At 44.7% G+C, this 144,179-nt stretch overlaps 1 protein-coding gene and 1 pseudogene across 2 annotated transcripts; one reads left to right on the top strand and one right to left on the bottom strand.

Annotated features, from left to right (window-relative positions):
- Nucleotides 1-11,868: 11,868 nt before the first annotated feature.
- Nucleotides 11,869-13,311, top strand: LOC139041622 (serine/arginine-rich splicing factor 3 pseudogene; annotated as a pseudogene).
- Nucleotides 13,312-42,102: 28,791 nt separating this feature from the next.
- Nucleotides 42,103-136,378, bottom strand: CRTC3 (CREB regulated transcription coactivator 3). Of its 2 annotated transcripts, none has more exons than XM_044760985.2 (15): nt 136,065-136,378; nt 126,642-126,740; nt 81,624-81,743; nt 73,964-74,025; nt 72,536-72,598; nt 70,377-70,477; nt 63,669-63,704; nt 60,978-61,063; nt 59,156-59,205; nt 54,008-54,225; nt 51,354-51,652; nt 47,091-47,291; nt 46,926-47,006; nt 45,581-45,683; nt 42,103-45,174 (listed from the first exon to the last, which is right to left on the bottom strand). In XM_044760985.2, exons 1-15 carry the CDS (start codon nt 136,194-136,196, stop codon nt 44,966-44,968), a joined length of 1,860 nt encoding a protein of 619 aa, XP_044616920.1. In that variant the 5' UTR covers nt 136,197-136,378; the 3' UTR covers nt 42,103-44,965. The 2 variants fall into 2 exon arrangements, with proteins under 2 accessions (XP_044616920.1, XP_044616927.1); XM_044760992.2 differs by having other exon boundaries at nt 42,103-45,171; nt 136,065-136,331.
- Between the last annotated feature and the right edge of the window lie 7,801 nt (nt 136,379-144,179).

The raw sequence follows: 144,179 nt of genomic DNA, 5'->3' as shown, positions 1-144,179 counted from the left end.
AGATGCAAGAAGCTTTCTGACAGATCAGGGTTAACTAGAAAGTTCTTCCCAGAATATTCAATGTTATTCACAAGGAACTTCTGCTTCAGAGTAGGATGTAGTAGGTGTCACTAAGTCACCATTCCTGCTGCAACAATCAGGAAAAAAAAAGATAAGTTACAAAAATCATATTTTTAAAGACGTTAGAGAGCAATGGAAGCAGAGAGAGAAGAGCCCATTTTAGGCGAGCTAAGATTGTTGGTCCTTTTTTTCCGGGGTGCATTTGTGAAGTCTGGGCATAGGCTAAAGAGTGGGCTTGGTTTACACTGAACTGTTGAGGTCACTCAGGCACCCTTACAGACTAGAATCTAGAAATCTAGAAGGTTCCTGGAGATGAGGCTTTTTTTTTCCCATGGGCTGAGTGCTGGGGTAGACTAGGGTGGGAAGGGCAGCGAGGGAAGGGCCCAGGTAGGGGTCTGGGCTGGAAAGGCCTGAATAAGATCTGCAGTTGGTACCGCCCAAGGCTGGGGGCAGGATGGTGGGGTGGGGCAGGGATCGTCTGCCCACCTCAAGACATGCCAGTAGTCAACGGGCAAGTTGGTAGGAGAGAAAGGGTTTTATTACAGCTTGCTAGCAAGGGGGAAGATGGCTCACTAATGTCCAAAGGAACTGTCTTACAGAACAAAGACTACAGGCCAGTTATATAGGGGGCTGGCCTCTGGGTGGGGGAGGCATCTGGTCTCAGTTCCTGATAGTCTTTTGTTTTACTGGACATACATCAGAGACCGGAGCAACAACCCATATCCAGATCTTTCAGTTCTCATTGATGATGGCTATCACATAGACTCTCTGCCTGGGAGTCACCACATTCCTAAAGAACTCAAAAGAATAAAGTCATCAATTTATCACAGCTGGGAGGGGTCATCAAATCTAGAGGGCATGTCTGGGGTTAGTTAATCAGAGGTCATTCAAAGTTACAATATGGCTTCTTTTCTACAACATGGCTCCCCTTATGTCAACCTTGTGTTGAGCTGGTATCACAGTCTCTTGGTGTTGGGCAGACGGAGTTCCACTGAGGGAAGGGCCTTCAGCAAACACAAGACAGGTCTCAGTCTCAAGATAATTGAAAACAGAGGTGGAGTCTAACTAACACGGCACCTCACCCCAACTCAGCTCAGTTCCTCATTGGATAGAGGCATCATCCTCTTCAACTACATTGTCTGATTAAGGATAAGTGACCTGTCTGGGAGAAAGTACGATTGGCTTCACCCTCTGAGAGTCTGTTATACACAATATTGGCATATACTAAAAACTTACAAGTCATAGAAAAAGAGGTGCGGTAGACTGAACAACAGCCTCCCACAGGTGTCTCTGTCCTACTCCGGGAACCTGTGAATGTGTTACTTTACAAGGTAAAAGGACTTTGCAGATGTGATAAAGGTAAGGATCTTGAGATGAGGAGATTGTCCTGGCTTGTCCAGGTGGGTCCAGTATAATCACAAGGTCCTTATGAGAGGGGAGCAGAAGGGTTAGAGTCAGCATTAGGAGGTGTGAGAATGGAAGCAAGAGGTTGGAGTTATGCTAGGGAAGGGTCACAAGCCAAGGAATGCAGGTGGCCTCTAGAAACTGCAAAGACAGGGAAATGGCTTCTCCCCTGGAGCCTCTAGGAGGAACCAGCCCTGCTCACACCTTGACTTTAGCCCAGGGAGACTGATCTTGGACCTTTGACCTCCAGATCTGTAAGACAATAAGTAAGTGTTGTCTTAGACCACTAAATCTGTGGTAATTTATTATAGCAGCAATGGAAAACTAATACAGTAGGGCGATGTGACTGATAATCAAGAGAAAAAAATGAGACAATAGCAGACCCACATCTGATCTGGATGTCAAGGACTTTAAAATGACTATGTAAACAAATGTTAGAGGTGATTTGGGAAAAGGGAGCCCTTGTACACTGCTGGTGGGAATGCAAACTGGTGCAGCCACTATGGAAAACAGTATGGAGATGTCTCAAAAAATTAAAAATAAGAATACCATACAATCCAGCTATCCCACTACTGGGTATCTATCCAAAGAACTGGAAATCAACAATTCAAAGAGACTTATGCACCCCTATGTTCACTGCAGCATTATTCACAATAGCCAAGACGTGGAAGCTACCCATGTGCCCATGGACTGATGACTGGGTAGAGAAGATGTGGTGTATATACACAATGGAATACTACTCAGCCATAAAAAAGACAAAAGCACATCATTCACAGCAACATGGATGGACTTTGAGGGTATTATCTTAAGCAAAATAAGTGAGACAGAGAAAGACAAACACTGCGTGATTTCACTCATATGTGGAAGATGAACAAACACACGGATAAAGAGAACAGATTAGTGGTTACCAGAGGGGAAGGGGGTTGGGAGTGGGAGAAAGGGGTAAAGGGGCACATATTGGTGATGGATAAAAATGAGACTATTGGTGATGAGCACGATGCAGCCTACAGAAACTGATCTATAATAATATATACCTGAAATTACACAATGTTATAAACCATTACAACCTCAATAAAATAATTAAATGCTCTGCTAAAAAAATGACTATTTAAATATGTTAAAGAAAATAGCGGGAACAATGGACAAAATGGTGACAAGGTGGAGAATTTCAACAGAGAATTGGAATTTATAAAAACCAAATGAACACTCAAGAATTGACAGATAGAATATCTGAAATAAAGAATTCAGATGGTCTGAGCAGCAGACTGGACACAGCAGAGGCAAGAGATAGTAAAGTTGAAGACAAGCCAATAGAAAATATCCCAACTAAAGTACAGAAAGATAAAAAAACAGAACAATGTTGACTACAAAGTTCTTATTTAATGTCTTCCCAGAATACAATATTTAGCCAAGAAGATTATTCATTGAATCTTAGAATATTTGTTGTAGGGAATAAAAGGGAGTTTATTTAAACTGGAAATAAATTCACTTTATAAGTCATATTGTAGATGCTCGCTATTAGACTCCTGGATCTAGTTTTCCCCACACAAGTTGTAAGTAACATACAGTAAAGCTTCTAGTGGGTTTGAATCTAGAAACCACACTCAGGGCCAGCCTGGTGGCATAGTGGTTAAGTTCATGCACTCTGCTTCGGCGGCCCAGGGTTAGCAGGTTCACATCCCAGCATGGACCTATGCACCACTCATCAAGCCACGCTGTGGTAGCATTCCACATACCAAACAGAGGAAGATTGGCACAGATGTTAGCTCAGGGACAGTCTTCCTCAAGCAAAAAGAGGAAGATTGGCAACAGATGTTAGCTCAGGGCCAATCTTCCTCACAAAAAAATTAATTAATTAAAACCATACTCATTTTACAATTCTGAATTTCAGTTTCCACAATTGCAAAACGGAGGCAGTACTCCATGTCTCATAGTTAGAGTATGAGGATAAGTGACATAAAGCCTTTAGCATCAAGCCTGGCACAGAGGAAATGTACATCTTTATTGTTAATTTTTCCTCAGGCAGGTATATCTGCCATTTCAGAAGACTCATCAGAGGGCGTATGAGGTAATGGACTCCCAATAAATGAGATGAACTTAAATGAGATCATGGATGTGAAGCTCTCAGTCAAGTCCTTATAAATGGTGGCCTTGAGGGTACAGCATGAATCTCAGCTCACCAATTTAGGTTTGCAACAAATAGTATTTTCTTTATTTCTATATAACAATTTATCTTTTGATCTCCCAATCTGCTAGAGCGACAGCAAATTAACCTCAGGAATTTGGGGTTTTCCTTCCTTTCTGCTATATGATGTCTGAGTTCTAGAGGCTCACGTTGTGCCAAGGAGTGGTTTGGACAGTGGTTGGTCCTTATTATCCTTCCTCATTGGTCACAAAGAAGTACCTTGTTCCTGTGTATCCGCCTTCTTCAGGTCTGTAGACTCTCCTCAACTTCTATTCCTACTTTGGGGGCCCTGGGAATCTTTCTGCTGCTTCAGTGAGAAACAAGGGCATGGAAATCTGGGAGAGGCTGCCTGTGGCATGGCTTGCCTATGCACCCTAGACAGTAGTGCCCTCTCTCTTCCTTGGGATGCTGCCCATGGAGCAGGGCTCTGAGCCTTTCGTTCCTGAACCCACCTCCTCACTGCTGTCACACATCAATTTCTCCTTTCTCTTTCCCCTGCTTAAAAGGCTTTTATCAAGTCTCGTGAGAGAACTCTATCTTCTTAATAGGCTTAGGTTTTTGGAAACTACTGTTTTTGGACTATTGTTTTCTGCTTTTATTATTATTTCATCTCTGAGCCAAAAAACACAGAACTTGCTTAAATGGGTGAAGAGGAGGGGAAGGAAGGATGCCAGAAGGAAATAGAAATATATCAGGTAAGGGTTCCAGCTATAATGTAATTCCTGGTACCCGATTAGCCTTCCCGCCATAAAAAACCATAAAACTGGACAAAAGGTATGAGTAATCATTCCCAGGCATTGGACAACAGCCAGTGCATGAGAGTGTTCCCTAAAAGAAGAAGGAGCATGTGATGTGCCCCAAATCGCTTTGGCTTTCTGCTGGGGAAGGGTTTTCCAATCACAGCCCAGCAAGCTGGAGTCCTAGCAGAGTAGGGACGCCCTGCTGTGTTGAAGAGGCAGAGATCAGAGTTCAGGGCTGCTGAAGCAACTGCAGTCTACAGGTCCTGGCACTGGAGAGGATGCTGCTGTGTGTGTGTGAGACAGAAATCTATGTGGCAGGTCCCCCATGAGTCCTTGACCACGGGCTGGGATGCACATGTGCAGGGGAAGACTACATGAGGTATCCCAGAGAGAGGCTGCTGCAGAGTTGAGAGTAAAACATATACTAGAGGTAAAGCAGGTAACAGAATCTGGAGCCTCTGCAGTGTATTACTCACAGCCTCCATTAAACAACCTAAAATTCTTACACATGTAAGAAAACGGGAAAATGTGACCCATAATAAAAACAATGACAACCAAGAGTCAATAGAAACTGACCCCAAGATGGTCCTGATGTTGGATTTAGCAAAGACTTTAAGAAAATGAAAAGTACGTTCAAAAATCTAAAAGAAAATATGTTCAAAGAATTAAAAGAAGGGGTCGGCCCAGTGGCACAGTGGTCAAGTTCACACGTTCTGCTTCAGCAGCCTGGGGTTCACCAGTTTGGATCTCTGGTGTGGACATGGCACTGCTTGGCAGGCCATGCTGTGGTAGGCATCCCACATATAAAGTAGAGGAAGATGGGCACGATGTTAACTCAGAGCCAGTCTTCCTCAGCAAAAAGAAGAATTAAAAGTAAACATGGTCACAATGAGTGAACTAATGGGAAACCAAGTCCAAAGGTTTGCGGTGGGTAAGAGGATCAAGGGATCCAACTGCTTTCAAACTGCTTTCATCCAATCCTTGTTATTTGAGACCCTCCTTTCGCTCCCAATTCCAGAGATACCTGGTTCTGTCAGTTGCTGTGCCTTTTTAGGATTCTGTGGTATAAACTGGGTTGATTTTCACCTTTGCCCACTACTGGCCCAGGAATTGGCCCTTCTTAGATCTGCTAAAACAGTCAGCACTCTTTTTTTTTTTTAGATTAGCACCTGAGCCAACATTTGTTGCCAATCTTTCATTTTGTTTTCTTCTTCTTCTCCCCAAAGCCCCCAGTACGTGGTTGTATATTCTGGCTCTGCTATGTGGGATGCCACCCCAGCATGGCTTGATGAGCAGTGCCAAACTGGATCCAAACTGGTGAACCCTGGGTGCGTGCGAACTTAACCACTCGGCCATGGGGCCGACCCTTCAGCATTCTTTTTCTGCTATCTGGCTTCCAAAATTTTGTTACTGTTGTCTCTTATGTTCTCCTCATCCTTGTAGATTTATTGTAGTTTAAAAAAAAACCACTTTACTATGTTTTTTTTAGGGTTTTTAGAGTGAGTGAATCTAGGTGTGCACATTTAATCTGCAGTTTCAGCTCGGAACTCCTGTACTAATTCTTAAAAGTGATTTAAGTATCATAACATTTCCTGAAAACTGTGTTCTCATCCAGTACGGTAACAGCCGTCTGCTGGCCTCCTCCTCACTAAAAGGCCTCAAATGAGATTTCTTAATCTCCCTTTTCTCTTGTGCCCTCAAGGGCCACAGAGCCTCTAAAACAAATTACAGTTATGCCTGTCCCAAGCCTACTGCTTGGATGCTACAAATCAGTAAAAGAGAGACACGCATTTTCTTCTGGGGAATTAGCCATGCTCGAGCGACCTGGGCTCACCACAATCGCACAGATGCATACCTTCTTGGACACGTCTGGCTTTTGCTGACAGTAAATATTAAATCGCGCTTCAAATATAAAACCTCTACTGCATCTGACTCAAGAAGCTAACAACATTAGATGATTAGATTAAATGATTATCTAGGCCTTCAATTCTAAAAGGCTTTTTCTTCCTTTAAACAAGTCCTCTTGGCCCCAGCATTAGGTATCCTCGATTCTGGTAAGTACTTCACTCTTTTCTGCCATTGAAAAAAGTTTACCTCTGTTGTACAAAGACTCATGGAGGCAACTCCCTATCGCCTGTTATAATTCTCCTTGCAATCGGTAGACCCGGGTATGCCTCCAGCCTGTGTTCTGTGGCTCGGACATCTTTCCTGTTGGAGAATTCTATTTTTGCCTTGGTGCTCCTCTAAATGGGGGACAGGGGAAGTCTGCTCCCCTTCAGGTACAGGGCTCCTTCTAAAAACCAAAATATAATTCCAACATACTAAAAAACTCATAATTTTTTGCACACATCTGTTTGCCTTCACACAACCCCTCTCTCCTCTTTTTCATTAACAGAATCTTGATTTTGTGCAGACATCTATGCACATCCTTCTTCCCCTAGAGACTGACACTCTGTGTAGCTCAAGGGCAAATCTGGATGAGTCAGGTACCGTTCCCTAGGATGGGGATTGGTCCAGAAGGGATATGTGATACATACATATCCATTCTGAGACACAAACAGAAATCTCCTGGGGAGGCTTCTGAGGAAAGTTTCCTCATTCCTAAAAGAAGATGCCCCAGGGGGCCTGGCCCTGTGGCACAGCGGTTAAGTGTGCAAGTTCCGCTTCGGCCGCCCAGGGTTCGCCGGTTCAGATCCCTGGTGCAGACATGGCACCGCTTGGCAAGCCATGCTGTGGTAGGCGTCCCACATATAAAGTAGTGAAAGATGGGCATGGATGTTAGCTCAGGGCCAGTCTTCCTCAGCAAAAAGAGGAGGATTGGCCGCAGATGTTAGCACAGGGCTAATCTTCCTATAAATAAATAAATAAATAAATAAATAAATAAATAAGGACCCTCTTCCCTCCCCAGGAAGTCATTGTTGGGCCTGAGTGTGGCACCTGGAGCTGCAGTGGCAACAACCTTCTTGTGACCAGGACAGAAGCTAGCCTGGGGAGGGCAGAGTAGAAAGATGGAAGGACTTTGGGTCTTCCATGACATCACTGATATACCAACCATGGAGCTGCCCCACCTCAGAAAATCTTGTTAAATAAAATACTCTAACTTTTCTTTTCTGCTTTTTCTCCCCAAGTCCCCCCAGTACATAGTTGTATATTTTAGTTGTGGGTTCTTCTAGTTGTGGCATGTGGGACGCCACCTCAGCATGGTTTGATGAGCGGTGCCACATCCCCGCCCAGGATTCGAACTGGCGAAACCCTGGGCTGCTGAAGCGGAGCGCGTGAACTTAACCATGTGGCCACGGGCCGGCCCCAAAGTACTCTAATTTTTTAACCCAATTGATTGTGTTGGGTTTCTTCTGTTTGGCCCTTCAGAACCACTCTCTGCTCCTCTCCGTGAATCAGGAGGTTGGGTCTGCCCAATGGCACGCAGAGGGTGGGAGTAGAGGCCAGGCCGTGGTTCAATAGTGGTACATCCTTTTACCAAGGCCATATTACTGAGGCTCCAGGAACTGCTCCTTCCCTTTGCCTTCTCGAGTCTGGCCGTAGCTTCCGTCTGTTGTTAGTTCCATCCCTTGCTGGTTCCCCCAACCTGCCCATATTTTTGTAAATAATCCCTTAATTAGCCTCTCTTAAATGCCCCCTTTTGAGTGCACCATCTCTTTTCTGCCAGGACCCTGACTAATACGTTGGGTTTTCAACCGATACACAGTTACTGTCCAACTGACTGAACCTATATTGGCCTCAAAGGCATCTTACTATTATCTTTTACATGGGCAGATCTGTTCATCGGTTCCAGGGCACGAGGTGGGGTAACGTTCCCCTTTGATGTTGGACATCTGCACAGTCATGAACTGTCTGAATATTTTATTTGTTTTTGTTTTTTTTTTGTGAGGAAGATTAGCCCTGAGCTAACATCTGTTGCCAATCTTCCTCTTTTTGCTGAGGAAGATGATCCAAACTCACAAACCCTGAGCTGCCGAAGCAGAGCGTGTGAACTTAACCACTGCGCCACCTGGCCAGCTCCTGAACTAACTTTTTTAATCAAAACATGTACCCTTCTAATCAATCTGTCAATATTTTTATTGATTCTGGCTATGACTTTTGGGTTGTTCATATCTATGGAGAACTGGAAAAACAATGAAGAGCAATAAATCTCCAAAAGTCTTTAGATTAGTGACTTCTCATGCCTTACCAGCTATCTTCTAAAGAAGCCTTATGAGATGAAGATGCTTTGGCTACTGCAACCGTTTTCTCTCTTCTCATCCATGGCTTTGTTGTCCTTACCCACCGACTAGGCTCCTCTGGCAACTTTCTTAAATGTTGCTCTTCTCCAAAACCAGGCCCCAAACTCAGAGGGAAAGTATGTAGAGGCTGGTGGTCTTCATCCAGATCACCTTACAGGTATTCCCCCAGATGGCCACTTGAGGGCGCCCAAGAGTCTTCCCCTTGGCTTCACTCACATGATCCGTGGCACAGCTCACGTGAATGAAGTGGGCAGGATGAAGGAAGTCTGATGGAAGCTTTTGATGTGTTCGAACGTGTTCCATTGTGGACCATAGTACTGTCATTTTTTAAGCATATAATGGAAAGGCACAATCCACAAAACAATTACTTCTGTTTAATTTCATCCAGATGAAGAAATATTTATCACATAAATATAAATCTATGTTCACAAGACATATAGAAATATCGCTATATGCAAAATATAATATACTATTGTCATCAAAGAGCTGTTAGGGGCCAGCCACGTGGCCAAGTGGTTAAGTTTGAGAGCTCTGCTTCTGCAGCCCAGGGTTTCACTGGTTTGGATCCTGGGCAGAGACATGGCCCTGCTCATCAGGCCACGCTGAGGCGACGTCCCACATGCCACAACTAGAGGCACTCACAACTAGAATATACAACTATGTACTGGGGGGCTTTGGGGAGAAGAAGAAGAAGGAAAAAAAAAAAGATTGGCAACAGATGTTAGCTCAGGTGCCAATCTTTAAAAAAAAAAAAAGCTGTTAAAAGCTTTCACACTCAGATTTGAAATACCCCTGTCCTTTAATATAATGTGAAGTACATTTTATAGGACAAACTGGAAAGGAAGTCTGTGAGGCCTCTCAAAAGCAGCAAAAATTTACTGTTGACTTTCCCCGTAGATTCAGCAGGGAGGGTAAAATGTCAAAATAGGATTTTGAAAACGAAATTGGCCAAGACATGTGCAGAAACCTGAACCAAATGGCTTAGATCTTGCCCTTAGTTCTTGCAAGTATAAGATGCACAGCTATCAAAGAGACAAGATGTTCTCACTTTGAAATATTAACGGGTTTGCCCATGAAACTTTCCACTATACTCCTAGGGGCACCCACTTAAAAAAAATTATATATTAAGTGATGCTCTACTAAAGTCGTGCAAAGCGTTTTTTTAAGTGTGTCAAGGCCTTCCATTCCTAAGTGCCCTTCCACAGCCAATGCTGTCGGTGCCTCACCCATGTCCCCTTGAATCCCTCTAGTGCTGATTCCAGTCCTGATATGTGGGGTTACTTCCCCACACCAAACAATTTCCAATACCAGCTGAGTGTCCTACAATTCAACTCAATTCTAACACTATCCACCTGGAGATAGTGTCAGATCCCACAGGCCGAGGGCTCAGTCCTACAAGACTGCTCCCACCCCACTTCAGATGCCAATCGCAAGTCCAGATTGTCACCTGGGCTTCTGACAGACCGGCTATAGGTTGGAGGTTCCCACCATCCCTTCCTTGGGTTTGATGAATTTGCTGGCGTGGCTCACAGAACTCAGAGAAACATTCTACGTACTAAATTACCGGTTTATTATAAAAGGATATAACTCAGGAACAGCCACATGGAAGAGACGCATAGGGCAAGGTATGTGGGAAGGGGTGAGGAGCTTCCATGCTCTCTCCCAGCTCGCCACTCTCCCCGAATCTCCACGTGTCACCAACCTGGGAGCTCTCCAAACCTCGTCCTTTTGGGGTTTTGTGGAGGCTTCATTACATAGGCATGATTGATTATATCATTGGCCACTGGGACTGAACGCAATCTCCAGGCCTTTTCCCTTCCCTGGAGGTGGGGGGATGGGACTGAAAGTTCCAACCCTAGAATCATGTGGTTGGTTCCTCTGGCAACCAGCCCAACCTGAGGTCACCTAGGGACTTCCCAAGTCACCTGATTAACATAATTTAAAAAATGCCTTTATTGCTCTCATCACAAAAAATTCCAAGGATTTTTGGAGCTCTGTGCCAGGAATTGGGACGAAGACCAAATATACACATTTCTTCTTATTAATCACAATATCACAATCCTTTTCACCGTTTCTGTTTGGTCATCCTGCAGCTTCTGTGCCCTTTGTTTCCAAGGGCTTGTGCCTGTGACCTTGTTGAGAGGATCACCCTTGGCTATTGGGGCTACTCTGCACACCAGCACACAAAGAGAGCAGGAAGTGCCCAGGAGTTTATGTGCCCCTCCTCCCCACGGCCGTGGCTGCTGACAGGTGCAGGAGTACAAAGCCGGGCTCCTTTGTTTGAGGAGGGACAAACTCCGAGGGGTAACTTACCCTTCAGAGCTCCCTGTGGATCAGGCTGAGGGTGGGGCGTGGCCGACATCCTAGTCTTGCTGGCTTCTTCCCCTTCCTTTACTTCTTTTCCTCCGCTGTTTTTCCCTGGAGCGCTTCCTTAAAAAATTATTTGCACATGATTCCTGTCTCAGTATTTGCTTGGGGGAACCCAACCCAAGAAACTAACCATTCCTGATAAACCATGCTGCCATGCAAGCCTAGGGTGAGGATACACATCAAAGTTCGCCAAAGAAACTTCACTGAAACATGCTGAAGGGAATCTTTGGTCTTGAATCTACAATGCAGAGAGACTTCTGCTCCACTGTAGGCAGAGAGGGGCTTGCAGAGGAGAGTAATGGTGCTTACAGCTTTGCTCCTGACGAAGAAACAGGAGCAGCCAGAGAAATGCCCACTGCACTCATTTGTGCTTCACGAGGAGCAGTCACAGGGGCTGTTGGTTGTGACTTTGTTCTTCCTGGTTGCTATGGAATGGTCCTGGGTCTCTGTTTTAACTTGAAGTGGAAGATTTGCAACCACAAAATAAAGATATTCTGCTGATCCAAACACGTTTTTAAAAAACCCAGTGTCTCCTGTATTGGGCACTCACTTGGCTGTAACTATAATTTTCTCACTCATCCTCTCACCAGAAAGAAAAAACAGTGCTTTTCTTTGACTGACATATCACCGTGCTGCGTGCATTTTTTCTTGTTGGTCTGCTCGCAGGGGACCCACAGTTCCTGGAAGCAATGATATGAAATATAGACATTTTCAGACAAGCGAAACAGAAAATTCTTTCTCAGGAGACCTGCGCTACAAGTGCTAGAGGTTGTTTATCAGGCTGAAGGGCAAGGGTATCAGATAAACACCTGAATCCAGAAAGGAATGAAAAGCATCATATATGGGTAGCTATAAAAGACTATATTTCTCCGCTATTTCGTGGACGCCGGGGTAGCGTGAGCATCTGCGGGGTCCGGGCGGGAGGGGAGCGGGAAGAGCCGTCCGAGGGTGTGTGGATTTGAGCCTCCGCATTTCTATCCCAAGATCTCGAAATGCATCGTGATTCCTGTCCATTGGACTGTAAGGTTTATGTAGGTAATCTTGGAAACAATGGTAACAAGACTGAATTGGAACGAGCTTTTGGTTATTATGGACCACTCCGAAGCGTGTGGGTTGCTAGAAACCCTCCCGGCTTTGCTTTTGTTGAATTTGAAGATCCCCGAGATGCAGCTGATGCTGTCCGAGAGCTAGATGGGAGAACACTATGTGGCTGCCGAGTAAGAGTGGAACTGTCTAATGGTGAAAAGAGAAGTCGAAATCGTGGTCCACCTCCCTCTTGGGGTCGCCGCCCTCGAGATGATTATCGGAGAAGGAGTCCTCCACCTCGACGCAGATCTCCAAGACGGAGAAGCTTCTCCCGCAGCCGGAGCAGGTCCCTTTCGAGAGATAGGAGAAGAGAGAGATCACTGTCCCGGGAGAGAAATCATAAGCCGTCTCGATCCTTCTCTAGGTCTCGTATCCGATCTAGGTCAAATGAAAGGAGATAGAAGACCAGTTTGCAAGAGGAGGGGTGTACAGGAAATAACTTCATTTGACAGGAGTATGTACAGAAAATTCAAGTTTTGTTTGAGACTTCATAAGCTTGGTGCATTTTTAAGATGTTTTAGCTGTTCACATTTTTTGTCTCTTGGAACAGTGACACATAAAGTTGTAATTCTCTATGGTTTGAAATGGATCGTATGAGGCATGTAATACCAGTTGTTACTTTACAATGTTCCCTTAAGCAAAATTGAATTTGCTTTGAACTTTATTTAGTCTTGCGTAGACTGATAATAAACCTCTAACTCCTGCCCAGCTAAAGTGTGATGTTTAATATGAGGGAGACAAAACTGGCAGAAATTGAACTAAGACTGACTTTTTCCATAGCTGGGATATGGTGTACAACTGTAGTTGAAAAATCAGTCGTTAGAAGTTGCTGTGAACACAAGGCATCAGGTAAAAATTAAAGTTGTACCATTAAACTAAATTGGTGGGGGTTTGGTTTTGTTTTAAAGAATCCAACTAGTCTTCGCACTGGGCAGAGGTTGTCTAGTTGGTGTAGAATCTAAGGAGTTTCAAGAAAGTTAGTTTACCTTTGCTTTAGGTCATAAGGTCCTTACGTGATTGCTATATATGAATATATAACTCTTTGTAACATTCTTTATTTGGAAATTTGAGACTATTCAAGATACCAGTGTCCTGCCAGTTTAAGGGTACATTGTAGAGCTGAACTTTTGAGTTAACTGTGCGAGATTTTTTTTCATGCTGTCATTTGTAATATGTTTTGTGAGAATCCTTGGGATTAAAGTTTTGGTTACAAAAAAAAAAAAAAGACTATATTTCTTATTACAATTCTTTTAAAAGACAACTATTTAAAGCAATAATAATAGCAATTTATTATAGGTTGTGAAACAGGTGAAAGTAAAACATATGATTATAATATAACAAAGACAGGGAGGGTAAATGAAATTATTCTCTTTTTAGGTAATAAATTTTATGGAAATTGGTATAAATTAATTCTAAGCAAAATGTGATAAATTAAGAATATATATTGCAATCCCTGAGAGCTAAGCCAATAATATTATACAAAGAGGTGGAGCTAAAAAGCTAATGGAGGAAATAAAATGAACTGCTAAAAATCTTTGATTAATTGAAGGCAGAAAAGGAGGAACAGAAGAACCAAATAAAAAAACACCAAGTGAAACTAATATAAAACAAATAGCAGGATAGTAGATTTAAACCAAATCATATCAATAATTGCACTAAATGTAGATGGACTATGCACTTCAAATAAAGGGCAGAGACCATCAAATTGGATAAAAATGACCCAAATCTATGTTGTCTTAAGAGACACACCTGAAATATATAGACACAGATAAAGCAAAAGTAAAAAGATGGGAAAATCTATTATGTAGATATAATATAGATAGTAAGAAGAAATACAAACAAAAATAACATAAGAAAGCTGGCAGGGTCATATTAATATCAGACAAGTATGCTGCAAGACGTGGAGTACTACAAGATATAGAGAGAGATATTTCATATTGATAAAAGGGTTAATTAATCAAGAAAATGTAACAATTCCAAATACGTGCACTTAGTAACTGTATTAGTTTGCTAGGGCTGTCATAACAAAGCACCACAGACTGGGTGGCTTAAAAAACAGAAATTTATTTTCTCACGGTTCTGGAGGCTGGGTATGTGATCTGATGATGCTGGCAGGGTTGGTTCCTTCTGAGGGCCATCTTCTCCCTGTGCCTTCACATTGTCTTCCCTCTATTCATGTCTGTGTCTACAACTCTATGCCCGATAACTACAGAATGCACATGTTTTTTCAAGGACACATGGAACATTCTCCAAGATAGACCATGTGCCAGATCTTAAAATAAATAAACAAATATTAAGGGATTGACATCTTACAGAGTATGTTCTCTGATAACAATGGAATTATATTAGAAACAATAAAAAAAGAAGTCTAGAAAAGCCCCAACTGTTTGGAAATTAGCACACTAGTAAACAACTCATGAGTCAAAGAAGAAATCACAGGGGAAATCACAAAGGGAAATTCAGTTTATCTTAAACTGAAAGATTATGATAACACAACATATCAAAATATGTGGGATGCAGGTAAAGCTATGTTTAGAGAGAAATTTATAGCTTTAAATGCTTATATTACAGAAGGAGAAAAGTTTTGAATCAATGATCTAACTTTCTACCTTAAGTAGCTAGAAAAAGAAGGACAAATTAAGTCCATAGTAACAGGAAGAAAGAAAATAATAAAAACAAGAGCAGAAATCAATGAAATAGAAAACTAACAAAAAATAGAGAACACTAGAAGTTGGTTCTTTGAAAAGATTAATAAAATTGATAAACTCCAGCAAGACTTAGCAAGAAAGAAAGAGAGAAAGTAAAAGTGGGGCCAGGGTAAAGGCTATATGGTGGTTCTTTATACTGTTCTTACCAGTTTTTCTGTATGTTTGAAATTATATCAAAACAGGGGCCGGCCCCGTGGCCAAGTGGTTAAGTTCGTGCTCCACTTCGGTGGCCCAGGGTTTCGCTAGTTCGGATCCTCAGCACAGACACAGCACCACTCATCAAGCCATGCTGAGGCAGCATCCCACATGCCATGACTAGAAGGACCCACAACTAAAAATATACAACTATGTACTGGGGGGCTTTGGGGAGAAAAAGTAAAAGTAAAATCTTAAAAAAAAATTATATCAAAATAAAAATTTAAACAAAGCAGGTGAAATGTGCAAACTGATAATATTGAACGACTTAAATTTTGTGTCTATTTTTGCTGAAATGAAGATGGGAGTGGGAGAAATGTGGGAAGGAATAAAAATTATGGTTGAAGAAATGAGAGGGCCGAGTCCTTAGATGCGCCACGAAGATGCCCTTAACTGATCAGGCGCCAGTGCACGGCTTCTCTAACCCAGATGCCTACACAGCTGTGCGGTGTCATTGTCATCTGGAGTCTCCTGAGCTGCACCAGGTTTCCACGCCAGTTTGCATTCTCTCCTGGATGTTTCTTGCACCCAACACTTAAACTCCTCTTGCAGCTCTAACCTAAACGCCATGTGAGGCCAAGTTTTTTCTACAATGTTATGGGAAAGAGGATTAACTTTTACAGGGGGAGAGGACAGGCATTTAAATTTAGATGTGATGGATGAAAGCAAGTCTCATATTGCATCTGAATCAGAAACGAGGCAGAGCCATTTCTTTATTCTAGAAGGCAACAGCTGCTCAGAGACTAGCAGACTGAACCACTTCCTCCCTGCTCAGAATTTCTGAGCACACACACACACACAGGCATTCATATACATATATAGTTAGAAGAACAAAGAAAAGGAGCACAAAGATAAATAATTCATTGATAACGTCATTTACAACTTCAGCGCACCGTTATATGTTTCATATCATGTGATTTCCTGCAAGAAGCACGTTCATGAGTCCAGGCAATTCTCTCAAACCCAGAGGTTAAGGATTACCTTGCAGATAAGCACTAACCAACCAATTAAGATAGACTAGTTATTTTTTTAAAAGAGAGAGATATTTCCTTTTTAGACTTTTATTTTTTTTCTCCCCAAAGCTCCCTGGTACATAGTTGTATATATTTTTAGTTGTGGGTCCTTCTAGTTGTGGCGTGTGGGAAGCCACCTCAGCATGGCTTGATAGCGGTGCCGTGTTGGGGCCCAGGATCTGAACCTGAGAAACCCTGGGCCCCTGATGCAGAGCATGCGGACTTAACCACTCAACCACGGGGCCAGCCCCTAGATTTTTATTAGGAAAAATTTCAAACATCACCCAGACTGAACAACCCAATTACACTGAGTTGGAAGAAGTCATAAAAGAGGAAGTCTGCAGACTGGGATCAGAGCAGAGCACAGTGAAATTCAGCTTCCCTGGGAGCTCGCTCCGATTTGATTAGTCAGCGGATCAAAGCTCTTTGTTTAATTTAGTTTCCTTATGGATGTAAAGAAAGGCTGTTCCCAACAGCCCCGTCTGCACCAAGTTTCTTTGGGTCGAGGTCAAATGCTCACGTTCTGTTCAAGATTCTTTTTCTTAGTTGATTCCTTTTCAATCAAGGTTGGGGGAAAAGACGGTTTTATGTTATTTTCTACATTTCTTTCAACAAATGTGAGGCTTATATTTTCTCACTACAATCTGCCGTGTTTGAGATGGTGACAGGGTATCTGTGTGGAGATGATCGTCGGGCAAATAGACCTATAGATCTGGATCTCAGGAGAGCGTTCTGGGGCTGGAGACCTGTTAGAAGTGGCAGTCCATAAAATTGGGAGACGATGTCAAGAAAAAAGGGTGTGGAAGGAGAGTAAGGCCTGGGTGGAACTCTGGAACACTCCCACTCGGTTACAGGAGGGACGTGCAAGAGCTAGGTCATGAAGCACGTGGCCCTGGGAGAAAAGAGGAAGTAAAAGGGTTACCCACCGACGAGAACTAAGGGTGCTGGAGCCCGTCAGAAGGAGGCAGGAGACGGGCACGGCCAAAGCCTACAGACAGAGATAATCTAATTTCTATCCAGCGCATCTTACTTGTCCTGCCTCCTGCTGGAATCCCTGGTCTCTTGGGGAAACGGCCCTTACTCCTTCCCCCCACCCTCTTGTCATCTCTTCCTCCCCATTCCTCCTGGACTGGGTAATTTCTACTCGTCAGTCAGATCTCAGCCTAAAAATCTCTTTTCTGACCTTCCTGTGAGATCAGATCCCACCATTATCTACTCTGTACTTTCCCTCTACAAAATGTGTAGGTTGTCATTGTGTGTTTTCATGACTCTTTGACTAACACCTACCTCGCTGAGTAGACGGTTAGCTCCATGAGGGTAGAGACCAAGTCTGTTTCATTCGCAAAGTGTACGCCACGTGCCTACCTCAGTGCCTGGGCCAAGCTGCGCTCAATAAAGATGGAATGAATGAGTGAACGAATGAAGGCAAGGAGGTGTTGGCACATTCCCAGGACTCAAGGCCAGATATTCTTTCTGGAACTTCTCAGAAGTTCCACTCTATCATCTGCAGTTCCCGCTCAGGATCCTGAGCAACGCTGACTGTTGCTGTCCCCTGCTGCGGCTCATGTGGCCAGGGTCCCGCCTGGGGTCAGGCCAGCCTCTCCCCTGCCCTCCAGCCTCAGTGCAGCTCTGTAGAGATCACTGGCCATCTCAGTGAGAGGGGTTTCAGGGGACTGATGCAGTGGAAGCCAGCCCGAAACAAGTGGGAGGTGAGGAAAGGAGACAGTGGATGTAGACAGCTTTTTCTCACGTTTAGCTTTGAAAGAGAGGAGAGAATTAGGGTGGGAGCTGCAACAAGCTTTTGGGCCAAAGCAGTTGTTGGTTTTTGTTTTTTTTTTTTAAATTCTGAGAGAGATTTGTTTAAATCTCTTGCTTAAATGTCAGTGGTAAGTTTCCAGTTAGGAGGGAGAGGTTGAATAAATAGGAGCGAGACAGAATCCTGAGAGGAGGAGCAGAGGCACCTCCAGTGGGCACATGGATGTTCATACAGCTCTTTCTGGGGCTGGCCTGGTGGCCCAGTGGTTAAGTTCATGCGCTCCACTTTGGTGGCCCACAGTTCGCAGGTTCGGATCCCAGGTGTAGACATGGCACCGCTTGTCAAGCCATGCTGTGGTAGGCGTCCCATATATAAAGCAGAGGAAGATGGGCATGGATGTTAGCTCAGGGCCAGTCTTCCTCAGCAAAAAGAGGAGGATTGGCGGCAGATGTTAGCTCAGGGCTAATCTTCCTCAAAAAAAACACAAAAAAAACCCCCAGCTCTTTCTGCCTCACAGTGGGCTGAGGCCCCCGACAAGTGGGGCAGCTGCTCCCCTGTTTCAGCGTGGGATGCTAGACTGCCTAAGCAGGACTGGGAAGGGAGATGTCCAAAGACTAGTTCTGAGTCACTATATTGACCACCCACCTCCAGCTTATAAAGAGCTTGGATAGACAGAGAGATTTCTGTAGGAGAGGCTGGTACTGTGGAGCCCAGCCCCAGCCATCCCCATGGAAGACGGGAGATGTGCTTCCCCTTTTCTCAAGTCAACCGAGGGGGACCGCTTGGAGAACTGGAAGGGCAGTCCCTGGAGCCACAGAGACAGAGGACCCAGACCACAAAAAAAACTCCACTGGAAGGATATGGAGTCCCTCACAAAATAGAGAGGAAAATTGAAGAACCTAGTCTGTAAAGGACAGGAACCAGGGAGTCGTTGGGGATCCAGAAGCAGGAACTGATTGATGGTCTCATCCGGCTACTACAAGGATGTGTCAGCCCCCACTTCTCTGCTTTTGCTACCCTCCATCCAAGAGTCAGAGTCCAGGAGAGAGTGCCCGGTGGGCCTAGTGTGCTCCCACCCCAGGGAGGAAGACACCGTCTCTGATTCCTGTGGGTAATCAGAGTACCGTTCCCAGAACCCGGGGAAGCAGAGGCAAGACTGAGAAAACAAGATTCGTGGATCTCCTGGGCTTTGTCGGGAGAAGAGTTCTGGACGCTCATATCTGGAAGACACTCCACAGTCCCCAAGCGCTCCTTCCCCCATGATAGAGATTCCCAAACTCTGAGTCTCAGGCCCCCTTGCAACTCAGGTGGAAACACAGGACTGCATGACAGTTTCAGGCATTGCTGGGCCTGCAGTCCAGACCCTTCTCTAGAAGTCTCTCGGCCTCTCTAGCCGGCGTCTGCCTGGCTCAGCTGCACGTCTCTCTGGGGACCTGCAGTTTAACCATTTCACGCCCACCGGCACGTGGGTCATACAGGCTTGGCCCTGAGCCTTGTCTTAACCTCGTAAATTTTTTTCTAAAAGGGCGAGACACTATTTCAGTCGCTGTTTTGCAGGGAGAAAAAGTCCCGTTTGTCCTTATGATTCATTTTGGTGGTTTTTGGATGATGTTGTATTGATTCATGACGACTCACTCGGCATCTGGTATGAATTAAACCGGACTTTCTCTTGGTGACAGTAAAACGAAAGATCTTAAACAAGGCTCACATTAAAAAGAGGCCTGGTGGGAATACGAGGGTTTGAGCAATCTTTAGGACTTGAGTCAGCTCAGTGAGATGCTGTACCATCTCAGCAAGTTGAGCAGAAATCGACACTCGGCCTCAGTGTGGTGCTGCCCATGACGTGATGTCTGCTCCTGGTTTCCACCCCGCTGACTCCTCGCAGGTCAGTCGGCTTCCCATAATGTGTGGTTTTACCCTGTAGCCCTTGCCCCAGTTAGACACACGGGGAAACAGACAGAGGAAGCTGCCATGGACATTGCATCAGGGGCCAGATTTTCTTTCTTTCTTTTTTTTTTTGGAGGAAGATTAGCCCTGAGCTAACATCCGTGCCCAACTTCCTCTGCTTTCTATGTGGGACGCCTCACAGCATGACTTGCCAAGCGGTGGGTAGGTCCACACTTGGGATCTGAACCAGCGAACCCCAGGGCATTGAAGCACAATGTTCAAACTTAACCACTGCACCACCAGGCTTCCCCAGGGGCCAGATTTTTCTCCGGTTTGTTCCAGGAAGTTTTCTGCGGAGTCCTAGAGGCCATCCAATAGTCCTCAATGGGGGATGGTTTTGCCACCCCAAGGGGCATTTGGCAAAGTCTGGAGACATTTTTGGTTGTCACTGCCGGAAGGGTGCTACTGCTCTCCAGTGTGCAGAGGCCAGGGATGCTGTTAAACATCCTGCAGTGCTCCAGACAGTCTCCACAACAGAGAAGTTTCCAGCCCCAAATGTCAATAGTGCTGAGCTTGGGAAACTGCTCTAATCCAAACTGACCCCAAATCCCAGGTGACGTGATGGTTTCAGGTCATTAACCAACTTCACGAAAAGGCCTCCAGCTACGTAAAAGTAGATCTTCTGAAAAACCACGTAATTTCTGCATTTAAAAAGTGTATATGTCAGGGACCGGCCCTGTGGCCGAGTGGTTAAGTTTGCATGCTCCCCTTCAGCAGCCCAGGATTTGCCGGTTCGGATCCTGGGAGCGGACCTACACACCACTCATCAAGCCATGCTGTGGGGGCATCCAAAATGGAGGAACTAGAATGACTTGCAACAAGGATATACAACTATGTGCTGGCACTTTGGGGCGAAAAACAAAAAGAGGAAGATTGGCAACAGATTTTAGCTCAGGGCCAACCTTCTTCACCAAAAAAAAGAAGAAAGAAAGAAAAAAAAAGTGTATATGTCTTACTTAGATCTTAGTCTCTAAATACCATTCTCCACTAAAAGGAACCACAGCTGCTGAGAAATGGCCGATCCAGGGCTGAGACAGACGAGTGAGGAAGATATCAGAGACTATGGGGCCAGAAAAAAAGGACACAGGAGCCAACCTGAAGGAGCTCTCTCTGGCCAAATATGGAATGATTTGAGCACCAAAAAAAAATAACGCAAATATGTTAAAATCCATATCTGCAAATTGGAAGAGGAACTTGTGATCAAAAGATGAAAAGCTAGCTCAAAACCATGTGGCTTCTAGAGGTTTCCTTTATTTAAAAAAAATGGTGCTTCCATTGTCTCTTAAACCTGGATGTTTTCATTTTTCTTTAGTGTTACCAACAATGGGGGAAAGGAAGTTTGCATCATCTTTGCTGAGCTCCTATATTAAAGCTGTCCCAGATAGACAGCCAGAACGAGGGTACACAGTGAACACACAGTCATCATCAAACAAACCGTGACGGTACACGAGAGCTGGGACGGCTGCAGCTCTCACATGGGAAAGAGAGAAGGAGAGAGCAACGTGTGAACAAGCGGAACAGACAGATCCATCCAAGGTAGGGCGCTTCAGCTGGATTCTTCTTATAATCGAAAACTCAACTCAAATGAGTTTAAAAAGTGAAAAGAAGTTATTGCATCATATAATCAAGAATTCTAGATGGTGCTACTCAGAGCATGGTCCGTGGAGTGGGATGGCTCACAAGCTGATTGTTCCTGGTCCATAATGAGATAGCACCCCGTGCATGAAATAACCCTGTGCATGATCATCTTTCTGCAGACTTCCTTTCCTCCATTGTTGATAATGCTGAAGAATAATGAGAACACCTGGGTTTAAGAGGCAGTGGAAGTACTACTATTTATAAGGGAAACCTCTAGAAACCATATGGTTCTTTTTTTTTTTTTTCCTGAGGAAGATTAGCCCAGAGCTAACATCTGTGTCAACCTTCCTCTACATTTTATATGTGGGACACCACCACAGCGTGGCTGGTGACTGGTGAGTGGAGTAGGTCCATGCCCGGGATCTGAACCTGGGAACCCAGGCCTCTGAAGTGGAGCATACGGAACTTTAACCACACGGCCACAGGGCCAGGCCCACTATTCGTTTTTATTGTATGTTACAAAAATATCGGTCAGTAAGATATAAAATATAAAAACTGGAAACGAAAAACAAAACTGCTTTTGTCATGGACAGTGTGAGAAACACTGGCCTGACATGGTGATTAGCAATCCTGGCTGCTCGTTACAGTCACCTGTGAGTTCTGACAACGCCTCATACTGGAGCCCATTCCCAGAAATGTTGATTTAACCGGTCTTGGGCAGGGCCCAGGCAGGGGTACCTTTAGAGACTCACCAGGTGGTTCTTATGTGTCGGCAGAGCTGAGAAGTGGCCGTCTGGATTTCAGCTGGCCTCAGATGAGGCTCGATGCGGACGTCCAGAATGTCACCAAGGACCTGTGTTCTCATAGCACTCAATGCTTATATTCAAAAAGAAGAAAGAGCTCAATCAGTGACCTCAGCTTCTGCCTTAAGAAACTAGAAAAAGGTGAGTAAGTTAAGTCCCAAGTAAGCAAGTGAAAGGAACTGACAAAGACCAAAGAGGAAATCAGTGAACTGGAAAACAGAAGAACAATAGGGGAAATCAATGAAACCAAAAGCTGGTTCTTTGAGAAAATCAATAAAACTGATAAACATCTAGCCAGACTGACTAGGGAAAAAATAGAGAAAACATAAATTACCAACATCAAGATTAAGAGAGGGGACATTACTACAGATTCTATAGACATTAAAAGGATAATAAGGGAATATTATAAACAACTTTATGTCACTAAATTCCATAACTTAGATAATACGGACTTTCAGTTTCCTTTTAAGTCTCAAACTCCCAAAGCTCACCCAGAAGATGCAGGTGACTTGAATAGCCCTATATTTATTAAAGAAATCAAATTTGTAGCTAAAAAAACCTTCTCACCAAGGAAACTCCAGGCCCAGATGGTTTTACTGGTGAGTTCTACCAAACATTTAAGGAAAAAATAATGCCACTTCTACACAAAGGCTTCCAGAAGAACGAAGAGGAGAGAACACTTGCCAGCTCATTGAGTCCAGCATTACCCTGACACCAAAACCAAAAGCATTACAAGAAAATACACAGAAATCCTTAAAATCCCGACACCCACCAAATTGGCACCCTTTCTGGAGACAGTCGTCACTTGCCGCCTGCCCCTCCACAGCTCTTGTGAAAAGAAGTTACCCCAACCCAGGACGGGCCCTGAGATGGCCTTGAAATGTGCTACATGATTTTCTCCCCCTGGGTCCAGATGTTTGGACCCAAGGGCAGCCATTTAACTTACATCTGGAGGCTGGCTTGCAAAAGCGTGCTGGAACCCAATCAGATGCCCTTCTCAGGAGGCTGATCCAAGAGACTCAAAGGGAAAGAACACTTGACCGTGGGAGCTGAGGATGGAGACTCATTTTGACTCAGCAGCTCTGGCAGCTATATTGGAACCATGAGGCAAAGCAGAGGAAAGGTGGGTCCAAAGAGGAGAATGGGGCAGATGCATAGGCACCGGCAGAAATTGCCCGAGAGAAGGAGCAGGCAAGCGAGCGAGCAACGAGGGAATACCTCACGCTTCTGTCCCTTGTGAGGCCTAGCTCATCAGATTCTTTTAGATTCATGTAAGATCCTTTATACTTGAGTGACACTGAGAGGGACTTCTGTTTCTTAAAGCCAAAACCACCCTAAGTAAACAAAATGCTCCACGAAACCCCCAATGTGGCTATCTTTGGAGATAAGATCTTAGGAGGTAATTAAGATTAAACAAAGTCATAAGGATGCGGCCCTAATCTGATAGAATTGGTGTTTTTGTAAGAAAAAAAGAGACCAGAGCTCTCCCTTCCCAGCCCATCCCCAACCCCCACACAAAGAAGAGGTCACATGAGCACACAGTAAGATGGCGGCCACTTATAAGCCAAGAGAAGAAGCCTCAGCATGAAAGTTGCCTTGCTGGCACCCAGATTCCAGCCTTTGAAACTGTGAGGAAATAAGTTTCTGTTGTTCAAGGCACCCAGTCTATGGGATTTCGTTATGGCGGCTCAAGCAGACTAACATACCGTGTGACCCACACCTACCCTTGGTGGGAGCCGGGGCAACTGGCCACAGTACAAGCAGGTGGCCTGTGCCCAGCGTGGGGCGGGAGGAGAGTGCCAGCAGCACAGCCCGGAGGGAGGCTGTCCCTGTGGCCACCAAGTCCAGGCCACTTCCAAGCTGACGTGGACATATTGCAAGGAGACGACTGATAAATTTGGAACTATAGTTAAATGTCAACCAGCCTCTCACTCATCTGTCCCCTAGGAAGTGCTCCAAGATGTGCCAACGATCCAAGAGGGCTTTCCTTCCATTTTCCTGGTCCAAACATGAGCCTGGAGGGTAGACCCATCTGAGCACTGACTTGTTAGGAAAAGCTAACCCCTCCCGGGAGGATGGACTCAGCGCCATTCACCAGCCAGGTTACACTGGAGCACTTCCGGAAAGAGCGTGCCGTCTTGCCATTGCTTCACTCGGGTACTGAACGGCAGGCCCTGCTCGCCGGGATACTGCAGACACCTCGGCCCAGAGTAGCTGGGAGGGGTCAGTCCTGATCCAGCCCCCTTCCTCTGTCACTGCCCTATGGGTTGTCCACTCACAGACTTCTGTGTTCTATGGTGGCCACTCACTAACCTTGTCCTCCTTGTGTCAGAGCTAACGGATCAGCGACCGAGAGCTCCTGGTCTCCGTCTCTGCAGTTGGGTGTTTCCATCTCTAAGGGAGAGTTTTCATGCCTTGTTGGTTGCTTCCATGATTTCTCCTTCTATTTGCTTCTGCAATGCTGCGAGGCAGCCCCTTCACCTGCCCGCCGTGACCCACCCAGAGGCCTGCCCTCCTGGGGCTGCCATGGTGGGAGGGGGACAGGGAGTGGGTGCCTCCAGGCAGGGGGAGGGGACTCAATCAGAGAGGGACCCGCGGGGGCTTCAACTCTCTTAGTAACGTCTGCTTCGTTTACTCACACTGGGTGATGGGGACGTGGGCGTTCTGTATTATTCTTTATGCCTTTTTGTATATCATGATTCATAAAAGCCTTGTAAAAAAAGGTTAATACAAAGGAAAGTGGGTATATATGAGTGTTATAAAGATAGCAGAGCAAAATTCACACGGCGCTGTGGTGCAGAGACAACCATCTCCCTAATGCAGCTGAGCACCACCTCCCCAGCAGAGCCCCGAGACCGACAGCAACACCTCACAGGCTGAGCTGGAGAAGGTGCTGGAACTGCTGTGCAGTGGGTCCAGAGTCCTGGGAAATGCTGCCCTCAGCGCAGAGAACGAAGCTCGGCAGTTTGCATGCACCGCAGACGCTGCAGTCTCCATCAGGAAGTTTGGGGCTTCTCGTTGATCTGAAAAGGAGGCGCCTGGTGGACATGATTGGGCTGGGAAAAAACCAGCAAGCATACAAACAAAAAAAAACCCACCCCTGTTTCTGGTCCTTGGGCGACCATTAAATGTTCTACCACCATGGAGGAAGGGACAACGGATGTCGGGGCCCCCACACTAGGGAAAAGGTGTGTTTGTGTGGGAGTGTGTAGGGGAGAGGTGCGAGATAGACAGCTTAATCTTCATTTTCCCTAGTAAGGGGTAGAAATCAGTAGATCATGGTTCAAACTGAAAAATCAGTCAAGAGTCATAAAAGCATGTTATTGAGAATGATGGAGGTAATTATCAAAAGAACTAACCAAAGAGTCTGGACTTTGCGGGGCTAGCCTAGGACACTGTTGCTGTTTAACCGATGTTTATTGTACAACTGACCAAATACAAATTAAATTAGGAAAATAAATAAAACAGATCAAATCAGAGCGGCTCTGTCTGGGCTGGGAGGGCAAACCCCGGCCCCAGCCCACCCCTGGGACTTTCACAGCTTAATTTGAAACTAGACAAACCACCGTTTCAAGATATTCCCAGGAAACAAGAGGGAACCGCCAAACGCCTTGGAGGAGAAACAGACCCTTGAACAACAATTAGTCTCTGTGATTCAGGACGGGAGAACTTTGCTGCGTTCCGTTTCTACAAAGAAGCTGGGCAGACATCTCCCTTTTGTAGTTTATTCAGCTTTCAGAATCTAGAAGCAGCTGGAGTCTCCCTCCATAGCTGTAGTCCCTGAAACCTAAGAATTGTCATTGGCCCCACGTTTAAGCAGCTGTGTCTTTCTGAGATGTCTTCTCCTGGCTGAAGATGTGCCTTCCTGGTCCTTCACAGGGATGTGAGGAGGGGGTCTTGAGAAAGAGCACAGCAAAAAGCTTCTTGCCCAGAGCCGTCTCTGACAGTGTGTAGAATTTTTCAGACACAGTCTTGGCTAATTTAAATAAAAGAAACTGCACATTTTGGTTAGGTCCTTCCTGGGCCAAGTTTTTACATAGATTTCCAGCAATGTCAATGCATCGTATACAATGATAGTCTCTTTAAATTAGGAAGAGGCTGCATGAAGATGTGAATGCAGTTGGAAAAGCTTTCAGCCTGAATCATGTAGAACAGGGACGTATTTTTACTACATTATTTCAGAGTCATGTGTGAACAGTCACACGTGACTATGTCCTTTTTAAGCCTTAGGAATTTATATATTTATAAAATCTGCAAAAGGGAGCATTACATGTGGGGTCTGCCCAGGGATTTCCAGGAACACCTTTTTGGGGGGTTTGTAATGTAGAAGAATTTTTTGAGGTGTGTCCCAAAGGTTGCCTCTTTATCTGAGAACTCTCACACCCACTGCCAACCCCAAGGGTGGGCCCTGCCCGCTCCCCCACATGTTCATGCTCACTAAGTTGAGCCGTATGACAGTCGGGGGGTCTGACCCAGAGGAAGCACTCCAGCAGCTGAGCCAGTCGCCTTCTCTACCCTGGGGATTTGGGTCAGTTAGTATAGGCACCAAATTCATTAGGGTTATGAAAAGACCAGCCATGTTTCAACAGAGAGGAAAAAGCCGGTCTGCAGAGAGACCAAGCGAGGAAAAAGCAGGTGTACCGGGAAGCAGAGATGAGAGATGCTGGGTCTTGAGTCAGATCATCAGGCAGAGACCGACAGAGGCCAGGAGACAGCAAGACCAAGCGACAGGCAAATGGAAGGACAAAGAGACAGAAACGCAGTAAGGGAAAAGAGAGGACAGAGAGACACAGGCGCATAGACTGAGAAAGACGAAGCGGGTGGGAGACTGTGCCTGGGCTCCCCACACGTGCCCCCACCCCCAGGCGGGCTGCTCCTCGTTCCAGGATCCTAGAGCCGGCCCTGCCATCATCAGGTAAATCGTTACTCTTTCTTAACCTGGTGGACGAAACTCTGTCCCTTTTGGCACAATTCCTGGGTGAGTCAGTCATCAGACAGTTCTCGGGAGTGAAAGAAGCTAGGGCTGCTGTTTTGTGTCTGTTCCGATCATTTATTTTTATCTTTTTTAGGAGGAGGGGGCATCCAGTGCTTTTTTCTTCTTTTTTCCCAAAGGGAAGGGAATTAAGCATGTCAGTCAGTATTATAAAATTCACGAAGTACATCTCTTTGTTCAGACAATGGTATTTTTTTCCTATCTCCAGTCATTAAGTCATTGCTGCTGTAGGAATGACACTTAAGTGACTGGGTTTTTATTTTTGTCCCCAAGGGACAAAAAGTACTGCCTACTTTCTCACTGTGCACAGGGTGGGTGATGTGTCCAAGGCGATTGTTCCAGAGCTTCAGAGAGCTGGGAACGGTTGACCTGTGTAGAGACCAGCGTTGGCCATCTCTGTAGAGTGAAACCCCACCAGCTTCTAGCGCACAGTAGGTACACAATAAATACAACTGAAAGAATGGACAAGGGACGCACATGAGTGCTCGTGGATAAACTGGCCACAGTAGCCCAAGCGGGAGGAAAGGAGCGGTGTGGGGACCTGGGCTTCAGGAGTCTCCTCCGTTTCCTTTCCTGCCATGTGGCAGGCTGAGTCACCTGCCCACCTGGACAGAGCTGGGGAGGGTCCTGGGCTGTGCCTGCCCTGGGACCCTGAGGCTCAGGAGGAAGGGGAGAGAGTAGGCTTCTGTTCACTGCTGGTGTGGCTGACATCAAAGCACAAAAGACTGCTCCAGGTTCAGAGGGGTCCAGCTCACTAGGGTGGGGGCCCCTGGGGATCTGCGGGAGGGACCTGGGCTGCCATTCCCTCATCACAATGAACGCCGTAGGCTGGGCTCTGATGGTGTCATCATAGTCATCATGCTGTGTCCACTGTCCCTGCCCCAATTCTGCAGGGGGAGGGGTGCCCAGTCCCAGCCCCCGTCCTACCCCACCGCGCAGAGTGATCACAGGGTCACAGCCCAGGGTCAAGGAGTCTGCAATGTCACAGCTGGAGTTGCCAGTGGCAGGCTGGGCTGCAACCTGCGCAGCTGCCCTATGGGGCAGATGGAGGCTGCCCTGCCAGCCCTGCTGCTGCCAACGTAAGGCAGCAGGCCAGCCCTGCCCTCTGAGGGTTGATTCAATCGTTCTTTCACTTATTCGTTGACTGACTGCCTCCTCCCCCTGGAACCCAGAACCCAAGGCCCAGGAGAAGGGGACAGGCGGCCCACAGACGGCAGTCCATCAGCGTCAGCAGACTGACGAGAGCTCTCGCTTTCCAGGTCCTTTAGTCTGCTTTCACTCAAGGCCCCTGAGGCCATTTTCCTGAGGTTCTGGGTCTGAGGTTGCCTTTGACTGTCTTCCGGGCTTCGGGTTTTGGGCACCTGGGAGGCACATGTCCCCTCAGTGATTCTCCAGTTTTCACTCTGTTGTCTCAGGTGATGACTGTTGCAGTGTGAAGTTCAAAGCTGTTCCAATTATCAAGATTTTTGAAAGTCATCCAACTGTTTTTTGTTTGAAATTTGGGAGAAGTCTTTATTTTTCCATCGGGTTTAGGGATTTCACCAGGCTAGATCTTCGAGTCGGGGTGGCTTCTCATTTTCATTGGTATGAGATGACCCATCCCAGTCCATTAGAAAGTCTTTCATTCATTTATCTAACAGATATTAAGGGCTTACTCTGAGGGAGGGAGGGAGAAGGAGTGAGAGAGAGAAAATAAGCTTTGATTATTGACTGTGTTCTACTTGATTTATTCAGAAAGACTAGGAATTTTTCCCCATATTTTATCTTCACACTTTATCCTAAAAGTCTGGTCTTTTCCCTAGCTTTCCTTTCATCTCTCCATTAATCCTCCCCATTTGCCACATACGTTTCTCTTGTCTGTCTTCTGTTTAATCACCCAGTCTCCTGTAATCCTATTAATCACAGCTTCCAGTGACAAGCTAAAGCAATGGGGCCCCCGGTTCCCCCACACTGTCCTTGTCTAATGGCCCTGAGAAGAGGGAACAGTTGTTCTCTAAAATCTTCTCTCACTTGGTGTGAGAGATCCTTTTCAGAGAACAGGGTTATCCATACAATTTCACTGCTTTCTTCTTTTACTTCTGAGCTGGGGGCTTTCTGACTGGGATCAGATTAATTTTCTTCCTCTCATATTCAGACTCCCTTGCCATTCATGTGTAAATCCAATAAGAGTAAGTGGACTTTTTTTTTAAAACAATCACTAAACCTTGTAGTATATGTGTGTTCAAAAGGGAGGAAAGAGAGGAAAGAGAAAATGAGCGGAGGGGAGAGAGGATCCTGTTTACCACTCTACTCGAAGAGTGCAGGCCCCACACGAGCAGAGACAGAAGATGTGATGGCAATCTGTGCTTCTCTTAGTGGGTCTGGGGTCCCATGTGCCTCTTGTACTGTGAGCATCTCAACGTGAGAATGTGATTCCGATGTCTAAAGATGTGTATTTTTCATATGACAAGACCCATAAGGCAAACCAACTACTTCATCTGGTGCTCAAGCAAAGAAACAGCCATCCATCCCCACTTGGAAGGGAAAACTGGCTGAAGTGGATATTTGATAGGTGATACTGTACAGTAGAGATGTTTGGGTAATTTAAGGAGTTTTCGTGAGTAACTGACTATATGGGATAAAGTCTTACCTGGAGATTTTAGAATCCAATCCTCAGATAAGATGTGACCCCATTGTACAAGATACGTCAACCATGGTGTCGGGGATGCCACAGCTCCTTCTGGTTGAATAAAGTGGACAGGCACCTCTCCTCATAGCCTCTAATTTACAGGTCCCCTGACAACCTATGACTTGGTCCAAATAGACAATATGAGCCAGTCAGATTCCTCATCTCTGAAATTGGGGACAAAGAATGAGGCAGTTAGCCATGGGAGCTGAGACTTGAATGTCACACACTGCCATTTCTGCAGTGTCCCATCAGTTGCACAGGTCAGCCCTATTCAGTGTGGGAGAGGACTTCACAGACACAATTCATTAACACTTGTGGGCACCTGTGACATTGCAGGCACTGTTCTGGGGACTGAGGAGGCAGGGATGAAGAAGATTCCTGTTCTCATAGTGCTTACCCAGAGGGGTGCTCTCGGCAAGGCATAAATAAATACGTGAGCAAGAGGGTCAGAGAATAGCAGAAAACCCTAAGTTCTGGAATGAAGCCATGAATTCTTTTTGCAAGTAACTATTTCCTTTTTGAGAAACCTCTTGGCTTGCTTTTGGGTTCTGTTGTTATCTGTAAGTTTAAGCATGGAGGAAGGGCTGATGATGAGGTTAAGTAACCAATGGGGTAGACTAAAGAGGATGTATGTCAACAACTGACTTTGGCTTCCCCAAACCAGGGAATACTCTGCCTCTATTTTGAGAATTCCTCACCTTATGGACTCACCCCTCCATACGGTGGAAGCCAGATGCTTTCCCAGCCTTGCTTACAGAATGGGCCGAGCATGCAACTTAAGAAACCACCACTCAGATGCGCCTGCATGAGGCTAAGTGACACTGAGAAGCAGGTGCCAAGGAATCCTTCCTGGCGAGGACGGCAGCAGACCCATCCAGCTCTGAGAGGCAGCAGCAGCAGGCATCCCAATGGGGGAACCGTCTTCAAGTGCCCACCAGGGCAAATGGCAGTGTGTGTGCACTGGGGGCTATCTGAGGACCGGTCCATGTAAACAGCTTCCAAGCCTAGTTTTCTGCTTTCACAAGGATTTTATAAGGCACCTAATATCCTTTAATAAATTCCTCTTCAGCTTCCACCAGCTAGAGAGGAGTCTGTTGCTTGTAAGCAAGGTCTCTTACTGGTATGTGGAGGGAGAAGGGCAATAATCCAATGAGTGAGATACTTTCCGACAGAGGTCCTGCTAGGAAGATGTTAACACAAGATGTGAATGGAAACGGAGCATCCCTTTGGAACTGACTGCACTTGTAAATACATCACACGGCAAGTCAGAACATGTAAATTGAGTATTAGCTACAAATTTGTGACAGTGGAAACACATACACACACAAGGTGATGTGAGAGAAAGTGACAGGCAGGGGTGGGGGCAACTTTTGATAAGGTGGTTGAGATACCTGTCTGAAGGGGTGACATTTGAGCTGAGACCTGAAAGATGAGAAGGAACCAGCCATGCAAAGATATGGGTAAGCAGACTTCCAGGCAGAAGGCACAGAAAATATAAAGGACAAGCTGATGATGTTGAGGGACAGATGGAAAGTTGGAGTGTTTGAAGTTTAGTGCAGGTGGGTGAACAAGGACACGCTGAGATGGAAAGCGGGTAGGAGCCAGTTCATGCCAGGCATTGCCGACCACGGCCAGGCATTTGTATTTTATTCTAAGAGTGCTGGGAAGCCATTAGAGGGTTTTAAACAGGGAGTGATATGGTACCCATGGTCCCCCGAGGATCCTGACCTCCTGGTATTTACAACTTTGTGTAGCCCCTCCCACACAGAATACAGCTGATCTGTGTATGTACTAAGATATTGCAGAAGTGACAACATGTGACCTTCCAGGTTAGGTCATGAAAGACATTGTGACTCTGCCTTCCTATGTTGGATCACTCTCTCTGGGGAAGCCAGCCACCATGTTGTGAGGACACTCAAGCAGCCCTATGGAGAGGCCCACTGCTGTGGCACTGAGGCCTCATGCCAACAGTCTTGCAAGTAAGACATCTTGGAAGTGGATCCTCCAGGCCCATCAAGCCTTCAAATGATTGCAACTCCAACCAACATCTTGCCTACAACTTCAGGGGAGGCCCTGAGCCAGAACCACTCAGCTAAGCAGCTCCGAATTCCAGATCCGTAAGTGCATGAGATCATAAATATTTGTTGTTCTAAACCACTGAGTTTTGGGGTAATTTGCTACCTCTTTCCATTGTTCACAGCTGGTGTCTGTTTGTTTGGCGGGTGCCCATGCTTTAGAAGTTGTTAGGTATTTTGACTATCAGCCCTGAGTAGGAGTGATGACACAGAGAAGAGTCACGAGTGAGATGAGACCAAATGGTGGAGGCAGAGAGAAAAGCATCTCCCTGGGGAGGGATGACTCACTGGTGCTATTTGCAGGAGGACAGAGCAAAGATCTGCAGCCCAGCTTGACTGCAGTCTTGGCTCTTCCTGCATCCGAGTTGTTTTCCTGGGTTCCCAAGTTTCCGTGTCCTCATCATAGATGCCCCACGACTTGGGGTGAGACAGGTAATTTTCTTCCTTGTTCCATTCAGAGCAATTGTGAACCTGATCTTGGAGGCCTGGGCAGTTGTCCTGGTTCCCTTTCCTGGGCTGGGTGCTCAGCCCAGATAAGAGCACTGGGCGAGGGCCAGCGGCAGGAGCTGCCTTCCTTCTCCCTCCTCCGTGCAGTTGTGGCCACTCCAGCCAGGTGTGATGGAGGTTGTGTGAAGGGAATCCACTCCTTCGTCTCTTCCCATTGGAGGGGCTGGACCATGTGGATTCAGGATTCAGAGCTACGCTCCTCCATTTTTGCTCTGGCTGTGCCTGAGAGTTTGTTTGGGCTGATTTCAAGGACTTTTTACTGGGATTTAGGGAGAGGAGATGCTGGAATTTCAGCTCACTCTCATAATTTCCCGAAAATCAGACACAGCATTTCCCCCCTTTTTGGCATTTAATTTAAAAAGTATTAAATAGAAAAAATTCAAACAATATAAAAATAAAAGGTGAACTCCCCTTTCTCTTCCCACTCTCTGATTGTTCAGATTATCTCCAGCTTTTCTCTAATACAAACAGTTTGGTGAGGAGCATACTTCACTTATCCATGTACTACTGAGCAGGTGTCTCCAAAGAACAGATGTCTGGAAGTTTATCTGCACATTTTACATCTTGACAGGTTCTTCCAATGGCCTTCAAAAGGCTGTCCTGGCACAGAACGCCCCCAGCACACAGGAGCATTCCTTTCTTTTCGCCAATGCTAGATATTACCAAATTTCAAATTTGCATTTCTCTGATCTCTAGTGAGCATAAATGTCATTTCTCAATGCGATGCCATTTGAATTTCTTCTCCTGTGAATTGCTTGTTCTTGTCCTTTGACCATTTATATACTGACATATAAAGCTTTAGCCTTTGATATGAAGGGACTCTACATTTTAGGGTTATTATGCATGTTGCGCCTACTGTCTGTCATTTGTCTTCTATCTTTGATATGGTCTCTAGCCCTACAAAAGTTTTAAATTTTTATGAGGTCAAATCTGTCCATCTTTTCCTTTAGGGCTTCTAGATTTTGTCTTTCTTACGAAGGTTTTCCCCACTCCAAGAATATAAAAAATATTTTATCATATTCTCTTCCAGTACCTTAATAATTCTGTTTGATAGCTAAAGTCAAATTGTCCTCCAGAAAGGTCGTACCAATTTACACCCCACCAGCACTGTGTGAGAGGCCTCTTTCTCATACCCCCACCAGCCCTGAGCACCCGCGGGCTTTCCAAATCTTTGCTAATAGTGAACAATATGTATCTCGTTGTTTTAATCAGGATTTCTTTAATTATGAGTGAGATCCAGCATCTTCTCATATGGGTATTAGTTATTTGCATTTCCTTCTCTGTGAACTGCCTGATCGCATCTTCGCCCTGGATTTTCTGTTGGCTGCTGGTCTTTATCTTATCGATAGATGGCTCATTGTTTATGAAGGAAATGAGCCCTGTGTCCGGCCCCTTTGTGGTGAATAATTTCCCCTAGTTTGTCCTTATCTCTCTGCTGTCTGCTAGCAGCATCTGTCGCCAGCTGCTTGGTGCAGCAGGATAGGGAGGAGCAAACCCTTGCCACACCCCATCAGTCACCTTGTCACCTCTCCTGCTCCCCGGACCTGCCTCCCCTGTGCTCGGCACGCCCCGAGGACCAGCCCCACTTTACAGGCATCCTCTTCTGAACATTTATGGCTAGATTTTTACCTTCAACTCAATCCCATCTATCTGCCTTTCACTTCCCAGCATCCTTTATTCCTCATAATTTCTGATAATGAGGATATCCCTTTGTAGTTTCTAGCCCAGTTATAGATTTTTAAAATACATATTTTTCCAGTCACGTTTAGAGGTTGGGTTGGGCTGGGGCAGTTGGAACAAGTGCTCAAGTTGCCCTCTTTTTTTTTTTTTGAAGATGTTATTTTTCCTTTTTTCTCCCCAAAGCCCCCTGGTACATAGTTGTGTATTTTTAGTTGTGGGTCCTTCTAGTTGTGGCATGTGGGACGCCACCTCAGCATGGCTTGATGAGCGGTGCCATGTCTGCAATCAGGATCCGAACCGGTGAAACCCTGGGCCACCGAAGTGGAGCACGTGAGCTTAACCACTTGGCCACGGGGCCGGCCCCCTCAAGTTGCCATTTTGATTCAAGCTTTCCACCGTTAATTCTTATATAATCATGTAACTGATTTCTCTTACTGTTTCTTCTGGTCTTAAATTTGATTTTCTCCAAGATTTCAGGTCTAGCATCATGTCATCTGCAAATAATGATCATTTTACCAAACACATTTTAGCAAGCTTGCGTTGGCGAGCCACACTCTCAGTCATGCAAACTAGATGACCAGGAAGACATTTAGAATTGAAAGAAAAAAACAAACCCAACTTCTAGACCAGAGGCTGTTGGTCAGCACATCCCGGGCGGGGTGCCCCCTAACGGTTATTACAAGGCAGTGGGAGAACGCCAGGGGGCGCTCTGTAGGCAACAGTTCCCTCTCCAGTGAGTATTAAAGTCTCCGCAGGTGAGGCTCCTTGGCGGGTCCCTTATTCATATTAATACTGGTAATCAACAGATGTAATAATCATATTCATGGATTGGTCAGAGGCATCGATCAGACTTCCATGAGCCTGGGACCGCTGGGTCCTCCATGTTGGAAACTCTGGGTGCCCCCTCCTCCTTTCTGTGGGCTCTTTCTCCGTTTTTGCTCCATCCTTTCCTCCTCCTTATTTGGTCCTTTCAAAGTCTTTGATTCTCTCCCGTATCCTGCCCTCACCCATCCCTACATGTCTCCATGCCTTTCCCAGTGTGTCCCACAGAACATCAGACTCACAACGTGGTCCCGACAGAAAGGACTGAGAGGTCAACACGTTTGAAAAATGCTGACCACCACGTCAGCCCCGTGGGGCTGGGCTGGCATTTTACAGCCTGTGGGAAGTCTTTTGGTGGAGATAGCTCTTCGCCGTGTTTACCGGGGCAGCAAGTACCCCGCGCCTGCAGAAGCACTGACCCGAGCACCCCTCATTGGCACTCTGCAGATCCAGAGCTGGCCAGGCCTCGCTGTGGGGAGCGCTGGCTCTCAGGCCCCTGGGCGGGAAGTGATTAAACACACTGTTCGCAGTGGCTAGAGGTGTGTGCTGGTGTAACACTGGAAGTTCCCCAGAGCTAGGCCAGCAAGATCCACCGGGGAGACGCAGAGCTGCAGCAATTCCTCGGAAAGTTCAGTCTTTGCAAGCTGGCGGGCTGAAGCAACTCTTCGCTCCAGGGGACTTCTGAGAAAGTCAGTGGGGCAGCACACACACTCGGAGGAACTGCTGAACAGCCAGGGCAGAATAACGGCTGCTCAGGGGCCTCACGGGAACCTTCTCTCCAGGGCACTGCCATTAATGTGGCTCAGTTTCAGTGACCCCAGACTCTGTCTCTCCCATTCAAGCTTCAAATCCCTGGGAGAGAAGATCTGGTTGGCCAAGAGGATCAAACAAGCATGGCCAGGGGAGCAGGTCTGTGAAGGCCTGGCTTCTGGGAGCCAAGGGCCCGAGCAGCCTCCAGTTTGCATGGCTCCCCCTGCAACCAGTAAAACCAGCCCCTGGCAGCTTGGTGGAGGGAAACATGGGCCCTGCCGAAACCAGTTATGGAAGATTTGGTGCCTATAAGGCCAGGCTTTGAGTAGGTGAAGAATAAGCACCATTTGAGGTTAGACTGGAAAGCTGGTGCCTTGAGAAGATCTGAGCGCGGCCACTGGTGCCCTGGTCACACTGGTTAGCAACGCCAGCTCCTTAGAGAGGAGTGGGGAGGCTCGGACAGGAACCCTGGGTGTGTTGAGAAAACGATGTCCAGTGCTCCTTTCAGAGTATGGGCTTGGTCTTCTCAGTAAACCCTTTTGTTGTGTTTCTGAGGTCTGGCAATAAAGGACTCGTTTAATAAAAAGAGTAACAGGGAAAACGATAGCTAACATTTAGGGAGTACTTACCAGGGCAGGCCCAACCCCCATTTTGTAGATCAGGAAACTGGAGCACCCAGAGACCACTGCCTCACTCAGGCTTCACTGCCAGTAAGGGTAGAGACCAGATTTGAACCCGGGTCCCTATCACTCCAGAGCCCATGCACTTGGCCCCTAAGCAACACTAGGTCTTGTCCCTACATATACGTCCTGGTCATGTCTGCTGTCCTAGCACAGGTATCAACACCTTTCACTCTCAAAGTGTCCTGGTTTGGATGATAAATTCTAAGGAATCCAGGCTAGATGGAACCGACATTATCATAGCAAGATGCTGGTGGGCAGAGTTTGGAAATCCTAGGCTGCAGCTGCCCCTCACTGTCCCAGAACGCTGGCTCCCACTGCTCCTTCTCCCAGGGTGGGTCTGTGTTATGCTGGGGAGATGGCCTCATTGCCCCGATACCTGGGCACTTTGCAAAGCAGCCTTCCGAGATTTCCACGACTCCAAGGTTCTTTCTCTGTATTCTCCCTGCTCCCACCCGCTCCATGGACTTACCAAGCTCTGCTCCCTGTTTTCATGCCTTAGCCTGGCTAGGAAAGCAGTTGCTGTGGTCCCTCTGTTCCCAGGAAGGGAGTCACGCTCTGAGTGTTTTCCCCAGCCATGGGTACGGAAGCTTAGGGCTTTTAACCTTCTTGTCCAAACCTGCAGGTGAGTCCTGGAAGCACAGGTGTTGGGCTCTCCACTCAGATGGGGCGGTCCTGGAGAGGGCGTTGATGGCAAGGATGGGAAGGAGGATACTGGGTGCCATTTAGTTGGGCACTGGGGAGCCACGATTGAGTCAGACACAGTCCTTGTTTCAAGTCGTTCATAGACCAGGGAGAAGGCACAAAAGAGGAAACGAACAGAGAAGGTGCATCGGTTAACTATTGCTGCAACAATGCTACATAGCAAATGACCCCATCATTCAGTGGCTTACTGTTACAAGTATTTATTTCTGGCACATGTATCTGCAGATTGACTGGGGCGGCCCTGCCAATTTCAGCTGGACCTGGCCAGATTGGCTCTTAGGCATGGGTTTGGTTGAGGTCTGCCCTGTCTCTCATTCTTCTGGAACCAGTGGGCTACGCAGGGGGAAGCTGTGCTCATGACAATGGCAGATGCCCAAGGAGGGCAAGCTCAGCCACCCGCTTCCTGCCCCATCCCCCCCATGAATGCTTTGCTCCAGGTTTTGTCTCCAAACATCTTATTGGCCAAAGCAAGTCCTACAGCTGAGCACAAGGGCAAAGGGGCCTCGAGGGGTACCATTCCCACAGTGGGAGGAGAGGGAAGGAAATACTTGCCAAACAATAACCCAAATCTCACAGAAGGCTTCACACAGGAGGATTTTTCCAAGTGAAGATGGGATAGGGCACTGCTGTCAGCGAGATGAAATGCGTGTGTCTGGGGAGTTGTTAGGAGGCCTGGTCATGGGGGTCCCCTGAGCCGGAAGCCTGGCATGTCCTTTCTTTGAACACAATACTACCCGCGACGCCCCCCCCCCCAGTCATTTTCATTATTTCCAAACTCTAAAACTTCAACTCTATGTCACCAAACACAAGTTCAAGACTCAGTTTTCAGCAAGGAGTCATATTGGAAAGTGTAGCGCTTGGCCCTGCACTGGGGATTTATGCCAGTTTCACTGGTAATAAACCAGACAATGTTAGCCCACTCACCCCCATTTCAGGGTTCAGGTCTCCAACCTTGCAGCCCGGCAGCCACCCCGGCGTGGCTGTGACCAACGCAGCCCTTCCTGAACAGACTCCTTGACGACCAAGTCAAGGCAGCCATGAAGTGAACCCAAATAGCTCAGTAATGGAGGACTGGGAAACCCATTTTACAAGGACTGGCAGCAAGCGGGCGGCCCATGTGCACCAGGAACTGGGGCCAAACAATAGTGGGAAGGATGGTTACAGGACAGGACGCTCGTAGCGCAAACGTTGACAATGTAGAAATAAGAACTCACAGCATTAGGGAGGGGAAGGAGATAGGAAGTGGGTGAGCTCATTTCCTCATCCTAAATCGCAGGCTGTCAAGAGATACCATTGACAGTTGAAACATGTTTAAAGAATGAGTCCGGCCCCTTCATACTTTCCTTTTAGAGAAATAGTTTAGAAACAGAAGAGGCACAACTATTTACAGCTTGGCAACTTCTTTAGTTACATTTAGGTTTCCTTTTGTTCTGTTAAATTTAAAGACTTTTTCCAAAAAGAGCATGTAATGTGTGAGTCCTTTTTTGTAAACATTTCCATCCATCTCCTGTCCTTTTCTCTGAATGGGTGTGTAGAGAGATGTCTCCATTGAGGCTCCTGGGGGTGCTGGCTTTCCAGACCACTCGAACGTGTTTTTTGTACTCTTTAGTGTTACATGAATTTCTTATAAGGAGCATGCACCACTATTATAAAAGCAAAGGCTTTTTAAAAAAGTTGAAATACATTCTGGAAAAGAGAAAATTCTGCACTCCTTGGTTAGGCCTCTCTCACTTGTGCATCCTCCTGGCCAGGGTGGCCACATGGTGGACACTCTGTGACGGGCCTGGGATGGTTCCTTGGTGGCTCCAGGCCATCCGCTGCCGGGAGGGGTGTGGTTCATCCCACTGGTGGCCCGGCTGGGGGCAGAGTGGGGGACCACTCAGAAGTCAGCGACACTTGCAGTCCTGAGTGGGGAGGCACCTGGCCTTGGAGTTGGCCACCTGGGGTCAGAGCCTGTGCTCCGTATTCTGCGGGCTGACCTGGAGCCTCTCTGGGCCTGTCTCCTAGTCTGTAGACCCAGAAGCCATCCTCGCCCTGCCTTCCTTTCAGGCTGCAGTGAGGGCATGTGATGCGCAGAGTCTGATCGCCCACAGTCGTGTGGTCACTCAAGAGACTTGTTACTACACTGTGCCATCACAGGATTCAATTCTAACCAACACCGCTGCCAACGCAGTCTGAAGGCTAAATCTGAGGGTCAGGTGGCTCTATCCGGCTGTTTTCAGGTCTTGACAGCCACTCTTATGGTCTCAGCTCCATCTAGTGTCCACATGGAGACACAGGCACATATAATAGGCTTATTGTAAAACTTCTAATTTTTCTTCTACTAATTTCTATGCTAACTTCTACTAATTTCCATACTTGCAAAGAGTACAACACTCATCAGGCAAGGAGGACGCAAATAAGATCTGTATCGAGTATTCCTCCCCAGACTAAAATTTGGTCCTTCAAAGCAAGCGTTCTACAAATCCAGTACTTCTAAAGATTTGTGCACCCTGTCTTTGAAGGGATAGCATATTCATGCAACAAATAACACTTAACAATAACTGACATTCATTGAGTGTTCACTGTGTGCTGGGTGCAATTCTAAGTGCTTTAATTGTGTGAGTTCACCTCACCCTCCACGACGCTATGAAGCAGGGGTGGGGGGTGCTCCTTGTCCCGATTTATAGATATGAACACTGAGGCACCCAAAGATAGTAAATCTGTCACTTTGCTAATTTCTGAGGGGAGGCAGAGGCTGCCTACTGGGGCTGGGGACGAGGAGAGAACCAAATGGGAAGCTACTGCAAGGCTAGGGAGACAGGGATTGGTGGCCGAGACAGTCCTTGGGGACTCTGGCTGGAGTGAAAGGTGAAGGAGGAGGAGGGTGCAGAAAGGCCTGCTTTCTGGCCTAAGCATCAGGGCAGAGGCTGTGATCCAAGAGAGTGTATACAGTAGTCAGTAGTTTAAAACTATTTGTTGAGCACCTACCACGTGGCAGGCACGGGAGATGGAGAATTCCAGTACACAGGCGTGGCCCCCGTCCTCGCAGAGCTTAGAGCTCCACGGGGAAGGTGGGTGTCACAGGGTGACAAGGCACGCTTGCTGGCGTACACAGGTCTACACAGGACAGGTGCAGGTGGGGTGCAGCGTAGATGAACCTGAGCTGACAGGTGGGTGGGGGTGGGGGCCGAATGTGGGGTCATTGACTTGAGGACTGGACAAGGTGGCCCAGGGACAGTTGAACTGAAGAAACAAAGATGGAAGGAGGATACACACAGGAGATGGATGTGTGACCTGAGAGAACAAGGACAAAAGGGTTTACTGGGGCTGAAGAGAGGATTTGGGGGAAAGGGACTGGCCACAGGGCTCAAATGTCAGGGAAAGGCCATGGAGGAGGGACCGAAGAGGCCACCAGACTGGACAGGCCAGAAGGGCTGGCAAGAGCATTGGGCAGTGGGACTCTGCAGACAGGGGCTGTGGATGGCAGGGAAGGGGGTGGAGTTGAGCGTGAGGGACTTCAGGGCGAGAAGGAGACAGGACTGTGGCCTGAGGAGTGACCGAGGCTGAAGAAAGAGTTGTTTCATCCAGTTTGCTTTATCAAGGAGGAGCCAAGGCACATCCACAGGCTGACGGGGACGAGCAGCTGGAGAGGGCTAAGCAGGAGGCAGGGGCTCCTTGGAGGAGGAGCCAATCCATCACAAATGGGGAAACGAGAACCAGCTCAGGCAGGGGGAAGACGGTAAGATGGGTATGGGTTTGGGACAATTCTGAGAATGGGGATAGAATGGAGAGCAGGTGGGATGCTGAGGGAGCTGCCCCGATGGCCTGGAATTTCTGGACGTGAGGAGAGAAGGGAGGGCCTGAGGAGGGGAGAGGTCTGGAGCGCCCCTGGGTGGCAGGAGAGGACTGGGTTAGTGGACAGTGTAGGGCTGTTGGTTTTCTTTGGCAGGGAAAGGCCAAGGGTCAGAGCAGGAGGGCTGGTGAGGGAGTCATGGAGGCTACCGACCCCATGGTCTAGGCTAGGGAAGGAAGGGAAGTCAGGAGTGGACAAATAGCCTGAGAGAAGAAGAGACAAAGGATAGAATTCTCAGTGGGGTCAAAGAACAGGGTGTGTGTGGACCAGAGTGGAAGAGGTGGCTCAGGAAGTTAGGGCCAGAGATGGGATTTCTGAGGAAGATTTCGGAAGAGTCACCTTTACGATAAGCCTGGGTGAGGCTGAGGAAGTGGGTCTCTGAGGGACACGTGTGGCTGTGTGCTGTTGGCAGGCCTCACTTGTGACCATGCTGGGACAGGGGGAAAGGGGGGGGACGGCAGGTAGAAAAGAGAACCGAAGTCCTTGGTGAAGTGGGAGAGGGCCTAAAGGCCAGCATGTGACAGCAGAGCATGGGGGGAGGAGCACCAGTGGCCTGAACCTCCGAAGGGGAAGGGAGGTTCTAGGTGAGGGCAGGGCCAGGGCTATAGACAGGGTGCTGGCAGTGGGAGGCAGAATCCTGAGGCCTTGCCAGGATGCCGTCTGTCCTTGGTATTCACGGTTGAAAGGAACCGTGTGCCTCAACCTTCTGAACTTCTCTCAGGAGTGGATGCAACAGCACGTGTTAAGAATGCTTGACGAGCAGGCCAGTGCAGGCCCTGCCACGCCAGGGACCAGAAATCCCCAATGGCAGGCAGAGCCGAGGCTTCCCACCAGTTCATCCCACCGAGGCTGAAGAAAAACACCAGATGCAGATGCCACCTTATTGTGCTGCTTTTAATTACGAAAGATGTAAAATGAGGCGTTATAAAACTCGGAAGCTACTTTACACAAATTCCAATCTTTAAATATTGTTTAACAAGGGGCTGGGACTCAGGACACTGGCGGGCAGGCTGACTAGTTGCTCTGATGGGTCCACCATGAAGCAACGGAACCATCTGTGCATAAATCAGAAGAGCCCGTGAGAGTCAGATTGGAAATGTCTTCAAATACACAAATGGTTGGAATACACAACATCTCAGCTCAGGTGACAGACAGTAGACTTAGGAGAAATGAAACAGGACAAAGGAGAATTTATGTTGATCTTGACATGATCAAGAAAATTCTCTCCTAACACTGTCTGTCCTAAAAACCACAACCACACAGAAAGAAAAAACGGAAACAGATAGGTTTTTAGTTCTATGCTATTTAACTGCTAGTAAATGAGAGTAGTACAGCCATAAATTTCTTGTGACAAAACTAAATATTGAAAAATAGTTTATTTTGAAGTATGCAGCCACTTCAGATGCCGAGGACCACCCCTGGTTTGTTGCAAAGGCAGCAATGAGTGCAGACTCAGCCGCTGAAGGCACGACACCTGTCCATGGGTGGCCTGGACACCATCTAAGCAAAGTGGATGGTCTAATGCCCAAAACCTTTTCACAGGACAAGACTGGACTGATGGACTTACGGACAAACTTAGTTCAGTGCTAAACCTTACTGTCATCATTACAGTCCCGCCAAAATGTCACTTTTCCTGGGAGCCTCCATTTCCATGTGTCACCTGGAGAATGCCCCAGGGGCAGCGCACTTCACAGTGTAGGTCTCAGGGTCTCCAGTTGTAAGGCACAGCTGCCCTGCAGACAAAGAGAGCTGGCACCCCGACATCGATGATCCCCACGGGAAAGGCACTGTGCAAGAGTGGATTATGCTGGGACCTCCATTTCTCCAAAAAAAAACCCAAAAAACCCCACACCAAAAACTTCTTACTAACAGCATCACTCCCTGTCTCAAAGGCCAGATCAGATTTCGGGGACCTTCGACACAGGAAAGGCAGCAAGGAGGTGGCTTCTGTCGGCACACTGGGGTGCTGTGTATTGTTACAAGGAAAGGCCCTTTGAACAGAAGTCACCTCCGTCTGAGATCTCACGTCTAAAGGGATCTGCAAGTTGCACTGGGAAGAAGGCTTGGGGGGGAGGCCGACTCCTCTCCGAGCCAGGGCTCAGGCAAGGACTGCGGGTGGATCTGCCGATTCAGCAGCAGGGGTTCAGGGCTAATGCGAAGCGAGGAGACCTGGGTCCCCCAGAGGAGGATGGAGTGGTGTGCCAGCAGGGTAATTTGAAAGACTGGACGTAAGGCAATCCCTCTGAAGACAAAAGAGAAACGGGATGAGGTCTGGAGATGTTGACAGTCAGGATCCTGCGACAGACTCTTGCCATAAGGCACAGAAGTATCGGGTTCAGACCCTCCTAGCGCAGCCTGGCTTCTTTGTGGGAAAGCAGTCTAGCGACCTGCAGTGACACTCCTGGTGGCCCCAGGAAGGGCCATGGCTGTCCAGGCAAAGGTTCGGCATCTCTCATCTCCCTGCAGTGTTGCTGTCCTCCCCGCCCTGTCTTCTCATGCCTATGCTCTGCTCCACTGCCCAGACCGCTTCCCAGAAGTGCTCTGAGGCATCGTCCCCTCTGTTCTCTTCAAACCCACCAGTCAGGTTTCTGGTCAGGGGCTGGCCTAGCCTAAGTTGGAGGAAGCAGGCAGGGGTGGAAATGTGGTGACACTATTTTATACTAAGGTACTGATGACTAATGATGGTTTCATGAATTAGGCCTTCAATTTACTATAGACTATTTCTTCAACCTCAAAGAATGTCTCTCTTTTTAAAGCAATCTAGAGCAAAACGTGCATCTGAGAGGGAAGACCTTTTGCGGTGAAGGCCTGGCCAGGATCCCTGAAGCCCCAGCCTTGGGAGGCTCAGACATCCTGGAGGCGCTCAAAGATAGTCTGTGCCTACCTGCCATGCAGAGCAACTCAAGGAGAGCACAGCACCCAGTCGGATTGTGGACTTGGTCACCTAGTGTTACAGCATATTAAAGTGCACGCTGAACTTAACCACAGGTGTGTCAGAAAAGCTAAAGCTCTGAGATTTGGCAAGGAATAGGGATAGGTAAAGATTAGACTGCCTCCCGGCAAGGCAGATTCGCTCATTCATTCCTTCATGCACACATTCAACACGCAGTTACACAGCACCCACGCAGTGCTAGGCACTTAGGTACTAGGGGTTCAACGAGGAAGAAGGCACAGTCCCTGCCCTTAAGGAGCTTACGGTCTAGTGGGGTCATAGTGCCACTCCCGGTCCACAGAGAAACAGCTTCCCTCAGTCCAGACCTCTGGCCATCCCCTCCAGCTGGTCTGCAGAGAGGGAGGCCTGCACTTGCCTGGAGCTTGTCTGGGGGATGACACGTGTCTGTGAGACACCTACAGCCCCCTTCCTTCTTCCCCAGCCACCAAGAACAGCACTGTTCTCCTCAGGCTCGTCTATCACCAGGGGACTTTCTTTCAGTGACTGAGTGGAATAGTCTTCCTCTTCCTCTTGTCCACAGGAAAAGGGATCCTGGAGCAGCAGGAGAGACTGCAGACCGGAGGAAACAAAGTAGACTTCAGTTTGCTTAACTCAAGTCTGTTCTTGGCCTCGTGGTAGTCTTCTTCATATTAGAATTAAGGCATCGGAGAGAACACGGCTCTCCTCTCTGTTCTGGCACATCCCTGCCACCAGCTGGCGGGCGCACAGCCATAACAGCTAGATCGAGAAGGCCCGAGGTGCTGGGGTACCGCTGCTCAGACCCAAGCCCGTTCCTGAAAGCCTGTGGCTCCTGCCGGCCTCCCCTGCAGGGCCCTTCTTCAGTGTCGGCTGAGATCAGTGGTTCTGAGCACTACGCAACGCTACTGGGGCCTCCAGTGCACGGTATTTTCTACTTTTACACATCGATCAACCAGATGGCCAACAGAAAGATTTAACGGTCACGGTGAGGACCCACTCATCGGAAGCTCCAAAGCAGCCTGCCTGCAGCAGCACCCTTGCCGCAGGCCTGGGAGGCAGTGCACAGCTCTGTGGTCGAGAGGGAGCCACAGCGTGCGAGACGCGACCTCATCCGAAAGCTGGGGGCCGTGGAATCGGTTCCTTCTACATCAGAAGCCTGAGATAACTACAGCCCAGGGGTCTAGCTGGCTCCATTCTATTCCGTTCTATTTTAGCTGTTTCAGAAATAAATTCTCCTGTTCTGTTTCACTCTGTCACAGTCGGTCAGCTCGAAATGTCTCTTCCACAGAAGGGTCAAGCAGGCCCATGCTGGAGTCACTTAACATGTTGAGTCCGTCCAGGCTCAGAGGTTCAATTTGGAGCTCTTCTTCCAACGGAAACGGAGTGTCCACGCTCAGGCTGACCTCGGGCATGCCTGCCAGTGCGCTGCTGAGGTCTTTGAACAGGCTGGTGCTTGAGTCTTCTGGAAGGAGCAACGAGAGGGAGAAACAGTGCGGATTAGGAGGCGTGAGGGCCCCAGGCTAAGAGGACACAACTGATGACATCTCCCAAAACACTGTCCCTCTTATCTTCCCAAGCAGGACAGTGATGGCCTGTGTCCCAAGCACCCCCAGGTCTGCAGTTTTGCTGTGGAATCTACATTTTTTTCAGTCAGTTCCACAACTCCCTTTGCACAGGTCACCAGGCCCCTTCCCCAGGGCCTCGTGGTCTCTGGGGCTGGACAGCTGCATCTCAAAGAGGTAAAGCTGAGCTGGGGGACTTGCAGGTTCGCTTTATATAATATTGTTGTTTAAACTATCGTACAATGGAATCTTTAAAAACTAGCAAAATAAAAATAGCAAAGAAGCTGAGTGGTGGCCCACACTCACCTGTCAGAACGGTGTTTGGGAAATTCCCGCAGTTAGAATACAGGTTTGGTCTCAAATGAAATGAGTCCTGGGGTTCTCGTGGACCCTGCGGCACCAGGGGCACCTGGAAGCATCAAAGGTCACGTTGTAAGGGACCATCTCTGCTTCCAAGGAGTGAAGAGTGCAACATGCTCTCAGAGCAAAACCGGACATGAAAACTCTCTTAGAGGCCGTTCTCTCTAGGATCCGAGAGTGCTTTGCCATTGTGATAACCTACGCAGAACATTCTTCTCAGGAGGCAGATGCTAGGGTGGAGGAGGGGTCCCTGAGGTCCACAGTTTGGTGACCTGTCCCCGTTCACACAGGGTCTGGCCCACTAAGCCATCCCAGGAGGCACCAGTGGTCATGGTTTCAGTGGCCCCTCTGGTTTCAGACACCCTTCCTCCTCAGTCTCACCAAGACTGAAAACCTTTGCAAACTCTGTGGTGGGAACCCTTCAAAGGCTCCATCTGTAAACAAGGAAGTGACAGGCTTTTTTCCTCTTTGGTGTCTAGAAAAACAAGAAAGTGGAAACTTTTTCTTCTCACACTCAGAGGGAGGAACCTCAGGCAAGCCCCTCTCTATGAGAAAGCTTCTGTGAGGACTGGTTCACCTTCTGACTCACCTAGACTAAAGCGGCTTCTTCAGAAGACGGGGAGGCAAGGACTACTGGTTCCTACCACAAGGCTCCACCATGGCCTACTCAGGAAAGATCTATCTTTATTTATTTTACTGTTATTATTAAGTTCTGGAAAATGCTCCACTCTTCCTTCTCTCCCTAATCCAGCCAAGAGTCCAACCCATACTTACTGAACACTACAGCATCCCGGGATATTAAAAATGATCAGTGTTAGGGAGAAACTAAAAAGCAAAAGGAAATGGCTGAAGGAAAATATCTTAGGGGAGGACCCCTGTCCCCACCAGGACCGAGCTCTCCCCAGGAGGCCACACACAAACCGTGTTGGTACAGGAACTCGGCCTGCAGGCAGAGGCCTTTTTGTGTCCCAGTCTCCTCAACAGGACAGATTAGTGGACTGCTGTGGTCCCTTCTGGTGTGAACAATCCTACAATTCTATGACTAGAGTGTCATCAGAAGTCTTCTTGAACCAATTGTTCCAACAGTTTCTCTGCAGAGGCCTGACACTAAATAAGGCAGCCACACCAGCATCTTAGGGCCAGGGGAGAGTCCAAGCTCGCCTCGCCACCGAGCACATCTGAAATCAGGGAAGTGGAGTACCAAGTCCATCTGGTGTGGGTTCCACACTGGGATGGCCCAAATGGGGCAGTCCCTGCTCCAAGGAAGAGGCAGGCCTGGGCGATCACTCACCTGTTGGGTAAATGCTGGGTCTGGCCTCAAGGACTGCTGGTCAAAGCTCACATCCGGGAAGAAGTTGGTCAAAGAAGAGCCCTTCAGGGAATAGGGAGGGGACCATTCAGCTTGGAACTCAAGGCAAAATGGGTGTTCCCTCCTGATATTCCTGCTGGGACTCACCTGGGGCGTGAGGAGCGGGAAGTCTGACTGCGGCAGAGATGAGGCTGCCTGGGGCTGCTGAGCAGGGGGCTCCTGGGTGCGGGGCTGCTGCAGGAGAGGCTGGGGGAGCTCCTGGGGTGTGGGGTAAGGGGGCGGTGGGGACACATGGGCTTGAGCTTCTGTTGGCAGGAAAGAGAGCGGGCTTCGATCGGAAGACACCATCTGTAACGAACAAAGCCGCTGATCAGCGTGGCTTCTGAGCTTCTAGTGGTTAAGTCCTTTAAGATTAGGAAAAGCCTGAGCTCTTCCTCACCATGGTATCCTCTGCGATGCTCTGAGAAGCCTCTTTCTCCTCCTTCAAAGCATATCTCAAATCTCACTTCCCCATAAAGTATTTCCCATTCAATGACAATTTCGATTGTCTTAAACCACAAAAAGAAAACAAAACAAAAAACAGCCAATTTCACAAATTTCCTTGCAGTTTTCTCAGTGAAAATCATGTTTTTTTTTTTTAAAGCCATAACTTCTGGTTAAAGATGGGAGACTGAAAAAAGCACTTACTCTGCCGTCTCCCAAAATTCTACTAAAAACACTAAGATAACATTAAATAACAATAAAAATTAATAAACAACACTAAAAAAACCACAAAGACAAAGATAAACGGAGAGAAGAAAATGGTAACAAAATATGGAAAATGAAAAGCAGATGGGGGGGATGGCCCCATGGCCTAGTGGTAAAGTTTGTGCGCTCCGCTGCAGGTGGCCCAGTGTTTTGTTGGTTTGAATCCTGGGTGCGGACATGGCACTGCTCATCAAACCATGCTGAGGCAGCGTCCTGCATGCCACAACTAGACGGACCCACAACGAAGAATATACAACTATGTACCGGGGGGCTTTGCGGAGAAAAAGGAAAAAAATAAAATCTTAAAAAAAAAAAAAAAACAGAAAAGCAGATGGACAAGTAGCAACTGTCTTAGCAGAGCTGAGAAAGCCAAATGCTAAGCTAGTAGCAGGGAAAAACCAAGAGGCAATGGGATTTGCAGCACAGCGGCCCTTAAGGGTCTGGAACCAGGACTGTGGGAGCAGCAGGGGAAGGCAGAGCCAGAGCCAGGGGGACCTCAGCAAAGTGGAGGTGAGCCGCAGCAGGCTCTGGAGCCCTGCCTGCCAGGGGACTGGAGGGCTGTCCTCTGCTGGGAGCACCACTGAGGGTCTCGGGACAGGGGATACCAGACCCTGGAAGGCGGCACTCTCCTGAAACCCAGGGTTTATGAGAAAGCTCACCTCCGAATCTTGAGCCCTCCACCCTTCTTTCCCAACTCGGCTCTCAGAATGCTGGTGTCCAGGCATACACCCAGGTGCATGATTAGGAGAAGTGTCCTTCAGGCACCTGATAAGCCTGAGAGAAAATCCTAAAACTTACAACATCAGAGGTTCCCCAAGGAAATGGCCGAGCCAGATGACTCAACAATGAAGACCACACTCAACAAGCCCAGCCATCTACACAGAGCTCCCAATCAGGTTGTTTGTGACTGTTCTTAACTATGAGCAGGGCACCAAGGATCAGAGGACTATGAGGAAAGCAGCTGAATGAAACTCAGAGACGAAGGCAGACACACTGAGAAGAGAAGCTTAGAGAAATCTAGGCAGGAAGAAGTAGACAGGAAAAACAAAATTACCATTATAATATTTAGGCTATTAAAGAGCTCCTTATCTGTTAGAAATACCCATTAAAATAGTTGCAATATGTATTTTGATATACATTTTTTAAAAGAAGGGATATGGATGAGACAAGATTACAGAAATGCTAATAACTGTTGAGGCTAGATGATGGGTATAGAAGAATTCCTTATATTATGTTCTCTACTTTTATGCAAGTTGGAAAATTTCTATTACAAAACATAAAAATAAGAGAAACCAGAACAAAAACTACCACTGAAAACCTCAAAGAGATAAAAGATGATATTGCATCCATGGAATAAGTATGATGCTATAAAAATGGAACATTCAGAGAACAAAAAAGAATTGTTGGCAATTTAAAAGTATGAGAGCAGAAATGAAAAACTTAACATAAGGGTTGGAGGATAAAGTTGAGAAACTCTTCCAGAAAGCAGAGAAAAAAGACAAAGAGAGAGAAAAGAGGAGAAAGAAAAAAATAAGGACATTAGAGGAACAGTCCAGGATGTCCAACATTTGTACAACAAGAGTTCCAGAAAGAGAGAACAGAAAATCAAAGGGAAGAAATCATCAAAGAAATAATTAAGGAAAACTTCCCAGAGATGAAGGATATGAGTTTCCAGAATGAAGAAACCAACCAAATATCCAGACTCATGTCAAGCCACATTATCTGGGAGTTTCATAACACCAGGGACAAAAAGATCTTACAAGTCTCCAGAGGGGAAAAAAAGGAGATTTCATTCAAAGGAGTAAGAATTGGAATGCAATTGGATTTCTCAGTAGCAACTCTAGAAACTAAAAGGCAATAGACTAACACCTTCAAAATTTCTGGAGAAAATTATTTCAAATTTGAATTCTATAGCCAATTATTAATTAAACGTTGGGTAGAATAAAGACATATTTAAGGCATGCCAGGTCACACGTACTCATTCTTATAAAGCTACTGGAGAAGTTGTTTCTAAATGTATTGAGAGAGATCTACCCAATTCTGAAGGTTTGGGATTCAATAATTAACACACACATAGAAAACCAGATTAACTTCAAAGTGAGACATTGATTAACTCCCAGGAGAAAAAAACTGTTATTTCAGAGTTTACTATATGGTTCAATGATGACTACACTATTTTAACTATAAAAACACTAAACACTGAGTAGTGCTCTAATCAGAAAAACAAACCACATTGTTGGAGATGAGGAGGGTAAGTAGGAGTGTGTGTGTGTGTGTGTGTGTGTGTGTGTGTGTGTGTGTGTGTGTGTGTGTGTGTGTGTGTGTGTGTAGAGGGTTCAAAAGAGTTGAAAGAGAACTGATTCCTAATCTTCCATGTAGGATGCCATTAGATACTGCCTAACACTAAACATCTAGAACAAAGTAAGCGTGAAATAGCAGTTACACCCCAGAGATTAGCTAAAGTGGTTGAAAGCAGCCACGTCTAGGCAGAAAGAAATATGGTTAGTGGGAGGGGAAGACAACTGTTATTTCATAACAAGCCCTTTAAAACTATTTGACTTTTTAAACTACGTACATGAATAACACTGGGATTTTTAAAAATCTAAACATTAAGCAAATAACAAATGAAAACATCTGAAAGACGACACTCTCTATCCCCACAGTCTCCTTAAAATGTGGCTAGAAATTAAGAGTGTATTCTTTATATCCTATAAAATAATCTTGCAAAATAAAATAAAAGGCAATCCAAGAACACAGAAGAACCATTAAAAGACAACTATGAAATATCCTCTCGCCCTCTCCCGGAAGGGATTACTCATATAATCAAGATCCCGTAGTTAGCGACTGGTGAAGAGTGACTAACAACTGATCTGCTAACTCCTGCTGCTGTGTTCTGACTCCCCCTTGCTAAATCATCACTCATTTACAGCGAAGTGGTGAGTAAACGACGTTATAATGTACCTAGAGAGTGACCAATAGGTTAAAAATATTGATGGTTATGGTAAGGGAACCATCCTAAGGGCTTAGAACAAAGACAAAGTCAGCAAGTTAAAATATGATGTTTCAACTCCTAAATTCCTGTAACAGACTTATGACTTCAAAATGTGCCTCCTTCTAAATAGACCTCTTTGGGTCCTTTTACGGAGCTATGATTTTTATTATACCTAGTATTTCATGAATAATAAAAGTATTGTTTCTCAAATCTATAGTCCTAACTAGGGAGGAGGTCTAAGCCAATATCAGAGCTTCAGGAAGGCTCTAAGTGTCTTCCTCGGTGTTCCCCTGCAGCTTAAAGAACTTAGAGAATCAATTATTGATTTTCCATGCCAATTTAAAAATCCTAACCTGGTTTCCGCTGCTGTCTCAGATATATCTGGATTGCATCCTCTACACCCTACTCTTTCCCCCAACCCCAACTTTGTGAGTTAGTGATTGCAAACTGTCCAATGTTTGCTTAAGAGTAATCTGCTATCGGACCAAAAAATCTGCTACTAGAAATCATTAATGCATTCTGAATTATTCACACTCCTGCTCTCTCTGATTTAACATATAAGTGAGAACTGACTGCACTGGAGACCTCAGGGACCACGCCTGGCGTAACGGACCCTATCCATTTCCCACATGCTTCCGTCTGTTCCACTGTGAGTTTGTGTTTGTTTTTACCTGCGAGGCAGGGTATGGGTTCAGTGGGCTGGTTGAAGAGAGCTGTCTGCTGAAACCTTGAGGTGCTTCAGGGCCAGGAGAAAGTGTGAGAGGGCTGACGGGAGGCTGCCTACGCCGAGAGGGGCCGCTCAGGTTTGTGGTGGGAAGAGAGGGGTTGCTAAGGGAGAAGAGACGGAGTGAAGGGTGAAGAGCAGAGGCACTGGGAGCGGACGTCTGTGGGTGGCGACTTAGGGAAGAGGAAAGCGCCGTCTTGTTGAGCGTGGCCTGGATGGAGGGGTTACTCCGAGAACTCTGGAGACCTGGGAGACAACAAATTCACAAGTTACTTGCTATAATTTCAGAGAGTTTTCCAAAGATTAAAGGAAACTTAACTTCCTACCATCCGTACTGACGATGATTCTGTACGTAAAGGAGCTCCCGGGCAACTTTCCTACTGAGAATGTGTCAGATGGACCAACGCAAGGAAAAGCCGAGCTCAGACGGAGAGAGAGACGCCACTGGGACAAGGATGAGTTTCTCTTAAGAGGAGTGAGAGCACGTACACCCCCTGGGAGGGCAGGCCTAGGTAAGCATGGGCTAGTGGAAGCGAAATGTTCGGTGTGCTCAGCTCCAACGCAGAAAAAGACCCCAGGGCTGTACAACAAGTTCTGTTGAGTCCCGAAGGTGTCTGTCCCAGGCACACTGCCCAGGTCCTCTGCTGCCTTTAGAGATGTCCTGTCACTAGGGTCGTGGCTCTGGGAGAGCTGCCTCAGTGGAGCCTTTAAATACCCTGAGCACCCCAGGGAGTCATAGGAACGGACACTCTCACGTCTCCTGCCCCGGGTTCCTTTCTTTTTGTTTTTCCGGCTCCTGAGAAATTGTTCACCACAGTCTATTCCAATTCAGGGAAAATGAAGTTCTTGCTGGCGCTTTGCTTTATTTGTGGGGAGGGTAGTGAATTTTATAGCAGGAGCAAGAGAGTTTGGGAAAGGCATTTCCATGACACAGGCTGCTAGGGCACAGGCTCCATGAGGCCAGGGACCCTGTCCCATGCCCTGCTGGATCCCTGGTGCCTGGCACGGGGCCTGGCACAGAGTGGATTTGCTCCGTGAACAAGGCTGCTGCTGCTGCTGCTGTGTATCTCAACTGGCAATGCCCCTGTTTCAAAGCCCAGCCCATCATTCTTGTCCAGCAGTTGGGGTGAGCAGAACTGTCAGTTGTATCATATTGATGAAAAACTAAGTGTTAGATAAACGTTATGGAAATGAAGAAATGATAAAATAAAGCATTTTTAGCTGGCAAATTATTTTTAAAAGGTAGGAAAGATGTCTCTGATAAAACCCTAACTAGTTAACCCACAACTCAACTCCATGAAAAGGGCAGAGATTCGGCTGGCTCAAATTAGAATCAGAGCTAAAGATCTGAATTTAGATTAAAAAAAAAAAAAACCACCATTCATTCATTCAGAAAGCTCAAACACTTTAAAAAAATATGTGCAACTTTGTATACCATGCATTTTAAGGAGTAGGTAGAAACTGTTAAAACTTGACACTGGTTCTGACATGTTCCAGAAAAAATAATGCTTTTTTGAGGAAAGTAACAGCCAGTGATTAAACATGGGATTTTCAGCTGCAGCAAAGTGTCAAAGGCAGCACTGGAGAATGCTAGCTTCCCCAAGACCTGCGGGAGCCAAGTGCCAGTGCTGCTTCACTTATGTGACCTTGGATGTCCCTGTTACAGAGAATTCACCGGGGACACATATATAGCAAAAGGATAATAACATGACCAAAAATAAAGGTTGCCTCTGAAATCAATTCTTCAAATGTAACATTATGTTGCACAATGGCAGCATCGCTGCAATCAATAGGAACCTTCCAGGTGACTACCCCAAAGGGGATCACTCTCATTTGATGGTGAGTTTTGATTTGCATGGACAAGTCTTGCTGAACCCAGAGTGAACCAGCAAGCACTTCCCCTTTAGTCTCTCTCGAAATTGAATGGGAAATTGGAACATCGGTCAGGGTTCAAGTAAACATAGTCATGTTTCAACATGGGGCCCGAGCTGGGGGCACTCAGACTACTACAGTGACACCAAGACACATTATGGGTAGCATTTTAATACAGCCGTATTCTGCATTTTTAAGCACTTCTGAAAATTTGAACCAGTAATTTTGAACTGTGGTAGATTTGTATTTAATATACATATCCATTAAGCATAAATATTTTCACCGTATCCATTATAAATTTTCTAAAATTTAAAATATTCTCTTTTGAAATCCAATGGGAAATTGCAGGGATCTAGAGAGACACCTGTAATTACAAAATATCACATGTTGACAAGAGCCACTAAATTTGTTCAGCCAACAGAACAGAATGACACTTTTCTTGACTCTTGAATCTTATTCTCCAAGCCCCAGCACGCATGGGCTAGAGAAGGCGACAGAGAATGAGGTTTAGCAGAGCCGCTCCAGAGCTCATGAAATCCAGCAGACCTAGATCACCAAAGTGAAATACCAGCAGGGTCAAGAGCTACAAAAACAGGGAGGTTATCATCTCTAACTCAGATGCAGTCACTCTCATTCAGCAATTCACTAACAGGCCACCTGGGCCGAGACCCCCCAGGATCAAGCGCCCAGAGGATACGGCACGGTCCTTGCTGAGCGGGGGATACTTACCAGAAGAGCTTCTGAGGCCCAGGTGCGTCATAGCAGCGGGGAGGTTGCCCACACTGTGCCCTACACTCATGCTACCAAAGACGTGGTCACCGGTGTCCAGGGAGGCGGGCAGGGGCGTGGAGTAGTGGAGGTTGGTTAGATCTGGCAATGACCCCCCAGTGTTCAGGGTCCCCAGAAAGGGTGAAAGGCCTATGTTTTGACCGTTGTGTGGAAAAGTGCTGGAAAAAGAAAGGTAAATGTTACTTTCTAAAATGCACTTGGCTGTTGGGGAATAGTACACATATGATACTTTCCTTGTCAAATAAAGCAGTGGGTATCAAGGACCCAAGTCCTCAAACAGGCTCTGACTCTCGCTCATCTGAGAACTTGCGTCCTTGGCTTGACCTCTGTGAAGAGCAATTTCCTGGCCTGTTTGACTGGAGTAAGGATGTCATCTATGTCTACTTTACAGGACTATTGCCCAAGACCAGATTAGATTACGGATGCAAAAGAACTTTGAAACTTATCAAGTACTATATAAAATGTGACGCACTGCTTTGTATTTATAAGGTTCTTTTTGCTAGATTTCTAACTTACCTTTCCTCAAAAAAAAAAACAGAATCTCTATCAACCAGATAACTTCTAAGATAGAGTTTTTCAGTTACAGTTTTCACAAACTTTAAAGTGAGAAAGAGATGCTACCATTCATTTATCAAAATCTGTTGGTTGGTCACTGTGTGCCAGGCACTAGGCTAAGTACTGCAGTACAACGATCAGGGAGCAAAGTGTGCACATTGGTGGTCAGGCCTGCCCCTAACATCTGCAGGCCTGGAGTGAGAGTGCACATGGAGGCCCATATACCATCTCTTCAAATTTATAAAAGTTATAAATCAGATGAACAAACCCTTAAATGAACCATGTTCTATGTTTCTATCTTGACAAATCATACCTTCCTAAAAGCCTGGAAGGCCAGATGCAAGCTGAGAATTCTCCTGCTCCTTAGAGTTCTGCACCGCAGGGCATACATGTGGCTATTTCAGCCTATGAGCCAAGCTCTGGCCGCACTCCGCATCCCTCTTGGCCACCCCTCAGGCAGGTGGTGTCCCCCCTGTGGCCCCTTGGATTCTATACTCCATGGGAGTGGAGGGGCTCAGGGAGGGGCTCCCAGTGCGCGTCTGAGGAGGCACTGCTCTTGGATTCACAGGCAGGCAGGAGACAGACTGGTAAAGCGAGCAACTGCAATATGGAAGGAAACATGCTGGGCCACGTCTGATATGGGGTAGGATAACCATTAGGTACAAGCGACACTGGGAACACAGAAACAAGAGTCGTCAACGTCAGGATGGGCTAGAGAAGAGAAGGCCTTACCAAGGACAGGACAGTGTGTGAAATGGGGTAGCAGGAGATGAGGTGGGAGGGGCAGATAAGTAAGAAAACAAGGGCAAGATGACATGCTGTTCTGAAGAGTCTGGATCAGAGACTGCAGGAAATAGGGAGCCCAGGTTGAAGCTAAGAAAACGACATTTTCTTATGACTATGATTTTGGTTACAGTGTAGAGGACGGCTTAAGGGAACAGAAAAAGAGGCAGGGAGAACCAGTTAAAAGGCCACTGCTGGGCTCCAGGTCTGATTGAGGAAAAGAGCAGTGAGGTTGAAAAGGAGGAGAACGGTTGGAGGAAGGTGCCGCTAGCTAGGAACAGGCGGAAGGTGATGAATTCGCTTAAGGATGAATTCATTCTTAGGACAGTGTGGCTAGCAGACTTGGGGGAGGGAGGAGCAGGGTGTAAGGAGCAGAGCCGGGAGGCAGAGAGGTGAGTTATGATGCTGCTGAAAAGTCAAACAAGACACAGTGAAAGCATGGGGATGGGGAGACAGAGAGGAGTCCAGAGATATTTCAGGAAGTACTCAAGAACGACTCCTGATTTTCTGGCACGGGGACCCGTGGAGCCACCCACTAGGAGAGGGAACATGGGCTGCACAAGTAGACTGGGGATAAAAGCAGGTGGTATGGGTAAGATAAATTCTGTTTTAGACGGTGAGTTTCTGTGATGTAGGAAGACATGTAACAGGGATGTCACTTGAGGACAGCTCCATCAGAACAGCAGTGGTGGCCGGCCGGCCACAGCGGCTTGAGGAGTGGACAAGCAGTAAGGAAGGCTCAAGAGTCAATATCCTTTCACAAAGTGTGGCTGAGAATTCTGGACGAGAAGGAAGGAAGTAACTAAAAGGGAATGCAGGGTCAAGGAAGGACTTTTTAGTGAAGAATCATTAAGTACATTTAAATGCAGAGAGAAAACCTACTAGAGAGGGAAGCTTGAAAATGCAGGAGTGGGAAGGGTAAGCAGGAGAGAGAGGCCTCGGAAAGGCCGGTGGGGACAAGGGCCAGGAATGGGGAAGGAACAGGAGGGACACACCTGTCTCTGAGACCTGGAAAAAGGATGGCGAGAGGGGAACTAGGGGCAAGTGGGAAGCTGAGCATCACTCCTGATGGCTTCTCTTCTTGGTGAAAGTCGGAGGACTGCGACACCTGTGGAGGCCTGACAAGAAACGGGAGTTGGGAAAGGTGGCCAACTGGATGGATGAGGAGGAAGGATGATTTTGGTTGTAGAAAAGCTGAATTGGGTATCTTGTCTTTCAGATGGCTAGACGTAGCAAACTGGTTATAGGGTTCAAGGTCAAGGACTAGAAAAATAAACTGGAGAACCCAGAGCTGCTCACTCTGAGAATAGATGAGCTCTGACTGAGAGAAGAAAGACCCACGGGCAATCAGGTGGGAGTGAAGGCAGAGGGAGGAAGGCAGAAGGCAGAAACAAGTGCGCAGTGGCACAGAGCAAGGATGCAGAGTGAGAAACTGTGACCGATGTGAACAAGGTCTTTACTGATGCTCAAAACAAAATCTCTCCAGATGAGAGAAATAGAAGTTGTAACTTTCCAAATATAGTGACTACCTGCTGGAGTCACCTTTTGGATCTGATATAAGGCAGGTGATGCTCTCCCTGGTTTGAAACCCTTTGATGATTCTTATCTTACCCTAGTCAGATCTAAGCTACCTCAGCCTCCTTCCTCTGCAGGTACACTGCTGTCTCAGGATCTTTGCACTTGCCGTCCCTCTGCCTGGAGCCCTCCTCCCCTTCACTTCGTTCCAGGCTCTGGTCACATATCACCTTATCAGAGGACCTTCCCTGACACCCATCAGTGCCCATCTCTGTACTTTGCCTCTTTTTCTTCATTCTATTTGCCAACACGTGTCATACAGTACATTTACTTGCTTCATTGTTTTTGCCCATCTTGCTCCACTGGAGCCTTAAGCCCTTGAAAGCAGGGACTTGACCTGGTTCATCCATTGCTCTACTCCAGTGCTGAGAATTAGGGGTTCAATAAATACTTGAACGAATAGCAGTCACTGAATGGAATTCTACCTCTAACGTAAGAGCAAGAAACCGACTACCTAAGAAATACCTGCTGTAAAACTTGGCAGGTGGGAAGGGGTTAAAGTGCTGCAGCCTGACTCTGTAACGCAGGCCTCCCAAGCCCGGCCTCCCAAGCCCGCCTGGGTCACTCATTGTCTGAGGGCTGAGCCAAAACTGGTTCTTGAGGAAAATCTTGGCCCTGTCTGTGGGGACATCCTACACCCCCAGGAGTGCTGGTCTTCTGTCCAGGTGGGAGTCCTGGCAGGCTCTGTGACTTTCTGAAAAGAAGGTCAGCCTCACCTCGGCTCAGTGGGCTGTTAATTACATCAGTTTATATTTAACCAGCCGAGAAGAATGTCTGCACTCTAGGTACTCAATAGTGAGGGCCTGAACTCACTGCTAGCAAATACTCATAGAAAGCTCTACTGGGGGAAACAGTGTTTATGGATTATCTGAAATAGGTTTAGTTCATCCACAGACCCTCTAAAACCTGTGCTTGTTCTCAGCTAGATCATGCAAAGGTCCCATTTTCAAACCACATTATTTTGGCCCTGGGAAGAGGTGCTGTTTCTGAGCTGGTTTTGGTTCCAAGCCATGGGACAGCACGGAGGGACGCTGTGATAAATAGCCCCACGCAGCTCCCTTGGTGCTCTCTCAGGACACTGCCCATCAAGTCCCAAGGGGCGGTCCTCTGTGTGAAGACCTGTGGGAGAGAGTTCTTCCAGCCAGTCACAGCATCAGGGAGCCGCTGCTCCTCCCCTGCAACTGCCTGTCTGCATCATTTAACTGGTCTTCTGATGGGTTTCCTCTGCTTCATCTGTTAATGTGTGGGCTTCATTACCTCTCTCATCTTCTCGTTCTTCCTTAGTCCCAATTTCCTCATGATCCTCTTTACTAATTTTTTGTACTATATGTATTTTTGTCAACTGTCTCAAATCTTTTAGGAAGTAAAGTTGTATAATACTAAATACATTAATTAATAAATGGCTTCACAGAAACTTTTTATATTGCAAATTTTCCTATTCACTCATCTTCCATTAATTTTGAACATTGTGGTAAAATATACATAGAATAAAATTTATCCCTTTTGGGGCCGGCCCAGAGGCACAGCGGTTACGTTTGAACGTTCCACTTCAGCAGCCTGGGGTTCGCCAGTTCGGATCCCAGGTGCAGACATGGCACTGCTTGGCAAGCCATGCTGTGGTAGGCATCCCACATAAAAAATAGAGGACGATGGGCATGGATGTTAGCTCAGGGCCAGTCTTCCTCAGCAAAAAGAGCAAGACCGGCAGAAGATGTTAGCTCAGGGCTAATCTTCCTCAAAAAAAAATTTATCCCTGTTAAGTGTACAGTTCTGTGGCCTTAAGTACATTCACGGAAACTCTCTTAATTAACTTCCACGTAAGCAAGTTGCCAGGTGCCCAGAGCCTGCCAAAGGCATGAGGCTGGTGGGTGCTCTAGAAGCCCTCTCCCTTCTGTTCTGCCAGTCCAGCTGTGTGTTTACCAAGAGTCAGTGGTGTTATTCTGAAACACATTTACGGCGGTTTTATTTGTTATTACAGTTATTTAATTTAATTACTTTAAACAAATGAAATATGAGTACCAAAACAGAGCTGCTGTTTTTATAAAAATTCAGTTGACTTTCAATTTATACATAACAAGTCAAGTTTCCCAGATTCTGTAACAAAGTAGTAAGACTTTCCTTTTGGGAAAAGCTGAAGGACAGTCTCTGAGCCACGAACAAAAGAACATTACTTACTTGCCACCTCCGACATCACAGGATCGAGGGCGCCCTGACAGGGACTGCATCTGGGGAGAGACAGAAAGCTGCGCTTACATTGTGAAGCCAAATTCAAATTTTTAAAAAGTGTCTTTCTAAGTATCTTGGGCTCCAGTTAGAACAAGTGAAAGCAGCCCATACAAACAGCATCCTCGCACAGCAGCCATTTAAGTTTTGACCAGACTTTTCTAGGCATAAGGGTAGCATAACATTAATAAATTTTCTTAATTTGATGCTTTCTTAATTTATCTTCTAGATGAATATTATTTCCTTCAAAAAGGCCAAGGTTTTCCATATAGAGCTTTTAAATAAACATTCCTTTTCCAATTGGCCTGAGAGGAAAAGAAGAAAACAGAAAAACAAAACAGGGTGAAGAAAGAGGAAATTAAAGTCAGAAGAAAATAAATATTTCAATTAGAAAACAGGCTCCAGGCTGCAGGAATTCTTACTTTTTTTTTTTTTTAAAAGATTTTACTTTTTCCTTTTTATCCCCAAAGCCCCCCGGTGCATAGTTGTATATTCTTCGTTGTGGGTCCTTCTAGTTGTGGCATGCGGGACACCGCCTCAGCGTGGCCTGATGAGCAGTGCCATGTCCGTGCCCAGGATTCGAACCAATGAAACACTGGGCCGCCTGCAGCAAAGCATGGGAATTTAACCACTCGGCCACGGGGCCAGCCCCTTATTTTTTCTTTATTGCAGTATCTCTGCACCTGGAATGCCTGGCAATAAGTGCTCAATGAATGTATGTTGAAAAAAATGAAGGAACCTATTGGCTGAGCTGGTCTCCCCGAAATGATCTGTGGAGGACTGCAGACCCACGAGAACTGAGGCAGGGGCTCCTCTTCCCAGGGAGCAGTCCCTGGCACGCAGGGAAGAGTGGGCACTGCTGCCCTCTTTGCAGGAGACAGAGCTGTCCTCTGACATAAGTCCCTAAAACCACTGTGCCTCCCACAGTGCGGCTGCTCCTCCTATGTTTAAGAACGGGAACTTTACATCATATCTCTTTTCTTCCCCCAAAAGATCAAACATCAAATACTTCTTGCTTTTACAAAAGACCCTTCAAGCCCATCCTAATGCTAATGATGACTTTGGCAGACTTGGCAGAAGGAAGCGGAACCGGACCATAGGAAGCCTAAACAGGCGGGGACAGTTAGGAACGGAGACAACACAAGCAACTGCAGCAGAGCATCACTAAGGGCTGCGACAGATGAACTCTTTTCCGTCAAAGGCAACACAGCTTGCCTCTGGGAAGAAAGGCCAACTCAGGCACCGTGCGGCTCACAGAGAGAGCCATGGGGGAGGTCAGTGAGTGCAATGTGGACACAAACACTCAACGCCTCACGGGAACCACAGACGACTTGCCTACTGACTCCTGGTGGACTCAGGTCAAATGCTCTTGATTAAAAAAAAGGAATATCTGGTGAACCAGCAATTCTAGACAGGAGTTGTGACTGGTAGAAGGTGTTAGCTACAAAACAGAAAAGTCTGCCTATGACATTACCAGATTTCTGTGCTTTTAGTAATATGAATGAAATATGAGGGACTAACAGGTTTTTCTCAATGAGTAAATTCACATGAAACTGAAGAAGTCAAGAGATCACTGCACTAATCCATCAACACAATTGTGATAATTTTTATTTGAACCATCATTCCCTAGTACATTCTTCCTATCTTTGTCCCCAGACATCCTCTCTTCCTCTTTCCCCAATTCCTCTTGTTTTCTCCTCTGCAGGATTTTACAATGACCTCTGAAACGCAAACAGTCAGGGACAACAAACATAGCTGAGCGCTCTTCACCCACCTCCTTGGTCTCCCACAGCTGTTTTGGCAGTGGCTTGGGAACATTTAACAGATTCTCTTCTTTCAATGGGCCAGGGAAAGACACAACTAAAGGGGGAGAAAAAAAGCATCACATTCATTGCATGAGAAGGCAGCCATCCCATCTCTGGCCAAACAAATTATCTTTATAAAAGAAAAGATTGATTTCACAAATATTTATTGACTGTCTACTGGGGAAGGTGTTCGGGCATGACCGTGGGGCTGCATAGACGAGCAGGACATGGATTAGGCCTTTAAGGAATTTATAATCTAGTCAAGGGAAAAGGATAACACATACACACCCACGACTGAGAGGAGAAACGAGTGGAGGCCCACGAGAGCAAAGGCTGCTGTGCTGCTGAAGTGCCGACAAGGAAGAGACCATGGCAGGCCTCTGGAGCTGGCACTGAGAGAAGCCCTTGAGAGGCATAGAAAAGGCATTCCAGAGAGGGGAAAGTAAGAAAAAAGGTCCAGCAAGAGGGCAGATGGTGACAACCATTGAGTAGAGCCGCTCTTTTCAACTGGAACGTAGGGAAGTAAAGAAGAGCGGTAGGAAATAAAGTTTGGAAGGCTGAGGCCAGATCAGGGTGGACCCGCAAACTTGGCAAGGAGAGAATGGAAGAAGAGGGATGAGGAGAGACCCACGATCTAGGAGAGACGAAATATCTCTAATGTCTCTAATCTAGGAGAGATGAAACGAGGAAAGCAGCGAAGAGAGAAGAGGACATTATAAGGGAAGACATGGTGGCAGTGAAGCTCCTTGGAAATGGGTAGGGAGTGGGGGATAAAGAGGAATCGAGAACCCAGAGGATTTGAGGCTGGGCAGCTAAAGGGACCCACACTGGCCCTTCAATGCTGTGAAACAACCTGGCTCTGTTCCCAGGGATGGTTCCGGCGCTTTCTGCTTTAACACTCTCACTCACACTAGGTAAAACGGGAGTGCTGAGTCATAAAAAAAGGGAAAATGTTTTGTTCTCAGAGGGAGACCAGAAAAGGTCCAGCCCTCAGGAATTGAGGCATCTGAAGTCAGGAAGGGGATTCAACATTACAGACACTGGTGACTTCTTAGAGCTACAAACACTGTTAGGTTCTGGTGACCACGTAAGCTCCAGTGTGTCGTGATTGTCCTGTCTTAGTGCCACCCAGGATAACCTGTTTACCCAAGGATAGCAGACCCTAGAAAAAAGTCACTTAGAGACCACAATTTCAGAGCAAATTCTGCGCCTGATGTGATGCTCTTTACAGTTAGCCTGCTCGGTACCATCACACAGCAGGCGTCTACGCTCACGTATTCCAGGGCTCATCAGTGTTCCCAGCTCTCTCAATCCTGATAGTCACATCGCTCTCTTTTGGAAAGCTTATTTTGTCAATATCCTTGTTTGACTTCCTTTCCTTCAAATGCTACCTTGTCTAATTGTTAATACATATAAACTGCTTCAGAAATTAACTCCGGGAGGGAGGGCCTTTATTTTATTCGCTGCTGGGAAGTGCTTAAAACAGTGCCTGGCACACGTGGCCCCACAGCTGGCTCTCAGCAGACTGGAGGACAGGGACGATGGCTTTGACAGCCTTCACACAGCAACACAGAGAGTCAGGAACAGAAAATTGCTCTGAAAGGTACTGTTGGATGATAGGAAAAGTTTCAAGGGCTGAGAGAGGTGGCTCTGTGACCCGAGGCTGCCTCTCATACGAGTCTGGTCACAGGAAGATGGCTGGGGCAGATCCTAATGCCTTAAAGGGTACTGTTTCCTTAGAGACGTTTATTGTTTTTAGTCTCTTTTCACATCCAAGACTGGTTGGGAATTCTTCAAAGAATTCACTGGCGGAATGCAAACAACCTTGAAGCCATTTCTTTATTTCTGTCCTAGTGGATTAGATATTTACTGATGTTTCAGCTTTTCAAGATTTTATTCCTGGCCTAAAATGGCTTGCCCAGGAAAGGAGTATACAGGATGATGACAGGGAATTGTGCCCTGGCACAAGATGTTCCTCATTTACATATTCCCTGTGAGTCCTCATCTCTGAGATATATAAACCTAATTTAGTTGTTCACTTTCAGACTATGAAAATTAAATTTCAGATTATAAAGATTTCAGGAAAAGGAAACAGTGCCTGATACTGAATGATTAAATGAACTGTGTCAGACCCTCATTTGTCAATGGCTTTGAGTGTCATTTCAGTAGATCTCCAACATTACTTCATTAGCTTTATGAAACTCTTCTACAAGATTTGCAATTTCATTTTGCAATTAATTTGCATTTTCCTCAAACTGTTTATTTATATCTGTCAATTACTGACTCACAAAACTTTCTAAACTGGCAAAGAGATATCTGAGGAAGGAAGGATACTGGAATAACTGATGGGTTAAGTGACCAACTCATTAATATTTTCATGTTATTACAACTTTTGCTTCTCCACATAGCCTTGTGACTGTGACTGTGGGACTCCAATGATGAGGAGCCTTGTAATCTAACCACACGCTTTCTTTCTCATGGCCTTGATCATGGCTAGCCTTAATTTTATAGAGCAGCTCAGGAAAGTAAACCAATCAGCAGTTGGCAGCATTTGGGGAAGTCCTAAAAACATGAGTATTAACTAGTTCAGAGACTGAAAGAAGGTATGTACACTGCAGTCAGTATTCCACTCGGCACAGGCAGGCGAAATCAGTTCATACCTTCCCCGTGTGCGTCATTCTCACCATCACAGAAACCTAGTGGGAAAGAAAAAAACACTTTTATGTGGTGCTTTCATGTTTATTTATTCATGAATTAGTAACTCTTTCTGATTTAAAAGTCCATGTTGTATACTGTTATATATCTTTTTGCAAACAGTCAAGTTATTTTAAAAAGAAATTTATCTGGAGTCTCAGTCAATTTAAATAATATACATGAATAGCTATTCAAGAAGTTTTAAAAATTTGACTTGGAATAAATTGTGGCTGAATGAAGTATTTTTCACCTAAAAAATATATTACAGATGCCAAGCATTGTATATCCTATTGCTCTAAGCTAAAACCAGAGAATTATGCCAAGAATATAGCATGTTAGCATTCTCCTGGGAGCAATCAAATATATCAAATGAGCTTTCAGTATAAAATCAGGACAAATTTTCAAATGTAGCTTATTTAAAGTTTAGATACATTTCTGGATAAGCTTAATCTATAAGTTTAACCTTATTAGTCTACAATCATTCATTCAACATATATTAACTAAGTTCCTGCACTGAGTAAGTGCTAGGGGTGGTCAGGCGATGCTGTGTGGGAGAGACGACAGAGCAGGGCAGCACCTTCTAGAATGCAGGTGGAAGAGACCAGACTGCAGTGGAGCCCAGGAGTCGGGCAACACGGGGAATCCCCAGGAGCACTAGGAGGCGGGTAAATCAAGCACGTTCCTAAAGACAGAATTTCTTTCAGGCCTACGGAAAGAGAATCTAAGTGATTGAAAACTGTGTATTAGTGCACATAAAGACCACTTGGGTTAGCTTGTTAAAATGCAGGTTCATGGGCCCAAATCTCAAAGATTTTGATTCAGAAGGTGTGAGAATGGGCCCAGGAATCTGCATTTTTCATAACCGCCTCAGAGGACTCTACTACAGAAGGTTTCTCACTCTTGGAGAAACTTGGACCAGGCAATAGCTTAATCATGATTTTAACACGTCTAAAGAAAGGGAATGTGAGCAGAAGAACACCAGAAAACGAGGTGCAGAGAGACAGAAGGTGTGGCTCTGCAATGGCACTGTCAAGAGGAGAGGAAAAGCAGCTTCTGATGCATATTGTGGTGTCCCTAGGACCTCATGTTGGAAAAGGGCAGGGAACCTGACCATTCTGATCACTAAAAAGTGATTACCCTATTACAAATAAAAAAACCAAGTTTTATACAGCCCTCTGGTATGGTTTGTTGAAGCATCTCTTCATCGTCGAGATACCAATCCCTCTGGGTTTAATGAGAAAGGCCAGTTTTCAGTTCAAAGCAAGACTGATCTGTCCCTGGAGCATAAGAACTCACCTGAGGACTACCGTGTGAAACCGCCTGAGTGGTGAGCAGCTATCCCACAAGATACCCCATTAGTGCCACCCTCTCCATCAGACTGGAACAGAACGAAGGCTTCATGGAGGAGATGGCACTGAAGGATAATGATGAGGACTAGAACTCCAGGACTAGAACTCTGGCCTGCGTGCCTTCAGAATGTCCAAACTGCTGTACCTGGAGCGATTTAGACCCTTGGGAGTGAGGCTGAAGGGGATGCCCCAGTGCAAAGAGAGGGGGAGTGGGAGGAGGGTGTGTACAGCAGGGGCAGAGAACGGTGTGGTCTGGCTGGAGCACAAGACAGGAGGAAGGAATGGGAGGTGAGGCTGGACTGAAGGAGGCTGCCAGAAACTTGGCATGATGTCAGGAACAGGAGGTTTCAGTTAGAGAAGTGACATGATTACAGCTAAGCTTTGGAGAGCATGTTCGTGCAGCAAAGAATGAGATGGATTGCAAGGAGAAAGCCTACAGGCAGCAGGACCAGGTAGGAAACCAACATAATAGGGTACTGGCAATGAGGATAGAAAAGAGGAGGCAGGATAGAAAATTTGAGGCACCCTGAAGGAATCAAATGAACAGGACTGGGCTACAGAACGGGTGTGACGGGCACGGGAATGAGAGCAGTTACAGACGACTCCCAGGTTCTGAGTTCTGGTGACCAGAAGAATGGTGGTGGTGGTAACTGATATGTTAGGCCCGAGCTAACATGTAACCAAAAGATTCAAGCCTCGATTTTTACTACTGGATAAAAAGCATCATAGGATACGACTATGAATGAAGGGTTAAAAACAAAAAGGAACAAGTTGTGACATGGTATCTGGAAACAGAAAAAATTCATTCGCATCAGTCCTGCAGGGGATGGGACAGCAATGACCAAGGCTGCCTCTGTGTTCCAGTAAATCTCTGGGTCTCGCAGCCCCAGAGGGCTGACTTCCCGTACAACACAGTTCTGAAAGAACTCCCAGCACAGTCTTGATTTGCTCAGTAGACGGGTGCCAGAGGTAGATCCCTTAACCACAGCATGTCCTTTAAGAACCCTCTGATGCTTCAGCCTCCCCATTCTGGGCCCTCCTGCCTCCTGGGTGACACCTTTTGCCTCTCTTTAGGTCTGGGGTGCTTGTGCCCTTCCCCTCTCCCTCCTATCTGTGCAATTAAGGGTCACTAAGAGGCTCACTACTTTCGTCGCTATTTGCATTTTAAACTTTCTCCTTAACTATGAAGGGGAGAGCTAACAAAAAGTGTTGAATGATCTGTTGAAAGGTCATCGAGGTCCAGGCACACCGCTTTCCCAGAGGAGGAGCTCAGGGCTGTCCTTCCCAAAGCTGGCAACAGTCAGCATCTCCAGCTCTCATGCACTCTTCTGCCCTGAGCTCTAGACTGCTCCCTGAAAGGATACGGATGCCCCAGACTCCTCCTCCACAGGCAGGCGATGAGCGCAGGGGAGTCAGGAGACAGTCTTGGGCTATGGGACAGGTCAAGTGTCACAGAGAGCCCCTTAGACTTGCCCAGCTGTGTGTGTGTGAAATGATCAACATTTCTCTTTATAGATTCTGGATAATTAAACAAGAAGAGAGAAATTATAAAAATCTTGTTTGGTTGAATAAAAGTTTATTTCTGTCATTCATATCAACTGCTTACCATTTATGCCTAATTGTCATGCAACTCAATAAATATTATGAAAATTACTAAGCATGTATCAGATTAATGGCTTTATTTTCTTGAGACACAAACCTCTACTCATGAATGTATCATCGTTTATTGCTCATGTAGTTAGGCTATGAGCAGATGCTCTCTTATCATCCGCTCACAACCAAAAAAATAAACAAACAGTGGGAACATTAATTGAGGCTACATCATTATGCTCAGGAACGATTCCCAGGAAAAGAGTAGTTATTATTGCTTCTGCTAGGGAACCCAATTCTGGGTTTCAATTTTCCCATCACTTTTTTAATCTTGACTTTATTTGGTTGGTCCTATAATAAGAAATACCTTTTTGCAAAGCTAGTTGATATTTTTAAAATCCAAGAGGAAAGAAAATAAAAAATTTTAATGAATTACAGGGGAAAATACATGAAACTATTTAAAATAGCTCTCACCAACAAATATAATTCTCCAGAAATAATTCCTATCCTTGGAGACTTGAATAATATTTTAAACACACTGGCTTTCCCATGTAAACACATCCATATTTGGATGTGTTTCTGAGTTCTGCTATACTTGCAGGGCAACTATGCAGACGCAGGCACACAGTTCAGACATTCGGGCTGGAGGTCAGCCCACCTTCCATGGTTGTCAGATACTGTGGCCCAACAATTTCTAACTGCTGATTTGAAAAGGAGTGACCACCATGATTCTCCAGTCCACCCAGGAACTCTGCTCCAGGATTTCTTTCTTTCTTTCTTTCTGCTTTTCTTAGGGCTCTGCCTACCAGGACCAACACTTGCACCCTTTGCCTTCCTTATTCATCCTTACTCACACTTTCTGCCTTTCTCCCCTCCTCCCTCAGAGCCTACATCACTCAGCATAAACACTTCACTCAATTAATCACTTTTTTAGGTACTTTCTTTTCTCTCTGCATGGAGACCTCAAAACCTCCTTACTTAAATTATCCATGATTTCCTTGTTCTCTCTAGGCCTCTGTCCCTTTCCAGAGAAGCACAAACTCTGCACAGACAGCACACAAATGGAGGAATGGCAGAGGCAGAAATGCAGCTCTTGGGGCTGGCCCGGTGGCGCAGTGGTTAAGTGTGCATGTTCTCCTTCTCGGCGGCCCGGGGTTGGCCGGTTCAGATCCCGGGTGTGGACATGGCACTGCTCATCAAGTCATGTTGTGGTAGGCATCCCACATATAAAGTGGAGAAAGATGGGCACGCATGTTAGCTCAGGGCCAGTCTTCCTCAGCAAAAAGAGGAGGATTGGCAGCAGATGTTAGCTCAGAGCTAATCTTCCTCAAAAAAAAAAAAAAAAAAAAAGAGAAAAGAAATGTAGCTCTTTATTTGAGGTTACAGGGTAAAAACTTATCAGTCTGGTCCCCTCCCAGTCCAGGGAGACTCAGATCCTGCTGCACTCACCAGGGAGACCCACCGATCCCAGTCTCTGCTTTTTTAGGCTTTATTTTTATATTTTCATCTCTACCTATCATGAAGCTAAACTACTCCGTCTTCCTATATATCCCACATCTCTAAGCAGTGAGCAGTGGACCCATATCCAATTCCAAAAACATTGCCAGCTTTACTCTCATATTCCCACGAGTGAAAACACGGCTAGAGAGCCCTCGCCAATTCTAAAAGATCTCATACTTTACAATCAAACAACTGTTTAGGCAAACGCAGTCATCTCTGAACTGCACCAAGGGAACAAATACAGTGACAATTACTCTTAAATCTCATTCCTACTATATGCAAAGAAACAAGACCTGGAATGTTCTCCTCAAAAGGAACAGCGACTACGTAGGCTTTCAACTGTCTAAAAACTAAAGAAAACCAGAGAAGCTGGTATTATCTTGGTGAAAGATTTACTTATTCCTGTTTCAAGATCAAACACACAGCCCTAACTGTTTGAGGACAAGAGTCAACGTGCATATGGAATGGGTAATTCAAGACCATTGTTCCCAGCAGATTATAAACCCCAGAAAGGCAGGCTTGGAACATGTCTTAGTGAACCAGCCTTGTTTCACATGCAGGTGAGATGTGAGCCCGACAGTATGTTTTAGCAAGAGCTCTATACACTTAAGGCATTCTGTAACTTCTCCACACTTCTCCATCATTGAGGGTTCTTCTGTGCCAGGCCCTGAGCTAGAGATAAGGCCATTAAAATGCGACTTCAAGAAATCTACACTGAGCAGGAGAGAAGCACATCCATGAAAAAGGCAGTCAAGTGACACAGGTGCCAAGACAGCCATCTACATGTAGGAGCTTTAGGATCTTAGAAGGACACAGGTAGTTCTGGGATGGCAAAGAGAGGAAGGTCAAGGATGGCTCCACAGGAATGGTGACAAAGCTGAAGTAGCCGGTCAGGTAGGCCAGGAGTGAGTTAAGAAAGGAAGAGATGGGAAAAGGATGAAATGTTAGTAGAACCCAAAGTGGTTCACATGGCTGACTCGGAATAAGGCTGATGAGTGAGGAGAGAGGGGAGAGAGGTGGGCAAGGGCTGGATCCTGGAGCTCCTGTTGTTCCCAATCGGGAGATCTGGACTCTCTCCTGGAGGTAAGGGGGTGGTGATAAGGATTTTAAGCAGGAGAGTCAAATGATCAGATCTGGGTTCACTCTGGAAGCAGGTGGTGTGAATATGCCTTTTCCCCATCCTGGTCACTGTGGCCTCTCTCCACCCTATGACTCACTCTGGCCCAAGGGAGGTGGAACACTGATCCGACAGGTAGAATGGGGAACAGCTGAGCAGGCAAGGCCGGGCTCTGGCTCAGCTGCTGCTTCTCCTGCTCAGGAGCGTGCCTTTCCTCAGAGAGCGTGCCTTCTCTGCTTGGCCCTGCCCTTGAGTCTGTCCTCAGTACTTCTCCCATGGGAGGCCACCCTGGGCCAGTGCTGCTGGCCACAGGGGGAGTCGGCTTCATTCTGGGGTTCACTCATAATAGGCCACTGACCCACAGAGAGAAGCCACTTCCTCTTGGCAGTAATAAAGGTGATACTGAGCTCCATCTGTCACTTCTGGTTTGATTTCTCAGTTTGCTCAGATCCTGGATGGGAAAAGAGGACCTTCAGAGAACCCAACATACAACTGGATTAGAAGGATATAAGACCAGAAACAAGGAGCCCAGTTAGAAAATTACTGTGAGTCCAAGTAAAATATGAGGGCCTAGGGGCCGGCCCAGTGGCGCAGCGGTTAAGTAAGCACGTTCCACTTTGGCGGCCCAGGGTTTGCCGGTTCAGATCCCAGGTGTGGACATGGCACCGCTTGGCAAGCCATGCTGTGGTAGGCATCCCACATATAAAGTAGAGGAAGATGGGCATGGATGTTAGCTCAGGGCCAGTCTTCGTCAGCAAAAAGAGGAGGATTGGCAGCAGATGTTAGCTCAGGGCTAATCTTCCTCAAAAAAAAAAAAAAAAAAAAAAAGAGGGCCTAAAAAAGGGACAGTGTGGTGGGGGAGGAGAGGAAGCTTGAGGGCCAAGAGATGCCAAGAAGGGAGAATCTGCAGTGGAAGAGGCAGGAGAGAAGCACATGACGTCAAGAGCTCCGTTCTCCTTTTACCATGAACACACACACGTCCCCTGCTGGGAGCTTTTTCTCCGACAGCTGTCAAACTGGGGAAGTGCATGCGCCACTTAAGCTTTTCTCCCTCTTGGTTCCAATAGGACAGAATGAGAAAGCACAGACCCTGTTAGCAGTGGGCCTGTGTGTCTTACCCATGTATGGGGCAGGCCAGGCCGACTGGGCCCCTCCTCCATAGGGGTCCTGGGGCTTGGTGCTCAGAGCACTTGTGTGAAGAGCAGAATCAGAATTGGTCCTAAGGGGAGGAGGAGAGAGTCTGGCTGAAAATCCATTTTTCCTTAGTGAAAATGCAATATTCTTTGCTGAAAATTACCAACAGGAAAGAAGGCAAGAATAACTGATTTACAATCATTCATAAAATGAGGGCTTTGGACCTACCTGAAGTCCCTCACATCAGTAACAGCCTCTGAGGATCACCCGCACCCAAAAAGATTTTAATTTGTACTTGTATAGTCTTACACTTTGAAGCTAATGGCATAATCATCTGTTTCAAGAAGGCAGACCTCGGATTCCTGGCTTCCTCTAACTAACTTTCTTTTCTTCCTCACAACTCAGAAGATCACCGTGACCAGTATATTCTCCATGGCTGCACTAGATTCTTCTCCACCTGAGATAACTCCTCCTATATGAAGGATCACCCATAGCCATGGCTCTCAAACCCTTCCAGGGAGAATGCAAGGTCAAGGTCTTTGTCCTTTCACCCTCCTTCCCTCATGAGCACAGCAGGGTCTTCCAGCAGCTGCGTGATGTGTGATGGCACCACAGACTGAGCACATAAGCAGAGAAGCCAGCCATCTTCAAGAGATTTGTAAGAAGTACAACGATGCCACTCTTCTCAGTAAACTGTTTTGTTTTAGAAAATAAACTGTGCTTCCTAAAAAAGATATTATTTATGTTGACATGTACTGAGTTTACTATCGTCATTTGTTATTTTTAAATGCATTAATTAGTATCTTTCATAAATCTCTCAATTTAATTTCCAATATCAAGAGAAAATATCAATAGATACACTCACATAAACAAACACTCTTTGAGGGCCTCAATGGTTTTTAAGATTATAAAGGAGTCCCAGGACAAAAAGTCTGGGAACTGCTGATCTCTAGCAAATTTCTCAAATTCTCCCAGATAGCTCCAATTTATACACAGCTTTGACTCCAAGAGATGATTACTTCTCTCATCCAAGGGTCAAACTGTCTGCCATAAAGAGAACTTGTGAGCGACTTCAAATTAGCCTAAAATTCTTCTTTGTGCCAGCCTGGGGGCCTGCCTGAGTGCGGTGGCTGTGTTGTATTCAGATGTGGGAAGAGGCAATTCAAAACCTTCCTGATGCAACAGGAAGAGTGTAGACTCTGGGATCAAAGAGCGCTGAGTTCAGATTCCTGCTCCTTTATAAGATTCAAAGAGGTTCAAAAGAATATCAATCAAACGCAGAGAGACAACTGGGAAAATTTGAATATGGACTGGGTAGTAGATAACAGTAAGGAATTACTGTTAATTTTGTTAAGTGTAATAATGGCACGTGGTTATGTTTTTTTTAAAAAAGGTTCTGATCAGTACACTGTTAGAGGTATTTACAGGTGAAATACTGTATCTAGCCAGAGGTGGAATGGGGGTGGGAGGCGGGGGCGGGGCGGGGGGGCAGAGAAGAAACAAGACTGGCAGAAAGCTGCGAAGTGCTGAAGCTGAAGGACGGGCCCAGGGATTTATAACGCTTTTCCCTTTTGTGTATGTTTAAAATTTTGTACTATAAAAAGTTTTCTTTTCAATCCCAGTTCCATCACATATTAGCTAAATGGCCTTAGACAAGTCATTTAACCTCTTGGAACAGAAAATAACACTCATTCTTGTAGGATGTTATCAGGATTGAAACAAATGACCTATGGAGAACACTGACCACTGGAGTCATGATCATGGTACAGCTAACATTTATTGAACACTTGTACTTCCCATGTTTCTTATTCAATCCTTACAACCATCCCTTGACATATGTACTATTATCCTCCTTTTCCAGATGAGTAAACTGAGGCATAGAGAATTTAAATAACCTGTTCGAGGTTACACAGTAAGAGGCAAACTCTGGAGTCCCACTCAGCCCTCATGTTCTCACACTGTGCTACTGTCCCACGTAGACATTCAATAAATGGTGGGAGATTTGGGTTATTTTTTAACACTTATAGAAACACAATTGATATGAACATACTCTGGCAACCACATAATATATAAAGAACATTAGGACAATCCAATGGATTGGTCTCCTCTAAAATTTATTTCTACTACGAAACAAACCACGTACCTGTTAAGGGCAGACGTTAGCCTGAACCCAGGGTGCTTTTCTTCTTTCCAAGGAGGCTGCTGCCTTTAAAAACCAGAATAAAATAAAAAGAAAAGAAGTTCAATCCACAGGGAGCAAGGGAGAGCCTCAGGCCTGGGTTGACAATGGCTCTTCTATCTACCAGCTCAGGAACCCAAGGAAAGTCGCTGCGGAGTGCTCTGCGTCTCACTCCCTCTGTCATCCTTGTTAAAATGAGGTCAAGCTGAAGGATCTCTCCAGTTCCTATGATTTCTGATTCCATGATGAAAACTGTCACAGCCTTGAGAACAGGATTAGCCAGCTGGGCACATAACGAATGTTTGTTTGTTTGTTGTTTATTTTAAGAAGGGCAAACAAACACCTCTGAATGTCTTTTGAAATTGTTCAAATCTATGACCAACTCCTCTCCAGGGGGTGTAAGGCTTGTGTGTGTCTCTAGGGAGCCCTGGCGATTCTGGACCCAAAAACTTTGCATTTTCATACAGATGGCCATGAACAAAAATATAAATGTTATAGTTGCCCAGTTTATGAAAATATTAATCTAACTAATCCTAGAGCTCTGGAAAGCATAAGACATTTTTTCTTGGATAGAAATTTTTTAAATATCAGTTTGGAGATGTCTTTTTATGATTTCAAATAAAATACTGTATTAATCCTACAACCTTGGATGCCAAGATTCTTGAGGGTAGTTGAAATCTACTTGAGGTAGGGGCCAGCTGTTACCCATCTGCACGCCAACCTTGGCCAGGTCCTGACTACCTACAGTAAGGGTCAGCCAGTGCTCGCTCAGAGAATGGATGGCGAGTAGACCTCAATCCGGAGAGCTCCACTTTTCAATATGTACATTTCAAATGCCTCCTAAGTCTGACTTCGTGATGTGAAAATGATACTACATACGCAATGGATGTAGCAGTCTTTTCAGTTTATTTTATATTCTATCACCCTCTATGCTCAAAACTACTCATTTTTTTTTTGTACCCATACTCTATGTACAAAAATACTCAAAGAGACCCTAAATCAAGTCCTCTGTGCAAATTACCATTTTAGGAGCTTACTAAAGCTTTTGTTCCTTTCAGTAGCTTACTAATACACCCTGAGAAAAGAAATTTATTTTTCCACATCTCAAATATAAGAATACCAAATCAGAGTATTCTATTAGTAAATGTATTTGAAATGTGTTTCTATTTGGTTTTAAATATGAAGATCTAGATTTATTCAAATAACTTTTCATTTTAGACTTTCATATAACCCTACGATTATACATGCAAAGACTTAAGTTTTATAAGAGAAAACAAGATTCTATGCTTTATATTACAAATTTCTAAAACAACATTCAAGGTGGATAAAATAAAGTAAAACCATCCAAAATAACTCATGCCAGTCATATTTTTTAAAATACAGCTTGCTTACCTTGGCCAACTCTCATCCAGGGGCTGTGAGGAGTAAATGCCTCCAAAAGTACTACCATCAAAGTAGAATTTTTAATAAAGGAAAAATAAAATTAATGGAAAGGTGAAGCAGAATTAAGAAGCTGGAAGGGTGGAGAGTTAAACAACTGAGTTTTCGGTTCTTATCTCTTTCTCTACATTCGACAGCTCTTCCTCTGCGCTTGCTCTTATCCACTTCCTCTGCCAAGTCTCTTCCTCCACTTTCTGACCAGCGCTGTCTCTGCATGATTCATGTGGGGTGTTTTTCTTTGCCTGCCCAGCATCTTTTATTTTCAAGAACTCCATGCACCCCTACCCACACCTGGGAAGGCTGCCATGCTGTGCAGGCCTTCTTGTCCCACGGGATGTCCCCAGGTCAGTACTTTCAGGTACCTTATCCCCCTGGAAACAGTGATTTGTTCAGGGATGGGCTCAGGACACAAACAGGACCAAAAACAGTGCTTTTGAGGGGAAAAAAAGGACTGCCCCCACTTGAAGTGGTGGGCCCGAGGACCAAGTGAACCTGGGTTTCTCTCCTTGGAGAAAGCCTGTCTACGCATGGAGTCAACACAGACGTAGCACCTCACAGATGCAGTCTGAGTACGACTGTGCGAGCCCCTGGATGTAGCCCTCCGGCTTCCAGTGACATAAGCCAGTAAGTTTCTTTTTTTCAAGTTAAGAGGGTTCCTGTTACTTATAACCAAAAGAGAGCTGCATGCGATTTGTGAAGAAATGTTAACTTCCTTGAGTTGTCAGGGGCTCTGTTTTATAAACTGCATTCTCCACTGGGTCTAGCAAGCCTTAGAACATATTCCAGATGCAGAGAGAAACAAATGTGATCCTGCACTATACACGCTGAGTGTAGCAGAGCCATTTTGGCTAATTTATTTAAATTATACCCAAAGAATAGTTTTCTTAAAACATTTTAAATCATGCTATTCTGCTAAAAAATCTTCAGTGATTCCTTATAAAAGAAGGCATCATCTGCTTGGGCTCAGGAGGAGATGGGAGCCTTGATGGACAGAGGATCATGCAGGCCTGGGCTGGGCATCCCAGGTAAATACAGAAAGTGGTATTAGTAAAACACGGCACTAACGCGTTCTTAATGGTTTAGTGTAAGATGCTAATCCTTTGCCAGGAGAAGCATTTTGATCAAAAGTCTCACTTTCTGTGTACTGGTTGAGTCATATCTAGTTTTCTTATTTCTTAATCTGAATCTACTCAATACAGTAAAACAGATATTTACAAAAGACAGATACTTCTTCAACATTAACTATTAGGCTTAATGTATGTGAAGAACAGATGAAAACAGACCACAGGAGGAGACAGAAGAGGAAACAGTGACAGAGAAACAGGAGTCTCTCTGAGAGACCCAGCATGCCAGTATTTTAGGCAGCAGAGCCATTAGGGAGAGACAGTGAGTCTGATCACCTGTTGTTACCTGCCTCTCCCTTTTCGGCAGTCTGATGAATCTCTGTCCAGAAAGCTTAATGTCATAAAGCAGATGTTTACCACTTCTCTCAGCACACTGCCATCTTTAAAGTCAGTAAGTCCAATTATCCAGTACTGGTAATACAAGTTAGAATGCAGTGAGGTAAGAGTAATGTAATAATCAAGCACTGATTGTTTCAATGTTGAGATGTTAGTGTTTCAGCTTTTCTGATGTATATCAACAACATGAAAATGTCGTAATTTCCTTAAATTTTTACTATGACTAAGCTGAGGCATCAAAAGTTAAAAGATGTGGGCTGGCCTGGTGGTATAGCGGTCAAGTTTGTGCACTCCACTTCAGCGGCCTGGGGTTCACCAGTTCGGACCCCAGGCACAGACCTATGCACCACTTATCAAGCCATGCTGTGGCAGGTGTCCCACATATAAAATAGAGGAAGATGGGCACACGTTAGCTCAGGGCCAATCTTCCTCAAAAAAAAAAAAAAAAAAAAAGATGTGACCTCTGAGCTCTCTCAATTCTCAGTGTCACAACTCATTTAATGGATATTTAAACACCCAAGAACAGTTGGCATCAAGAGAACCATTAATGTTATTAGCTTACAGTTAAACTCAACAGAAGGAAAACCCAGAAAAGGTTTATTTGTTCTTCTGAAGATGTTAGAAAACTTCACTCAAATGGCTTTAATTACTCCACCACACTGATAAGTCCTAAAGAACAACTTAAAGACAGAAGAAATACCCTTATTTATAAACTTGAATTTACCATTTATTTAACATTTTTAGAGAGCCTGCCAGTTGCCAACAAACAGAAGAGCAGCACAGGTGACAGGTTTTTAACAAGCCAGACCAGCTCCTTATCCATTACTGCCTTAGTTAGTTATGCCTAGGTTAAAAAACAAGCCCACATTACCACGGACCTTTTTATTTATTTCCATGTGCACTCCTTGTCAGCTCCTTTGCTGGTTCCTCCTTCTCTGCCTTCAGTCCTGATGTTCCCCGAGTTCTGTGGCCTCATGGCCTCTCAGCCCACATCTGTTTGCATTGCTCTCAAAGGAACAGGATGAGAAGGGCCTCCAAATCACCGGGTACCACCGAGAGTGGGAGCCAGGAAGGCAGCTGCAGACTCTGGGCAGACACTTTGGGAAGAGCACCCTAGAAGACTCTGAGAGCTGGTACCCACCCCTACCTCCATGCTTGCCTTGGTCAGTCCCACCCAAGTCTTTGGCTCCAACTATCACCCATAGTCCAGTAACTTACAAATCCATACCTCCAGCTCCCAACAACTCTCATGAACTCCAAGTCCGTATTTCCCATTGCCTACTCGGCTTCTCCACCAAAATGGACCTCAAATTCCACCTAAAACCCAAATAATCATCCTCCCTCTCATCTGCTCCTCTCCTCATAGTCCGTCGTATCTAACGGAGGGTGCCATCTACCCAGGTGCTTCAGTTGGAAATCTCAGTCATCCAGCCTGTGCTCTCTCTCTCTCCAAGTGCCTGCGGTTCTGCGGAGGAAAATCCTTCTCCTGTTCCTGCCTCGATCCACTGACAAGGGGACTCCTACTTCTACTCCTTCTCAACTTGAGGAGTCTGAGAGGGCAAGTTCTTACTCACTCTTCTCCAAAGGAAGGGGAGGAGCTCTTCTGTTGGTAAGACAGGACTCTGTGGGCCCACTTACCCGTGGGGTCATGGAGACAGAAGCTCCAAACAAGCTCCACCCTGTCTCCCTGCTGCTGCCTCAAGGCTGTGAGCCTAGCCAGGGTTCTTCCTTTGGCTTCCTGTTCCCGCGTGATGAGTGCACCTGGGGCAGCTCAGGAACTGCCTTCTAGAAGCAGCCTGGAGGCTGGCCGTTTTCTCTCCTACCCTCTGGAACTCTGTGTCCTACCAGGGGCAGTTTGTGGGGCAGGTCTGTGACCTTCCACGCAGCTGGTGGAGGAAGTGAACTCGGAGTCTGCTGAATAGAACCTATCCACCAAGATGCATTCCGAGTCAGATTTAATACAGAAAACCGGGCACAATTTGGCTCCTTCCTAATTTTGCAAGCATGTCTTCCCCACCACTCTACTTCCTCTTGTCCCTTTGCCTCCAATTTTGTCCTGCTAGAAAACATCTTAAAGTCAAATTTTAAAGGAGGCATATGAGTGGGGTCATTTTGACTCTGCATATACGAGAAGTTTTTCCTGTTTACCTCAGCACATGGGTGACAAATAGGTTGCATGTGGAATTTTGAAGTCAGAATATTTTTCCCTTAAAACTCTGAAGATTAGCATTTCTTTGTCCTTTGCGATGGAAATCTCTAATGGGTGTTAGGTTAAAAATTGGGGTTTGTGATCAAATAAGTTTTGGAAACACTGGGTTAAAGATAAGATGTTTCTTAACCGCAGGGCTTCTCAGAGCCCTAATATAAACTGGGAAGCTCCAAAAGGGGACAGAGAGTACGGTGTTTCTCAAAGGTAACAGGCCATGCATTTCACGGAAACAGAGTTCTACAGACAAACGTCCTAAAATTTTCATCTCATTCTACGAAGACAATCAAAGCAAGGCCTGTTCCAAAGAGGAAAGCCATTCCTAACATTGGCAGGTCTTAAGAAATCTCTCCATGACTGTCCATGCCAGTTTCCTAGATATACCCTCAAACAGTGTTGGGAATACAAATCAGAAATTTTCTAAACACTTGTTTTTCTTTCTAAAACACACTTCTTTTAGAGGAAAATATTTTCCATGATTCTTCTGCATGTCCCCTTCTTTTTCAGTGTATTACCCACAGGTCTGAGACAAGACTACATTTGCTGCAAATTGATGTTAATAGTTCAGAAACTCAACAAGACAGTGTTTGGGACACACATTTGCTGCCCTTGAGGAGTGAGGAGAGAGGGCTGCTGAAGACATAAGCGGCTGGAGGAAGGCAGAAGAGCTTCTATCCAGAGTTCTCAAGCCCAGGCCCCAGCCAGGCACCAGCCCGAGCAGTGCCTTTCCTCTGCCTCAAATGCAGCCCGAGGACTGGGCCCAACTGCAACAGAGCCCTGGTCTTTTCTTTTGGTGGCCACCCAGGCCAACAGCAAAGCCCACTGCACTAGTATTCTGTGCACTTACGGCCGCCCACTGCAGAAGGAATCTCCCTGGACCAGAACTCTGCTTGTGGCAGCTGCCCACTCTGGGAGGAAGCTGGAATATTTTTTAAACAATATGCATTTTATTTGAGATCACTGTATCACAGGACTGAACCCTTGTCTAGGCCAGTTTGCCTGTTCTAAAATAACGCCCAAGCCAAGAAACAACAGTAAGAAGAGAATTCTGAATGTTTTTTTCTTCTTGATCTAACAAAGATTCAAACCAGTGTTAATACTTTCAAACAATAAAACTTCATTAAGGGGATAATAGACAAGTGTGAAAGGCAACCATTTTAAGCAAATTATTTCCCAACGAACAGAATGCAGGCCATGGAAGGAAAGATGGTATCACAGACCACCTCCTCCAACTTCTCCTAAACATATGAATATCATCTCCTAAACATATTAGTATCATCTATATAAAATCATCCTACTTTTATATTTTACTAGGAGCTCATGGCCCCTTGATTTCTCCAGAGACTCGCTGTTCATTAAAGGGCAGGCCTACACTAAGGGACCTTTTTTGCATCAGCAGATGCCCAGTCCCAGGACCCAATTAGGTGCTTAATAAGAGAACGTGGAGAGATGTCTCATGGTCTGTGAACCAGACTTGCACTCTCTGATGAACAACTTTAATTTTTCTGTATATTAATTTGGTTTTTGCCTCTCCTTCCCTTACGAGTTGATCTGCTTTGCTCCTGCTCTCACAAGTTGACCCATATATAGGGTCAAGTTATGCCCTATGATAAAAGACCGAGTCCTCTGAACACACAGTGTAGTCTCCTTCCCGGACTTTGCACAGCTATTCCCTCTGCTGGGAACACTCCCTCTCCAGCTGTCTTCCTCTCTCGATATCGCCTACAACCATCTGAAGCTATTTTTCTTAATGTTTTTTTTTTTTTGCCTGTTTGCTGTCTGTCTTCTTGCACAGGATTGTAAACTCAAGAAGGCAGGGACATGTCTGTCTTATTCACTACCGAGTCCCAGTGCTTAGAACAGTACCTTGCACAGAAAAGGGGCTCTGTAAATATCTGCTGAATAAATGAATTTATTATCCCTTACTTCTTACTTATCCTTCAGGCCTCAGATTTTCCTCCCGGATGCCTTCCCCATCCCCATCAGACTGGTTTAGGCTGCCCCTCCATGAGCTCGCACAGCCCCTGAGCTGCCTCAGCTACAGCTCCCCACACCATGCATGACCCCTTCTTTGCCCAGCTGCCTCTCCCCCTGAACTAGGAAGAACTTGAGGCGGGGGTCATATTGTGTTCGCCACTGTATCTACAGTGTCTAAAATGGGGCCTGACACTAGCAGATATTTAAATCATTTTTCAGTGAATGAGCATTCTTCTCTGTCACTTTTCTTCAATCCTCTCCTTTTCTAAGTTATTCCTTTGGTTAAAAAAGCTGTGGGTATATGTATATATGTAGACTACACTTGCTGCAAAAAGGATCTGGGATAGCTGTAAATATATAAACAGCTACAAATGCATATAATATTTAGAGAGAACAACTACAAGAGAAAGAGGGAAATGAGAAATCAGAAAAACACATATTGTTAAATCAAGCAAAGAAATACTGTCTTTTGCTTGAAAATTCCAAGCAATTTAAACAATGGTTTGACGTACTACTTCGCCCACACACTGTGAATTAGCTGAAGAATTGCCTCAATTCTCCTTTCCCTTTTGCATTCTATGTAAAACATTCTATGTTATTACACATTCCAGAAAGGAATTCTCAAAACCAGTTATCATCTTCACTTGGCCAGATAATGGCCACATAATATACAAAACTGGAAGTCAGGGTATCTCGGTGGACCAAATGTAGTGTGTCCCTGGGGGTGGACGTGGGGGGAGAAATAAACGTTCCCTGGGGTCATTATCCTTGCCTCCAAATGGATGAAAACTGCAAGCTTAAGAACAAGAAAAGTAGCAGTTTCCTCTGTGTGTCCCCACAACTCCTCCCACACGGTCTCTCTTGCAGGTGGCCCTGGGAATAACTCAGTGGTAGAGGGAGGGGAGGGACCGGGGCTGGGGAGTCGGCTTGAGCTGAGCTAAACCTGGGTCCCTCCAACTTCAGCAGTGGAATCTTGGGCAAGTTACTTTGAAACTCAGTTTCTTCACTGGAAAATGGGGGTTAAAAAAATAAACTACTCAGTGAGTTTTGAGGACTAAATGACATAAAAATTGCCCAGCCCAGTGCCTGGCATGAGTAGGTGCTCAGTAAACAGGAGTGCCCTCCCCCCACTTCCTGGTTTCGATGCTTGTGAAGCCAGCTCTGCCATCACTGCCAGGAATTCAGCTCTGCAGTCAGTCTCGCCCCGCCTCTCTTCGCCTTCCTCCACCCCTGCCCGTGAAGAGCCGAGTGAGCGTACAGGCCCTCCTGGCACACTCACTCTATGTCTTCTCCCACAAAATCCATCTCAGTTCTGTGTCCCCAGAGCCCTCAGCACAAGGCTGGTCACCCATGAGCACACTCCTCCCCCGCCCCTGAGAAGTACTGGTCAAACAGAATTGTCAGATGAATTCACAGTCTCCTCTTTATTCCTACTTAACAGCACAGGGTTTGGTCTAAGTGTACATCACTGTACGAGAATGTTCCTAAATACCAGCTTTATATTTTAGTTGTCCTTTATTGACTTTGAAACTTCATAAATAGAAAATCAGATGAAATTTCTTCTGTAAGTTCCAAGAGCAGGGTCAACAGAAGTAAAAATAAATCACATATCTGCATATCTGTTTTAGTTGGACTAAATCCCTCTAACCTGATTTAGGGTCAGGTTTAACTGACATTGCTGATTTCTGAAGAAAATGCTGAAACAGCCTTGCAATGGGCTCAGTTCCCTCTTGTTTATGCTCAGTTACTTCACCAAGCCAATGTTTTCATAAAGTAAGCATCTACAATGATCTTTCCAAGTTTTGCCTACAGAGGTGTTTCTAGTGTCCAACTTACTTATTTTTATTGCCTTCGTTCATCAGATAAAACGAAGATTTTAGGTCAAAAGGGAATGGCAGGGAAGATAAATCCGGGAAACCTTGCAAACATTTCCAAACGTATGACCTCCTCAGACAATGAAAAAGGATATCTGTCGTCCTGGTTTGTCCCCAGACCTTCGGTGGAGGGGGTGGAAGCGGGTCCTGGACGGCCTCTCCACTAGCCCATGATGGCGAGTCCCCCGCAGGCTATCAGCTTGGTGAAAGGACGGCTGCAGAGAAAAGGGAAGAGGAGTTGGCCTGTGATCATGACATTGCCACTTACCTAGGAACAACGATGATAAAAACAATAGATTAAAGACTGATTTTAATATTTTACTAGTGTACACAACTGTGCCTTAAGTCAAGGTGAATAAAACAACGCAGTACATGGAGCTGCTTCTACATAATTACAGAATAATTTAAAAGATTCTTTAATGTGTTAAGATGAAAGCTGACAGAATGATGTATGAAAAGCTGTCACAATTAGGAGTGGAGAATCAGGGGAATAGATTCATACATCAAATCCCAGAAACCAGGGGCTGGCTCGTGGCCAAGTGGTTAAGTTCACGTGCTCCGCTGCGGCGGCCCAGGGTTCAGATCCTGGGCGCGAACATGGCACTGCTCATCAGGCCACGTTGAGGCAGCGTCCCTCATCCCACAGCTAGAATGACCTGCAACTAAGATATACAGCTATGTATGGGAGGGAGGGGGGGCCCGGTTTGGGAAGATAAAGCAGAAAAAGAAAAAAAAATCCCAGAAACCAGGAAATACCCTTGAAAGTAAAAGAGGTATATTTAAGAAAGAAAGAAACTGGATAGCTACAGTACCCAGTATTCAGAAATACAGATACAGTATCCAGAAATAAAATGGGATACCTACAGACTCTGTGGTATTTGTTCTGCATGGTGTCTTTTCAAAATTTTTATTGAATTGACAATGTACAAAAATTCAGTAGGGGGGCGTAGCCCAATGGCATAGTAGTTAAGTTCATGCACTCTGCTTCAGTGGCCCCAGGGTTGTGGGTTTGGATCCTGGGCGTGAACCTACACACTGCTCATCAAGCCATGTTGGAGTGGCATCCTACACACAAAACAGAGGAACACCGGCACAGATGTTAGCTCAGGGTCAATCTTCCTCAAGCAAAAAGAGGAAGACTGGCAACAGATGTTAGCTCAGGGACAATCTATCTCACCAAAAACAACAACAACAAGAAAACAGATTTGAGGCTTTTAGTAAAAAATCAGAACATCTTGGCCACACTAGTCCCACATTCCCAACATGACAATAATGGGCTGAACTTGAGAATGGCTGCTCTCTGTAGGTAGGACACCTACTCTCATGCTTTTTATGCTTGCACCAGACCACTTCATTGACTCATGATGTTAGACATTTGAGTTTGTAACCCCTGAGTTAAGGACAGAAACAAGAATACTATCTAAATACAAGCGGAAAACATGCAACTTATTATTCCCAAAATGGCACAAACGAAAGCATAAACAGATTCAAGATAAATCCATGGTCAATAAATCCAAAATTCTTTATTAAGGGATGCTTGAGGTATATTCTTAACATTTTTTGAGATGGCTATCATAAAGGAAAACCTTTTTGGTTGTGAAAGACCAAATACCAGGCTGGACCATTATATCTCACATAATGGGGAAATGTGTATACATATTATGCAAGAGATGTGCTTGTGAAATATACAAAACCAGATTTTCTTTTAGGTAAACTGAACCATATGTGAAATAGGTAGTTACTATGAAAGGAATCCTATGAGAATATGTTTTTATAGGGGACCTTTCTTTAGCTAAGAATTGATTGCTAATTTTTTTGCTGTTAAACATGGATTTTCTCATACAGGATTTGGGAATTACTCCTATTTCTTTTGAGGGGGCTGATAAAATGTCTGAACTAGTTTAGTTTAGCAGTTCCAATCTATTTTTACAATTTAAATCTATTAACTCCTAAAATAAAGAGATCTAATAAAAGAACAACTTCTGGGCCTGGAAGACTAATATTCACTGTGACAGGTAAGCTGGACATTGATCTCAGACAACAGAACACACTCTCTAGGGCATGACAAATTGAAACACCTTTGTTCATCAAGAGGATGCATACCCACAGCACACTTTATTATCAGAACCTGTTTACAAAATAGACATAATTAAGAGACACATGACTTTGTTCCAGGATAAAAGAAAAGGGAGCATTCTCTGGTGATACGGTCACATATTCTCTAAAGTAATGTTAAATGTATTTGAAAACAGCACATTTTCATCCGGGAGTCTTAGCACAACTACTGCGGCCTGGGCTCGTGCAGGCCACCCTCAGAGGAGGGAGCTGAGGATCTTGAGAAGGGGTCCAAACAGCAGAAAGCACAACAGAAGAAACATCTTCTGGACTTCCTATCACACATGCGTTTTCTATTCACCCTTGCCTCATCTGCACTAACCCTGCTGGCCCAAATCCTGTATTACCGCTTGGACTCAGTTTTGGGGAATAATCTGTGCTTACATTTGGTATTTTCTTCTCTTCCTCACTGTGGGCCAGCTTCAACTCTCTGCCCCTGTAGTAGCTGATCTGATCTTCTTCCAAACCATTTTTGGCTTTGGCCTTCTCAATTCACAGGGACCTGCCTTACTCATCAGATGAGCTAGAGCAGTTGTTCACTCAGGGAAGCTGGGCACTGGAGGAGGTTTCAGAGCAAAGGAGCCTGTCAAACACTACAGTGTTTGGAAGCTGGCCTAAGTCTCTGGGTCTCAAAAACGCTAGTGCGAAATGGACACATGATTCTCCTGGTTCCACCAACTGCCAATCTTTTGCTTGCTGAGAGCAAAAATTCTGTTATTTAAAAATGTATTTAAGTCAACTTTAAAACAAAAAAAAGAAGTAAAACCCTGCCACCCTGAAGGCAAGTACTTCATTTTTTATGATCCTTTTCAAGTTTTAGCCATGGTTTTATCCAAGTTTTACATGGTTGTACTCATTTGTACATATATCTTTGTGATCTATTTTTTTGTACTTAATATTACTGTGTAAACAATTTCCCACATATTACATAATCCTTAGTCATTAATTCAATAATTATACAGTATTTCGTTTCTAATGTTCATAAAGCCAACATTCCATGTTCTAGTTCAAAGAACATGTGATTTGGAGTCAAAGAAACAGTTCAAGCCCAGATCTTCCACTTACTAATAAGTTAACTTTGTCTTTCTTTTCTGTAAAGTAGAAATGATGATGTTGATAACTTCCTCACAGGCTTGTTGAGAAAACAAAATTAGATCATGTATGCGAACACTGCCTCATCCCAGGGATACTGGGTGCTATAGACTGAACTGTGTCCCCCAAAATCCAGAGGTTGAAGCCCTAACCCCCAATGAGAGTAAATTTGGAGATAAGGCCTTCAAGGAGGTAATTAAGGTTAAGTGAGGTTACAAGGGTGGACCCTAATCAAACAGGACTGGTGTCTTTATAAGAAGAGACACCAGGAGCACGTGCACACAGAGGAAGGGCCACGCGAGGACACGGCGAAGGCGACCACCTGCAAGCCGGGAATAGAGACCACATCAGAAACCAAGGCTGCCAGCACCTTGATTTTGGCCTTCCCAGCTCCCAGAACTGTAAGAAAATAAACTTCTATCACTTTAGCTACCCAGTCTGTGGTGTTCTGTTAGGGAAGCCTGAGCAGACTAAGACATTGGGCATTAGGAGGATGGATGTCCAAGGGGTGAGACATTAGGAAGAATCTTGTTAAAGGTGAGGTCATCCTACAGTCCTCTCATGGACAGCAGGCATCATCGTCAGGGGCTTCCCCAGCATTCTGAGACTCCCAAAGCCTCCCAAGGGACCTAGATTTCAGTTAAGCACCCATCTGCTGGCCATGTCATGTCACCTCTAAAGTGACAGCCTGGGATGAATGGCTGAAAAGAATGCTGGCAGGGCCTCATGACTTGCTTTGGCTAATGGCTCATGGGCAGACATGATGTACATCTTGTCCAAACAGAAACTCTCATGCTCTTTTCCTTCTGCCACGAGAATGTCATGTCCCAAACAGGGGATGTTCCTTCAGCCTCAGCTGCAGAAGGATAAGATACATGGAGAAACGAGCAGCAGGTGCCCTGCAGCCACCAGTAGGTAATATGAGTGACAAATAAATGTTTGGGGAAAGTCCCAGAGTTCTTGGCTTGGTTGTCACTGCAGCAAAACTGGTTAATATGGTAGTGAAAGCAGAGAGAGACTGCACTGAGATGGAGAGTCTCATTTTTCTTGAAGAGCAACAAGGGAAGTGTAAAGTCAAAAGAACTGCAAATTGGTGCCTTGGTGTTTGAGGAGGGCCTCAGGCTCAGGCTGTGAAAAGCACCATCCTGTTTCAGAACACGGCACCCAGACATTAAAAGAAGAAGATAGGGCTCCCCCGCTTCCATATACATAAGCTCCTCCACATCGATGCCTGGGATCTGGTGCTGACTACCCACAGGCAGGCCATCAGCAAGGCAAGGGCAACACAGAAGATGACTCTGAGAGAATTTCCAATAACATTCAAAGGGTTCACTCTGGGAAAAATCAGAATGTAGCTGAATTTCTTTACCTTTTTGTTTTCTTGTTTGTTTTTGGGTGGCTTAGTAGTTTTTATTTACTTTACTTATATATATATATAGGAATAGGAGGTCCATTATCTCTTCAGGGCCTAGGCCAACACAGGTCTTAATGTGGGCCCCTGGTACTAGGAAGCAGATGGGAATGGCACACTGGCAACGACAGTGCTCTCAGTGCAGCCCGAACACTGCAGAGGTGCCAGCACCAGCAGCCTGGCAGTGAGTTACCACCAGGAGGCTCAACCAGCAAGCTCAGCAGCACCCTCTGCTAGAGGGTGGGCTATCGAATTCTGTTTCACATTGTGACCTAATTGCCAGGGGCTGAGCAGGAGGAGAAATGACTTAGTGGTAACCCAAGGCAGGTGAAAGTTCGTTCTGGGCGTTAAGTCACCAAATCTGAGAAAGGGCAGACTGAGGACGGAGCACAGAACACCAAGGTTCCATGCGCCTCAACACTGAAGCGCAATGGTAGGGGGCGGGGGGCTAAGGGTGATTCCTGAGTTGGCAACTAGATGGCTACAGCCAATTCTTACTTAGTTTATGTGGTTAGGTGTGGAGGGCAGGGAGGAGGCACAGCCAAAGTGGTTCAGGTACCTCTGGGAACTAGATCTCCACCTGCAGAGAGCTCCCACCTCAGGCTCTCCTCATCTTGCAGGACTGCAGGTTCCTGAGGGCTTCTGAAAATATCTCTGTGTGGATGGCAAATTGGTTCAGTTTTGCAGATGTTGAGAGTGGCTGACAGGGTGGGGATGACACAGCTAATGCTGATGGCAGAACTCTTTCTGAGATGAAACAGGACATGTGAATCTTCCAAAAGAAGCAGAGTTGCAGATTTCCAGGCAGAAGTCTGGAGCTCATGGCAGACAGTTCCATACTCACAGAGCACTCCCCCTAGGGACCTCGATCTTATTCAGGCATCTTTATGTGTAGGCACCCAACTGCTGCCCACATCCGTCACCTGTGAAAGCTGCAGCCTGGGATGGATGGCTGAAAAGTTGCAGCTGGATTTTTTCCTTTCCTGGGAGGAAGATTACTTCCTCTAATTAGACACTACTGATCTATCAATGTGACCTATATTTGCATGAACTCCTTTAGCAGACGTACCACACTGCTGCCACGTCATTAAGTTTGTGGTTAATTAGAAACCCCAGATCTTTCTCACATGACTCATAAACCACAAACAGATTCCTATTAAGCCCATGTTTACTCATGAAATGAGCTGAAGTCTGAGAATTGGAGAGTTTTTTATTGTCAATTCAAGGAGATTATCATTATTAAAGGTATATATGCTACAGTATATTCTTTACTAGTGAACAACCAAGCCACACTTTTTTCTTCTGCAACAAAATCAATTCTAGCTTACGGTTGTATTTTGAAACAATGTTATTAAAAGCAGGAGAAATATAATTTGCAAATTCCTTCAAGTGAAATATGGATTTCTAAATGCTAATAGGATGACCAAGTACATTCTTACATGTAAGAAGTTCCACCAAGTTTCTAAAAATGTATTTAAAAACATATAGAAGACCAGGATTAACCATTTAAATGGTTTCTTTGAAAAGTCTTGATCCAGAATACCAGAACATCAGCATCTTTACAAAGAGGTGCCTAATAGATATTCTCAAAGGAAGCAATTCTACATAAGACAACTCTCAATACCTTCATTTGTAGAAATTACGATGACTAGAGAGCAAGAAAAAAAATAAACCTCCTCTAAGAGTAATAAATATTTTTCTGGAATACCACTGTCAATACTAGAAATAAGGTACTGGCAGGGAGCTTTGACAGTATGGAGGAATTGCACTGGAGTGTGATGTCACCATTATTTTATGGTATGACACAATGTGCTAGCTTGAACCAGGGGTCATTCATTCATGTGGCAACTTCACCCATCTCAGCAGCAAGCCAGGAAGCAGAGAAAGTCTCTAAGCAACAAAAACACCTAAGAACTCTCGAGAAGAACACTCAGAAGGGAGCCCATTGGATTCTCCATTATGCATCGCCCAAGTCTAATCAATGGGGCCACCTCATTTTCTAGCCCCCAGTGGGTGAGAATAAGCTGGGGATGAGCAAAAGAAGGGCCCAAGGGCTGCTGGCTTATCAGAGTGAGCTATACAAATAAAAGCCCAAGGACTGCTGACCTCAGTGGAATCCAGTTCCATCCTTTCCCTCTAGAGATGAGAAACCAAGATCCAGAGAGATGAAGTGACTTCTCTGCAGGTCACACAGCTAGCAGCAGCCTGAAAACTTGAACTCAGCATCCCGAGCCTTATCTAGTGTTCTCTTCACCTCGCCGTTTTGCCTCCTTTACTAATTAGCCCACATAAAATCAGTTATTTTTGAGATTATAAGTGGATTTTTGCTGACATATACTGAAAAGAGTGAAGATATTAAGAAATTTTCCAGATAAAATTTTTTTATGTCCTTGTAAATCTACTGAAGATCTAAGATTCAATTAAAGGATAATAACCCTGCTAAGATATCTGACTATCTTGTAGCATCAACAGCACATCTACAACTTGCTGGTGGATCTAGAGGTCTCATTCCAGGTAGGTGTCTAACTTATTATTTTATATGGTTAGCTAAAAGTCCCAAGACTATTTATTGACCATATCATGCTTCCTCCTACGGAATGAAGACACCACCTCAATCACTCTAAATTCCTCTATACAGCTGAGTCCACATCTGTTTCCCCCATTCCCAACAGAGCTTAGGTGGGATAGGTGACTGGTCGAAATTTAACAGGTGGGAAAGTTACTAGATAGGGTGAGTTAATGCTTGGCCCTGAGGTCACACTTTTGCTCTACAGGACCTCCAGCTTGCCCATAATCGAGGTCAGTTCTCTTCAGTTCTTGGTGTATGCATAAGAGACTTGGCCCCTCGCACTGGATAAACTTCTCTTGGGGAAGAGAGGAGATTTAACTAGCATAGGAAATAAGGCAGCTTCCTTGAGCCTGTAGGCCTTTTATTTATATGCAGGCTACAGTTAATGGAAGACATCACAGGCCCCCTCTTTTAATAAGGGCAAGTCTAACAAAGGGACAACTGTGCCTCTCTTGGAACTCAGCTGGAGATCATTCCAGCCACAGCCACACCTCCTTTGGTTCTCACGATAAGGGGAGGGAGTTGTAAAGACCTGCCCACAACAGAGAAGAGGTTATTAATTCACTGCCTTGGGGTTAAACGGACCGTTTTAATTTTACCTTGTAAACTGAGCAGAATAAAAAGGATTTCATAGCTTAGTTAGAGACTCTATTTTACTACCATGAAAAAAAATTAAAGAAAAATTCAAAATACTTTACAAATCTGCAGGGTCAGACCTGCCAGCACCCTGCCAGCCCTCCCTGATGCAGCTCCCCAACCTCTTCCTTTACCCTCTGTGGTGTCAGAACTGGGCAGGAGCTGGTGCTCATACAGGCCAGAGGGCCAAATCTCGAGTTCACAAAACTCCTTTAGGGCTCCTAATTGTTCTGGGAAGAAAGCACGGCTGTTCTCCCAACAGTCCACCAGCATTGCACTATCTTCAGGGCTAGTCTTAGTCCAGTGTGGCAGGGTAGTTTGACCCTCAGAGCCCCCGAATTACCTGGAGGTGTAGTTTGTTGTGTTTTTTGTTTGTTTCTTTTTAACATGGAGGCTATGCCTTTTTTTGATCAACTCTTCTCCAAAGGACCAAATGATTCCTGCTGTGAGGATGAAAAGAAGACATGAAGAGCAAAACAGACCAGAGAAGGTGCTGGCACTTAACCTTCCAACCTGAGACTTGGCCTGTCATCATGTCTGTGTCCCTTGTGTTGCCCCTTCCTATCCTTATTTTTAAACGAAAGGTAAGAAGGAAGTAAAGTCAGCAAGATAAACTAAGCTAAAAGATCACTGTAAAAAATGACAGAGACAAAATTGTTTTTTAAGGCAGCAAAGGTCCAAACAAAAAATCAAAGCAATCAAAATGACCTCAGAGGGCTAGATGAAATAACCTGTCAAAATAAGAAATAACAACAAAGGATAAAACATGCCTAGAGTGTAGGGTCTAGGGTTCATGCTGGGGGCTCCTGTTCAGGAAGAGGCAGATGACAAGGTCAGTGTCCCAGGTAGGGCTCACACACGCTCTCGCTGGACAGGTCAGTGTGACACTCTACTGACCCAGCGGGCTATAAGCAATGAGATCTGTCATCCTGCCCCTAGCATCTTCCCTCTCAGCACCACACAGTGTCTGCGACAGTACATGTCCAATACATGTTTGGTGAATTATTATTATGTTTCTAAATAATTGGGCTCCCAAGCAGAGTGGATGTGTACAGGGTGTAGAGAAGACCTTAGGAGCTCTGTTTCCACTTAGCTTTCAATTTTTTGTGTACATGACACAACAGTAGTGATATGTGTATATAATTTATAAACAAAACAAACATACCTAGATTGGGGATACAAAACTCTTTTTTACTACTAGGATGCATGATCAAAAAGTTTAAATGACACAATGCTGATTATTGAAACTAGTGATGGCTATATGGGAGCTTATTACTCTATTCTTTCTATTTTTCCATAAATTTTCCATAATAAAATGAAGAATTTCAACTTCAGATCCTCAGGGATGGGCATGGGCACAGCAGGGGTTAATGTAGACCCCAAGCCTCTAAAGACACATTGCTGTCTTTCCAGGAAATGCCACACAAGCCCCAAAGAGGTAGAAGTTCTAAACTGCCTGTTCCTATCTCCACCTTCCTGCCTGGTGCGACATGTTTGGTGGAGAGGGAGGCCTCCTGTTAAGTGTAGTTCCCCTTTTAACTTTGCTACGGATATGACCGTGACCAGAGAGATTAGTTCCGGGTGAACTGAGTCTGCCCATTTATTTCTTCCAGAAGCTGACTGCTTCTTATGGCGATGGCAGAATGATGGAAAGGAACTGCAGAAGGGAAGAGCTGGTTTTCTCGAGCTAAGATTTGAGCAGTGACAGGGCAGAAGGAGCCTGGCCTACAGGCAGGTTAAAGAGGAGAGCAACTGGCCAACAGAGTAAGGCCAAAGGTGTCCTTGGAGGCCAGAAGGGTCAGGCAGGCACTTCAGGTCAAGAAGGAAAGGAGTCCAAGCACCTGACCCAGCTTCCTCCCATCACCTGCCTCTTCCTGCCGAAGGAAATGGTGGTAAGAAATTCTGAATCACACCGGACACACCACTGTGATTAAACGTAGTAAGACATTTCACTGAGTTTAGAAACCATCCTCCCTTTTGCTGGCAAGCTGTAATAAAATCATTTCTCTCCTACCACCTTGCCTCCCGACTTACTGGCATGTCTTGTGGTGAGCAGATGACCCCCACTTCTTGGGTGGTAGCAAATTTGGCAACTCTGGTGGGATCTTGAGTCCTTTTCGTGGCCAGTCGACCTCAGACAGGCAACCTGTTGGGTAAGTCCCTTGTGGCCGCCAAGGCTCTCTCTGTCTTGGGGAACTGCCCTTCCTGCTTTTCCGTACTGACCCTGGCTGCCTCCTAATGCTGACTGCGGTAGGAAGAGAAATGGCTGCATCTGGCGAGTCCATGGGCTCATCTGGAATACAGTAAGTCGCCTTGGGGATGCCCGTGAACTTCCTTCGCCTCCATCTTGGGTCCTTCCGTTTACAGCAGGGCCATCTGGGGTCCAATAGGACCATCTGGGCTTGCATTTGGAGTGGGAACAGTTGTAGGACTTGCTACCCTAAATCTGAAAACTAGTTCACTGGTGTCTGGTTTTTCTGTGTCTGAGTTCGTAAACAGCTTAAAATTGGCTTTTTGGGGACTGCGTTTCTCGGTGATCGTAACAAAGTCTCTTTAGAAATTACCTTGTTTGTTGCGGCCACCTTAGGAAAAGCCCCCTAAAATGGGGATAACTGTAAACGGCTGGCAGGATAAGCCAGGATAATTTAAAATTACAGTAGCCACTTTGGGCTTCATTAGAGCTTTCAAGAAGAAACAAAGAAATCCTTAAAGAGCCAAGGGCTCCACCTTTTTATCTAAAGCCTCCAGGAGCTGTAAATGCTTACAGACAACAGCAGAATCTTACCAAACTTGTTTTGTGTCCTGAGGGCTTGGCTGGATAATCATCAGGTTGGGGGGTCCCAAAACTACAGTGGGACAAAAAAATGCGGTTGCACTCCATTTTGTGGTTAGAGATGGTGGGACAGAAACACAGGTTGCACTCTGGTCTGTGGCTAAGGATCCCACCAAACTGCCTCAGCCTCAGGGAAATTACATTAGCCATTAGAAGAAAGTCTTGGCTTGGTCTTAATTCAAGGGTCTTGGTTTCACAGATGCCCGAAAATTTTCTCGATCTGGTTCTAGCTGCAGCATAAATACACTTTTGACCAGTCGTGTCTAAATTCTGAAATAATGGAAAGCGCTAATTTGATCCCCACCTATAGCCTCTTAGGCTGCATTTTCCCAAATTGGGCAACTTTTAGCTACAAGTATGTAGTACGAACTACTGAGTATTCATGGGTTTACTGATCCTTTTCCTCCCAGAGATAGTCACTATTTTTCCTATTTCTGTCTTTTGTGTCACTTGTCATAAAAAGGAAAAACCACAGGGCAAGAAGCAGGTATCTCTATAAGCATATTGTCTGGGAACATGGGCACAAGGTGAAAGCTGTTGCTAAGGGCATCTTGGAAGCCAAAAAGGCTGCAAATTTGGTGGGTTGGGTCAAGCAGTTAAGAGCCATTAGGGCACTTCCCACCTAAAGAAGACTCCCATGAAAGGATGAGTTAGTCACAGAATGGGGTAGATGACACAGGTCCCCACCAATGTCAAGAAAGTGTCCGTGCAACGAGGTACTCTGTAAAACCACACACAATCCCAACCCCGCCGTACCTCCCTCCTAGGTATAATTTGGCTCCAAGAGACCCAAGGCTTAACTGAAGCTGTTAATGTGCATGTAAGATGAGCATTGTTTCTTTTGCCTTGTTCTATGTCTTGAGAGCTTGGCTTTGTGACCTCTTTGGTGTCCAGCATCCAGAGGACACATGTACCGGTATGCATTTTGTCAGCCAATCAAATAGACTGGGGTTCCAAGAAGCACTCTCTGTCCAGCTGCGTCAGCTCTTGGGTGAGTTTGTCACAGGGGTTCCAGTCGCTTTCATAAGGGCCTTTGTCGTCTCAATCTCCGTTGCTTGTCAGTGCACTACCGCCTGTGCAGTGGAAGCCTTTGCTTTCTTGGACTGTTTTCGGGAGAGAGCTTTCTGGTGTTGTGAGGGCTGCTTCTTTTGCACTCTCTTTCGGGGATATCTCTTGTGTCCATGGTTAAGCTGTAAGAGGCTTACTGATTTGAGTCACTATTAAGATCCTACTCATCAATATGGCCAGGCAAAGGATCGTTTATTGGAAAAACTTCTAAATCGGGAAAAATTTTTAGAGAGCTCTCATCATAATTGTTTTATTGATACCTATGAAAAGACCAAACTAAAAGGAAATACAAAAATGCTGACTAAGCGGCGGGCCCGTGGCCGAGTGGTTAAGTTCATGTGCTCTGCTTCGGCGGCCCAGGGTTTCACTGGTTCAGATCCTGGGTGCAGACATGGTACCGCTCATCAGGCCATGCTGAGGTGGCCAATCTTTTTTATTTGAGGAAGATTAGCCCTGAGCTAACATCTGTGCCCATCTTCCTCTACTTTATATGTGGGATGCCTATCACAGCATGGCTTGATGAGTGGTGCCATGTCCACACCTGGGATCCGAACGGGCGAACCCCAGGCCACTGAAGCGGAACGTGCTCACTTAACCGCTGTGCCAGCGGGCCAGCCTCTGAGGTGGCCGATCTTCAAAAATAAAAAATAAATAATGACTGACCTTAGAACCCCTTCTCTCCTACCACCTTGACTCTCGACTGTTGGCATGTCTTGCGGTGGAGACACGACCTGCCCCCTCAGGCAATAACATAACTTGGAATTATAAAAAGAAAAGGAAGAGGGGATAGATGAAACAAAACTGACAAAATGTTGAAAATTATTGGACCATGGAGGGGTAGAGAAAATGGGTGAAGGTGGTCAAAAAGTACAAAACTTCCAGTTTTAAGACAAATGAGTTCTAAGAATGTAATGTACAGCACGGTGACTATAGCTAACAATACTATTTGAAAGTTGCTAGGGAAGTAGATCTTAAAGGTTGTCATCACAAGTAAAAAATTTGTAACTATTTGAGGTGACCAATGTTAACTAAATTTACTGTGGTGACCATTTCACAATACATATATATAGCAAATCATTATGTTGTGTACCTTAAACTAATACAATGTTATATGCCGATTATATCTTAATACAACTGGAAAAATTTATTGAAACTGGTGATGAGTATGAGGCGGTTCATTATTCCATTCTTTACTTTTGGGTATATTTTAAATTTCCAAAAAAAAGTTTAATTTTTTAAAATTAAAATTGTGATACTGTAATAAATTAAGGGTGACTTTTTCAGCTTTAATCCAACAACTTCAATAGACATACAAAGAAAGAGATGAAGGCTAAGTTCTCTACGATAAAGCCAGCAAAAATTATTACTGAAATACTTCTTTTCACATGACTTTAAAGGACAAAATAAGTGTATAATTTCACAAAGGAACCAGAAAATTGTCATAAGAGAAAAAGTTTCTGGAGGGAATAAAATAGTCTGGAATACTTAGATATAACAGCACATGGCAATTCTAAATAAAGCATTTTGAGTTAAAAAAAAAAAAAGTACATCCTGTTTTTGATTTAAAAGAGCAGAGGGTACTTTTCCTCATCTGGCTATCTGCTCACAAAGAGGCACACACAGTGTCCTGTTCTATCTGGATTCATACAGTCATAAGAGCTAGGAACTCCCTTACAGGTCAGTCAATCCAACCACGCAGAATCCTGCCAATGGCCATCCATTCTCTGCTAGACCCCACTGGAGATGGGAACCCACCACTTTCCCAGGCAGGCCACTCCTTTTTCATACAGCCATGCATGCTTCTGGTCTGTTTTCCCTTAGGCTGAGCTGTAAAAGGTCCTTGACAGAATCTCTTGGGGGAATCTGCCCAGATGAGAGGTTTCTAAAAACTCACCATTGTTAAGTTCATTCTTCTCCATGAGGAACCAAGCTACCAAAAGTGGAAGAATAGGTCCATGTGACCAGGATCTCCATTTAATTTGAGTTAAAACTGCAAATGAGTCTGGTTGATTATTTGGAGACTCCGAGTTAAGTTGGTTTGGAATTCCTTTTGTCAACCAAATAGAAAAACTGGCAGAACTCATAAGGAGGAAGCCTTTTCTTCTTATCTGCAGGTGCCCACCTCTGCCAACAGGCAGGGTAAGGAAAACCAACCTTGAGCTCAGACCAGAGCTGCTGAGAGCCATGCTGAGGCAGCCCTCCTCTGGATGGGTAAATGGGCTACATGCCTGGGGCAGCGCTGACTGTTTTTGGGTTCCCAACACTAGGGCAGGGTCTGTCCCTCACAAGGAGGGTGGACCTTTCTCCAGTTCCAGCCTGTGACCAGAGGGGTAAGCCAGGTTGGCCCTGCCTATGCAAGCTCAGGTGGCCTCACTTTGGGAAGAGGAAGGAGGGTGGAGGGATGTTTCATTTTGATCCCACAGCCCAGCCCAGTGGGGCCTTGGAAGCTACTGAGCAGCCAGTGATAAAGCTAATGATTTGGTCCTCCCTTGGCTCCCCACCAATAAAAACCCAGGAAAGGGAATGGTGGTGATCAACCAGCATCCTCAATCGCCAGAAGAATGACACAGTTCAGCTGACTCAGATTAGGCACCATCAACACAGAACCAACAAAGTATATCCCTCAATTTGGGGAATTTACCTGGTACCCTAAAAAATGGATAAGTAAAGTTAACATGTGTGAATTTGGTTATTTTTGTGAGATTTCAAAGTATTGAGGTGATTTTTCCATGTCATGTGATGCTCCACAGTGGGGGTGTGCAATCAGCATGGAATATAGAGCCAGAGATTAAAAGTGAAATATGTTTAATCAATGCAGTAATTCAGCCATTTGCTCTAAAGCCACAATGAAACTTACTGAAAAATGCTAAAGAATTTTCCCCCCATTTTCTGCATATTTCGCTTGTTTGTTCTTGGGAAAATTTTTGAGATTTTTTGGAAAGGTTTTGGAATTCCTGGGAATAATTTATAATAGTAATGGAGAGACTGATAATCACAGGATTAACTGTCACTGGGACGTGCCGCAGCTAAGAAGGGGAGAGATGGTGCGAGGCTTCTGCTTGTTTCAGGATGATGACTGCCCCCTTTCTCCTTTCCCTTGCCTATAAACCAGCTTTAGAGCTGCAACACTGGGATTTACAATAAGAAATATCTATTTGGTATTTGTCCCAGTTTCTGGCACAAAGCTTCTAAAACCCTCGGGAATTTCCTAAGTGATGAGAGCAACACAGCTGTCTTTTTTATGTTAATGAGGTGACTGAGAACACAGCTAAGGGTGGGGGCTGGTGGTCAGGAGAACCCACCCTGCGATTAGAGGGTTGGAACCTTGGCTACGCCCCATCCCCCTGAAGCCCAGGAGCGGGCAGCAACTGAAGTTCAATCAATCGCCAACGGCCAATAATTTTATCAGTCATGCCTGTGAAATGAAGCCTCCACAAAATCCCAAAAGGACGGAGTTCAGCAAACTTCTGGGTTGGTTACCATGAGGAGATTTGGGGAGTGTTGCACTCAGAGGGCATCAAAGCTCTTCATCCCTTCCCATATACCTTGCCCTATGCATCCTTTATCATATCCTTTTATAATAAGCTGGTAAACATAAGCAAACGTTTCCCAGAGTTCTGTGAGCTGCTCCAGCAAATTAACTGAATCCAAAGGGGGAGGAGGTCACAGGAACCTCCGATTTGCAGCCAAGTCAGACAGAAGTTGCAGGTAAGCTGGGGACCCAGCCTTTGGACTTGCCACTGGCGTCCTAAGTGTGTGTGCATTAGGGGCAGTCTTGTAGGACTGAGCCTTAACCTGTGTAATCTGATGCCATCTCCAGGTAGATAGTGTCAGAACTGAGTTGAATTGTAGGAGAATTGCTTGTTGGTGTGGGGTACCACCACACCCTCCTATGGTGGAACTTAGGTGCAGCATCCTTAACAGTCCAGGCAGCCAAGCTGTGGCTAATAGGGCCAGGATGTACCAGGCCAGGTCGCAGTCCTCTTTCCTGAACCAAGATCCAGGACTGTCCACTTCCCCAGGGCTGCTGGTCTCCAGTGAGTAAGAATGGAGAAAAGGCAAAGATCCACACCTCACAGGTATAAAGAAAGAGTTTGCGGGGCTGGCCCGTGGCCGAGGGGTTAAGTTCCCACACTCCGCTTCAGCGGCCCAGGGTTTCGCAGGTTCGGATCCTGGGCGCTGACATGGCGCCGCTCATCGGGCCATGCTGGGGCAGCGTCCCACATGCCCCAACTAGAAGGACCCACAACTAAAAATATGCAACTATGTACCAGGGGGCTTTGGGAGAAAAAGGAAAAATAAAATCTTAAAAAAAAAAAGAAAGAGCTTGCTTCTTAGTGGTTCTTAGATGTGAAAGAAAAGACAGACCACAGACACTTACAGCTCTCAGCAACTAAGGAAATTCAGGTTCTGCTGGAACCATTACTTTTAAAGAGAACCAACTAGCTTAGATCAACTTACTTGAATAAGTAATATATTTATGTTCTTAAATAAAAACTATAAAGATGGACAGGGAAGAAGCAACCTCCCACTCTTATTCTTCTACCCAGTTCCTACCTCCCAATGGGTAACCAGATCATTAAGTTTCTTGCGTGATTCCTTCCAAATACTGATTATGCATGCACAGCAAATACGAATATATACTATTTCTGCTCCTCCTTTTTTACACAAATGGTAGCATACTAACACACTGTTCTGTACCTTGCTTTTTAACTTAATCTCCAATTAAATTTCTAAACCTGATTCCAATTTCTTAGTTCTTTCTCCAAATTTTCTAAATACAAAAATAGCCAAACAAAATATTAGAAAACTCAACAAAATTAAAAGTTGAAACTGTCAGAGAACATCTATCAACATTATAACTGAATTACTCTCTTCTAGACAGTTCATGCTGGCCAATTTCACTAAGCCCTTATATCCATCTCAGTACTGTCTGGTCCTCAAAGACTAGGATCACAAACCTCTTGCCCTCTCTTGGCTCCCTCCCAGCTCCATTTAACCACAGCCAAGCTTCTCCCATGGTGGGGGCCGGGGGTGAAGAATAACTCGATGCATCATTCTTCTCCTCCTCACCCGGTGCTTCTTCTCCTCTTCACAGCCAGGCTTCATGATGAAGGCGTTGCCTCTACCACTTCCTCAATTCCCATTCACCTCAGCCCCCAACCCACCCCTCTACTCCGCTGAAATTTCTCTCCCCAAGATAACTATGAACTGTTCTTGTTACTAAATCCAATTGGACTTTTTCAGCTCTTAAGTTACTTGACCTCTCAGAAGCATGTGAAATTATTGATAATTCACTGTTTTGAAAACGTTTTTCTCCTGGTTTCTGTGACTCCATGCTCTCCTGGTTTTCCTCCTTCCTCTTTGGGTGTTTCTTTCCAGTCTTCTTTGCGGAATCCTGAGCTTCCTGACCATTCTTTAAACGCTGGGGTTCTTCAGGGCTCCATCATACAGCTCTGTATCTCCAGCCCCGATCTCTCTCCAAAGCTTCAGATTTATATATTCAACAGCCCACTGGACACTTCTTCTAGGACTGCCCGCAGGCATTTCAAACTCAACAGGTTTAGAAGTGAATTTGTCATCTTCCTCTCAAACCAGCTCTGTCTCCTGTGTTTCCCATCTCTAGGAATGGCATCACCTAAGTGCCTAGCCCAGGAAGTTTGGGGTCATCCTTAAGCACTTCCTCCCCCATCTCTCCCCATTCCAGACATCACCAAGTCACTCTAACTTTCTAAACATTTCTCAAACCCACCACTATCCTCAATCTCCTGTCTATCCACTCTCCCCAGGATTACTGCAACAGCCTTGTAATCGGTCTGTCTCTAATCTTGTTTCCTCCAACCTAGTTTCTATACTGTAGTCAGAGTAATCTTCCTAAAACACACATCTGATCACATCACTCAGCTGCATAAAACCCATTAATGCCAGGATTTTTTTTTAAAGATACTAACAAGCTGATTTTAAAGTTCACCTGGAAAAATAAACGTGCAAGAAGAGCCTGGAAAAAAACACTGAAAAGAAGCATGAGAGTGAATTAACCGTATCAGAATTTTAGAATGTAAAATAAAGCTACAATAATCAGTTAAAACAGTGTGGCTCTGGTGTATGAACAGACACGTAAATCAATAAAAGAGAATAGGCAGTCTCAAAATATAAGCAAATGTGGGAATTTAGTATATAATACAAGTGGCATTTGAAATTAGTGGAGAAAAGATGATTTTTCAACAGTGTTGGGGCAACTAGCTAGGAAAACGAGAACACTGGTCAGATCTACACTGCACACTTTATTTTAGCATAAGCTCCTGATGGATCAAAGATCTTAAATCTAAAAATAAAGGTACAAAGTATTACAAGAAACAAAGGGAAGAAGACTCTTTAGCATAACAAAAAACCTAGAAGTCATTTAAAAACACTAATTTTTTTTAAAAAGATTGGCACCTGAGCTAACAACTCTTGCCAATCTTCTTTTTTTGTTGTTTTTTTCTGCTTTTTCTTCCCAAATCCCCCTAGCACATAGTTGTAGGTCCTTTCAGTTGTGGCATGTGGGATGCCGCCTCAACGTGGCTTGACGAGTTGTGCCATGTCCGTGCCTGGGATCCGAACTAGCCAAACCCCGGGCCACCAGATCAGAGCATGCGAATTTAACCACTCGGCCACAGGGTTGGCCCCCTGAAAAACATTAAATTTTGATACATAAAAAATTTAGGGGCCGGCCCTGTGGCCGAGTGGTTAAGTTCTCACGCTCTGCTTTGGTGGCCCAGGGTTTCACTAGTTCAGATCCTGGGCACGGACATGGCACTGCTTGTCAGGCCACGTTGAGGCAGCATCCCACATGCCAGAACTGGAAGGACCCACAGCTAATAATATACAACTATGTGCTGGGGGGATTTGGGGAGAAAAAGCAGAAAAAAACAACAAAAAAGAAGATTGGCAATAGTTGTTAGCTCAGGTGCCAATCTTTAAAAAAATTTTTTTAAAAAATTTAAATGTCTGCATGGAAAAAAATCCCATCATAAAATCAAAAGACAAATGGCGAACTGGGAAAATATTTACAATTCATATCACAGATAAATGTTTACTTTCTCTAAATGTAAAGAACTCCTAAACAAAATCAATAAAGAAAATAACCGCCCCAAAGAATTAAGGGTAAAAGATATGAATGGATTGTTCTCAGTAAAGGTAACACAAATGACTCATAAGCATAGGGAAAAAAATGCACCACACTCATAATAAGAGAAATGGAATTTAAAACTACACAGAGGGGCTGGCCCAGTGGCACAGCGGTTAAGTGCACGCGTTCCACTTCTCAGCAGCCTGGGGTTCGCCACTTCGGATCCCAGGTGTCGACATGGCACCGCTTGGCATGCCATGCTGTGGTAGGCGTCCCACATATAAAGTACAGGAAGATGGGCAGGCATGTTAGCTTAGGGCCAGGCTTCCTCAGCAAAAAGAGGAGGACTGGCAGTAGTTAGCTCAGGGCTAATCTTCCTCAAAAAAAAAAAAAAAGAAAAGAAAAGAAAAACTACACAGAAACATAACTTTTCATCTATAAGACTGACAAAGATTAGTTTGATAAAACACTGAGTCAGGGAGGATGTGGGCAAACAGGCACTCTTATACATCGCAGGTAGCGAAGTAAACTGGTACAACTTCTATGGAGGGTGAACTGACAATCTATCAAAACTATAAGTGCATATATTCACTGCCCCAGCAATTCCACTTCTAGAAATTTTTCTTGCAGCTACAGTGCATGTGTACAAGGTCATTCATTGCAACACAGTATATTTTTAAAAGTCTAAATAAATGTTCATCAATAAGGAACTTGTTGAATAAATTATGGTAATCCATACAACAGAATACTGTGCGCTCAACAAAAAAAACCCAGAAGACGTATGCTCTTTGTGAGCTGATACGAAAAGATCTCCAAGATACATTGAGTGAAAAAAGCAAAGTTCAGAAATGTGTATGGTTAGCTACCTTCTGCGTAAAACGGTGGGGTGAGGTGGTTTATATATTCACATTTGCTGATATCTACATGAAATGTCCCTGAAAGACTGAACAAACACAACACTGCCTGTGGGGAGTGAACTGGGTGACTAGGACAGAGAAGGAAATGATACTTTTCACTGCACATTCTTTTGATTATCTTTAATCTTGAACTACATGAATATACATACCTACATATCTATTCAAAACACAAATAACTAAAATTAAAATCAAAGAACATATTATAAAGCCACAGTAACCACACTGATGTGGAAATGGACAGAGGAATAGACAGCCATGTCAACGGAACAAAACAAAAGAAAGAACCATATAAAAAATAAATTACTCAAGAATTGAGACAATAGGTTGGCCAGAGAGGTAAAAAGTGAGGTCTCTGTCTCAAGGGTCACTTCAAAATAAATTCCAAAGTAATAACAGTATTAGAGTAAAGTATGGGTTAAAAAAATGGGTGAATGTTTGAGAAATTTTGAAGTGATAAGGCCATTCTAAACACACTGCAAATTATGACATAGAAGCCATGAAAAGACGAACACGTTTGCCCCATAAAAATTAGAGCAGAAAACTCCCAAACAAACTAAAGTTACTAAATGGAGAAAGTGTTTGGAATATATATGCGGCTGTGATAGACATACTCTAGGGTGTCCCCAGTGAAGCACCCCCTCCTGGTGTTCAAGCCTTTGCACAACTCCCTGCCGCTGAGCGTGGGCAGGACCGGGACTCTCTTCTGACCACTAGGATATGCAATGGAATCATTATGTTCTGATAGTTAAGACTGTATTGCTTGCAGAGGTGCTGGGAGAGTCTCCTCTTCACTGGCCTGAAAGAAATGAGCTGTTATGAAGGGAGTGGCCACGCTGGAGAGGCCCACATGGCCAGGAAGTGAGGGTGGCCTGTAGGGAGCTGAGGGGAGCCTTGGGCAAGAAACTGATACCTCAGTCCTGCAACCACAGGCAAATGAATTCTGCCAACAACTCCAGGGAGCTTGGAAGCGCACACTCAATTTAGCCTCTGATGAGACCGTGGCCTTAGCCGGTCTCTGGATTGCAGTCAGGCGGGACCCTGAAGCAGGAACCGAGATAAGCTGTAAGCAGACTTTTGACCTACAGAAACTGTCAGATAACACAACATGTGTTGTATTATGTCACTAAACTTGTGGTAATTTGTTACACAGCAACCGAAAACAAAAACCCAATTTCCTTAATATATAATAAAGAATTTTTATAAACCAATAAAAAGATAAAGTACTCAACAGAAAAACAGGCAAAAGACTTAAAAACATAGTTCTACAGAACAGGAAATACAAATGGCCAAAGAAATATAAAGCGATGCCCAACTTGTCTTTTGTGTTATGTCCTTAGCAATTTAGAAGAGAGCCACACACACGGGGCCGCTCAATATTTATTTGTTGAAAGAATTAACAAATTTCACTCATACTTAAAGAGATGCCAATTAAAACAATGAGATGCATTTTTTACCCATTAGGTTGGCAAAGATGAAAAAGATAGATACAACTGGAATTGACATTTCTCCAAAGATGATATGCAGAGTTCCAGTGAGCATAAGAAAAGGTGTTCAACATCAATATCACTAGAGAAATGCAAACCAGCCACAATGAGCTATCACCTCACACACATTAGGATGGCTACTATCAAAAACACAGAAAGTATCAAGTGTTTCGAGAGGATATGGAGAAATTAGAATCCTTGTGCACTATTAGTGGGAATACAAAATGGTGCAGACACTATGGAAAACAGTATGGCTGTTCCTCAAAATATTTAAAATAGAATTACCATATAATCCAGCAATCCCACTTCTAAGTATACATCCAAAAGAACTGAAAGCAGGATTTCAAAGAGATGTTTGCATACCCATGTTCATAGCAGCATAAGTCACAATAACCAAGAGATGGAAGGAACCAAGTGTCCTTTGATGAATGAATGGGTAAACAAACGTGGTATGTTCATACAATAGCATACTATTCAATCTTAAAAAAGAAGGAAATCTTGTCACATGCTACAACATGGATGAACCTAGAGGACACTATGCTCAGTGAAATAAGCCAGTCACAAAAAGACAAATACTGTATGATTACACTTATATGAGGTACCTAAAGAGGTCAAATTCATAGAGAGAAAATAGAACGGTGGTTGCCATGGTCTAAGGGGAGGGGCAAATAAGGAGTTGTTTAGTGGGAATAGAGTTTCTGTTTTGCAAGATGAAAAAGTTCTGAAGATTGATTGTGCAACGATGTGAATGTACTCAACACTACTTAACTGTACACTTGAAAATGGTAAAGATAGTAAATGTTATGCTATGTGTTTTTTACCGCTATTTTTTAAAGTGAGTACATCCCATGGTGAAGACAATATGAAGAAACGGACACTCTTATAACGCTGGTGGGAGCAGAAAGTGTAATTACCTCTATAGGGACTAATTTGGTAATATCCACCTTAATTTTAAGTGTACCAACCCTGTTCTCCAGCTATTTTACTTCTAGGTACATATCCTACAGACACTCTTACATAAATACCCGAAGATACACATAACAAGGATGTTTGCTGCAGTTTTGCTTTCTAATAGGGACACTGTCTAAATGTCCTTCAATAGGACACTGCTTAAGTAAATGATGGGATAACTATATAAAAGTATATGATGCGGCCATTGAAAATAATATATATCTTTTTGTGCTGATACAGAAAGATGTCCGAGATGTTCTAGTTTTGTTTTTAAGGTGGAAGTTACTTAGTATGGCACGATTCCATCTGTGTAAAGAGAAAGTAAGTATATACAATATATGCTTGCATATACACAGAAAACTCCTGGAAGGGCGTGAAAGAAACACTTAGCAGTAGGTACCTCTGGGGATTAGACTGGGGGAGGGAGTGAAGGCGAGAAGGGGAGATCTTTTCTTTTTATATGCTTCTATATTATTTGAGTTTTTGCAACAAACGTATTATTTTTATGTTAAAATTAACTTGGAAGAATAAATGAGAAAGCAGGCAAGCAAATAAATATTTTTCCGATAGCTTTACACTGCCCTTAGGACAAAATCTAAATTTCTTAAAAAGAAAGTAAGGTCCTTTGTGATCTGGTTCCCGTTCACGGTCCAGCCTCATCTCTCACCACCCCCACCTCATACTCAATCTTTGTTCCAGTCTCACTAGACTTCCAGTTCCTCAAATAAGACATGCTTTTTCTCGCCTCCAAGCTTTGCCAAATGCTGTTTCTTTTGCTTGGAACACTCCCCACTCCAGTCATCAGTTATCTAGCCCTCAAGTCCAAGCTCAGACATCTCTTCCTCCAGGAAGCCTTCCCCGGTGTTCCCCCACCCCTGGTCTGGGTTAGATGTGCTGCAGCTGTTCTCAGAACCCCTCTCCCCTGGGTTTATCACAGGGTCTCACAGCGACTTGTAAAATCATCTGCCTCTCCCGCCGGCCTGAAGTTCTGCCAAGCAGTGACCGTGCCTGTCTGGGTCATTGTCCAATCTTCAACATCGAGCACAGTGTCTGGCACACAGATGACATTCAATAAATATTTGTCAAATTGGACTTTTATTACAAAAAGAAATAGAACCATATTATAGACAATTGAGGAACACAGAAGCAGAGAGGTACAATTATAATTCTACCATCCAAACACAAGCACTGTTTTCATCCCGTGTTTTTGTTCCCTGTGCATGTTTTCTCATAGCTGTATTCCCAAGCTGGACATTTTGACAAGACCCTTCTGACACAGTCATTTTGGTTGGGGAACATTTTGTTGCACCCTGTCAAAACATGAGGCTTTTATAAGCCAAAGTAAAGATCGCTGTTTTTATAATCAAGTAATGAGCTCAACAGACCACAGACATCCCAGACCCTTTCTCATCACTAACCTACCTCTCATTCCTGGGGCCATTTACTTTGCCCTTCATTAATTACTGAATAAAACTCTTAAGAAGATGCATTACTATTATAAAATTTTTTAAAAAGCAAAGACTTAGTTTATAGCCTCCTGGATTAGCTTCTAAAAATCATTATTCCTTCCCCAAAATAATCATTATAAAGAAGAGTTAGAACATTTAATATAACATATGTATGACTGAAGGAATTGTGAGGAATTTCATTGAGGATGTGCCTAACTGTGGTGAGGTCAAGAGTAAGATACCACACCGATGCCCACGTATTCCTCCCCATCCCCCTACCGAGGGTCTACAAGTTCAAGAATTTGAGAAGAAACCCATGTGAGCGACAAGTGACTCCTGGGAGCATCTCTGAGCTCTGCTTCATCCCTCACTACTCTCCCTCTCTCACCCTCTGCCCAAGATTAGAGGTTGGCAATAGGAGATGAGACTCAGGAATGGGATTAGGTTCTATGTTTTGCTCATCAGCTCATAAGTTTTTTTGCCACATTAAAAAAAAAAGTAGCAACAGAGTCTAAAAGACCCTGGAGAGGGGCTGGCCTGGTAGCTTAGTGGTTAAGTTTGCGCGCTCTGCTTCAGCAGCTGGGGGTTTGTGGGTTTGGATCCCAGGAGCAGACCTACACACCATTCATCAGGCCGTGCAGTGGTGGCATCCCACATAGAAAACAGAGGAAGACTGCCACAGATGTTAGCTCAGCAACAATCTTCCTCAAGCAAAAAGAGGAAGATTGGCAACAGATGTTAGCTGAGGGCCAATCGTCCTCACACACACACAAAAAGACCCTGGAGACAAACCAGCTGTGTGAAAACTTCATATATTCCTATAATCATTGGTGCATACAATTTTGTATCTTTTAAATTTTTGCTTAACATAGTAATATAAGCATTTTTCCATGTAGCTGCAGTCTTTACAGTCATAATTTTAAGGTGTACTGAGCAGATGTATCATATTTCACTCACATCAATTATTCACTCTGATAAATAATACTGTAACATTATCAGGCCTAAAATTTTCTTTTCACACCTTATTTTCTCAGGATAGAGTACCAAAAGTAGAATTTATCAAAGAATAAGAATATCTTAACACACTTCATACATATTCTTAAATTGCTTTCAAAAGATACATACCAATTTACAATGTCTGAATAATGTCTACAAGAACAAATTTTACCCTGGCCTCACCACCACTATTAACTCAAAATGTTTTCCTAATTTAATGAGCAAAAAGACTAAATTATTATTTTGATAAGAATTAACCTTTCTTGGCATTTACAAGGTTCTAGCTGCAGCGCTAGAGGCCTCACATACCTCCTCTCATTTAACCTTCACAACAACCCTGTGAAATGGTACTATTGTTATCCCCATCTTACAGATGAAGAAACTGAGACCTAGAAAGCTTAAGTTCTTGAACACAAACCCCATAAAGGGCAGAGGAGGCTTTGAACCCAAGCTGCCTGAATCCTGAGTCCACAGCTACCCACTCCTACCTACAGCATCTCATCATTATTTCAGTCCACGTGTCACTGCTTATAGTGACAACAAACAGACTCCCAGCGATTTCTTTGCCGGGTGAAAAGGCCAGATTAGGGCAGAGAGAATCAAGAGGAGGGTCAAGGTTCTGGCCCTCCAAACAGTTTCAGAAGTTCCTAAAGAACTCTCTCCACTTCATTCTTGTGTATGAAGGCGAGAGAGCAACTATACCAGCCCTAATGATGTCACAGGGTTAACAAATGAAGAAATCAGGAAATGGTTTCTTTTCTCTTCAATACTCTGGTTGAATTTCCTCAACAGGTTTCAACTTCTGCATTCAGAGAAAACAGTTCTGTTTTAGTAATCCAACAAAGAACAAAAAAACTGCCAGAAGGATAACTAGTAGTTACAAGCATGAACGCCAGAATCAAAGAGCCCAAACCTGAAATCTGGCTCTACCACTGATGGCTGTGTGATCTAGGAAGTTCCTTAGTTCTCAGCCTCCATCGTCCCCCTGTAAACAGAGACAGTAACAGTACCTACCTCTAAGGGTACTGGGAAGATTAAATAATGCATGCAAACCACTTCGTCACAGTGCCTGATGCAGGGTACAAATTCAGTACATTCTCACCAACAGCAGTAGGCGAAGAAATGGTAGTAGCACTACACCAACGGTGGTAATCTTGGAAGGAAGGAGTAAATTTCCTTTTCCATTGCATTCAGGAACAAGGGGCAAATGTGTTGATCAAATGGTTTGGAGTGATTGAAAAACTCCTGACTAAGTAAGCAAATTTGATACCAGCACCAGCCACTTACTAGCTGGGTAACATTAAGCTAACCACCTAATTTTTCTTCCTTTCAATTTTCTGACGTACAAAGTGAGAGTATTGCATCAAAAGAGTTACAGGGTCTATTCTGGTTCTAAGAATTCTGATTCATCTGCCAGGGCAAGTAGTCAATATGGAAAGATCTCTGTTCCAAATTAGAACCGTCCATTATTGGCAAGAGCCCAGTCGAGGCTATGTTTTGCTTCCCATAAATGTTTCCCCTTTAATACTCTTCTCTCTGCTTCATTTTGAGTTACATTTTAACTTATAAGCTGTTTCAAACATTTTAAATGATAGTTCTAAATTAACCCTCAAAACTACTTAGAGATTGAACAGGCACAGACTAGCATACAGTGTCTCTTGAGCAATTTCATGTATGACAAGATGGCGGGTGAGGGCCACTGAGACGAGCTAAGTGCAGGCTCTAATTCAGGTCCCTGAGCTCCTCAGGCACAGGCATCCTGGCAGACTCAGTGGCCCATACTCAGCAGCCACAGCAATGAAGAGCCATGACCTGTGTGGCCACATCTGCTCTTGCTGAATCCTATCCTCACAGGCTCTCTGATCTTTGGGGACCCTGCCTGCCTTCCTGGTCTTGCCTACTCCCTCCCTTGTTAACTGATGCCCCTCTTTCATCCTGGCCTTAGCCTCCCAGTTCTGGCATTTCCTGACCAAGTTCCAGTGTGAAAATCTCTGTTCAGGGGAGAGTTAAAATTAACCCAAGGGCAGATTTCCTAGATAGTCAAGGGAAGAACTGAAAGTAGGATTAAACTAGCAAAAAGACTTCTCAGGTGGCTAAGGGGGTGAACAGAATATAATTTAAGAGAATGAACCAAGCAAAAGTCACATTGAACTGGGCATGTGATGGCCCCAGGGGACTAGAAAAAGGCATCTATGCAGACTGAGAAAAAGAAAGAATAAAACATTTTTCCTAATTGAAAACAAATTGATTTTGTGTATCTCTACTTGTTCAATGTGCAAAATAAGAGCAAAAGCCTGGGAAAGATAGTCTGAGTTTGAATCCTGACTGTCATCTACCACTTGTATGACCTTGGGCACATTACTGTTTAAGCACCAGTAAAACAAGGATACTACTACTCAGCTCAGAGGGCTGATGTGAGGCTTAAATGACACAGGGTACACAAAGCTTAGTCAGGTACTCAGTAACTGTCTGTACTCTTTCCCTCACTGCTGTTAAATTTCTATCTAATTAAGGTCTGTGGGGAAGCCTTTTCTCTTGCACTCAAGCAAACCAGCAGAAAAGAAGGTGGTTACTGTGGTGACCGACTCCAAAGAGGCTGCAGGAGAAAATGGGGAGGAGGGAGCCTTCTGAAATCACATTCCCAAGAGGCTGGGGGTAAAGACAGAACAGGGCTAAAATGTTAGTTAGCTGGCTGTTGTCAAGGCAGCCAGTTTCTATACCCAGGAGCTCCCTGAGGCCCAGACTATGGCCTTTGAGCAAGGAAACCACTTTGGTATCTGGCATCAAGCCCTGTGTAGAATCTTCTACAGATGTTATCCTGACTCTTAGGAAATATCCAAAGTAATAACAAACAACTACAGCTTCATTTTAAAGTATAAAAACTGACTGTTTATAACATAGGGACCAATTCTGACTCCTGACTATTGTGAAACTTTGTAAGGAACTGGAACAAAACTTTGGCTGGTCCTACTACCCAAAACTGCAAGAACTGAGAAGTTGAGTTAGAGACGCTCACGGCTGCACATGTGGTGCTTCTCCCTCTTTAGGACTTGGCAGTCAGAGGCTGGCTTCGAGGAGAAAAGCAAAAGGATTGCTTCATCTTAATGTGATCTGAACTTAGCAGGGAATCAAAACTCGAGGGGATCTGGCGACCTGGGCTCTGTCCTGGTGCTGGCTCTGCCGCTACCCAGGTCTGGCTCCTCTCTGGGTCTTCCCTCTGCCTCTCCTGGAAGCTGCACCGGGTCAGGGCATCGACACACAGCCTGGCTGACCCCAAGACTCAGCAAAAGTGTTCTCACCTAGTCAGCAAAGAATGAGTGGGATGTAACTAGCCTGTCTGGAATTTAAGAGGCTTTATATAAAGAGCAAAAGCTTAGTTCTCTAGCCCTGGATAGGGCACCTGCAATGAAAGAAGGGCAAATGGCACTAACAATTTATTGAAGTCAATTAGGAGGCTGGTATGCCCAGCTTCTAATACTTCACTCAACAGGAGGGTTTGTACCACGAACTTTGCAACATTTATTGAGCAATAACTACGTGCTGACATTGTTCTAAGGGTATACATGCCTTAACTCAATCCTCACCACCACTTTATATGAGGCACTATCTAGTAGCCACATCTCACAGATGAGTGAGCTGAGGCAGAGAGAAGTTAAGGATCTTATTTAAGGTTCCAATGCTAGTTAGTGGTAAAACTGGTAACTGGATCCCCAGTCTGACCCCAGGGACCCCCCACATTTGACCACATGCTGAGACAATTTTCATGGGGTGTGAAAACTGTGTTTATTTTAATGCACTGGATGGCAGGTTGTAGAGACTTATGGAAGAGATTTACTGAAGCTGCTTTTCAAAACAAGGACTTGTGTGTTATTAAAGGCTTCTGAGAGGCCCACTTTGTTGAACCCAAACTGGCTTAAAGATAGTTCTTGTGTGAGACATCTCGCCAAACTGAAACCGGAGGGTGAAAATAGGAGCAGTGGCGATTCATTCAAGGGGCTTCACTATTCAGACTCGATCTGGACCTGTAGCTCAGGCAGGTAGCATCCGGATGCCACACTCACTCCCCATTGCTGCAACACCCAGACCTTTGAGGATCTGCAGAGTGGGTGCCCTGATCTGATGTCACATGACTTCAGAAGAGCCTCCCAGGTTTTGAGCATGTGCACTACAGTCTAGTTTCTGAGGCTGCCTTTGGATTCACCCCACGTCTGGGGACGTCTGACGTGTGTATCATCCGCCCTAGGCATGCTGTGGAGTTGCAGGGAGGCTGGAGTAAACTGAAAGCGAACTCTGCCGGAAGAGAAGACAACGTATGCCTGATCACTTGGAGCCAAGCCCACAAATTCCACAACTTTAAAATTTCTGATTATGTGGCCAAAGTCTGGAAAATGTTTGGGTCTACTTGCCTCTGAGAAAACACATTCTCTTTCAAGAATCTGCTAAAACCAAAGCTGAGAGCCACCATCAGTGACGCAAGCTGAAAGTCAGGATTTAGAGCTGTCATAACTTAATGAGTATCCCACAAAGTTCTAGCACTCTGTAAATACTTGTTGAATGAATAAATCTGTATTCTCACTGACTGATCCATCACTAACACTGCACCTCGAAGTACGTGAATAACAGAAGATTCCAAAAACATTATCAAAAGACAAATGATAGTGTAAGGAGAACTATTTGTAATACATAGGACCACATGTGTCTCTAACATTCGAACAACTCCTGCAACTTAATAAGAAGAAGAATAAATAGAAAACTGGGCAAAGGTTATGAATAGGAAATTCCCAGAAGGAGAAATCTGAGTGGCCCATAAATATATGAAACAAATGTCAACCTCACCAGCAATCAGGAAAATACACATGAAAATAACATACACCTGATTTCATGCAATCCTTCCACCTGAGAGGTAGAATCATTGTCCATATTTTACAACTGAGGAATCTGAAGCCTGGAAGGTTTTAACTCCATCAACAGAGCTGGGACTTGAACGCAGATTTGTCTGATGATAAAGGCCATGTTCATCCTAACATGCTGCCCTATGGAAATATTTGTGTGGCGGCTCCCATCCTCTTGGTCAAGTCACTTAACCTCTCTAGTGAGGCTCGGTTTGCTCATTGGCAAAATGGGAATCACCAAAGTACCATCACATAGGGTTACTGTGAGAATTAGATGATGCATATACAACACTTGGAACAGTGCTGACACATGGCAAATATTCAACTATCTGACTCACTCATTCAGCAAATATTTAATGAACTCACAACCTGGTCAGGCACTGTTCCAGACTTCGGAAACAGAGCAGTGAGCCAAAGTGCCCTTGCCCTCATGGAGCTGACATTCTAATGGAGAAGACAGAATAGAAATCAATGCATAGAAATATATATAGCATGTTGCATAGTGAGAAGGAAAAAGAATTAAGCAGGAAAGAGGGTGGAGGGGGTTGCAAATTTTAGAGCGGGAAGGCCTCACTGATGTGATCAGAGGTATTTGAATAGAGTTAAGAGAAGTGAGGAAGTAAGCCATTCAGATATCTGGGGAAAGAGCATTCCTGGCAGAGCGATCCCAGGGAGGGTTCAATGAGCAGAGAAAAAGGCCAGTGTGGCTGGAGCGGAGTGAGTGAGGAAGGGTGCCAGACAGACACGTAGCAGGTAAGAGCAGAGAGGTAATCGGGGCCTGGTGGGGCAGCGTATGCACTTTGACTTTACACTGAATGACATGGGAAGCCATTGGAGGATTGCGAAAAGAGAAGATAATCTGGCTCATATTTTAAAAGGATCATTCAGACGGCAGTGTTGAGAATAACTGAAAGGGGATAAGGATAGAAGCCAGGACACCAGTCAGGAGGCTACTGCAAGAACCCAGGGTGGAGCCGATAATGCTTCAGATCAAGGCAGTCAGATTCTGGATATATTTTTAACATAGACCCAAGAATTTGCTGGAGGCTCAGATGTGGGATGTGGGAGACTGGGAGGAGCTGATGATGACTCCAAGCTTTTGGCCTGAGTAACTGGAAGAATGGAGTTGCTCTGTGCTGAGATAAGCATCCAGAACAGAGGCTTCCTGACTGCGGGCACTGCAGAACAATGAGAAATCTAGGGCACTCTGGAATCCACCAGAAAGGCAAAATGGGTGGCTGACATCAGGAAAGTGCATCAGACACTGTGTTTCAGGGCAGGACTTCAGGCCCTGGGAGGGAGGCTGATAAAAACAAGGCAGAGGGACATGAGGCAGGTTACCAAGGGATTCTGGCACCCAGGAAGCAGACAAGAGTCCAGTTATCAGAGCTAAGGCACAAGGCCAACAATGGTGACTTGAGGCCAAATTACAGAGTGTGAGGCAGCCTCACTCCCTGTGTTTCAGCCCGGACTGTGTCCCAGAGCTGGGCAAGAGGCTAGCTAGTCAAGGGTCAAGGGCCCCAGGAGCCTGGGGAAGAAGGTTACCACAGAAGCCAGAAACCAGACAAGATCTGACTCGATCTGCACCCACAGCCATATCATCAGGCTGATGTCGGCACACTATAGACTGACTTGAGGACTCTAACATACTGGGCAGGGCCACAATGCCAGAGCACCATGAAAGATCCAGGCACACAGAAATATGAGTCCCTCCAAGAGGGACCCCATTTCATGTGTCTAAGACTTGAGGCCTCACCAGCCTCAAGGCCCACATGATTGAATTTTGTGCTTCAGTAAGCATGCAAACTACTTTATGTCATGAACTTTGGAGTCCTTCTTCAAGAGTCAACACTTGAATGTCAGATCTGCAAAGGCTAAGGATCTCCTGTACTTAAGGTAATTAAATATTCAAATTAATCAGTCAAAAATTTTGTTAGGTTAAATATCTTTGCCAAAAAGCAACAAAGCCACACGTATTAATACCTTACAAATATTTCAAGTATTTCAAATACTCTTTGACTGAATTATTCTACCTACGGAAATCTAGGATCAGAAACACAAATGACTCATCTACCAAGGTGTTTATTACTATGTTGTTTATAATAAAGAAAAACTAGAATCAACCAAAATGTCCAACATATAGAGAGTGGTTATAAACTATAAGTCATATATGATGAAATGTTATTTAGCTATTAAAATTAGACTTATAAAGTATTTTAACAACATATGGAAACAATGGTTATATAATGGCTGAAATGAAAAAGAAACAGGATACAAATACGGAGAATACCACTTGTGTAAAAGTTGCACGAAAAATAACTAGAAAAACACATTAAAATGGTAATTTCTAATTGATGAAATATGGATAATTTTTCTGTTCCTTTTTAATTTTTACATATTTTCCAAATTTTATACAATGTACATGTATTATTTTTATAATGAACAACAAAGAATTAAAGACCAAGCTATAAACAACTCTGAATGTAACAGTTTAAAAATGGAAGCTAAAAAAGAAAACACTAGAGTGAATGCTTTTCTACTAGAGTTCTTGCGTACACAACCTATCAAACTTGGTAAGCTCCTTAAAGGGACATTGTCTGAATTATCTTCATAAACCCAATAATATCTTACTCATCACAGGACTCAAAAAATATTTATTAATGAATAAAGTTAGTGCAAGTTACAGTGGCTGTTTAATGTACTAGAAAAGTGATTTTAACAAAAACAAGTATTTTCCTGGTAGCTACATACGTTTGGAGAGGCTAAGAATGGCTGGGTTTTGGGGGCTTGTGGCACTTCGGTCTGAAGGAGCAGGGGTTTGCCACAAGGAACAGTGTGAACAGCACCCCCTGCGGCAGAAAGGGCGGCGCCCCAAGACCAGCGATTCTCTAGCACGTTTGCTGCCTCGACACAAAATGGTCAACTTCCAAATGAGGACACCCGTGCCCTGAGGCGTACCCAGGTGTGCCCAATCCTGGGAGCCCAGGACTGTCTCCTCCAGGCGCTCTCCACTCCTCAAAACGGAAGTGAACAGCAATAATATTAAGGTGGGGACAACCTTGACTTAGCGCTAATTAATTTTTAAAAATAATTCTCAAGCATTGGTAGCTTATTAGCAAGAACAAATTGCTTGTGACACAACTCACAGCGGAGACCAACACTCTACTGTGGGCGACGCCTTGATGGCCGCTGCAGCGCCAACAGCAACACAGCAACAGCACTTACGGCTCCAGGTACTGTGCTCAGCGCCTCACACTAGCATCTGGGTCCTCTTCACCACAACCCTGTGAGGCAGATGCTGTGAAGAGCCCTATCTTACAAATGCAGAGACGGAGGCTTTTAGACTTAAACAGGACACCCAGCCGGCAAGTGGCAGAGCTAGAACTCAACCCTGGCTGATGCCAAGCCCGTGGTGTAGTAGTGGCCGTAGAGGTGGTGGTGGAAGTAATTACAGTGGTGGTAGTAACACTACTGAGAACAAGAGGAAACACCTCTAACGTGCTCACCTCGCACCAGGCACTGCTCTAAGAGTGCTATGTAATTAACTCATTTATTCCTCACAACAAAACTCTGACATTGGCATTACGACTATCCTCATTTTTACAGGTGAAGAAACCGAGGCTAAGAGATGTTAAGCGATTTGTCCAAGGTCACACAGCTGGAAAGCAGCAGAGGCCAGATTTGAATTCAGAGTTGGACCTTGTGGTCTTCCTTCTATGCAGCCTCTGTACCGCCCTAAAGCTTTTATTTTAAAACAAAACGTACATTAGCACTTCAGTCCTCAAGGTATTTCTTTTCAAATAGACACCAGACTTATCCAAAGGATGGACTTCTCAGGAGAAGCTCCCATCTCTTCCAACTTTTCAGGCATAGAGATTTTAAATTCACGGAATACAATTCAGTCTTTCCAAGCACTATTTGGAGCATCCATACTATCCCGAGCCTCCACTGCAGGAACAATTGGGAGCATGTGAAAGGCGGAATGAATGTGGCAGGGTTCCAGTTCTCTTGTGCAAGTTCTCATGGATGCAGATGTTCCTAATTCAGTGAGTGGGGCCAACGCTTCCTTGCCCCTTCTAAAATTTCAAGACCTTTACTCCCCATTACTCAAGATTCGCGAGTTGTCTACTTCTCTCTTTCATTCTATAAATCTACTACTCAACACATATAGTTAGATAAAAACACAGGGAAAAAAGTACTACCCAAATCTGTATTAAGAATGTGACAACCATATTCTTGGTCACAGTTCCTATTTTGGGACAGATGCACATTCCAAAGCTATTAAGTAAGCCCCTAACTTTCTGCGCTTCTATTTCCTTAGGCAGAAGAGAACACGCTGCTGGAAGTCAAAAATCAAAGGCAAACCAGTGAGCAAATCAAACAGAGAGAGAGTAAGAAATCACAGCAGCAAAGTGCCTGCAGTTTGGGAGGTATGGACTCCTAAACGGAATTTAGGGAGAGAGTGAGAAAAATGCCAGTCTCTGAAAAAGAAATTAAGATATAACACAAAATAGATATTCGTAATTAGTGAAAATCTTTCCTGGAAATAATGTACATAAAATAATTTGTAAATGAGGTTTTCTAAATCTCATGAAGAAGCCCAGGGTCACTGTCCTATCTCATCATATCTAACAGTATTTAGATAAAAGGGTATTGTTTCAGGGCTGACAGAAAGCATGCTGTACCCATGAGCAGGGCTGGCTAAGGTTTATGACCTTGGAAACAAAATTCCTTCTCATTTTTAAGTTTTGAGCAGATGACTATGCCACAAAAGCCACAAACTATGACGAGTGAGCATACATAACCAGAATTCAGTTCTTGGTTGGGAAGGAATCAGTTATCTTTACACACTAGTTCCCTTAACTCACTCTCCATGCCTCCCACTATCTCAGTTTATCCTACGGGTAATTATTAATATCCCTATTTTACACAGGAAAAAACAGGCTTAGAGAGGGTGAGGAAATGCCACAGATTAAAAGAGTGGTGGAGCCAGGGCTCACACCCAGGTCTGCTGGACACCCAAGCCATACTCCTCATCACACCATAGCCTTGTCCTGGGCAGTACCCAGAGGAAGCAGAGGCTTAGGGCAAGTTCACCTTGCAAGTCACTGCCACAACTCCAAGAGACAGAAGAACTAGATGAGGATGGTCAGGAAATAAGAGGAACTAGGAGCTGAAGGTAGAGATAGACAGAATTTCTGAACACCAAGAGACGGCACAAGAGGCTGTTTTGAGGTCTCCGAGGAGACTCTTTCATCTGTGACTCAGGACATAACCATTTTGGGATAGGCTCCGAAACTCCATGGTCATTCATGACTTAAGGCAGAGCAGCTCTCCTTCAGTGAGGGGCAGTGGCTGGATGCAAGCTGCCCAGACCTCAGGACACAAAACTGATGGTGCTAAACAAGGACTAACTGGGCCACAACTGACCTCTGTGGAGGGGCCAACTTACTCATTTCCATGATTCCCATGCCTCATACAGAAAGATTATATTTCTGCCATCATAGTAGGAGCTCAAGAAATATTTGCTGAATTTATTTATTTATCTATCAATTAATTAGAAGTGAAAAAGAAGAGTAGTTAACTCCTCCCAGAGAGGAGGGAGGGAGCAAAAGAACACAAGCCCCGCCCCCCAGGGTCAGTTTGTTGGTGTAGATGCGTGCGTGCGTGCGTGCGTGCGTGCGTGCGTGTGTGTGTGTGTGTGTGTGTGTGGTAATGTAAGGATAAGTCCTTTCGCACAGGCTTTCAGATTACCTGCCTCCTTCTATTCTGTGAAATTCTGCCAGGTAGAGATTTGATTTTACAGGCATCCTCTTTTGAAATGTATGTGCCTCAGAGTAGTTAAGTGGAGGCTAAAATTTTTTATATGAAATTTAATCAGAATACTTTTCTTATAATCCAAATGAGCACTTTAGCCAAGACACAGAAATGTGATTGGCTGATGAAGGGAAGGAGGAAGGGAACATCATCTTCGAGCACTGGGTTTTTAGGGGAAGGGAAGGACTTAATCCAGTGCTGAAACTGGGGACCGGAGTGCAGCATGCGAATGCTAACTGGCTGGAGTTGCACTGTCAATGCCGTAGCACCAGTCACACGTGGCTACTGAGCACTTGAAACGAGGCTTGTGCCACCAAGAAACTGAACTTTTCATTTTATTTAATCTTAACTAATTTAAATTCAAATAGTCACATATGGCTAATGACTATCTATTGGACAGCATAGGTCCCGGGTGTGGAGGGGGAGGCGGGTGAGAAGAGCACAGACAAAAAAGGGGCAGAAAGTGATAGATACAAACTTCCTACTTCAAAATTGCCCCTAAGCACTATTTGGGTTCATAACTGAAGGTTGCTTGGTACTTTACTTTCCAAAGCTCTTCTGCATTTATTCTGCATTCATTAGGTCCTTACAACAACCATATCAAGTAATTGTCATTACCGTCATTTATAGATGAGGGTCAGAGAATTCAGTGATGTGCCTAAATCACAGTGGGAGGGTGGTCTGCAGCCCTTCAGGTTGTTTAACCCCAAAGCTATCCGGATGGCATCAAGGAACCTCAGCTCTTCCTTTCGGAAACAGGAAGTACAAGATGGACAGGTGCCTTGTTCATCTCATCACTCTGCCCTACACAATCTGCGAGAATGTTCAGTGAGAATCCGCCTCTCCTGTTTCACTACAGATGTTTTGCACCTGCTTGGAATTCAGCTCATAGGAGCTGGGAGCGTTCCCTGTGCTGGGTGGAGGGCGGGCACTGCTCAACCCTTCAACCAAACCTGCTTCTGCTGCCCTTCCCCCTTCCCAGGCCCCCACAGCCTACAGTGAGGAAGACAGGAGCCTGGGGGAGCTCTGAGAGGCGAGCTTCAGCTGCAGAAAGGAAGCTTATGCATGGTGCTACCTATAGGCCACTTACGATATCACTTGCAAATTCAAAGCAGCAGCTCTCAAGATCAGGTCTGCAATTACCCATTCAGGAATGGATTTTCCGCATGAGGACAGAAGTGATTTAAAGGCTGATAAAAGGATGCTTGAGGATTAAGGCAGCAACGGCAAAGGCATAGGTGTTTCAGACAACTTCTTTCCTGCCTGTCTAACCCCATACTAAGTTACTGAATCATTTTCCACAATTTTCCTCTATATATATTTTACAGATTCAGAAAACCAGGTACAGAAAGATAAAGGGAATTATTTTTTATATTTAAAACAAACTTATAAATGTAAATCATCCTAGGCCAAGAGCTCTTGATATGCGATCAAGATACACGCAAAATACACACAAAATGAGTGTACTATGTTTGAAATTTTCCCTACTAAAAAGTTTATTTAAAAAAGAAGTGGATGAGAGTATGTGTACATCTGTATATATTTTTCTCAGGAGGGATTCACAGCTTTCATCAGATTTTCAGAGTGAAGGCAATCTTTTAGCTTTTTATTTTCACTCATGTTTTTTAGATTTTTTCATATAGTTCTTATGAATTTTTAAGTAAAACAAATGTTTTATACATATATACTTTTAAGCTATTATAAATGTGATCTTTTTCCCTTTTATGTATTCTAACTTGCCACTGATAATGTACCTTATAGTTTTTGAAAAGGATTTAAAAGTTTTTCAAGTGGTTGGATTTTTTAATTTAAATTTAATTATTTATTACAATTTTATCATTTATGCTCAGATTCAATTTCTCCTTTTTTAATTTACCAAGAATTTATTTGGCCTAGTATATGATCAATTTATAAAGACACACGTATCTTATGAACAAATGGTGAAAACAACCCAAATGTCCAACAATAAGAGAGCAGTTAAATAAACTGTGGTACATCCATGTCATGGAATATCCTAAGTCACTAGAAATGTTTTGAAGATCATTTAAACATATGGGAAAACGTTCATGACACACAAAAAAGATACAAACTATACAGCAGTATGATGTTGATTTTGTTTAAAATATTTATAGTCACAGCAAAACTATTGAAAGAAAAGAGCCAAAATATGAACAGGGACGTTACCTGTTTTCTATAATAAGTAAGTCCCACTTTTTTTTTGGTGAGGAAGATTGTCGCTGAGCTAACATCTGTGCCAGTCTTCCTCTATTTCGTATGTGGGATGCCACCACAGCATGGCTTGACGAGCAATGTGCAGGTCCACACCCGGGATCCGAACCCGGGAACCCCAGGCCACCAAAGCAGAGCGTGTGAACTTACCCAGTACGCCACTGGGCCAGCCCCCAAGTGTCATTTTCATAATCAAGAGTATCTTATCTTTTTATAGAATAAATTGTTGTATACAGTAATTCTGATTGTTAATGATATCACTCTCTTTTATCTTTATTTTGAATACTGGCTCAGCCACTACAGTGAATTAAAAATCTACAATTGTGCTATTGTCACATTCATCTCAGTTTACTAGGAGGAGTTGTCTTTCGCAATTTGTTGCTATGTTGCTTCATCACATAAAGTCAAATAATGCTATGACAATTAACAAACACATATACCAACCCCAGAGGGTTTTTGTGAAGACTAAATAATCTATGTAAAGAGCTCAATGCATTGTCTGGCACATAGCATGTACTCAATAAATGTTGGCTATTATTAGCAGTATTTTGAGATTAATATTGATACTTATGTTTTCCATTTGTTTGAATTTAACTACCTTTTGCCAATCATTTTTTAAAAGAATTTTATAAAAATTTGAAAGGAAATGCAGCAAAAGAAGGCACCGAAATTGAACTACGAGTCAAAGGCTTGATTTCTAAGTTTTGGTTCTCTTACATACTTGCTATACAAGCTCTAGGCCTCATTATACCCACCCGTATTGGTAGTGGGCCTCAAGAAAATCACTGTTCGGGACCTGGCCCTCCAAGCCTTTACTGTCATACAACAAGGCTTCCTGCCTTTAGCCACCACATTGTTCCCTAAATTAGTTAGAACTATAAACCCTCAGTTATAAACAAGATGATGCAATTTTGTAAAACTGTAATAGTCAGAAACGTAGAAGTGTGATTAGTTTTTAGTGATACAATTTGAAAGGACTAGTTGGATCACATGAAGACCATGAAAGGCTACAACTACACCCAGATAGCCCTACGCAGAGAGAAGCCCTCTGTCCCTCTCTCTGTAGCTGCCTGAGAATCAGGCCACACAGCCAACAGGTGCCCTGGCTGCTATGCAGGCTGGAACATGCTAGAGAACAGTTATCCTTCCCGTAACCAGAAAAGACAGCCCTAGCCCTCAGAGAAAAAGATAAAGCCCACTTCCTCCTGTCTGCCTTCAACGTACTATTGCAGGCCCTGGCTGGAGATATGAGGGCTGTAACTCTAGCCACCTCACTGAAGACCTGCCCCTTGCTAAGGATTATCAGAAGGCAGCCTGCAAAGCTTGCTTTGGTTTACTCATCTGATAAGTCTGTGTTCTCTGTGTAAGGGACCAATGGGTTAGAGGAAAAGAATGTGCTTTTAGATCTTCCTTTAGGATAGAAAATTGACCTTTAATCAACAATAAAATAGTATGATGCTTACCAACTAATGCTGTAAAGATCCATTAAAATAACAGATGTGAAAGCATTTTATAAATTCCAAAGTGATCTACAAACACAAAAGGAAGGGGATTGTGTTTAAATAAATAATTATAAGCAACTTAACTTGAATCAAAATCTGTGCTTCTGTACCATGTTCATGGATTAGAAGACTCAGTATTATTAAGATGTCAGTTTTCCCCAATCTGATCTATAGATTCAATGCAATCTCATTTAAAATCCCAGCAGGTTTTTTTGTAGAACTCAACACGTTGATTCTAAGATTTTATGGATAAGCAAAAGAATAAAATAAGCAAAACAACTCTGAAAAAGAACAAAGTTGGAGGACTCCCACTATCTAATTCCAAGCCTTCCTATAAAGGCACAGCAATCAAGACAGTATGGTATCAGCAAAATGATAGACACAGAGACCAATGGAACAGTAGAGTCCAGAAATAGACGCACACATACATGGCCAGCTGATTTTCAACAAGATGCCAAGGTAATTCAATAGCAAAAGGAAAATATTCTCAACAAATGGAGCTGGAACAATTCAACATCCATATGCAGAAAGAGTGGTCCTCCAACCTATATTTTGCATGACATAAAAAATTAACTTGAGGCCAGCCCGGTGGTGCAGCGGTTAAGTTCACACGTTCCACTTCTCGGAGGCCAGGGGGTTCACCGGTTCGGATCCCGGGTACAGACACGGCACCACTTGGCAAAAGCCATGCTGTGGTAGGCATCCCATGTATAAAGTAGAGGAAGATGGGCATGGATGTTAGCTCAGGGTCAGTCTTCCTCAGCAACAAGAGGAGGACTGGCAATAGTTAGTTCAGGGCTAATCTTCCTCAAAAAAAAGAAAAAAACTATAAAACTTCTATAAGAACACATAGGAAAAAAATCTTTGCTTGACCCCAAGTTAAGCAAAGAATTCTTAGATAAGACACAAAAAGGCACAAATCATAAAAGAACAAAACTGCTAAACTAGATTGCATCAAAATTAAAACTTCTATACTTCAAGACTTTGTTAAAAAAATGAAAAGAGAAGCCATGGACTGGGAGAAAATATTTGCAAAATACATATCTGATATAGAAATGGTATCCAAAATATATAAAGAACTCTCACAACTCAATAGTAAGAAAATGAATTCACTTTAAAAACCGGGCAAAAGATCTGAAGAGAGGCTTCACCAAAGAAGATATAAAAATGGTAAATAAGCATACAAAAAGGTGCACAACATCATTAGTCATTGGGAAAATGCAAATTAAAACCACAATGAGGGGCCAGCCAGTGATGTAGTGGTTAAGTTTGCGCATTCCACTTCAGCGGCCCAGGGTTCATGGGTTTGGATCCCAGGCACAGACCTACACACCACTCATCAAATCATGCTGTGGTGGAGTCCCACATACAAAATAGAGGAAGACTGGCATAGATGTTAGCTCAGGGACAACCTTCCTCAAGCAAAGAGAGGAAGACTGGTGACAGATGCTAGCCCACAGCTAATCTTCCTCACCAAACAACCACCACCACAAAAAACACAGTAAGATACCACCACACAGGCACTAGAATGACCAAAATTTTTTAAACTGAAATACCACTACCTCACACCCATTAGGATCACTACAATCAGGAAAAAAATAAAATAAAATAAACAGAAAATAACAAGTGTTGGCCATGATGTGGAGAAATTAGAACCCTTGTATGCTGTTGGCAGGAAGGTAAAATGGTGTAGCTACTCTGGAAAACAGTCTGGGGGGTTTCTCAAAAAATTAGAAATAGAATTATCATATGATCCAGCAGTCTCACTTATGGGTATATACATAAAACAACTGACAGCAGGATCTCCAAGAGATAATTACACACCCATATTCATAGCAGCATTATTCACAATACCCAAGAGGTGGAAGCAACCCAAATGTCCACTGATGGATGAATGGATAAACAAAATGTGGCATATACATACAATGGAGTATTATTCAGCCTTAAAAAGGAAGGAAATCCTGTCACATGCTTCAATATGATTGAGCCTTGAGGACATTATGCTAAGTGAAATAAGCCAGTCACAAAGACAAGTACTGTATGATTCCACTATATGAGGTAACAAGAGCAGTCAAATTCATAGAGACAGAAAGGTAGAATGGTGGTTGCCAGGGGCTGGGGGAAGAGGGAATGGAGACCTATTTAATGAGTACAGAGTTTCAGGAGGTTTTTTGTTTTTTGTTTTTCTGAGGAAGATTCGCCATGAGTTAACATCTGTGCCAATCTTCCTCTATTTTGTATGTGGGTCACCACCACAGCATGGCTGCCAACAAACACTGCAGGTCTGTGCCCGGGAACCAAACCTGGGCCGCTGAAGTGGAGTGCACCAAACTTAACCACTAGGCCATGGGGCCAGCCCTGAGTTTCAGTTTTATAAGATGAAAAAGTTCAGGAGATCGGTTGTACAACAATGTGAATATACTTAACACTACTAAATCATACACTTAAAAATGGTTAATATGGTAAACTTTAAGTTGCGTTTTTTACTACAATTTAAAAAAAACAACGGAAATACCAAGGCTGGAGAGAGTGCAGTCACTGGAACTCTCATACACCGCTGGTGGGAATGTGCAATAGTATAACCATTTTGTAAAACAGTTTGGCAGTTTCTCATAAAGTTAAATACACACTTACCATGTTTCTCAGCAGTTCCACTGCCAGGTGTTCACACAAGAACTGTATGTGAATGTCTATAGTATCCTTCTTTACCCACAACTGCCAAAAGGTAGAAACAATCCAAATGCCCACCAACTGATGAACGGATAAACAAACTATAGCACCTCCATACAATGGAATACTACTCAGCAATAAAAAGGAATGGACTACGGATAAATACAATGAAGTGGGTTGAATTATGTTCCCCAAAAAGATACGTTCAAGTCCTAACCCCAAGTACCTGTGAATGTGACCTTATTTGACAAGAGAATTTTTGCAGATGTAATCAAGTTAAGATGAGGTCATACCAGATGAGAGTGGGCCCTAAATCCAATGACTGATGGCTTTATAAGAGACGGGAGAGGGAGATTTGAACACAGAGACAAAGAGGGAAGAAGGTCATATGCAATGGAGGCAGAGAGTGGGGTGATGGAGCTACAAACCAGGGGACACCAAGGACTGGTGGCAACTAACACAAGCCAGGAGGAGCAAGGAAGGCTTCTTCCCTAGAGCCTTCAAAGAGCATGGCCCTACTGACAGCCTGATTTCAGACCTTCAGCCTCAGAACTGTGAGAGACGAAATGGCTGCTGTTTTAAGCCACCCAGTTTATGTTCTCTGTTATAGCAGCCCCAGGAAACTAACACACACAACAACATGGATGAGTCTCACGTGCACTATGCTACGTGGAAGAACTCGGCAGACTACGTATTTTTGATACCATTTACAGGACACACTGGAAAAGGCAAAACTACAGCTCAGTGGTTCCAGAGGCTGGGGGCGGGGGGGTGAGAGATCACACGGGGACATAAGGGAACTTTCTGGGGATGATGGAACTGTCCTATTTCTTGATTGTGGTGGTGATTATACAACATAGAACTGTATACCTAAACAAGGGCAATTGTACCATATGTAAATTATACTTCAGAATGTTTACTTAAAAAAGAAAACCTAGGGGCTGGCCCGGTGGCACAGCGGTTAAGTTCACACGTTCCACTTATCAGCAGCCCGGGGTTTGCCGGTTCAGATCCCGGGTGCAGACATGGCACCGCTTGGCAAAAGCCATGCTGTGGTAGGCGTCCCACGTATGAAGCAGAGGAAGATATGCATGGATGTTACCTCAGGGCCAGGGTTCCTCAGCAAAAAGAGGAGGATTGGCAGTAGTTAGCTCAAGGCTAATGTTCCTCAAAAAAAAAAAAAAAGAAAAGAAAATCTATGCTTCTGGGATTCCCTTTTTTCCTCAGTTTGTCAAGAAGAATCCTGGGAAGAGGGCTCCCATTGGCCTAACTATCCCCTAAAGGGATAATGTGAGGATCAAAATAATAACAATAATAGTTATATATTATAATGCATTGACTAAAATAAGAAACCACAAAATCATATATACAGAAATAAATAAATGTATAAATTGAAAGTTTGATGAGAATCAGGATAAAATATCTCCTCACAAAATATTTATTAATACAAAGAGGAAGTGTAACTTAACAGTGGAGAAGCCTAACAGACATCACCTTAATTGAGAAAAGTAACAGGCCAAATGAAAATCACCCACTTAGTGGGATACAATAACCACATCACTTCTGGGTTATTCTTGCCAAAGATGCATAGTCACGAAGAAATATCAGATAAACCCCAAATGAGGGTTATTCTACAAAATAACTGGCCTATAATCTTCAAAAGTCACAAGGTCACAAAAGTCAAAAATTATTTTTTTTAATGTCAAAAATAAAAGACTGAAAAACTGCTCCAGACCGAAGGGAACTAAAGACAATAACTAAATACATGTCATTCTGAACTGGATCCTTTTGCTATAGGGGACAGTAATGGACACTAGGTGAAACTTGAACGGCATCTGAGGATCAGACGGGAATAATGTATCACTGTTAATTTCCTGCTTTTGATGGTGCTATTTTAGTTATGTAGGACAATATCCTTGATTACAGGAAATACACAGTGAAATATTTTGGGGTGATATGGCATCAGGTCAGCAACTTATTCTCAAAGGGAAAAAACGTTACTTGTATGGTACTTCCAACTTTTCTGTAAGTTTGTGATTGTTTCAAAGTGAAAAAAGTATTCAAAGAATGAATCCCAGGAAGGCCAAGGCTGTCACTTCATCCCACTCCCCAGTGAAACAGGAGAGGGACCTGAGAGTAAATTCTTTATTCCTCTAAATCTGACAATAAAGTCACATTTATATAAAGACCACAAAACCAGGATCTCAAACACAACAAACTCTGACAATGCTCTATTTTCTTAAGCATGAAATCCAGCATAAAGCAGAGATCTACTTTATTTGGATACTGAATGATCCAAAAGGCCAACATATAAGACAGTTTGATCTACAGAAGCAGATCTCTAACATCAGCAGTACTATAGTGAGATTCCAATGTCATTATATTAAAGACAAGATTCCAGGGAAGTAGGATAGAAACATGTTTACATTGTACTTTTTCTAATCACCATTATAGTTAAGGGTTCCTATTAACACTCTCAAATGGAAGTCTCCAATTTAAATAATACTTTTGTACTATGGGACATAATCAAACAAGTGAACCCAGTTTTTACAACAAACAAAGATGACAGTACTTTTAAAATGGAGAGGCATCCAAAAGAATAAAGCTACGCTTCATCTTAAAGTTCATATCTCACCTTTAACACCAAATCTTAAATTGTGTAATTAGAATGACATGCTCCTGATTTTTCAGAGACTAGCATATCTAAGTAAGTCTAATTCTGTTCTTAACAAAAATATCATATACCATTGTCAAAACAATTCCACACTGTTTTGCACAAGGCTCTTTACTGACCTGAATGGTTAAAGCACCTGAGACACTGCACTAATCTAATGCAATACAGACCACTTACCTTTGCCTTAGATCTGCACTGTCCAACATGGCAGAAATGGCCACATGAAGGGAGAGAAATGTGGCTAGTCTGAATTGAGATGTACTTTAAGTCTAAAATACACATCAGATTTCAAAGACTTCATACAAAAAAAAGAATGTGAAATATCTCATTAACGTTTTTTATACTGATTATATATTGAAATGATAATATTTTAGTCGCTTTGGGTTAAATAATTATTTAAATAATATTAAAGTAAAGTATACGTTTCTTTTTCTTTACTGTAGCTACTAGAAAAGTTTAAATTACATAGGTGGCTCACGTTGTATTTCTTACTGGATGGTGCTGCATTAGACTATTTGTGAAATAACACAATCTTACGCTGCAGAAGCCAGGAAAGAGAATAATGATGGACTTCCCAGGAGAACATTGAATTGTATCAAGGTCCAGTTTATCCTTCAAGATCTAATCTTTTAAAATATAATCTTTGCCTATCTTTTTACACTCCAGTCAGTTTAAAGAAAGCAAATATCTGGAGGTACCTGAAACTCTGGCGCACTGCTCCGCAGCTGGCTCACATTTGGTAAGGATCCTCCATGGTACTGTGTAAGGCGCAGTTGCTGAAGCTTCTGAAATTGAACCTGGAAACAAAGCGATTTCAAGACTGTTGAGAGACGACAGCAAAGATCTGAAAGAAGCATCAAAGTATGGTGCTTTGTAGAGAAACGGTTCCAGAATGAAAGTCTTGGTTTCAATTTCTTCTCTACTTAAAACCTCCAGGTTTCAAGTGCCTTCTGGCTTGATTAGTCTATTTTTGGAAAGAATTTATCCAGGTTCCAAATGCCCCATGCACCATGACAGCTAGGGACTCTTGCAAGGTCTTTGAGGGTGTATGTGTAGGCATGCAGGCACAATCTTTAACAACCCAATAAAAGAATTTCTCAAAGGAAAACTAAGCCTCTATCTATGACTCTAACACATTAACCGTTTTTCCTTCCCCATCATGCTTTTTTTCAGTCTCCATTTACATTTATGTGTAATAACTGCACAGTTGTGACCATAAAACATAGGTACAATCTCACATGCTTACATCATAAGTCTTTTCTATGATATTACATAATCATTTTCAATGGCTACATAACATTTCCTCTTCTGAATTATTCCCTTAGAACATATTCCAAAGAATAATTCCTAGGTTTGGGTATGGGCCTTTTGATGGCTCTCAACACATACTGCCAAAATGTTTTCCCAAAGGGTATACCAATATATACATGAGAAAACAGTCTCACCAAAAAACTCACTAACACTCGATATTATCATTAATTGGGGGTAAAGAAGAAGGCCAATTCAACAGGTATAAAATGGTATCCCACTGTTTTAAGATGCCTTACTTCTGCAAGTTCTTCCTTCATTTTCCAAAAGGCAGTAAACTGGTTACAGTTCTTGTAAACCCCAAAGTGGTCATTTGGTCTTTAAGAGTTCTGTTTCTTAAATAATAAATTTCTTCTGTGGTTATATAACCCTTGGCACTTATAATTCAAGTAGGGAAGAAAGGGTAGACAGGAACCCTGAGGCAGATTTTTACCCTTTCATTACTCTCTGTCTTTGTCTAATGATAATAATAATAATTACCAGATCTGAGCCCCTAAGACAAGCCAGATGCTGCCCTCAGACGCACTGCCCACTTCATCCCTAACCCTCTCCACAACCACCACGGGAGACTACATTATCCTGCTTTTGCAGACCTGGAGCCCCAGACCTAGGAAGTTCAGAGACTTGCACAAGGTCACACAGCAAGAAGAGGCCAAGCTAAGGCTGTCTAACTCAAAACCCACATTCTTATTTCTGACATATTCTTTTCCTTTCTTCTATTTCTCCCTCGATGGTCACACTATTTAAAAGTTCAGAGAAAAGTGAAGTTTGATTGACCAAAAGCATTGCTGTGCCTATGAAGCTCTCTGATTTTGTTTTTACATTTATTATGATAACTTTCAAATACATATAAAATAAAGATGAGTATAATGAAACCCCATCTATCTTCCAGCTTCAATAATTATCAACTTATGTCCACTCTTTTTTTTTTAATTTTTAATTTTTATTTATTTATTTATTTTTTAAAGATTTTATTTTTTCCTTTTTCTCCCCAAAGCCCCCCGGTACATAGTTGTGCATTCTTCGTTGTGGGTTCTTCTAGTTGTGGCATGTGGGACGCTGCCTCAGCGTGGTCTGATGAGCAGTGCCATGTCCGCGTCCAGGATTCGAACTAACGAAACACTGGGCCGCCTGAAGCGGAGCGCGCGAACTTAACCACTCGGCCACGGGGCCAGCCCCAACTTATGTCCACTCTTGATCCATCTTTACCCCCTCTGCTATCACAGCACCCCACTAAAAGAAATCCCAGGCATTCCGTATTTCAATATGCATCTCCAAAAAATAAGGACTTACATCTGTCTGGAAGTTTTAAAAGTATACAAAACCCTTTGGCAGCCTTAACTTCCTTATACCCACAGTATCTGATTTCTCAAACATATTGCCCTGGGAGATGGCTATAATCTATTAATCAAAACCCAGATCTGAGAGCCAAATACGAGAAGGAGGACATGGTGAGCTTTTTCCATCTATCAGCTGAGTTATAAGAATAAAGTCTCAGCTTTTGATCTTAACATTCTCAAAGCACTTACCAGAAGCATTTGACTCTATCCTTGAAATTCTCTAGGCAAAATTCTCAGCCCCCTTGATCCAAAGCCTTTGATCCCTTCTTCCATCAATCCATCCATTTACTCACTTACATAAAAATTTTTTTTTTCTTCACTTTTTTTTGAGGAAGATTAGCCCTGAGCTAACTACTGCCAGTCCTCCTCTTTTTGCTGAGGAAGACTGGCCCTGAGCTAACATCGTGCCCATCTTCCTCTACTTTTTATATGTGGGATGCCTACCACAGCATGGCATGCAAAGCAGTGCCATATCCGCACCCGGGATCTGAACCGGCGAACCCCGGGCCACCGAGAAGTGGAACGTGAGAACTTAACCGCTGAGCCACCGGGCCGGCCCCCATAAAAACTTGTAACTGTGTGTCAGGTACCGTGCCAGGCTCTGGCTTACTCAGAGGAAAACATGCCAAAGTTCCTGCTTTCAGAGTCCTCACAAAGGCTTCAACTCTTACCCAAAAGCCGTGACACTTCAACCAAGCTAAATTCTAAATCTAGCTAGAGACCTGCTTTCAGCTGAGCTGAAGGCTCTCTCGCAGTCTCCTATATCTGCTCTCCCTCCCACAGCTCCTATTTCTGGAGCTTTCCAAGACCAGTGCACTACAGTAAAAAGAGCACTGGAGCTGGAACTGGAAGACCTCACTCTGTAACCTGGAACTCCCCTGGGGTTGGGCAAACTATTCTGCCCTCTATTTCACAAAGACAACGTAAGGGTTATAAGAGAGGATAGACATGACGGTGTAAAACGTAAAGCTCTGGACAACTTCCCAAAATACTATCTTTATTGTTGATATTCTCAACTATCTTTTTTGTTTTTAAGGATTGGCACCTGGGCTAACAACTGTTGCCAATCTTTTGTTTTTTTTCTGCTTTATTTCCCAAACCCCGCACCCGCCCCCCCGCCCCCGGTACATAGTTGTATATCTTAGTTGCAGGTCCTTCTAGTTGTGGGATGTGGGACGCCGCCTCAACGTGGCCTGACGAGCGGTGCCATGTCCGCACCCAGGATCCGAACCCTGGGCTGCCGCAGCGGAGCACACGAATTTAACCACTCGGCCATGGAGCCGGCCCCTCAACTATCTTCTAAACCCTTGAATAATTTTGATATTTTCCTCTTTTAAAATTCAGAATCATTGAGCTAGAAAGAACTGTAGGGACTGTCTTCCACACCATCATGCTCACTGGTGATGAAAATGAGAACCAAAGAATGACTAGCCTAAGGCGGAGAGCACCAACTGGCAGGAAACGGGCCACGTTTAGCCTTGAGAGTTCTGTATGACCCACATGATACCTACTCAATGCTTGAAATTTTAACTTTAAAATTGGCAGACTGCATAAATATCTGAATTTCCAACTTCTCTTGATTGAGAGATCAGACAACACTAAACCCACATTCTTGCATGGCAACAATGCCCAGCGCTGAGAAGGGACCGCCCCCTTAGACGTGGCTTGGGTTCCCCCGTTGTCGAGTCCTCATTGTACCCTATTATTCCTCCACTACGACCCGAGATCAGCAACCATTTATCATCTCATTCCTGGCCCCTTCACTCCTTTTCCTCAACTGCCTCACCCTGTAACTTGAGTTAACAACTGTTAGCCTATAGTCACACATTTTAGTGGAATTTCCTTCAATGTCTTTATGAAATGAGATCTAAGCCTCACTAATTCCTTTTTGAAAAGGTCTCTAATAGTCAACACAATCCCAAACAAAACCCCAGCAGGCCTTTTTATAGAAACTGACAAGATAATTCTAAAATTTACGGATGTGCCAATAACCTACAGTAGCCAAAGCAATTTTTAAAAAGAGCAAAATTGGAAGACTTAAGTTACTTCATTTCAAGACTAATTATAAAGCTACAGAAATCCAGGCTATTACCCAAAAGAGAGATGTATAGATCAACAGAACAGAAGAGAGAATCCAAAAATAGACCCACACATATATGGCCAATTGATTTTTGAGAAAAGCATCATAGCAATTCAATGGGGAAAGAAAAGTGTTTTCAATAACTGCCACTGGTACAATTTGATATCCTTATGGAAAAAAAAGCAGCTGAGTATACAGACATTCAGCGTGACAGTCAGATTCAAATCGCAGCTCAGCCACTTACCAGCCATGCAACCTTACCTCTCAAGCAAAATGAAGAACATTCTAGAAACACACTCCATAGGGTTATTATGAGAACTACGTGAGATAATGAATATAAAGAGATCAGCACAGAGCCTGGCAAAGATAACACTCAACATTTAGCCCAAACCTAATCTTTCTAGTCTCCTTTCTCCACCCCTCTCAGAGGCCTCGCTACTCCATAACGTATCTAATTTATTTTAATCTAAAAATAATGGTTTTTTAAATATTCAAGCCAAATTAACACTCCAAGTCGATGTGCTGAGTTTATCTGGCGGTTTCTCAACACTACAAGTTGTCCTTCTAAGCCGACCTTCTTGAACAAGTTCCCAACCTTGTCTCCATTTTCTCCCATCCATTCCTCAGTGCCCCACAACCTCCCTTCCACCCAGCACTCTGCGGACACAGCAACTCTCCCCAAGGTTAGCAACGACCTCCACGTGACCGGACCAAAGCACACGTCCTTATCACGCCAGACCCAGTCAGCAGCACCAGGCTCAGCTGGCTGACACTCCTTCCTCTTAAAAAGGATCCTCCTGGCTTTTCTCCTACCTCTGGGTGCTCTTCAGTCTTTTTTTCTGGTTCCTCCTCCTTGCCCTCCCCTATAAATGGTGGAGCTTCTTGGGCTTCTCCTAGGCGCTCTTCACACCTCACTCTACAGCAGGGGTCATAAACTCAAATGCCTACAGGTGCCAGTATGGAAGATAACTAAGTGAAGAGGGCTGGAATGACTGTGAGGAACACCACAGGGAGTGGTAGGGACTGTGGCAAACTGAAAAACATATACATGCCCTATCTAATGGGGGCAGCCACTACTCAGCTCCAGGCAACTGCTGCCATGCAGAAATGTAGGGTGAATGTTGTTAGATAATCTCGTTTTTCAAAAGAAGCCAAAGTCCAGATTTTAATATAAAATCTCAACATTCATTGTTGGCCCTAGTTTTTTTAAAAAAACACATTTGCCTTCCCCCTACCACCCCAAAATACATCAGAGGGCCAAATTAGAATTTAGGCCACCAACTTGCAAGATCTGTTCTAGAAATTCTTCCTAGGCAGCTGAATCTACTCCCACAGCTACACACCAAAGATTCCGACGTTTATATCACTAGCCTGAACTTCCCTCCTGAGCTCCAGGACCGCACACAAACTGCTTGCTGGACCATCTCTACTTAAACTTTGCCTCTCAGCACCTCGAACTCAGCATCTCTTGACATTGAGGAGTCTGCTCCCGACTTACTCTTGCCAGTGCTCCCTCTCTTAAAGGAGGACATCCTGAAATGGCTCAAGTCTGAAAGCTGAGGATCATGCTCGAGTCCTCCCTCTCCCTCACTTCCCTCAACCGTTCACCAAGTCTGGTCCTTTCTACCTCCTAAGTATCAGTCTGTTCCCGTCTCTGCCTCCCTGTTGCTATCAGCCCAGTCAATGCCATCATCACATCTCCCAGACTAGTGTTTCAACCTCCAAACGGTTTCTCTGCTGCCTCCTCCTCTTTCCACCCACCATTCTGGAGCTAGAGGCATCGTTTAAAACGCAAAGTTCCCCTGGTTCAACAGCTGCAATGACTTCCCACTGTCCTCAGGATCACATCCCAAACCTCGTCTCTACAATCTGACCTCTGTGAATGCCTCAACTCAAATCGCCCTCCTCATCCCCTCGTAGAAACTTTGCCCCCTGTGCTGGAACATTCTTCCTCCCTCAACACATAAGCATATACCCCCAAATGCCTTCCCTACTCCCAGGAATCCTCCGGGCCACTAGATGAGGTGAGGACTCCCTACCACACACTCTCAGAGCTCCATCTGCTTCTGCCTTTGTAACAGTCAACAAAATGTGTCCTTACTTGTCAACTGGATGTCTTTCCCATAAAATCCTAAAATCCATGAGGAGACTGTGTTTGGCCGACTCACCACTATATCCCCAGTGTCCATCCTAACTCCTGACACACACTAGGGACTCAGTAAGTACCTGCTGAACAAATTAATAAGCTCTTTGAAGCGAGACACCACATCTTCAGCTCCCCCACGCACACCCCCTAACTACAGTGGGCACTCTAGTACCGACAGATTAACAAAGGAACAAAAGGACGGCCTCCTTCTGCGCGTACCTGCCTCTCCTTCCATCCTCGCCTTACCAGCCCAGGTACCACCTCCGAACTGAGCCTCCTAGGATTCTCTTCTCAGAATTTTCCCACTGCTTCCTGAGAAGGCTGAACCCCTAAAGCTAGAGTAAAACATTCTCCATAATCTAGTCCATCCCACCTACTAGGCAAACAGGATTTAACTCCAACTCTGAAGGATTAGCTGTGATTATGCAGAGAAGGACCTGAAGCCCAACACATGCTCAGAGAGGTAAAAGTACTGAGACTGATTAGCAATGTCTGCCCCATGAGTAAGCATGTCTGCCATAAACCGGGAATGGAAAATCAGTATATCTGCCATGCGGTTACCAATAAAGAACTAGATGGATTCTTCTGCACCTGGGATCTTCAGACCCTTGGAGGTTCACACATACGCTTGGGGATCTAAGAGTTCTCTATGAGAAGTGTTAAGTTTTGTGACTTTATTAGGAAAATAACCCTTAAAATTTTTAAATATTATTGGGGCCGGCCTGGTGGGGCAGCGCTTAAGTTTGCACGTTCCACTTCGGTGGCCCAGGGTTCGCCAGTTTGGATCCCGGGTGCGGACATGGCACTGTTTGGCAAGCCATGCTGTGGTAGGCATCCCACATATAAAGTAGAGGAAGATGGCATGGATGTTAGCTCAGGGCCAGTCTTCCTCAGCAAAAAGAGGAGGACTGGCAGCAGCTGGCTGAGGGCTAATCTTCCCCCCCAAAAAAAATTTTTTTTAAATATTACTGGCAAATTCAGTGTTATCATTTGCCTTCGTGTTTATGAATACAGTGGAGCCCAGTAGTATTACTGTACTAGCAATGGGTAGAGCAGAAAAGAATACAGGCAGAATTAACATGTAAATGATGTCCTGTACCAGGTGAAGGGCAAAGTGACACCATGATTTTGTGGTAATCAGAACAGAGAAGAGGAGTGGCCTGAGTTATCACATGGGGCACAGCTCATCAGGCCTGCTAAACTCAAGAGAATCTGAGCTATAGTGGTTAGCCGCATATTCACAGTGAGAGCTTCAATTCAGTTCAGCACAACAGCATTTCTCACATTAAATTAATGTTGTTACTCTGAATTTATTGAATTTATTTTTACCTTTGGTTGAATTTATTTTGTACATGTGTTTTAGTTTGCAGTTGTATCACAGCTTTAAGCAAAGGATGTTATATGTGAGTTTATGTCTGAACACAATTGAGTAACATAATCAAATTCATTTAAAGTGAACACTGAGGATCTGTGAAAAAATTTTGCCTTTAAAAGAATCTGTACATTACTCATGGCTTCATCCGTCAGGGATGTTTTAAAGGGAATTCATGAATTGGGTGAGAGATTGGATCCACTCTAGGTATACAGACATATAGAGTGTTCGTATTTGTACATATACAATTTATGTATCTAAACAACACAGGCCCCAGCATTAATCCTCAGTTTTCACACATTCTCCTCAATGTGCTCTGAGCTTGTAATGTTCATCCCTGAATCGAACCAAGATCACAAACGTAAACGCCTGTGGATATCAGGCAGGTAATAAATGAGTGAAGCTAGTAAGGCGTGAGAAAAAAAATTTTTTTTTTTTTTGGCAAGGAAGACTGGCCCTGAGCTAACATCTGTTGCCAATCTTCCTCTTTTTTTTTTTTCTCCCCAAAGCCCCAGCACATAGTTGTATATTCTAGTTGTAAGTCCTTCTAGGTCCTCTATGTGGGACCCCACAGCACGGCTCAATGAGCAGTGTGTAGGTCTGTGCCCGGGGTGCAAACCCATGAACCCAGGCTACCAAAGCACAGCTCTGGAACTACCACCACTACACCACCGGGCCAGCCCCCAGAAAAAAGTTTCTTGAAATCCTCAGTCTTCTTTATCCACATATTTTTTTCTCAGCATGACAGAAGTGTAAGTGTAAGAAATATTTCACTTTCCCCTTAACTTCACTAAAAGAAAACACCATCGAAAATATGACAAATGGCAAGTGACACCTAGCCCCAGTGTGGGGGATCATGACAGGGTGTGGTGACAAGTGTGGCCAACTAGAGAATTCACGCTCCATTGGCGGGGCAACCACCACCCAGCTCCAGCTCCATTCCCATATGACTGTCATATGGGAATTCAGGATATATATAGAGAAAGAGAGAGAAACAAAAGAAAAAAGAAAGAAATTTTGATTTTTAAATGAAAATCTCACAATTAAAAAATTCTGGCAACAGAGTCAAGCAGTTTTCCCAAACACAGCGCTAGCCAAAAAAAAAAAAAAAAAGATGCCTGCAGCTCGCTGAGCCAGGGACCGCCAGTTTGCAACTCTGTTCTCAGCTCTTCTTCAAGCTGCGCCCCCGGCCCCAGCATCTGCAGATCCTCCCCCATCATCCCGATGGTCCTTCAAGGTCAGCCTTCAGGATGCTCAAGGCCGGCCCCGCTCAGGCCGACCCTCCTCCGGGTCCCGCGCGCACGCTCGCGCCGGCTCTCCATCCTCCACCGCTTCGCTCAGCAGCCAGCCGACCTCGCCGGTGTTTGTCCCGGCTCGCGCCTTACTCATACCCCCGCGCCCCCCTCGGTCTCCTGCAGCGCCGTGCACCTTGCCGGGTCTCAGGAAACACCGGGAACCGGACTCGAGGAAGCGCCTCCCAGGAGCGCGAGGAGCAAAGCCTCACACTCGCCGCGGGATCACACGCCGGTACCCGGCCCCGAAGCGGCTTTGCGGGCGACGGCGGCCCGCGGCCCTGCACGCCGAGGGGGTGGAGGTTCCGAGCAACGCGGGGCCGCGCCGCCCGCCTCCGGGCCCTTCGCGATTTCCTCTCGGGGCTGCCGGCGCCTCCCCCGCGGCCGCTCCGCCCGCCCCGGCCCCCGCACCGCGGCCCGCGCCGCAGTCCCCCCTGCGCGGCGTCCGCCAACAGCCTGGGGCGCCGGTAGGCGGGGAAGCCCCGAGGCCGCGGCCGCCCGCCCGCCCCGCTCCCGCGCGCCCTCTCCCCGCCGGCCGGTCCCGCCCGCGCCCCTGGCCGCCCGCGCCGGCGCAGGCCCTCACCCGCGACAGGGTGAGGTCGGTCATGAGCTGCTCGAAGGCCCGCGTCTCCTCGGCCTGCCGCTGCGTGTGCAGCGCGATCTTCTCACTGAACTTCCGCGGGTTGGCGCTGCCCGAGCCCGGCGAGGCGGCCATGGTGCGGGCCGGCGCCGCCGCAGGGGCACGCGGCGGGCGCGGGGCCTGCGCCTCCGCCCGGCCGTCCGTCCGTCCGCAGGCCGCCCAGGCCGCCGCCCGAAGCACGGCCTCCGGCGCGACCCGGCAGAGGAGCCGCCGCGGCCCCACAGCCCGCGAGCGGCCGGGAGCGCGCCAGGCCCGCCCCCGCGCGCCGGCCCCGCCCCCATACGGCCCCGCCCACCCAGCGCCGGCCCGGGCGCCTGGACAGGCCCCGCCCACCCGCGCGCCAGCCCCGCACACGGCCTCTCGAGCCCGCCACACGGCGCCCCAGCCCGGCCTCCGGAGCCAGCCAACCGACCCCGGCCTGGCCTCCCGAGCCCGCCGCCAGCCCCGGCCCAGCGACTCCAAGCCCGGCGCAGGAGCCCGCGGCGCGCAGAGACACAGGAAACCCCGTCAGCAAAGCGAAATGGCTCGGCCGCGTGGGAGAAGCCCCGGGCCCATGTTACTGCAATACTCCCATTTGGGGAAATCCTGGCCTTTGGATTTACGTGACGATTTTGGAACGGTTTTAACACCCTTCTCCCCGTTCCCACAATTACAACGATTTACTTCAGGGGCGGAAAAGCGGGCGACCTAAGCTTGAGCCGGCCTCTCGCTTGGTCCCAGGCTGCGGGGCCCGCGGTCCCCCCGCCCCCAGCCCTCTTCCACCCGCGCTGCGCTCCGCTGACAGGCGCGGAGGCCCACCCAGGAGAGAAGTGCCTTCATCTGGATCTCAGTTTGTAAACTATCTCCTGATGTGCACGAACTTGAGACACCATCCCCGCCCCGGTGGAACCTCGTGGCTCCTCAGCCCCGGCCCCTTTTCAGGGTCCTCTCCAAGGCTCCTTGTGGTCTCCGCAGACTCCGGCTCCAGCCAGGGCTCAACCTCACCTGTCACCAGCCCGTCAGCCTCAACGGTTCTCCTCCTCCTTCACAGTCCAGAAGCGACTCTCAGCACAAATGCGGATGTGCATAAAGATGTTCTGGACAGCTCTGAAGAGGGTCTGTGTCTTGTAGATTAGGAAATATTAGAGACATGCAGAAGGATGCAAAAAATAATAACATCCACGACCTCCGCTATCAAGATTAAACATTTCAAAACATTTTGCATCATTACTTGGTATTTATTAAAGAAGTATAAAATCAAACACAAGTAAAGCCCCACCCTGTTCTTTCTGCTTCCTCTCTAGAGATAGTCACTGTGCTCGGATAGTTAGTGGACATCATTCCCTTTCGTGTTTTTATGCTTTTATTGCATATGATATATGGATCCACCAACTGCTTATGGAATACCAATTTTTAAATTTTACAAAAATGACTTCATGCTGAATAATCTTTTGCAACTTTTTTCTTTTACCGTCACGCTTTTGAGATTCATTTGTGTTGATTCGTTTGTTTTAACTATTACACAGTATTTCATTATGTTTTTCATGTCTCACATGTAGCTGGATTTTTTAGGAAATTTAATATGAGAATATATTAACTAGAGTTTAGCTTATTTTATTAATTATAATTGGATTTATTCTGTTTATTTTGTGCTATTTACAAGGCTTTTTATTTATATTTTATTTTCTGCTTTCCTGTTATATTGTCTGAGCTCAGTTTCAGAGAACAGACGTCATTCTAGATGGTTTAAGTACAAAAGGATTTATTACAGGGTATAAAATGGCTTAAGGACTTGTTGGAGAGCTGAAAAAGCAGACTCCTGGTAGAATGTTCAGGAATGACTCTGAGAGCCATGCTACAGAACCAGGGCACCAAAGGAGCCACTGCCTCTTCTAAAATCTGGAAGCCACCTATTGAATTGGAAAGCTATCACTACACTTGCCAGCTCCTGAACCAGATGGCTGTTGTCATGATAAGAAGCCACTGCAGGAAAATCAGATGCCTCCACAACAGTCCTCACCAACAGAACAGCACACACACAGGCTCTGCTTCCCTTCTGCCTTACAAATCAAATAAGAGAGAAAATGTGATTGAAAGAGGCAAAATTGCTTCCAGAATCCTGGCTATAACAACATCTAGGAAATGGAGTTGTAGCCTTCCAGCTTCTGAAATACAGGAAGACGCAGTAGGACACTGGAATGGAGGTTGAGCTAAATCCACCATATTCATCCACCAGTTCACCAATGCAGGTATCTATCTTTTTTTTCCCCCCTGAGGAAGATTCTCCCTGAGCAACATCTGATAGGCTGCCTCTATTTTTTAGTATCTAGGTTGCCAGCACAGCATGGCCACTAACAGAGCAGTGTAGGTCCCCACCTGGGAACAGAACCTGGCCACTGAAGTGGACTGGGATGAGCTTAACCACTAGGCCACCAAGGTTGGCCCCAATCTAATCATTTTTAATTTAATTTAGTATTTTTTTTCTTGTGAGAAAGATTGGCCCTGAGCTAACAAATCTGTTGCCAATCTTCCTCTTTTTGCCTGAGGAAGATTGTTGCTGAGCTAGCATCTGTGCCAATCTTCCTCTTTTGTATGTGGGATACTGCCACAACATGGCTTGATGAGCGGTATGTAGGTCTGTGCCCAGAATCCAAACCGGCAAACCTTAGACCATGGAAGCAGAGCATGCAAATGTAACCCCTATGCCACCAGGCCTGCCCCTAATTTAATTTTTTAACCAAATAAATACATGTGAATTGTTTAACAATAGTTTTACAAGGTCTATAATTTCAAAAAGAAGTAATTCCCAATTCCCACTGTAAATGTTTATCCTGCTGTTTTGTGATTTTTTTTTTCTATTTTAGATATTAACTATGCATTTTCTATTATGAAATAGCAGAAAATTTGGCTATTTTGTGCCCCCAACAAAAATATGACTTTCCCTGCTCCCATTCTTTCAGTGTAGTTATATGATAATTTGTGGTAAATCAATATTAAGTGTTTACAGAGAGTCCTATAGTTCCATTTTTGTACAAATTTTTTTTTAAGATTTTATTTTTCCTTTTTCTCCCCAAAGCCCCCTTGTACATAGTTCTGTATTTTTAGTTGTGGGTCCTTCTGGTTGTGGCATGTGGGATGCCGCCTCAACGTGGCTTGATGAGTGGTGCCACGACCGCGCCCAGGATGCGAACCGGTGAAACCCTGGGCCGCCGAAGCAGAGCGCGTGAACTTCACCACTCAGCCACCGGGCTGGCCCCCAAATTTTTTTTGGAGTTAAAAATTGCCTCTTTTTTATTTGCTTAAATTTCTCTCAACCCATTGTAAATCCTTTCCCCAACTCTCTGATTCATAGTGTTTGTATTTGCAGCCCCCTCTCTCCCGCCTTCTGGTGCCTCTGGTCCTCTCTCTGGAGTTCTCTGAAGAACTGTGAAAGACATTACTGAGTCTGTGACTGATCGGGTTCAGGGGAGCTTCTCTCCTGGAGCACTTGGCCTCTGCTCCGTCCTGGACTGGCTGCCCTGCGGGCCCACTGTGTGCTGTGGTGCTAGCTCGCCCCTCGTCATCACCCCGAGGGCTCCTTCATCTCCCGTCTTCTGACCTCTGCTTCCTGCATCCCAGGTTGTCCTCTTGCTTCACGTACTCCTTCATGTTAGTGGAGAACATTCTCCAATGGTTTCCTGAGGAAAAAAAGAGTCCATAAAAAATAAAATCCTTGAGACTTTATGTGTGTGCAGATGTTCTCATTTTATTCTCAGACTTGATTGATAGTTTGGCTAAGAGTCTTCTTCGTCAGAAATCCTTTTCACTTAGATCTTTGAACGTATTGCTTCACTGTTTTCTCACTTCCAGAGTTGCTGTTGGGAGGGCTGCTCACGTTCTGTTTCCCTTTCCTTTGTAGGCGACCTGGTTTTCTGAGGGCTGTTGTTGTTTATTTTATTTTTGTCTTTTCTCACCTTCTCTGAAGGCTCAGCATTCTGATGTTTTACGCCGACGTGCTTTGGTGTGGGGCTTTTGTTGTCCTTCATTGCGCTGGGCAACGGGTGTGTTTGTGTGAAAACTTGACATTCGTATCCCTCAGTTCTGGGAAACTGTCTTTTTGGCATTTTTCTTCTCCTCTTTTTCTTTACTATTTCTTTCCAGAAATTCTGTTAGTTAATGGGTCTTCTAGATTGGTCTTCTAATTTTCCTACTTCTTTCTCTCCTATTTCCTGTTTCTTTGTCTTTTGTTGTTCTCTTGCCTGCTACATTTTCTCAACTTTATCCTCCAACCCTTTTGTTGAACTTTTATTTCTGCTATTATATTTTTAGTTTCTGAGAGCTCTTTCCTGATTTCTGAATGTTTCTTTTCTGGTAACATCCTGTACTCATTCATGGATGTGCTATTAATTATAGGTTATCTCTGTTTTAAAATTTTCTTCCACTCCTTGCATTGTCTGTCTCTGTTTTGTCCGAGTTCATTTTTTTAGTTTGTTCGTTTTGGTCTCCATCTAGAGACTTTCCTCACACTTCTGGTGATCCTTCATTCTCGATTCATAATTAAGACAGAGACACTAAATATGTATAGAGCCCTTGTTTCTAGAAATAAAAAAGGCTTAAAATATATTTTTAAATATATTTTGTAGCAGAGGTTGCTAGTTGTCTTCCAATATTCATTCTGCTCTCCCTCCTTTATCAAAAGAAACTCTTAAGTTTTAGCCTCGTGCAACATTGCCTGGCTAAAACCAGCTAAAGACTTCATTTCCCATGCTCCCTTGCAGATAGTTATGGTCATGTGACTGTGTTTCACCCAACAGGATGTGAGCAGAAGCAAGAGAGGCAACTTTGGGATCAAGCCCTTAAATAAAAAGGAGAATGGCCTTCTTTTTCAAACTCTTCTCTCCTGCTCACTGGCTGGGATGTGGGTGTGATAACTGGATCCGGAGCAGCTATCTTAGCCAATTAGGTGAAAACTGTGTTGAAAATGACAGAACACTGGTAGCAAAAGGACCTGGGTCCCCATCCTAGTGGAACCAGTGTTAGCTCTCGACTGATTCTAGACTATTACATGACTGAGAGATAAGCATTGACTTCGTTTAAAACCCTGTTATTTTGGCCTTTGTTACAGGAACCAAACCAGGACCTCTTATACTTAAATAGAAAAATGTTTGAAAACATATGAAGATATGGTTAACAGTAGTTGTCTTTGGGGATATAGCAACTATTGGGAAACTTTTATCTTCTACTTTACACTTTTCTAAATTATTTGGGTTTTTAAAAACAAGTATGTATCACTATTAAGTTCAGGAAAAAATAATAAAGAATACCATTTTGTTTTAAATAACTGACTGAAACCTCTGTGTGCCTGTGTGGGGCTTCCTGACTGGTAAGCTCACTGTAGGCTGAGTGGAGACCTAGATTTTTCATTGTGTGTCCCTCAAATAACAATATCTCTAGAATTTTTTTTTTCACTTGGGAAGATCAGTTTCTCCTGCCTGAAGAATCTTCCAGTTTGCTATCCAGAAGTATAAGCCTGGCTGCTGGCATTCTGTGAGCCAAGAGGAGAAAGAGAGCTATGGGTCTCTCCATTTGATGTGATAACTTTCTCTCAGTCCCACTGTTTTCAGATGACACCTCAATCCCAGCTTTTTTTCTGCCTCTCTCTAAGTCCAGACGCTCTCTGGCTCGGTTTCCCCAGAGTGAAGCTCTTGTCTACAGTCACAGAGGGAAGGGGTAGTCACCTAGCTCTGAGCACTTGGGGAGAGGATCTGGGCATCCCGCTGCTCCTTGTACCCAGTTTTGATCACTATTTGTATTATCAGCCCTGTCTCTCCCCTCTTCTGGTGCCTCTGCTTCTCTTTCTGAAGGTCTTTGGTGTAAAACATCTTGCTTCTTAGTAACTTTTCCCCTTTCCCCTGGTTCTCAGGTGCTTTGGTTTCAGCTCTCTGTGTTCTGCTTTGTTGATGACTATTGGTTCATGTGTGGTGAGCCGTGGCTAGGCCTGGCACTGGAAAGCCCCTATCTGGACAAAAGTTAAAAGTTAAGGCACATGCAAGGAGAGGTTGCATCAGTGGACACACCAAGAATGTCAGGACCCTGACCCTGGACCTGGAATCAGGACCCAGATGACCTGGCTTGCAGAGCGGCAAAATTCTTTCCCCTCATGCTACCATAGCCTCATTTGTTTCCAGGTGCTGATATGGCCGCTCTGGCAGAGGTAGAATTAAAAACCTGGAACTTTGTTTTGAAGCTCCTCAGGCCTGTTGATCATAGCCACCACCATCCTGAGCATCCCGCTATGAGGAATAGAAGGGAGACACAGGGAATTCACACTCATGAGATGTACCCTTTGTCTAAATCAGAGATTGGCAAGCTTTTCTCTGTAAAGGGCCAGATAGTAAATATTTAGGTTTTGCAGGCCATTTGGTCTTGTCTCCTTGTAACTATTCATCTTTGCCATTGTAGCATGAAAGCAGCCATAAGCAACACATAAATAAATGGACATGTCTGTATTCCAATAAAACTTTATTTACAAAAACAGACTGTGGGGTGGATTTGGCCCATTGACTATGGTTTTCTGACCTCTGGTCTCAGTTGTTCTAATACTTGTCTGTAAGAGAATCACTCAGTATCTGTGAGTATCAATTATTTTCAGGTCAAACTCAGAACTTTGAAGACATTTTTTTTTTTTTTGTCTTCTGGCCCGTTTTGTTGCAGTTGCTGTTACTGTTAGCTTAAGTGCTGTTCCTTTGTAGATGATCTGTCTCCTCTCCTTGGTTACTTAGAGGTTTTGTTACAGTGTGTTGAGTTGTAGATTTTGTTTTTGTTTTTAATCTTGTTTGGAACTCAGTATATTTCAGTTTCAAGACCCATATCATTTAGGATTAGATTTAGCTGTAACAGAAAACCTCCCAAAAAGTGACCTTAAACGAGATGAAAGTTTATTTCTCTTATGTAAAAGTCAAGGAACTATTTTGTTGCTCTGCCCTTCATGGCCTCGACTTCATGGTGCAACATGGTGGCATCTACATTCTAAGCAGCAAGATGCATGAAGGTGAAAAGAAAGGGAAAAGGGCCCATGCACTCTGTCTCTTAAGGGAGGTTCTCAGAATCTGCTACATGAACTTCCTTCTATATCCATCCTATTCAACAGAACTTAGTTACATGGCCACCCCTACATAAAAGACAGCTGTATGCCCAACTAAGAATCACAATTCTGCTATGATGGAACAGTGGTTCTCAAACTTTAGCATTCATCAGAATTGCTGGAGAGCTTGTTAAAACAGACTGCTGAGCCCCACTTCTGAGTTTCTGATTCAATAGGTCTTGGATGGGGCTGAGAATTTGCGTTTCTAACAAGTTCACAGGTAATGCTGATGCTACCTACTCTGGGACCTCACTTTGGGGACCATTACTTTAGATGAGGGGAGAACAGATACTGTAAAGCAATTGGGAGACTTTGTTAAATGTGTCTTTCACATGTTCTAGAAAACTCTAAAATCTCTTCAAATATTGCTTCTTCTCTGTATTCTTTATTCTTTCACACTAGAGGTTCATTCAGATGCATATTAAACCTCCTCATTGTACCCTTCATGTCTTTTAACCTTCCTTTCCTATTTTTCCACTTTTTTCTTTGTGCTACATTCTAGGTAGTTTCCTCAGATCTATCTTCCACTTTACTAAATTCTCTCTTCAGCTGTGTCTGATCTGCTGTTTAACCTGTCCATCGAGTTTTCCCTTTTTCAAGTACTATGTTTTCCCCTCTAAAAATTCTGTTTAGTTCTTTTCCAAATCTGCCTACTCATTACTCATTGTCCTGTTCTTATTTTTTTATTCCTTCTTTTATGACTTTAGTTATACTAACTTTATATTCTCTTTCAGCATATGGTTCTATTATCTCAAGTTTTGGGAGTTCTAATCTTATTTGTTGTATCTGCTGGCTCTTGCTTATGGTGGATTTTTTTCCCTAATGTTTTAACTGTGCTTTCATCTTTAGGGGGACTTGCATTTTTTTCCTGTGGGAATCTTGGATAGTGGGAATATAACTCAAAGGTAGTTTTGTTTTGTTCCATGAGCTGCAGGAAAATAAATTACTAGACATGG

This window comes from Equus asinus, chromosome 2, assembly GCF_041296235.1.
Source record: "Equus asinus isolate D_3611 breed Donkey chromosome 2, EquAss-T2T_v2, whole genome shotgun sequence".
Lineage (NCBI taxonomy): Eukaryota > Metazoa > Chordata > Mammalia > Perissodactyla > Equidae > Equus > Equus asinus.
This window is presented reverse-complemented; position numbering and strand designations above follow the sequence as displayed.

Bases quoted from the DNA above. Each gene is read 5' to 3' on its own strand.
- CRTC3 (XM_044760985.2), bottom strand. From the start codon at position 136,196: ATGGCCGCCTCGCCGGGCTCGGGCAGCGCCAACCCGCGGAAGTTCAGT. The intron at 81,744-126,641 runs GTACCTCCAGAT...TTTTCTCTGCAG, and splicing joins GCAGTGCGCCAGAGTTTCAG to CCGTCCTTTCACCAAGCTGA. The intron at 74,026-81,623 runs ATATCCTTTTTC...TAAAAATTCTAC, and splicing joins GGGACAAACCAGGACGACAG to TTTGATGGTAGTACTTTTGG.